The 144,179-nt window shown below is 36.4% G+C and overlaps 2 protein-coding genes across 22 annotated transcripts; both read left to right on the plus strand.

Moving 5' to 3' along the window:
* Positions 1 to 5,761: 5,761 nt before the first annotated feature.
* Positions 5,762 to 112,888, plus strand: LOC138693808 (CD2 antigen cytoplasmic tail-binding protein 2 homolog). Of its 21 annotated transcripts, XR_011330478.1 has the most exons (10): positions 25,594 to 26,018; positions 38,310 to 38,405; positions 42,433 to 42,513; positions 50,029 to 50,151; positions 75,848 to 76,697; positions 85,440 to 85,495; positions 85,625 to 85,771; positions 95,083 to 95,261; positions 102,398 to 102,608; positions 107,726 to 112,888. XR_011330478.1 is itself a non-coding variant. In XM_069817610.1 (8 exons), exons 6-8 carry the CDS (start codon positions 95,220 to 95,222, stop codon positions 107,905 to 107,907), a joined length of 435 nt encoding a protein of 144 aa, XP_069673711.1. In that variant the 5' UTR covers positions 25,608 to 26,018; positions 38,310 to 38,405; positions 42,433 to 42,513; positions 50,029 to 50,151; positions 85,625 to 85,771; positions 95,083 to 95,219; the 3' UTR covers positions 107,908 to 112,888. The 21 variants fall into 21 exon arrangements, 2 of the variants coding, with proteins under 2 accessions (XP_069673710.1, XP_069673711.1); XR_011330475.1 differs by lacking the exons at positions 75,848 to 76,697; positions 85,440 to 85,495 and adding an exon at positions 19,247 to 25,567 and having other exon boundaries at positions 25,756 to 26,018; XR_011330479.1 differs by lacking the exons at positions 75,848 to 76,697; positions 85,440 to 85,495 and adding an exon at positions 19,251 to 25,567 and having other exon boundaries at positions 25,922 to 26,018.
* LOC138693807 (uncharacterized) lies at positions 91,297 to 95,130 on the plus strand. The gene is made up of 2 exons (XM_069817607.1): positions 91,297 to 92,173; positions 92,505 to 95,130. Exon 2 carries the CDS (start codon positions 93,183 to 93,185, stop codon positions 94,242 to 94,244), a length of 1,062 nt encoding a protein of 353 aa, XP_069673708.1. The 5' UTR covers positions 91,297 to 92,173; positions 92,505 to 93,182; the 3' UTR covers positions 94,245 to 95,130.
* Positions 112,889 to 144,179: the final 31,291 nt, after the last annotated feature.

Genomic DNA, 144,179 nt, shown 5'->3' on the forward strand with positions numbered 1-144,179 from the left:
TCGCGATACGGAATGCGCGCTGGTTCGAGTCCTCATGGGGGAAGAAATTCTCATAAAATTTCGGTCAGTATATGGGACCGGTACACACCCAGCATCGTGATGTACTTGGGAAGCTACGATAGGCCTACGTAGCGAAACTCGGTTACGAAAGCCAGCTATAGCTAACATTTTAATTATAGGCTAATGTAGCCTAGATATCAGGCAACATGGTCCAACATGTAACATCGCCTGTCTCCGAATTGTAACGGAGATACCCGAAGGGTCCTTAAGGTACGGTCACACGTCGCTACTTTTGCGGCGCAACTTTTATACTGCAGCTGCAAAAGTTGCGTGTCGTGTTCACACGTAAGCCAAAAGTAGCGCGCTGCACACTACTTTTCGTGCTGCGCAACCCGAGTGCTGCAAAAGTTGCAACTGGAGGTTACGAGTCTGTTCACACACAAGGCGCTACTTTTGCAGCCGCAGTCATGCTGCAGGTTTCCATCTCCGTGTTGACTTCTCAATATACATTTTGTGGTTATGTTAGCATTATTAGGAAACTCATGCGAAAGCTTCCTTATCTATTATTTGCTTTTCTATATTAACTAGTATTCAGAAATTGGCATTATTTTTACTATAGACCTAAAGCTTTTAAAAACGCCTATAGGCTATACTTAAATGATAATCAACAGCATATTCACGTAATCAATGTTGGCAACCCTCCTGTTTGAAACCACGATACGGAAAATTAAAAAAAAAAATAATTGTATCGTCAGCAAATATGCTTAGACTGTGTTGTGTATTTAATAACTGTTACAAATAATTTATTTTCATCACATCTAACATTAAAATAGGCCTATATCCAAACAATTAAAGTATGATTGGCACATTTGGGTGGCAACACTGGTTACTACCGCAGCAAAAGTTTCAACAAAACCGATATCAAAAATGCTGCGGCTGCAACCCTGAGAACCCTGTTCACACGTCGCTACTTCTAAGCTGCGCGCAGCATGGAAAAGTAGCGGGCAGCAGGTTCGGCAGCCGCTACTTTTCGAGATGCACTGTTGTTCACACGTCGCAGTACGAGAGTTGCGCAGTTTTTGTACTGCAGCGCTGCAAATGTAGCGACGTGTGACCGTACTTTAGTTTCTAGAGAGCGGCCACTTTTTCTTTTGCAGCTGTAGACCTACATCCCGCTTGTGTTTGTTTACTTCGTAACCAGAACACCGAGAGCTATATAGCCTGCAGTAGATGCATTCCGACACGTTGTGCAACATTGTGTTTTCAGAGGTTTAATCCTGCTGCCAGAGCGAATGTTTGTAGATTCTGAAACAGTCATACGCCTACATTCTGTGGCCCAAATAATTTCGCAGTCAATTAACGTAAGAAGTTTTGTTTCCATCTCGGACAAAATTTGTGGCAGAAAATGCAGTCTTTAGGATTGTCAAACACTGATAAATTTAATTCATAGAGTTTCAAGTAACTAAAAATATTTTTTGTACTACAGTTTTTACCTCCTGATGTCGAAAACTGTTTCGTCGACGACTTCATGTCGATCCTATCAGCTGGTAATGAAAAAATTGAAGAGTTCACAGATTATGAGTTCGAAACATAGGCTACATTGCTCCCTGATCCTATGTGGTGTGAATTTTCTGCCTCATCAAACAGAACTACCAATGCACGTGAATTCTTTCATTCTCGCCTCAATTCCTATTTTATAACGCTCATCCATCAATTTTTAACTTCATTGACGTAGTCTATTGAATAATTTTAAACCCGAAGTTTGCATTTTATGTAGAAGTTCAAGAAAGCAGGCTAAAAATAGAAAGAAAAAGGAACAGTTTATTGCAGAACAAATGACAATGTTGACAACGGGACAAATGAGTACATTTGAATTTGTGAAGTCAGTGTATTTAAATTTATAACATCAAAAATTTTGGGGGGACGATCCAGCCAAACCCCCCGCGGTGTTCCCTGGGTAATGCTAATAGGCTGGGACCCAATTAACCTACTAGGCTTTTTTTTTTCGACCCGGCACCAATTTACCGTATTTTCTATGATCGGGACCCAGTTTACATATCCCGGTGCATCAGTGGTGGATTTTAGGCGAGGAAAGCTACGATGCACGCCTTATATATAATACGTCACTTAGCACTGATTAACTTCAGGTCTACTCGTATCGGTTCGATATATAACTGTCTCTACCGGGGACAGTTAAGGGGCAGTCTTCAGTATCCGAGTTGAGCTACCTAAGCCCAGGCCTGTCCTAATCTATCTTGTGATGAAATATTTGTTACTTTGGACTACGACTGATTTTTTCACGTTTTATGTCAGATCGAATATAACGAAATGTAGGGCCTACGAGTGGTGATAAAACCATAATACTTTCTCTTCCAATTTTAGCGATAGAAAATTAATTTTCCTGCAATATTCCAATGACATCGCATGTAGCATGCAATGATCACCTCATCTTATAATTTAGCCACCTTGATTTCTTAAAAATAGAACTCCTTAGTTTAATATTACCTACGTCTAATCAGAGCATAACAATATCACTTATTTATCTACTTACTTACGGCTTTTAAGGAACCCGGAGGTTCATTGTCGCTCTCGCATAAGCCCGTCATCGGTACCTATCCTAAGCAACATTAATCCAGTCTCTACAATAATATCCCGCCTCCCTCAAATCCATTTTAATATTATCCTCCCATCCATGTCTCGGCCTCCTCAAAGCTCTTTTTCCCTCCGGTCTCCCAACTAACACTCTATATGCATTTCTAGATTCGCCCATACGTGCTACTGGCCTGCCCTTCTCAAACGTCTAGATTTAATGTTCCTAATTGTGTTGGGTGAAGAATGCAATACGTAAACCTAGTCTAGTTCTGCGTTGTGTAACTTTCGCCATCCTCCTGTAACTTCGTCCCTCTTAGCCCCAAATATTTTCCTAAGCACCTTATTCTCAAACACCATTAACCTCTGTTCCTCTCTCAAAGTGAGAGTCCAAGTTTCACAACCATGCAGAACAACCGGTAATATAGGCTAACTGTTTTATAAATTGTAACTTTCAGCTTGTTTGAGAGCAGACTGGATGACAACAGCTTCTCAGCCGAATAATAACGCGTATTTTCTCATAATTATTCTGCGTTTAATTTCCTCCCGAGTGTTATTAATAATTTTACTCTTGCTCCAAGATATTTGAATTTTTCCACTTCTTCAAAGGATAAATTTCCAATTGTTATATTTCCATTTCGTACAATTTTCTGGTCACGAGACATAATCATATACTTTGTCTTTTCGGGATTTATTTCCAAACCTACCTCTTTACTTGTTTCAAGTAAAATTCCGTGTTTTCCCTAATCATTTGTGGTTTTTCTCCTAACATAGTCACGTTATCCGCATGGACAAGCAACTGATGTCACCCGTTCAATTCCAAACCCTCTCTGTTATCCTGGACTTTCCTAATGGCATGCTCTACAGCAGTGGTCGCCAGCACTCGCTGAAATGGGTAATGGGTAAGCGGAGCCGTCCCGTGTGACCCGTCGTGCAGCAAGAAGAGGTAGAGAGCATACCCGCTAGCAGCTACGAACGCACCATAGTGCAATGTGTTCTCCGCGGGTAAGAGACGCTAGCCCCAGGGTGCTCTGTGCTGATGACCGCTGTTCTAGAGCAAAGTTGAAAAGTAAAGGTGATAGTGCATCTCCTTGCTTTAGCCCACAATGAATTGGAAACGCATCTGACCTATGAGGAGTCTGTTGTAGTTTCACTAAGACACATTTTACTTAATCGAACTAGTTTCTTGGTAATACCAAATTCAATAAGAATATCATATAAAACTTCTGTCTTAACCGAGTCATATGCCTTTTTGAAATTATGAATAACTGATGTACCGGTACTGTAGACTACTCTTATAGGCTACTTCCATTTTTTCTACAATATCTGTCGAATACAAATATCTGATCAATAGTTGATCTATTATTCCTAAAACCACACCGATGATCCCCAGTAAATTTCATCTACACATGGAATTAATCACCACAAAAGAATATTGGACAAAATTGTGTACGACGACAACAAAATTGAAATTCCTCGAAAGTTACTGCAGTTAGTCTTATCCCCTTCTTAAAGATAGGTACAATTATGGACTCTTTCCATTGTTCTGGTACAATTTCCTTTTCCCAAATAGCAAGTACAATATCACCACAGTCTGCTATATACCTACAGTCGCGAAGCTTGAGGTGATTTTTTGCAAATCTTGCGATAAAGCGCTCCAAGCGGTTAGCAACTAGAAACAACAGACTGTCCATGGTCGACTTTGGATTTAGAGTGGACTGAGTCGTATTTCCATCGAGTGCTAGGTCGTTGCGTATTTCGCATTGATGCTCCTGAAAAAAAAATCCTAACATCTATTTCTTATTTTACTTCTAGATGCAAAAAGTGGTTAATAAACAGCAGGAGGGAAGATCTAATGACAAAGAACGAAGCATATCTATATAATAATATAAAGTTTTGCTCTCTTCATTTCGAAAACACACAATTTATGAATGAAAACAAAAATAAATTAATCTGGAATGTTGTTCCAACTTTATTTGATGTTTCAAATAAACCTGTTCTGTTATTACCTGCAGCTGAGAAACAAAAGCTTTGCACTAATTCTACGTCTATATCAGCTGATTCCTTGAATAATTGTACATTTTCAGACAACTTAGGCCTACTTTTTTTTTCAAAGGATATGTTTTTAATTATAGCTGTTAATTTTGTTGTTATTTTTATTTGTTACTTTACTAGAGACGTAGAAATAGTAAGTCTGTTACAATAAAATTTATTGATCACGTTTTATTTCCAATTCTGGTGTGATTATTATTGCTTAACCTCATCCCACTTCGTTAACTACGTAAGCCTACACTACAAGTACCGGTACACGTAAGTTACTCCCATTAATTCATATTTCCATTATTGTTATTATATTACTGTTGTAAAGGGAAATGCAAATTAATATTTATTGGTTTCATAGTTCATTATCGCTATAATCTCGAATGAGTGAAGCGATTATAGTAAATTTCAGTTCGTTTTGCACAAACAAAAATAATATTAACCTATTTCTTGCAGGTATCGAGTTTATGGTGGAATTTAATATACTTCATTAAAATAATAAATTAACTTTATGCATTTAATATTTCAATAATGGAAGGAAGGTGTTAATTTTTACAAAAGAACACGGCAACGAAAGTGTAACATATTTTGTCATCTGCTAGGAGAGATCTGTGATGATGAGGCGATAATAGCGATCCTAGTGGTGCGCAACTACCCATGTTTGCATTTTTACTACATATTGAGCTTCGCGACTGTATATAGTAGACTGTGATATCACTATGGATTTTAATAAATTTTGAAGGAAACCGAAGTAAAATCACAGTAAGTAGCAGGGATGAATCAGCTGATATTCGTCTTTTACTTCAATAAAATTTCCGTAACCTATTCATTTAAATACATTGCATTATTGTGATATACTTCTTTATAATTATATTTGTTGATTGGACTAAATTAACATTAACGAACAAATTGCTTTTGTGTACAATGATGGTGAGAACTTTATTTATGAAAGTAGAAATATAATGCAACTTGATCAAGTTATCGTCTTACGATGAAGACTAAATGCCTGGCAGTTATCGCTATCCCAGTAGTTAGAAGTTGCACCACAGAGAGCGAAATAAGACGAATCCAAGTTGTGACGCTGCAAGGTCAACTTTTCCCATAAAAACTAAAAGGCAGGCAGGGAGTTTCGTATGTCAGGAATTATATCGGCATTCTCCTCACATCTGTAGCGTGTTCGATGTGGTGCGCGGAGTGTTTCATTATTCTTGGAATAAATGTGTTTGTAAACATTTAAATTCTGTTAATTATTATCCAGTAGGAATCTGTGATGCGGGTGTCGCCATAAGAGATATTGATTTGTTATGTGCTAGATAACACAGACTGTTCTATGTGTATTAATATTTGAAAATGGAAGGAACGAAGATTCCGGATCTTAAAAGGTATAATGCAATGTCTTGATCATTATGCTTGAAGATAAAAACTATATTGAGGATGTGAAGTGTTAAAATACAGTGTAAAAATGTTAAGTGTCGTTAGGAAATAGCGATGTGGAGTATTGTTCATGAATATCGTAAATAACAGGCACGTTGCAATTTTAGTACAGCGTTATAGATAGGTACTGCGTCCGAATTTTAGAACCAAGCATTCTAATTCTTTCACATGTAATACATAGCTAGTGGTTTCAGAAAAGCGACGAGTATTTTTTTAATAATATAATTTTTTGTATCATTTATTAACTTTTGTTTAAATTTTTATCTCTGTATTTATACGAAAATAAGATGAGTATTCCAATGTATTGCAATGTTCCAATATTAACGATAGATGTGTACAAGTTTAATGTGTCTTATTATGTGATATATTCTACAAATGTTTTCATAGTTTGTTAGCAATTCGTAACAGTCTTACGTTGTAGGTTGCACTATTCTCTTCACTGTTTACTTGGAAATATGAGATAATATTGGGTAGCGCGGTGTGATGAAATCCAACCGTAATAATGTTCGCGTTCATGCGGTAAACACAGAGTGTGTCATTATTTTAACTGATGATTATTCATGTTATAAGGAAGAAAAGATGTCCTTACAATTTTTTTCTAATTTCAATATTTAACTAATTATTAAAGTTTACAGTAACTTAATAGAAGTTTTACAACGTTGCTGGATGGGAAGGAGGGAGCTTAGAAGCACATAGTACAGTTCTAGCCGATGGAAGGTGGTTTAGAAGTACACAGTACAGCTCAAGCGGGGTGGAGGGGTCCAACAGATGCTCTGTTCTAATGCAGGAGCGACCGTGACAATACTGTTGTTTACATAAAACGAGCAGCAAATACAAACTTTCAATGTCGTTAATAGAACATTGTGGTAAATTTACATTTTATGTAACAATATTGCTCCTTTTTTTATTGTACGTCTAAAAAATAAACAATAATAATTTTCTGGACAAAATCACACAAACATTTTTTCCAATGCAACATTTTAATCTCTCCCGCTTCCGTAAATCAGTATCATTTTTAAACAAATTCCTGGTTGTGTGACTTTGGAAATGGGGTAAGCAACTCCTAGTTTCGGAAAATCGTTGAGAAACTGCTACAACGTTCGCCGATTAGGTAACCTTCTTTGAGGAAAACGTTGACGGTATATCTTATTGCCTTACTTGAATTACGACGACTTTCTCCATAAATTAATAACATATGATATTCCTAAACTTTGAATGTAATGGTAAGTTGTTTATCGAATACCTGGTACCAAACTGTCATCCGCTCGGCAGTAGACCTATGCACAGGGAGCTTGAACTCAGCTGACTCGTACGTACGTCTGTGCAGAGTACTGCCTGCTGAACACGTTGCCACGTCCCTCACGCCAGAATAGTAACAAATTTAAGCATGAAATTTTATTTAATTTCACGAAAACATAATAGAACACACAAATATCTATTTAAACTAATATTAACTCTTTGCTAGATATACCTACTGATGTAGCCTATTTATCTTCGTAATTTTACTAAAGATATGCACAGTATAACGCAAATAAAATAAAACAGAAATATTTTTTTCTGGGAAAAATATAAAGTTTTGACCCTATGTTGTATGGACATTTTTTGATCCTGTAAACCAGCGGTCCACAGCGTAGAGCACCCTGGGGCTAGCGTCTCTTACCCGCGGAAAACACAGTGCACCATGGTGCACTCGTAGCTGCTAGCGGGTATGCTCTCTACCGCTTCCTGCTGCATGACGGTGCACACGGGACGGCACCGCTTACCCTTTGCACATTTCAGCGAGTGCTGACGGCTAGTGATGGGTAGTTCGCGAACGATTAGTTCGAATTGAACTAATCGTTCAAGTGAACTAGATGAACTAGTTCGAAATTGAACTAGATGAACTAGTTCGAAATTTTTATGAAAGTCGTTCACTAACTAGATGAGTCGTATCTGTGGAAGTCGTTCGCGAACTAGATAGAGAAGAAGCAATGCATTGTGGGAAGCCGTTCCCATAACGAGAGGAGTGTTGGGCCGTGTTTCACAACACGCTAATAATATTACTTCTTTAGACCCATAAAGATACTAAATTCGGTGTTTCATGAACATTATGCACAACTTATAAAATGCGGACACTAATACTGTATTATAGTTCATTACCCAGCGGATTCTGTTTGAGGTTAAGAGCACATGAACATGAGTGGTTCAGTCTGGTTACGTTGTGTTTGTATCCTTCGTAGCCAATATTAAGAAATGGTTTGAGGTTAAGTCTGACAAGCATTAAGCGATATGCCCCTTTATAAAATTGTATTACAATATCGAATCTGTTATCTGTTTCACTATTTCACGTTCACTATAATGCTCTCCACATTAGGCTACATCCGCAAATACATTATTTACTTGTATTTAATTTATTGAAGTAAATAGTACGATTCAGGATTTAAGCATTGCAACACACATTCTTAATTTCTGCACTCAGCATCGCTACCAGTTACGTACATTTTCCTTTAAATGTTAAATGAAATTCTCTTTAAAAGTAAAGTAACTGTAATAGTTTAGATCGATACTGTGTACGAATAATTAGCATGTTCGAACTCTACCACTGCACTAGAGTCCCGAATTCGCAACTCGAAACTTCATGTTGAACACAAGCCAATGAATGGATTTTCATGTCCTAAATTTCATTCGATCTATTTTTCGAATGTAATATCTGTCATATAGAGTATCCTCGCTTCATCGGCGCCGTTAGCTAGTCTATATTATTTTGGGAGGGAGGCGGATATTAGAAACTAAAGTATAATTGAAATCTTTAAGACTACATACAGTTTAAGTGCGTTATTTATTTAAATCAGTACTGTTGATTGCGTAATACAATATATGTTATTAAACACATGTAAACAGATTAATAATAAAAATTAATATTAATAGTAATAATTATAATAATGAACAATTAGACCAAATATGGGGGGACACGCTCTCTTTGTGCCCCTATTGATAACGGCGCATGATAGATGTGATGAAGGAGCATATTTTTAAGATGCTTTTAATGAGACACTCCATCTGTTCCTCTGCTGACAATAACATTTTGTTCAATTGTATGTTATTTTTTGTGCGGTCTCCCAAATGTGTATGTCTGAAGAGAGATTTTTATTTTATTTTCTGCTTTTATTATTATTATTATTGTTATTATTATTATTATTATTATTATTATTATTATTATTATTATTATTATTATTATTATTATTATTATTAAGGAATTTGAGAGTTGGGTTTAGATTATACAGTTTACAGTTCTATAATATTTCTTTTCTTTCAAGCTTTCATTTTACCGTAGTTTTAATCATACAATCAACGTTTGCAACGTTGATACTGCATTGCTGTTACTTTCTCTCAAAAAAGAAATGTTGTAATAAATAAACACTGACCTACAGTAAGTAATGTAACATCGTATTTCCCTAAAATCAGTTATTCTTTAAGAGCAAACAGTTACAGCATGAGTATATATATTTCTCAAAGTTAAAATAATACTGATTTTCTGATTGCATCTTTGCATCAGCTTTCCTCTCCATCTTACGCGAACTAAATGAACTAATCGTACTAAATGTTTAACTGCATCAGCTTTTCTCAAGCGAACTAAGCGAACTAAATGATTATATACGTCAGTTTTTCTCAGACGAACTAAATGAACTAAACGAACTAGGCCTAGATGAACTAAGCGAACTAGATTATTGAACTAATCTCACTATCGAACTAGTTCGCCGCGAACGAATTTGTAAATTGAACTGAATTTCCCATCACTACTGACGACCACTGCTGTAAACTATCCACAACGACTGTGAAAAGGACAGGACTTATACCCCTTACACTCTGTATTGATATTTTAGAACCAAGCATTCTAATTCTTCTCTTCACTGTTTAAGTGGAAATAGCCTATGAGATAATATTGGGTAGCGCGATATTATGAAACAACCATATTAATGTTCGCGTGCAGTGTATATATACATGACACATTACACACAGGCTCGATTGACATAGACTAACAAAATCGCAAAGCAAGGAGTAGAACTCTTCTAAAAAAAACCGACTAAACGTGAAGACTTCATATGACGAATGTAATGCAGATATGCGGAAAGTTTTAAAATCATAATTGTTGTTTTTGTATAACATTGCTCGACGTAGCCTACATTTTGACAGCGAAAGGTTAATATCGAACAGCAGCAAAACTTGCTTTCATGATTATCTTTTTAAAATACTTCCTCATAATATTGTCGTGAGATTTCTTATGATTAGGAGTTTATATCCCGTAGTGCTCATCTGCCCTGAACCTTGGGGAAGTTAGAGGTGGTGTTTAGAGGGGTGTGAGGCTAACTTCGGAGCAAGCGGCTAGCTAACGGTACTTTTGGTGTGAATGCACTCTGCTTAATCCCCTTTCTACTTTCTTCAAAAAAATATTTCTCTCTTTCCAGTTGTACTTGGAAGACGGAAGTGAACGTTTGCTTAATAGAATTGCTGCTGTAAATATATATTCAAAGTTAAGACGTAGCAATATAACTTTCGTGTATAGTGTTTGCGTAGCTATATATATATATATATATATATATATATATATATATATATATATATATATATATATATATATATATATAGAGACTAAGTGTATATAGTACAATAAGTGTATATAGTAGAATGATTTCGTGCGTTTGTGTGTATATATAGAGACTAAATATATATAACAACTCTTATAGAATAATTCCCTGCGATAGACAAAGTGTAGCTATACAGTAATTCTTACAGAATAATTTCGTACGTATGTTCGTGTGTATATAGAGACTGAGTGCATTTCTAAGCTGACCTGTACATAGCAACTACATTTATTAACTTAAACTTGAGTGTGCCTCATCATGCCGCCTCCTAAGAAAAAGAAAGTAATTCATTCCCAAGCACGTGAAATAATAGAGAAAGTGATAGCAACGTGTGATAACGAAGCCAAGAACAAGAGTCTGACGCATTTGGTTACTCAGGCACTAAACACGCGGCATATTGCACTGGTGTGTCTGAATTTGCGGCAAAACACATTAGAAAAGAAAATTTGGAAAGAAACCGAGATCGCCCCAATGAAGTTCTCTCGACTCCTGGAAAAAAACGACCAACTCGGCCACAGCATACGCGTGTTGATGTGTGTTATTAAAAATACTATCCACGACTTTTATATTCAAGAAAAGAAAGTGCCAACTGTGAGCAAGCTCTTGCCTGCAATTAGAAATAAAATTAATTTTCCATGGAGTAGGGTCACTAAACAGACTGTTGAACATGGTGAACTACAAATGGAAAAAATTCTAGTTGAAAGGGCTTATATTGTTGCTTGGCGACATAATTATTTGAGGAAAATGGAAGAATTCCGTAATCAAGGGAGAGAAATTGTATATCTCGACGAGACTAGGATGGACAGCAACCTAACTTTTGAGAAATGTTGGCAACATTCTGATGAGTTCGGCCTACAGGCAAACCATAGTGCAGGAAACAGACTGATCGTCCTACATGCGGGTAGCAAAAATGGTTCCTTGAGAAACGCAGAACTCGTTTATAAAGCTGGTTCTGCGAGCGGGGATTACCACGGGCAGATGAACCAGGTAAATTTCGAGAAATGGGTTGATGAGAAATTAATTCCCAATCTTCCGCCAAGGTCAGTCGTGGTCATGGACAATGCCCCCTATCACTCCGTTCAGGTTGGTAAGGCTCCAAATAAGTACGCGCCAAACAGAGACATGATAGAGTGGCTGAGAAGAAAAGGAATTGAAGTCAGTGAAAAAATTCACAAAGTCGACCTTTTCTCCTTAATCGAGAAACACAGGTCTCAAGAAAAGACTTTTAGGGTTGACCGAAGGCTGGTGGAGTTCGGACACAACGTACTGAGACTTCCTCCTTATATGTGTGACTTATCCCCGATCGAATTAGCATGGAAAAAGATGAAAATAACGTGACAGGAGATTTATCTTTGCAAAGATTAAAGGAACTTACAGAAATGGCTTTATCGTCAATAACTAAAGAGGACTGGGAGGGTTATTGTTAACATACGTTAAAAGTGGAGAGCCAATACAGATTTCGACATAATACATTGCCTGCAATCTAATTATTTCTTTGGATAGTGACAGTGATAGTGATAGCGATAGTGATGATAGCAGCAGTAGGAGCAGCAGTAATGATGATGATGATGATGATGAAAGTGATTCAGAATTGGCTACTCCATTGTAACGCGGAGCAGAATTGGTAAGTCATTGTTTTTATAACGCATGCTACATTGTATTTCTAACTTTCTCTCCATCCACTACTAGTGCGAAACTGCTACCCCAACTCCGCATTCCTGCCAGGGCAGATGAGCTGAGTCATCGACTTCTTAAGTGCACAATACCGGAGCAGGCGTGTGGTAATTGCGTAGAAGACGCCACACAGTGGTCCGAATCGCTTAAAACCCGGACAAAAGTAATAACTTCTTTTCTAGTGCCCAAATTAACTTGAAATTTGGTACACTTATTACTAATAACATGTATCTAACATGTGCAAATTTTAATGTAATTTGGAAATGAATAACTATCCCTCTTGAGGGGTGAGATAATTAGGCGTTCATTAATAAGGGCCAAATTAGATATTTTTATCACAAAACTCGATAAATGCAATAATTATAGTCATGTTATGTACACGATTTCATCAGCAACCCCTAATATAAGGGTTGAAAAGTTACATAAGTTATGTAATCCACAAGTTCAAAATTATATATAACCTGTATAAGTTATAATCGAAATTCAATTAAGGATTGTATTTTTGTGAGTGAGTACATTCTTACATTTAGTAACATAAATAATCCATTAATATTTTCGTAGTTTTGTAGGGGTATCCAAAATGTTACGTACCATTTAATACTACTGGTAATATAACTTGTATGAACTTGCACTCTTGTAAATTTCATTATATTATTGTGCTAAATTATACTAGAATATCTACATTTTTATACATTTTGTTATTAAGTTTATGGCTAAGCAGAAATAAAGTATGCATTTTGATACTTACAAAGGTGTTGAGCATTTGCATCTGAGAAGTGTGCCTTGGATGCACTGAGTAGTTTCATTGTTGTAAATGCAGACAAGTTGAAATACAGAACTGTTTGAAGGTCGCAATTCAAACACCAATCAATCAATAAATCAATCTTCTTAATGTATCCAGCTGTTTGCTGACAACAAAGTCCACTATAGTCCACTGTAGTATATTCAGTTGTTGTTTTCATGAGAAATGAGGGGTATTTGATCTTTGTTCATTGTGGATTCCTGTTCCTAGTAGCCAGAGGTGGGGTGTAGTCAATATAGACTGCAGGACTGTGTCTTCTGCAACTGGTACTGATGATTTTAATTTACTTCTTTTGTGGTTTATGGATGGACAGTCTAGAAGAATGTGTTCCAGATCTTCATCATGATTATTACACCAAGAGTGAATCGAATTTGAAAAAGGAAGACAAAATATTCTTACATGATAAAGTAAAGAATTTCAAGAGGAACTTAGATCTCCAGCCTGTCACTCGTCCCCGCAAGCTGACGTTTCAAATTCGTCGTCTTCTTCCCCCTTCTCTTCTTCGGATATTGCCAAAAGACCAAGCACTTCCGAAGATACATTTAATTTTTATTTTCTTTTGGTGGTTTATTTAAACTGGAAATTAATGGGTCAGAAGTCAACATTAATCTGCTAAAGAGGTCTAAATTGTCGTCTCGTTTTGAAATTCTTCGAATAAAACTTTCTCGAAATGTTGTCACATCTTAGTTTCTAGACTCAGCGGCATCTTCTAATAATTCTGCAACCGATAAAGTAACTGAGCTGCCGGCACAATTACAGACCCGTGCAGGGCTGCTTGGGTGGCCTATTGACATTTTGAAGAATGCCTGTACTTGCTATCATTGATAACACTTTTCAGAAGAATAAGAAGAAGTAGAAGAAATGTCTGTAAATGGCAACTAAATTTCTTGTTATAATCAGTCTGAATTTTTTACGAAGATACGTGGTTTCGTTACGGTGACTAATTTTGTTCTAACGCTGATAATATTGAAGAAAAAACCACATTCTTATTACACTTTCTAGTGACTTTGTGCTATGGCTGTCCAAATTTAATTCAAATTTATTCTCATATTCTTTATGTTGCACAAGAATCTTATTACCCTTTCCTTTAATTTTCTCCTAAATTTCTTCGCAACTGACACGTAAATTCATTTTTACACATTACATTATGCACACATTATACAATGACCTGATATCAACAAAAGTCCTCTGAATATGGAAAAAATTAAGGGCCTTTGTTGTTTACTTCCAACAAATCACTCCTCAGTCTTTAAGTAATCAAACATAACTCTCGGTAAGTGCGTGTGGCTCGACACGTGTAGACGGATCAGGCGCACAGGTATGATTCAGAGGTCATAATTCGCAGAGTTGCAGGGTTTTGCAGATGAAACCTTCAGTGACAAACTTATAAATGTCTACCAAGATATATTACGTAAGTTTCACAGTGTACACTGGTGAACATTTTTTTAAAACACTAAAACAATTTTGTCTTTTGCCCAAAACAAGAACAATAGAAACTTGATTTATTATCAGTACTTAGAAACAAAAAATACTGAAAACTGTAATTGTTCCTAATACATAAGACCGTAACACATTTACAAAAAATATACTTAGCATTTTACTTTTCATAATTAAGGCAGACACAATGTTCAGAAATCACTTATAAAAATGCAGAATTAATCAGGAAAGATTTGTGTCACTTTTGCCCGTAAGTATTGACCAGAACCTTTGAAGTATTCTTCGAAAAACACTTGGTCTTATTAGAATGACTATTGAGGATTATTACTGAGGTAATTTTGTCTTTTTAATATGAAGTTCGAAAAATGACTTTTGTCCGGCTTTTTAGCGATCCGGACCACTGTGCGCCAGCTGTTCACATGTGCCACTTTTGGACTACTCTCAAATATCGTAGGCATTATTGTTTTTTTTATTACTGGGTTATTTTACGACGCTGTATCAACATCTCAGTTTATTTAGCATCTGAATGAAATGAAGGTGATAATGCCGGTGAAATGAGTCCGGGTTCCAGCACCGAAAGTTACCCAGCATTTGCTCGTATTGGGTTGAGGGAAAACCTCGGAAAAATCTCAACTAGGTAACTTGCCCCGACCGGGATTCGAACCCGGGCCACCTGGTTTCGCGACCAGAAGCGCTGACCGTTAGTCCACAGGTGTGGACGGCATTATTGTTAACTCTGACAATTTTATCTATGTCTGTTATGCATTATGTTGGTTTTTGACGGTTCAGGAATAATACTGTATAGAAGGGTTATGGCGAAGGTATCTTGGGGGCAGCGGAGGCTTGCCCCAGCTACAAGCCCCCGGCTATATCCTAAATGCAATGAATATCGTCTTTGCAGGTAGAGGAAGCATATATAGGCCTATAGATAATATGTGTTTTAGTGCTAGATAATGTCATTTTAGTGCTCACCTTGTATCTAATTCACGTCTTCATTCGTACTTTTGAATTGTTGATGTGATGTCTTGTAGTAATAAACACTATTAACATTAACCTATACGGATATCGTTCGTAAAATTGAAGTGGGTACACTGCACTGACGGTTCACTGCTCTCTGTTTACTGTTGATTTCACTCAAAGCTGGTTAACTGCGTCGTGTTGAGGGAACGTCTGCTTAAACCCTGTTTCAATGCTCGGAATTAACATCGCTGTTGATGCCATCTAGTGTGGGGTTTCTATTACTGAAGGTGTATTTATGTAGGAGATTTAGAGCAGGGTTGGGCAGAATTATGCACTCTGTGCTTGCACCACAGTCTACTATATACAGTCAAGAAGCTTGAGTTTTGAGGTGCTAGAAACAATAGACTGTGACGGTACTATTTTGCATTGCCTGTAATGAGGCGATATTAGCGATCCTAGTGGTGAGCAACTATTTAATGTTTGCATATTTACTACGTATTGAGCTTCGCGACTGTATATACTAGACTGTGCTTGCACGGTGAAGGCCCTACTACGAGAGGAGTGTGCTTATATAGTGCACGAAAACCGGTTTATTCAAGTTGCGTACGTACTGCATGTTTCAAAAGAAAATGTTATTCTACCAAACTGAATAAGAACACAAAGTAATGAAACACTTCCCTAAACACAAAACAAAACATGTCTGTTGCACATTAATTCATATTACTCAATTTCTCAAGATTTGGAGAAACTGTATTAGCACAAGCTATGCGGAGAACTGCCGTTAAAGCCGTCATTTCTTGTTTGAGATTTGTTTAGTTTCGTAATAGAAAATCACTGTTCACATCTGTAAGTGGAACCAAATAAACACAAAGCATTCTCACACAGCTTATGCAGTCCGCAAGCAATGATACGCATTTATTTATTTAAAATAACAACACAGTATGTAAAGAAATCAACTCATAAAAAGTATGTTTTTTTTATTTTGCATTATGTGATTATGTTTAGTTTTTAGGGCTTCATGTTACCTATTATTTGCAATGTATTAGGTACTGGTAGACTACTTTTTATAATTGATAGCATTCCCTTTATTAATTGAAGAATGACTTATAAATGCAATGTAATTTGGCTACCTTTGCGCATTATATTTTGCGTGGTTACTTATGTCTTGTGGTCTAAAAGTACCGGTAAAATAATTTTCGATTCTCTAAAACTTAACAACAGGTCTATACTGATTATCACATATTTATTTCACTTAAGAATTTGATTATAATAAGAACTTGTGTAATCAAGGTGCATGTATTTACGTCTTGTGATCTAAGAGTAATGTATGTTAATATAATTTTTGATTCTCTGAAACCTAACAATATGCTGATTAATGTAAAATTATGCATTCTGTAATGTGTATTGTGTAGGCCTATTTATGGACGTATGAGCATGTTTTCTATCAATCGCTGCCTACGTATTTTCTTTCCTCTAATGCTCTGACCCACATCAATGAAACTTTGAATATATTTGTTTTGTCCTAATTTTACATTAAACGTCGAAAATGGCCATAATCTATCAATTTTAGATCATCACGGCGTTAAATTGTGTGATTTACGTACTGCTATTATGCGTCTGCTCTTCATCATCATGGCGGCAAGCGCAGCGTTCAATTTGTCCCGGTTTCCTTGTTCCGCGCACCCGAGACTGTAGGGACTTGACTTAAACTAATCTGTTGTCAAGCATTTCATATTACTTCCGTTGTGTGAAGTGAAGCCTTCAGTGGAATGAGGGATGGACTTCAGAATCTATTCCAAACTACAAAACTCAAACTTCACTGTCATTCACTTATTCAGTAGGTAATTACTACTGACCCATTTGCTTAGAAAATGAATTAACAGACCTATCGGCAAAGAAGAAATTAAAATGCATTCCAAACAGTGGCGTGTGGTGATAAATAATCCTGGTGGTGCACAAATATTTATTGTGATTATGATGATGATTATTATTATTATTATTATTATTATTATTATTATTATTATTATTATTATTATTATTATTATTATAGGTACTAACTATTACATAACTATTAACATACGCTACGAGTCAAGAAATTGCAGTTAATCAGTTTCCTATGTAGGTCCAGTAATAGCAAAGTAAAGTGTTCAATTTCTATGCAGCACACCGTAAATAATATTGTTTTCTCTATATTGCGTTTTATAACACAGTTCACACGTTCACAAGCATTCGATACGTGTGTCGTCTCATCAGCCTTAACTGCTAAAAAGTCAGCAGCTTTCTTTATTTCTTTGAAATCTCATCATGGCATACATCAAAATTGCTTGAAGGATTTCGTTCTGTATAAGTTAGTGTTTGATGTGCTCTTAAACACTGTTCCTCTTTCCAAATGTTCCTTAAGAGTGCGTCTAATTCAGAACTGAAATTGATGAGGCCAAGAAAAATACTAGCGTTTAAAGAGAGTTTCCGTCTTCGTGACCTCTTAAAGCCAACTCAAAGCTCCACAAAACCGCACGCACATATCTGTGCTTGGTAGCTTTATCATTGTGAAGTTCAACAATCCAATTGAATCTAATTGCGTCTATATGTTTGTCTGACCCAACACTGCTAATTTAACATTATTGTTGATGTGTGCAGCTGAAGAATCGTGTTTTTTTAATTCCTTCATTCATGCGCTTCAAATCAATCATATCTGCAGAACGATAATCAAAATTATGTAGTTACTACGCAAAGTCCTAAATTCAAACAGAAAAATAAATAAAATTCATAAAACGTACTTATTTTTGTCATTAAATGTTCGCCGTCGAACAACAGACAAGGAAAACAAAATACAGCGTCTTTTATATTGCAGCCGCATATTGCATTTTTCGTAAGTCCGAATGTTGAATTTTCTTGTCACTTCTCTATTACTGTTCTTCGTCACTTATAATTTGAATTCATGTGTAGGTCTACCCATCTTCTTTATTTTGATCTTTTCGTGTAAAAGTCTTATAGAAAATTACACATTTAAAAGATTTTGCTCACTATTCATAGTAACATTTATGATGGAACGAGCTTGAGAACACATCTGAAAGTGCTCCTAACCCCCCCCCCCCCCTACGCACACTGTACTGCCTCCCTACCATGCTCCAAAGCCTGCCAGTGAAACAGTACTACTGCGCATGCTCGAATGGAGCAGTGTGCCGCAAGTGTCGAGCGGTAAACATAAGTCCCAGGCGTCAACAAGAACAGTACACGTGCAGTGTTATTTTTACTTAGTACAGTGAAACCTGTTCAAATCGGAACCTGAATAATCCGGAATCCTGTCTATTTCGGAACAATTTTTTGGTCCCGGCGAAATTTGTATGTATTATGTGTAATTTTTCCTGAATAAAACGGAAACTGTCCAACGCGGAAACGGAAACTGTCTGCTACTGTTCAAAACGGAAACAATATTTTGGACACACTATATTTTGTAGCTATATTTTGAAACAGCGTGTAATTTCAAGGAATATACGAAATATGTAGGTCACTAAGATAAAAACAAGTTTTTTTTGCAACGAGGGTACGAGGGTGTGTTGGTCCGTCGGTCATAAATTTTATTACCCTGTTGACTAGGCACACGAGTCCCTTCAAAGATTTTCAATGATTCATACCCGTATACTGTCGTAGCTAAACAGAACGCAAGTATAGTAATTTCCAGGTAAAAAAAAAAAAGTTGCATAAAATCTGGCATTAACATTAAGTGATGAAGTAAAAGTTATCGAGATAAAGGAAAATTAGAAACAAAGTCTATATGAAATAATATAGAAGTAGAGTTGTGGAAAACTCAGGTGTGACACTTTAAAAAATAAAGATCATAATGAGTGAGTGGTGTGCGGCCAATATTGGTGACACAAAAGGAACCAGAAGGCAACTGTTTATGTGGAAATAAATGAACTGTTGTGAGAGTGGGTTCTTCATGACCTTTCAAAGAACAAGCCAATTTCTGGATCTATTCTGCAAAGCAAGCTATTGAACTGGGAAAGAAATTAAATAAACCAGAATTCAAGGCTTCTAATAGATGGCTCCTAGAACAATTAATTAATAATGTGCAGTGATATGCAGTACAGTATTAGAGTATAGTGTTAGATATTAAATAGAATGAGATTAGTAAACTTTAGTAATGTTTAATGACTAATGAGTGAGTCACGATAATATTTATACAGAATATGAGATTTTAATCAAGATGATTCACAAACGTAATGAGCGACAGAAAGCGTTAAATGGAATATTTTGTACTTCTTGCAGTTTGCGGCATGCCATTTTGTTTTTCATGTATATGAATGACAAAATATTCCATTTTAATGTCACACCTGAATAATACGGAAACCTGTCCACAACGGAAAAAAAATTAGGACCGTGTCACTTCCGTCTTGAACAGGTTTCACTGTATTATAATAAAGAATTATGTCGCTCACACAGTCTACTGCAGCTCATTGATATGACTTATAAAACACGAAGAGGCGGTGCACTGCTCCTGTGCTCCTTAAGAGAAATCGCCACTGATTCCAAATGATCTAAAAGTTCTTCAAAGTATTAAAAATGACCAATAAATGCCGAGAAAAATATAAAATTGACGTATCAGTTCAAAAACATCAAAAAATGCAATAGGCCTATAAGAAATTCTTTTTTACGTTGATATTAACACAGGAAGGATTTCCATATTAATAGTCATCGTCCTAGTGTGAAAAATAAGAGGATGACTTTTCATCAACATCCGCCCCCTACTTATATTCCATGATCACAGATTACTGCAGCACTAAAGTCCTCAACATACGACAGGCAAACACCACCCCTCGCTGGCCCTCTACAGTCTACAGGCAGAAGTTAGCAATACAGACATTATGTAAACATCACCCTCTCGCTGACTCTATACAGGCAAAGGGAATCAACTCGGACGTTAAGTAAACATAGGTAGAAATCAAATCTGGAATCCACTCGGACGTCATTCATGAGGATTTGGGGATCAATCCGGACGCGGTCCTCAGAGAGAGGGGAGGCACCACAGCCCCGGACCCGTGCACGTCCTGTCCCTACGAGCCTGCTCTGTCGGCGGGCAAGGTGAGCCCACAGTTCCGCTCTCGGATCCAAGTTCGCGCGCATTCTAGAATTTGATAAAGAAAGTTTTTTTTTTTTAAATTGCTTATTTAACGACGCTGTATCAACTACGAGGTTATTTACCGTCGATGGAATTGGTAATGGCGAGATAATATTCGGCGAAATGAGGTAGAGGATTCGCCATAGATTAACTGACATTCACTTTACCGTTGGGAAAAGTCACTGTAAAAACACAATCAGGTAATCAGCCCAAGCAGGAATCGAACCCACTCCCGAGCGCACTCCGAATCGGCTGGTAAGCGTCTCAGCCGTCTGAGCTACGTTCAAGGAATAATATAATACTCTTGTTTTATTTGGTTATTTAACGACACCGTATCAACTACTAGGTTATTTAGTGTTGATGGAATTGGTGATAGGGAGATGGTATTTGGCGAAATGAGCTCGAGTATTCCCCACAGATTACCTGACATTCGTCTTACGGTTGGGGAAAATCTCGGACAAAACCAACCAACTAATCAGCCCAAGCTGGAATGGAACAGAGAACAGAAGAGAACAATGGAAAACTAAAAAAATGCCGAAAGTCTTCGTAAATATTTAAAAGTAAATATGAAACAGGTTATACAGGTATATGCAGTACTACAACTTATTTTATCACTAATGAATGAATGTAAGTTCTTGTTTGCTATAATTTTATGATAAGCTGTAGCCTAAGCTTCTTCCGACCATGAAACTGAACAGAGGGTGATCAGTGAGGGGTGGGGAGGGGATGGATAAGGCGTGGTTTCCCTGCTTGCATTCCTGTCCCTCACTTAATCCCAAATTTCGATAATCCGAACAGATCCCTGTCCCAATTGGTTCGAACTAGCGAGGTTCTACTGTATAGCAGTAGCGGCCATTCGAATGAAGAAGGTGAAGAACATTTCACTTGTTATTTTGCGAGCCACTTGATTTATATTTCATGTATTAAATTATCCAATTTAAAAACTACAGCGCTATAAATCAATAAATGTCAATACAGCATCGCCAGGCTGTTTCAATATTCCCGCTGTTTACGTCTCAGTTCCTCGAGCGGCAGAGACGAGGCGATGATTCTCAGATTTAAAATATTATTTTGTTCTTCTATGTTAGGGTGGTTGCTATGACAACGACTGCGACATTTCTCCCCGCACTTCTACATTCTTCAAGAAACGGGTGTTGCTGTGACGAACACGTGTTTGGCCTTCAGCCCAGCCGGTGCGCTTTGTATAATGGGTGACACGGAGATTTACGACTACTTGTCTGGCCAGCAACATGGCCCGTCCTGAAGAAAATTCTTTCCTAAAAATTCTGCTTCGTCAATTCTTCTTCCCATATAGGTCCTATTATGTTTTATGTTTTTAATTTTTGTGCTGATATCTTCATTCCTTTAATTTTTTATTCTTCTGGCCACAATTTTACTGTTCCTCATAGGAAAATTCTATTAAAAATTAATACTATGAAAGCAATGGAAAGAAAGTTTGATATTCCGAACACAGCCTTTTTAGTGGAAGTTGAATGAATTTTTGCCTTTCCTCAGTCTGTTTTCGTCGTGTTTTGTGTCGGTATGCCCATGTCGAGCTATTCAGTTATGATAGGCCTAATTTTTAAAATATAATTTATTTTACTTATCACTTTATTAGGTGAAGATATTAAGTGCATTTCAGTTTTTAATTAATTTCTAATAAGTGTGTTAGGACCTAACATATAGTTTTTGTATATGTGTAAATGAATCCGTTCAATGACACAGTGTGTACATTAATTCAAACCTCGTTTAATCGCTGGTGTGAGCAGTATAAGAGATATCTATTGTTTCTAGACAGAACTCAACCAATTTTAGACATAAACTGTAAAAAGTTAAACAAACAAGCTGGTAAATCATACGAACTTAATTTTACAACTTCATGGTACTGCAAGCATCACTGAGTGGTTGTGTGGGAGCCACTACATTGAAATACTATTTTGTTAGTCATGCCTACTACTTGGAGTTAAAAAACATGTGTGGAATGAAACTGGATTCAGTGATTTTCTAAAATAATGTTAGTCGTGCTCTACAAAAACATGAAAATTCGGCGGAACATTTTTTTAAAGCGCGTGCTGCAGTTCAAAAATTTACAGAAAAATATGAACACTATTGGGAATAACCTGAAAAAAAAGCTAGGCTATTGTTAGTGCAATATATTGAAAATGTTTGTTTAAACAGACATGTTATGCGGTCAGTCATCGACACTGCTTTGTATTTAAGCAAGCAGGAATCATCATTTCGGGGCCATGACGAAAGCACTTCTTCGCTTAAAGTGGAAATTTCAGATGGTCTACTGCACTATGCTAGAATTTTGAACGTAGCAAAAAGTAGAAGTGAATTCTCAGGGAGAAAGTACAGACTGCGGCTACAGTGGAAAAAGTGATGTAGAACATGATCGTAATTACAGGATATTGTTCTTCGTCAGCCTTGCTGATACTTCCAAATTTGACAATTACCTTACTTACTTATTTACTTACTTACTGGCTTTTAAGGAACCCGGAGGTTCATTACCGCCCTCACATAAGCCCGCCACTGGTCCCTATCCTGAGCAAGATTAATCCAGTCTCTATCATCATATTTCACCTCCCTCAAATCCATTTTAATATTATATTCCCATCTACGTCTCGGTCTCCCTAAAGGTCTTTTTCCCTCCGGCCTCCCAACTAACACTCTATATGCATTTCTGGATTCGCCCATATGTGCTACATGCCCTGCCCATCTCAAACGTCTGGATTTAATGTTCCTAATTAGGCCTATGTCAGGTGAAGAATACAATGCGTGCAGTTCTGCGTTGTGTAACTTTCTCCATTCTGTAACTTCTTCCCTCTTAGCCCCAAATATTTTCCTAAGAACCTTATTCTCAAACACCCTTAACCTATGTTCCTCTCTCAAAGTGAGAGTCCAAGTTTCACAACCATAAAGAACAACCGGTAATATAACTGATTTATAAATTCTAACTTTCAGATTTTTTGACAGCAGACTGGATGATAAAAGTTTCTCAACCGAATAATAACAGGCATTTCCCATATTTATTCTGTGTTTAATTTCTTCCCGAGTATCATTTATATTTGTTACTGTTGCTCCCAGATATTTGAACTTCTCCACTTCTTCAAAAGATAAATTTCCAATTTTTATATTTCCATTTCGTACAATATTCTCGTCACGAGACATAATCATATACTTTGTCTTTTCGGGATTTACTTCCAAACCTATCGCTTTACTTGCTTCAGGTAAAATTTCCGTGTTTTCCCTAATCGTTTATGTATTTTCTCCTAACATATTCACGTCATCCGCATAGACAAGCAGCTGATGTAACCCATTCAATTCCAAACCCCCTCTGTTATCTTGGACTTTCCTAATGGCATACTCTAGAGCAAAGTTAAAAAGTAAAGGAGATAGTGCATCTTCTTGCTTCAGCCCACAGTGAATTGGAAACGCATCTGACAGAAACTGACCTATACCAACTCTGCTGTACGTTTCACTGAGACACATTTTAATTAATCGAACTAGTTTCTTGGGAATACCAAATTCCATAAGAATATCATATAAAACTTCTCTCTTAACCGAGTCATATGCCTTTTTGAAATCCATGAATAACTGATGCACTATCCTTATACTCCCATTTTTTCTCCATTATCTGTCGAATACAACATATCTGGTCAATAGTCGATCTCTTACGCCTAAAACCACACTGATGATCCCCGATAATTTCATCTACATATGGAGTTAACCTTCTCAAAAGAATATTGGACAAAATAGACTTCTTCGTGACACAAAGATGTATTTGGAGAAGTGTATAAGTTATATTCCCTCATTTTAATACTACCGTCTTACTAGCGTACCGGTCGAGAGGAGCTTCTCGTGTTTAAAACGAATAAAAACAAAACAAAGAAACTCAATGTCACAGTAGAGACTGTCAGCGTTAGGGAATATTTCGCTCCAAAAAGATATGTTGGACAAGATGATGGAATCACAGCCCCTCCATGAGAACGTTATTGGCAGGTTCGCGGCCCTGAAGCTATGGAGGATCAACTTAGTGCAAAGATAGGTAAGCAATAAGCATATGAAGAGTCCACTGCAAGAATGATGGATGTCACTTTCTTGTCGGAAATGAACCAAGACTGTTAATGTATAGCTTAAGACATATAGACTGTACATAGAGAGTTATATGGCATTAACACTGATAGTCATTGTCCAGTAATGATCGGAAAATCACAGTTAAGCTTACATCGCTAAGCATTTCAAACTTTCAATTGCTTCTCCTGAAAAATATATTCCAAATGACATCCATCATTCTTGTAGTGGACTCTCCATATCTTAACTGACATGTACCGGTAAGTGCATTGATAACTGGCAGAAATAAATACAATTAAATCACTTTCACGATTGAAGGGCATGGGAATTTATGGGAGAGAATTACTTTAGTTACATAGACTTCCGATTATCAATGCAAAGGGAAGTCTCTAGTGAAAATTTGGTCAAAATCTGAAAAAAAGTCGAAATTTGTTTTTTGCCATAAATATTATCTTTGGTTCATGGCCGATTCATTTCTACTACATTTTTTAATGTAGCGCCATTTTTAAAGCTCCGTGCGCATCCTTTAAATGTCCGCTGCAGTGGGCGGTTCTCTGTTGTTCGCATTCTCAACATTCTGTGTGATATATTTCAAATTCGGCGCAGATTTTTTGAGTGTATATGAAGAACTATATACTTCTCCCATCTAGTGGTGTACTGGCAGCACTACTTGCAGCTGGGAGGAAGCAGAATGTCTTTTGTTGATACTTGATATCCGGTTGGCGGTTTTAGTTTGTTTACTATTTGTGGGAGCATGCACGTGAGATAATTTCAACGTGTTTTATAATATTTTACTCAGTGACTGTGGTTTTATTGGTATTTATAGTGTGTATATATATATATATATATATATATATATATATATATATATAGTATTTTGTAGTTATATATAAAATGATTTATAAGATTCACATATATATGTATTAGTAATACATACAAAGTTAGTAGGGTCTAGGCCTAAATTAATGTAGGTCATTCTAGTAATTATAGTGTTGAGATTACAGCATGGGAAGATTATCTAGAAGTCGTGCACACAAGAAACGCCCCTCTAAAAGGACACGAAAAGCGCAGCATGCTGTAAAATGCAAATTTGCAAAACAATGTTCTGCAGAAATTAGGCCTAACCTCTATCAAGAGCAGCCAGGTGTATCTAACCTCCCTAATTGTCAGGCAGGTCCATCTGCTATCCATGAGCCTTAGGAAATGTCATCCACCTCTGTATCAACAAGCGCCAAGAAGCTAAAGATGTTTGAAACCACTTCTGCAGGTGAGATTGGACAAGCATTTTCTTCAGATTATTTGTTAGTTCATAAAAATGTGTGGGGTGAACTGTTAAAAAATCTGAAGTGTCATGAATGTGATAATACCGCTTTATAATTGCAAATGAGGGAGAACAATGGGTTTGCAACCAAACTAGTGGTAAAATATATTGTCTGTGGTACAAACTGTGGTGAGACCTTCAGTAGCCCACAGACAATATCTGATAGTAAGAGACCACCATTTGAAGTAAATAAAAAAATGGTTGAGACCTTTGTTAGCACTGGTTCAGGTTATTCTGCTATGCAGACATTCTGCTCTGTGAGTGGCATGAAAGGTATGGCAATAGGTACATATCAAAGTCATCTTCACAAAATTGCTAAAGAAACAGATTGCTATAACCAAAAAATCCTCTCCCGGTCTCTCAGAGCAGTATGACAAGCTCACGAAGTATGTGACCCTACACTGAAATCCAGCAATGTAATGGACATAGCAGTGTCATATGATGGTAACTGGTATAAACGTGGCCATATTTCACTGTATGGTGTAGGGTTAGTAATAGATGTATTGACTTCCAAAATTTTGCCATGCATGTTCTTTCACTGCTGCTGATCTAGGTCAAAATTCTCCAGAATACAGATTTTGGTTAGATGGTCATGAAAAATCTGGGGAGTGCAACAAAAATTACACAGGTAGCTCCAATACTATGGAGATGGTTGCAGCAGAGAGGCTATGGTTGAGGACTGAAAATGAATGTAGCATGTGATACACTACAATACTCTCTGATGGGGATGCGAAGACATACCAGCATTTGTCAAAACTGGCTGTGTATGGAGCAGATGTTGCAATGAGTAAAGAGGAATGCATCAATCATGTTGCAAAGAGAATGGGCACTGGTTTGAGAAATTTAGTAAAAGAAAATAAATCTCAAGGTGTTAAGCTTGGCGGGCGGGGTGTTGGAAAATTAAATGAAAATGCAATTGTAAATGGGATGCCTGATGTCAGAGCAATAGGGAGGGGGATTGTTGCAACCTTGGCACATTCAGTGTCGACGGATGAAAAGCCTCATCACGACAGAAGTCCAACTGGACTGGACTCTTGGTGTTTTATAACCGGAGTAAGGCAAAGGGAGAGGAGCCTCATAGTCACCAGAACATGAACTCCAGTTATCAGAAGCAACCCTAATAACTGTTACCCCTTTACGAACGTCTGTCCAGTCCTGAAGTCTTCAGCAAATGTACACGTGGCGCTACCCAGAATGCGAATGAGTGTCCATTCTCTTATATGGAGAAAATGTCCTAAAGACACATTTGTCTCAAAAATCAAAATTAATATTGCAGTGGCAAGTGCAGTTGCTGAATTTAATATGGGGTGCCTGCAAAGCCAACTTGTAAAAATAACAATTGGGGAGGGGAAATTGACAGAGGCAGCAAAGAATATTCTGGCTATGCGGGACAGAAAGCGTACTCATACGAGTGAATGGAAAAGGGCAGAGAAACAAAAAAGTGCACAGTGAACTAGAAAATTGAACAAAGGTGCAGCAGAAAAGAAAGAAAAGAAAAAGGAAGGCCAAACATATGGTGCTGGGCTGTTCTAGTTATGTAAGTACATTATATGCATGTCTTATTTTAAAAAATTGCCTCTATCTTAAAACTACATTTTTATACCTTCAAAATGCTCTGTGACACATAATTTTCATCTGGTTGTTTTCAAATTTGGAAGACACACACTTCGAAAGCTGCTTAAAAAACTGTAGTTTTCACTCTTTATGTAGAATTAAAAATATTCCTGTTAATGGTTGTTAAAAGTCAAAATATGCAAAATTTTCAGCGGAATGGGCAGCACACAATTAATATATTTTTTATTTCAACGTAAAGTGATTGAAAGTTGAAATGACAACTTGGAATTATTAATAAGTGTATAATAAAGTAGGAAAAAAAAATTTACGGCCTATACTGAAAATGTGATTGACGTAGAGCATTTTGAATTTGCATATCATATCATAATTAAAATGTTGATAACTCAGAAACTATTTGTTCGATTGAACTGAAATTTTGCACAGAATGTTGATTTATTACATTCCTTCAGCAGTATGAATTTCATTAAAATTCGGTAAAAACCGAGTCATATGCCTTTTTGAAATCTATGAATAACTGATGCACTCTATCCTTATACTCCCATTTTTTCTCCATTATCTGTCGAATACAACATATCTGGTCAATAGTCGATCTGTTACACCTAAAACCACACTGATGATCCCCGATAATTTCATCTACATATGGAGTTAACCTTCTCAAAAGAATATTGGACAAAATAGACTTCTTCGTGACACAAAGATGTATTTGGAGAAGTGTGTAAGTTATATTCCCTCATTTTAATACCACCGTCTTACTAGCGTACCGGTCGAGAGGAGCTTCTCGTGTTTAAAACGAATAAAAACAAAACAAAGAAACTCAATGTCACAGTAGAGACTGTCAGCGTTAGGGAATATTTCGCTCCAAAAAGATATGTTGGACAAGATGATGGAATCACAGCCCCTCCATGAGAACGTTATTGGCAGGTTCACAGCCCTGAAGCTATGGAGGATCAACTTAGTGCAAAGATAGGTAAGCAATAAGCATATGAAGAGTCCACTGCAAGAATGATGGATGTCACTTTCTTGTCGGAAATGAACCAAGACTGTTAATGTATAGCTTAAGACATATAGACTGTACATAGAGAGTTATATGGCATTAACACTGATAGTCATTGTCCAGTAATGATCGGAAAATCACAGTTAAGCTTTGATCGCTAAGCATTTCAAACTTTCAATTGCTTCTCCTGAAAAATATATTCCAAATGACATCCATCATTCTTGCAGTGGACTCTTCATATCTTAATTGACATGTACCGGTAAGTGCATTGATAACTGGCAGAAATAAATACAATTAAATCACTTTCACGATTGAAGGGCATGGGAATTTATGGGAGAGAATTACTTTAGTTACATAGACTTCCGATTATCAATGCAACTAGCCTACATGAGCTTTGAAAACCTTGCAACAATTTTGTGCTTCACCTAGTTTTTCAGGCACGAGCCGCTACTGCTGTATACACCCCATAATAATAATTAGGCTTTGTAATTCAGCTACCTATAAACTGGAATGAGGTTGTCTGATACAAAGTACATCACAGCGCAGGTACAGATATGTTCGTATACAAAATAGTTACGCATCCTCTCCTCTCATCCTCTAGTACAGCGGTGACCAAAGTGGGTGTCGTGATTACATCGTGTAATCATAGACATTCAAACGGGTACGAGGAGCTTACTGTACATTGCTGTATGTTTCATTCACGTACTGAAGGCAAGCAGTGGCGGTATCATGTCGCTCTACAAACTGTGTCTCTACAAGCAATAAGAGGTGGTATCTTAAAGAATGAAGAACGTTTTTCTTGTTCTTTGAGACAAAATATAATAGGCTATTATGTTTACTTTGCTCAATGGTTCAATTAGGAGAATGTATATAGAAACATTAATTGCCACGCTGAATAATGTATTATTATTATTATTATTATTATTATTATTATTATTATTACTGACCACTAAGTATGTGTTTCTATAATTCTTCTGTACGTGCATGAATATTGATATTTTTAGATCTTCTCCCTAGAAGGGTAAAATTATTAGGTTTTATTTCAATTTTAATCTTCTTAATCTTTAGATGAGGGTAACTGTTACAACACTAAAAATTTCCTACTAGGACATAAATGCACATATAACAGTTTTAAAGTTATGCTATTTAGTTTTTTTTTTTTTTTTTTTTCAATTGGAAAGTGTTATATTTTACGTTGTAACAGTTTTCCATTCTCAACTGTTGCTAAAAGCAATGTTCCATTTTGACTTGTAACACTTTCGCACTGAAAATATCCATGCTTCGAGTTTAGATTTTGCACACCTTGCAGTACTTACAATAATGGTAGCATAATGCTGCCTGCATTGTGTTAAACATAATGTTGTTATTAATTTTGTCTTCACCATCGATGTAGTATTGAAATATTAATCATCGTGCATATTCTTACACATTAGTATTTAATTCACTTTAATCCTTCATATTTTATATCCCTAAGAAAGTTCAATGTTGTATATATACTGCATATAAGAATAGTACAGAAACAGAGAAATTAAACCTGCAAGAAAGTTATAATAGAGATATAAAGAAGAGAAACATCAAGGGCTACAAAGACTAAAGATATTGAATCAGCAAAACAGGCTCCAAGCAAAGTTTTGTGCTACTCTGATCTTCAGGTCGTAGGCTACTTCTTTCATCTTGTGGTGAGTGTTCATCTTTATATTATAAAAGAAAACTGTCTGTTACAAACTCACAATATATGAATATGACCACCTCTGTGGTGAGGGTTTTCCTCAACCGTAAGCCAAATGCCAGGAGATTCGGGCCACAATGTCTCTGAATATCACCGGTCTCATTCATCATCGAAATCTTATCCATAACCACTGCCTGCTGGATCACATCCTTTGGCTGCGTAACTGCCTGCTCATTCCTCTTCCTTAGCATTGAGTTTCGTGTGGACATTATTGTCCAGTTTCGACACTAGAGCGCAGCAAGTAACTGCCGTTGAATTGGCTGTACTAAATGTGTAGAATTAATTATACTGTCTTATTTGACATCTTAGAAGTAATTACAGTGTTTGTCAGTTATTGTTTATTAATGATATGATTTTCTTCTTTAAAATAGGCTACATTGGAAGAAAGGAACATTCGGTTTGAAATACATTTAATTTTGTGAGATATAAAACTTGGTTTCCTGAAATAACAATATTAATTATAATATATTTGCAATGGTGTCTTGTTGTGCCCCTTTCTGCAAAGCGCACAGAGGAAAATTGAAATTCAGAAGATTATCATTTCATGAATTTCCATCTAATAGTGAGCTGCGGGAAAAGTGGTTAAAGGTTAAATATTATATCAAGAGAAGGTGACAAAAGAGGAAGTAAGTGGATTCCTTCTGATCGTTCATGTGTGTCTAGTTTACACTTCAAACAAGAAGATTTTAAAGAAGATACAAAATATAGGAAACTGAAAAATTTGTCGATACCAAGTATATTTCCTGGATATCCTTCATACAAGAAACCTTCTAACAAGAGGAAGAGAAAAGTCAGAAACTCAAGTTCATCATTCTCCGAGAAGAACAACGTCTCAAGATTGGCTGCACAATGTCAGGAGGACATTGAAGCCGAATATCGTGAGAAAGATATAGAAGCCGAAATTATAAAAGACAAGGCAGATGTAAACGTATATTCCAGTCATATTGCTGTTCATGTAAATACTGTAAGATTAAGTGAACTGGAATACCATAAAAAATTAAATAAAAATCTTCGAGCGAAAGTGTACAGACTCGAAAACAAAATTGTGGAAATAGAGAAGGAACTTCAAGAGGCGAAGGAAGAAATTAATAGCTATACTGAGACAAAGTCAGTAAAAGGTAAAAGGTAAAGGTATCCCTGTAATATGCCATGAAGGCACTTAGGGGACATGGAGGTATAGCCCCATGGTTTCCATGACCTCGTCACTAGAATGAGGTGGTGTGGTCGGCACCACAGGAAAGACCTGTTAATCAATTTTATAGGAGGATGAGTGAACCTCAGGTCCGTTCTGAAAGTTTGGCAACAAGAAAAAATCCTGTCACCACCTGGGATCGAACCCCGGACCTTCTAGTCCGTAGCCAGTTGCTCTACCAACTGAGCTACCTGAGAGAAAGTCAGTAGATAACAGGAAGGAATCAGCACATGATGGCTACAAAATGGCTGCATATATATACTGGATCAAATTAGAAATTTAAAAAAAAATCGTCCAAAATGGTCCGAGCCAATTATTCGGTACTGCTTATGTTGGCGAATATCGCCTCCTAAAGGCTACGACTTTGGAAGAAATTTGAAATTAATACAAGCACCGTCGCGCAGCATATTAGATAGGCATATGGGCTCAACGGAATATGGCATTGGTGTTTCCCCTTTAATTAAACAGACACTTAAGTTAGAAGCCACAAAATTGAATGAAATTGAGAAAATAGTTTCTCTTATATGCGATGAAATGGCAATAAAAGAAAGCTTGCTTTATAATAAAGAAAAGGATAAAATTTTTGGTTTAGTCGAAGCTGAAGGAGTTTCTAATAAAGAAATAGGAATAAATCCCGTCTTAGCCAACAAACTTCTGTGTTTAGTTATTCATGGATTATTTACCAAGTACACAATACCGGCAGCATATTTCATGGTACGAAATTTGCAAGGAAATGATCTGCTCTTATTAGTTCAGCAAGTGTTGAAAACTGTAAAGACTTGGATTTCATGTGCTTCGGCTTGTAACTGATAACCATAGAACTAATACTGCTATGTTTAAGGGTTTAGGCAGCGGAGATCTACAGCCTTGCGTAGCACACCCATGTAACTTGCAACATAATTTATATTTAAGTTTTGATTACTGTCACATCATCAAAAACATCCGTTCACAGTTTCTAGACCAGGATATAGCAGACAGAGAAGGAATGATCAGTTCAAAATATGTCGAACCCAGTTCCTTTGAGGAAATGAACGTTCTTTATGCTGTACAGACATTTTCACTGGAAGTTACAAGCACTTTGGACTATATGAAGGACAATCATATAGTCCTACGTCTGACATCTCGGGTAAATTTTTCAGAAGCAGGACCAACAATACGTTTCATGAAAAATGTGTACAAATTTTTTACTGTACACAACATAAGCGATAAATTATCTGTTTACAGTATTTTACTCGGCATTTCTTTTCGGGGACGGGGGAGAATTTTTTAATGAGCGCAAAATTTATCACACTTCAAATGGGCCTTTTATATATGGGGAAGTTACTTTGTGGCAATACTGAACTTAATAAAACAGTAGACCAAGTGTCCGTATAATAATTTCATGGATTGGAAGATACTGCAGGAAGATACCACATACTGTCGTTAATTCAAACCGTGATTTCCAATAATCTTGTAGCTCGGTTAAAGGAAGCATATATTTTTTCGTAAATATGTTTAAACATGTTGAAATATTTTATATAAGTTTCAAATATTATTTTTATTACGTTAATTGATTTTAATAATAATTTTAGTAAATGCCTAAAGCAAGTATAGGCCTACTTGTTTGGATGTAGTATCGCTTAGAAAAAAAATTAAGTTTTAATTTCAGTATTAATAGTATTACATATTAAGCATTGCGGAAGGATTCGGACACCCTGGGCCATCGTTTCCATAAGCCCTTGTCTCTTCTAGTACCTAAGACTTCGTAATAATAGTTATTTTAGGGTATTCTGCATATATTGATAATGTTAATAGTGGTGGGCACTACCTGCCACCTAGCGGCAAAATAACTTTTTTCAAGACTCGCACATAAGCGTTGATTGAGCAGGCAGTGTAAACAGCCATAGGATGTGATCCAGCAGGCAGTGTCCATAACAAATCAGTAATACATATACAGTCGCCATCTAGTTCACAACAATAGAACTAGTCTCAACAATAGTACACAGGCCTTCGGATTTCACCCAGAAGATTAACTCACGATGTGACCAAAGATGATAAAGCGAGTATAAATAATTGCAGGGGAAAATATATATATATGAATGACATCACAAACAGCCAGGGCCATTGTTATTTTTGACATGAGGGCTTGGCCAAAAGAAGTTCAAATCAGATTGACACATGTCTCTATAAATTTCTTACTTGTTTGCCAAACACAGTAACAAACCAGGTAATTTTGTTTTTAGACAATTGTGCTGGACAAAACAAGAACAAATTCATTTCCTCATTACTTTTGTACTGCGTAACTAACCTGAGTCATATAATGTCATAACTAGGGAAAGGAAGTTCATGCATTTGCATATTTGTTCTCTATCGTTGTGTGAATATGCTGAAAGATTATCTACATGAATCACAAATTTCTGAATACAATGATATTACTTTTATTGTGCATAAAAGTGCATATTTTGCCTTTTATTTTAACATTTATGCAGGGAAACTCCATATTATGAATGTTTATTTGTCTTTCCCTCATTTTTAAAAGTGTGTAACCTCGTAAACAAGACTAATTTATGTTTATGAATTTTGAACGTAACGATGACGCCTTCATGGGAAGCCTCTCAAGTTAGCAATTTGTATTCCTTTATTGCAGTCTTTAGCAGATTTCGATAGAACAATGTCCAGTTTAACATCAGTTCCAGGAAATGTAGGAGATAAGTGAACGAGAAAACAGCAAATATTCTTTCCAAAAACCATGGCATTATCAGCTTAAAGAAATTCAAGATATAGCCTACTCGAAGGAAAAACACCCCAAAAACCAACAAAATTTCTATAGAACAGCTCCCAGATTTTGTGCAAACCCCTCTTACTTTTTGTGACGTAGAACGAAGTTTTTCGCGCTACAAAGCTATGCTGAGAGACTACAGGCGAAGAATGACAACAGAAAACATACGTCACTGCTTAGTTGTGAACTGTAACAGCATAAATGGAGCATTCAGCAATGAGGCAACCACTTCAAAATCCATAGACTAAACGTAAGTTACCTATACCTTATTATTCTGTTAAAATAATCTCTCAGACTGATAATGCATATTTTGTAGCATATTTATCTATTTTTACGGCATAAATGCATACATATTCTTCACGTTTTCAGGGCATGAACTTCCTTTCCCTGGTCATAGCACAGAAATTTTTAATCACAGGTCATACCCAGAATGAGAATGACTGTGCGTTTTACTATTGAACGGTGGGGGTGGGAAGAGTTCTTAAAGGAGGACCTATTATACTGCCAACGATGCAATAGGTACCAGTACTGAAATTGGTCAAGAGAAAAGGCAATACCCTATGTACAAAGTCAATGAACTAGATACACCAGACATCTTAGATTTGAAATACTTAACACAACAAATGGAAAATAATTTTTCCAGAAATGAAAATGGTGATAATGTAAACTGGTCTAAGATGAAGACCGTGGAGGTTAGAAAACAGGATCCTTTCGCCATCTCTTTTAAGCACTCCTATGAACAAGGTGATTTAAAAAAAAAACAAGTATTCGACAAAAAAGGAAAGGCAAGTCTTCTTTAGCAATACTAAAGCCAGCATTTTCTTCGCCTCCAGGGATAATTGCGGAGGGGGGGGGGATGGGGGAATTTGCTTGATGTTTGTAAAAGTGGTATCATTCCAAGCATCCATGCTCAATTTTTATAAAACTTTGAAAGTTTCCAATGGTGTTGAAGAAAATAGAGTTACATTTGACTAACAAATAAACACATGCTTTTTCTCACTACAAGATGCAATTTATTTATTATTATTATTATTGTAGTCATCCTGGTTGGTGTAATTTATTTCTTTTTATTGTTGTAATAATCCTGATACCAACCAATCTCATTTTGTTTCCAAATCTATATTTGACATATTTTTCCATTGCATTATCTGAACTTATTACATAGTCATATTAGGAAAAACCTGTTGCAAATAATAAAATATTATGTAATACAGTTACAGTATATCTGAGAAGTTTTGTCTGGATATTTTAATGCGAAAGTATTGCAACTAAAAAAAAAGTCACATAAAAATTACATAAAATAAATACCGACAAAATTAATTTTTTAATAAACTTCATCATCATCATCATCATCATCATCCTTCACGAATTAGGCCTCTGTAGACTTGTTTCGGCCCCATCTAGCAGTCTTCTTAAAGGTCTTCATGGTCGACGATGTCCTCTATGCTTATACTGCATCATAAGTTTTGGGATTCTTGAATTTTCCATTCTTCTTACATGATCTAGCCAACTGAATTTGTATCTGCTAATTTTTTCTTCTACTGACTCTACTTCTAATTGTTCTAAAATTTCTTCGTTCCTTTTTCGGTCTAAAAGAGTATATCCTGCTGTCCTGAAAAATTTCATTTCCTTTGCTTTGATTCTGTTCATGTCTCTTTTCTTTAATGTCCAAATCTCACTTCCGTATAAAAGGGAGGGTAATACTAGTGTATTATATATTTTTATTCTTGTAGATTTTTGTACTAATTTAGCTTTTACTGTATTGTTTATTATTCCTAGAATTTGTGTAAATTTGGTAATTTTCTTGTTCACATCTTTTTCATTTTGATAAAATATTTCACAACCCATCCTCACCTTCTCGTGGTCCACCCTGTTTCTACCAACGATGAAATGGCGACCGAGTCACAGCGGTATAACTGTTTCATCAAATGCAGAGGAAATGCTGCATTACAAGCCTGTCCAGAGGCTAAAAGTAGCAGCCCCACTACTGGACTACCTAACGATAAGGCTAGTAACCTATCTTAGGGAAAATTACATTACTTTCAAGCCTCAAAAAAGCAGTATAAGGATTTAATAAACTTCTATAACAATAATTAATGTATATACCAATTTTCATTGATGTGAGATGATTATCTGATTTACCATCTACAATGGAAACTTTAGGAAAATGTATTATACATCTTTCGCGTGTTAAATATTTTAGTACCTGGTTAACTAGTTTCAGAGTTCTGAAGATGGCCCATAACAGGCTGATACTAGTTAACCAGGTACTGTAATATTTAACACACAAAACATCATAATACATATTAGGAAGTGATATAGTATTAAAAGTTGTGTAATCAAAATGGAAAACTTTAAATGGCTCTACTGAAAAATCTCTATTTTTGAGTTGTAACAGTCTCGTTCTGAGTCATCAAGTTATTTTTCAATATGATATCATTAAAAGCGACATACGCAGCAGATTAAATCGGTTAAGGCACTTGCCTGCCGATCCTGAGTTGTGCTCGGGCGCGGGTTCGATTCCCGCTTGGGCTGATTTCTGGTTGGGTTTTTTCCGAGGTTTTCCCCAATCGTAAGGAAAATGTCAGGTAATCTATGTCGAATCCTCAGTCTCATCTCGCCAAATACTGTATCTTCTCACTATCACCAATTCCATCGACATTAAATAACCTCGTAGTTGATACAGCGTCGTTAAATAACCAAGTAAATAAATATGCAGTAGATTAGCTGATTTTCATTTAGTATGCCAATTGAAACTATGTTCAGCTATTCACCCCGATATTGACAAACTGGGGAAAGCTAAAAGGTACTAGCATTCCTCTTCAGAACATGTGCACCACGAATAATAATATTATGCGACTGTCTCTATTATATTATTATACGGAAGGCATTCTGGACTCTCAAGTTTATCATACTGGAGAGAACACTCAGCAAAAAACTCAGAATAGAAATATTGGAGACCCGCGTAACTCCTGTACTGTTATATGGGTGCCAGACATGGTCTCTCACTGCCAAACTTCGTAACAGTCTCCAAATATGCCAAAGGAAGATGCTGAGAAGGATACTAGGCTTATCACTGAGGGACAGAGTTCCAAACGAAGTGCTACAAAATATGTCAGCAATTAAAGATCCAGCACTGCAAGCCACCAATACCAAATGGAAGTGGGGAGACCATGTTGCAAGACTTAGAGATGGAAGATGGACGCAGAAAGTCACACTATGGGACCCCCGCATTGGCAAGAGATCAGCAGAAGACCAAGAAGAAGATGGACCTACCTCTTCAGTGAACGAGTAGGAAGCCATTGGTCAAGCAGAGCAAGAAATAGGGAAGACTGGAAAAACCTAAGAAAACAAGTGAACAGTGACTAAAACCAGTGCGACAGAAACAAGTGAACAATATCAAAACACTGCAGAATGTGAACCAAGTGAACAATTTCAAGCATGTAAACACCTCTTATGGGGAGTAGCTCACAGCGTGAGACAAATAGAGCTCTCCCTCTATAGGAGGAGGCCTTTGCCCTTAACAGGACATTTTTAGATTAATCATTTCATTTCATTTCAGTGTTCTGTATTGCATTGTGTTACTTACAAACCGCCTTCAAATACGCCACTGGCGACGACATAGCCAGCGGTGAGTCAAAGTATATCTCACCCCTACTTATGAGTTTCGCATCCCTGTACTAGACCCTTCAGATTCATCCACTTCATCTGATGAAGAACACATAATTTTAGAAATTTATCGAATAACTGTTTTCAAACATTCTTTTTCTGGCACAGATGGACCTATAAAATTGGCTCACCTCCTTCTTGTTATTTACTTACTGTTATCTTATTTATTTCCTCATAGATATAGTGCTACAGTGCTGGACGATCAATAATATCTATTAAAATATTGTAGACCTAGATGTGAAATACTTTTTGTGGAGTGGCCAATGAGTATTATAATTACTCTTATTAAATTTGTAATATCAAATTCTGTATATTTTCAGAAACCTAATCTTGAACATCATACTTCACGTACCGGGACTTCTCATGAAATACCAGATAATAGTGACCGGATATTGACTTCTGATGAATATAGTCAGGTATGACCAACATTTTACAATGTGACTCAATGAAAGTTCTTAAAATATTGGCTAATGTTGTATTAAGTTGTGAAATAAGAATATTAAAATTACCAACGTAATTCCAAATATGAAATAAAAATGTCATGAAAATGATGTTCTTTGCCATTATACAGCAAGGTATGTTAAATATTTGTCCATTGTAAAATTCTTGCAAATCCAGTTTTCTTCCATTGCAGTATTTTTTCTCTTTGCTGTAATCCTTCCCCGAGATGAATGATAAGAAAGATGATGGTTTGTTTTTAGCCTCCCCAAAAATATATATATAGACTGTTAAAATTTCTCTCATTTCAATTCCTCAGGATTTGTAAGAGGCTTCTCAAGACACATGCACGCACGCGCACACGCACACACGCACACACACACACGTGTTCTGCCCAAAGGCAGGCCTTTCACTGCAAACCCAGCATTCTCAAATCTTTCCTATTCTCTGCATTCCACTTAGTCTCTGCACATGATCCTTATGCAGTGACACCTCATATATTATTAAACTGACCTTTGAAATGACCTTAAAATTCAAAATATATCATTCAAAATATATCAATCAAAGTAAATTCATGATTAATATTTGAGGAGAAAAGTTTGCTCTGGTGCCGGGGATCGAACCCGGGTCCTTGGTTCTACGTACCAAGCACTCTGACCACTGAGCTACGCCGAATTCAATCCACAGCACCGGATCGAATTCTCCTCCTTCAATGTTTCCCTTTGTGGCCTGACTGCAAGTTAGGCATATATGTTGACTAATATGTTCAATGTCAACTGCCATTATACTAGGAGCGTACTCAGCTGAGTGACTTATTTGGCCGAGATTCAGCAGTTAAGTGCACAGTAATCTGTGCAGACATATGCACTGCTAGCTATGAGAATATTATAGATTTATTAATTTGTCATACAGAATATTCTCTGTAATATTGACAATTAATATTTGAGGAGAAAAATTCGCTTCGGCACCGGGGATCAAACCCGGGTCCTTGGTTCTACATACAAAGTGCTCTGACCACTGAGGTACACCGAATTCAATCCACAGCACCGGATCGAATTCTCCTCCTTCAATGTTTCCCTTTATGACCTGACTCCAAGTTAGGCATATACGTTGACGTATATGTCCAATGTCAACTGCCATTATACTAGGAGCACACTTAGCTGAGTGACTCATATCGTCGTTGTTTCTGCAATAACTCCTATGTGCAAAATACACAAATTTTCAGTAGGAGGAAAAAACACATTTATTCATCTTCATACGTATTGTGAATTCATACATTTTCGAAAGGAAGAAATATAATTACATATAGGAGATTTTATTATTTGTTGTATCACTATTTAAGTTAATTTAATAGAAAAATAAATCTGAAAATCGATAAATATGTCACATAGGAGTTATTGCAGAAACAACGACGACATGTAGCTACACACAGGGTTGCCAGGTGATGAGTGATATTATGGTAACATGATACCGGTACTGAAGTTATCCTTTTCTACCAAAGATTATAATAAATTCTTACACTACGAAATATGCAGTTTGTATCAGAACTTTATTTTTCACTAAATAAACTCAACCTTAAACCAACAATTCTCTTTATGCCTCAAAACCTTTGATTAAACCAGTTTCATAATGTTGAAAAATTAGACAAGCTAAATGTACAAAATTGTGTTTGTTTTTGAGCAACATTAAACTGACACTGAGAATTTATTTTAACAATACGATAAAATTAAAATTCAGTCATTCAACATTATTCATCTCATATCTATATATAATCAGCTCATGATCTTTGTTATTCTATCAGAATAAATCACAATCTTAACTAATCATTACAGCATACAGACTGACGATGTGGATTCGTTTCAGCCTAGCAAAATCTTTAAGTGCCACGGCCGATCTTCACAGGAAAAGGAAAACCTCTTTTAGAATTTCAATAATTTCACCAAAATCCCACAATATGCGCAAAAGAAAAACTCAGTGGGCTATAATTCAATTAGTTTTAGAGAAAACCCCGAGTACAGTGGCCAGTTTACCTTCACATCATGGGTTGAGATATAGGCCTATGGTTCCCAGACATGGACACCAAGCCTTTCCGGTCTGAGCTGATGGCTCCAGCTCTAGTCAGCTACTGTATAGACTGACTCAGTCTGCACCATCGAACTGGCGGCCAAAGGGCCATCGACGCATGCGCGTAGAAACGAGAAAACATATCAGAATTTGCCACATCGAAAAACCTTTTCTGAACGCACATGCTCTAAAATTATAAATAAACAGCACTCATACATTAGGGTGGAGTCAAAAAATTAATTTCACAATTTAAATTCGGCAGGACTTTAAAAAGTTGTCATTTAATGTCAAATGATCGTGTACGAAATTTTTTGGATTTATTTTAATATTTAAATGCGCCCCAGAGGCTTCAAAAATGTCCTTATAGCTAAAAATAAGAAAAATTAGCTTTTGTTTTATTCTTATTACTTAATTGATTATATTACCTCATTTTCAGTTTGAGAGAGGATATGGATCACAGTCGTAGCGAGATATTGGAAAGGGGTAAGGGTACCCAAATACAAGGAGCACAACAGAATGCCCAATATCTGACACTCTACCAAAAATATCAGAAAATGTTCTTCCCACCAGTGCTGATGTACTGAGGAACTGTTAACTGTGAGATGGAACATGAAACTTGATAGTCATTCAAAAGAACCAGACATCGGAGATATTGCAGAAATAGTTTCCGTAGATGTTGAAAAGGTGTGGAGGAAAGCATCTATTCCTCACATTACTCATAAGCGTGTAGTTGAAACATCATTCAATTACACAATGAATACAGAAACATATTGAAACCATTCTAAGATAGAGAAATTGGTACGAATTACAAAACTAAAATTGAAAACTACTGCAAAACTACTAATTCACAATTGTTCCATATTGCCTTTTGCAAATGTACAGACTTTTCAAAATGCAAGTGTCCAAAAGACAAGAAGATTCCAAGTAATGAGAGTTCATTGTTGACCAGAGAACTATGAAGAAAATGGTAATTGGTGGTATTGACCTGGTATATTAAGAAGAAAGATGAACAAAAGTGAAGGAACAAAGGAGACTGGAGGTGAGTGTCAACAGAATATCCGATAAGTATTGCATCTGAAAGCATTTCAGGATTAGAAGATGGGGAAGGAAATAAAAGTAGAATTAAACCAATAACCAGAATAAAGAAAAATCAAATGAGATCGCATCTTCCAAACATGGCAAGGCGTGGCCTTTCACATCGAGCAGCTGCCTCTATTGCTAGTGCTCTTTTGCAAGACATTGATGTTGGATATGATGGCGAGACAAGTAATGTCATCGATCGTTGTAAAGTACGCAGAGAAAGGAAGAAGTTTAGACAGAAAGCTATGGAAAGATTTGCTGAAAATTCCCGCCCTCTTAATGGGTTGTACTTCGATGGAAGAAAAGTTCTTAAAACAGTTCAAATTAAGAAGGGTTACAAATTCCATGCATCTACTCAATTGGAAGATCATTACATACTTGTTCAAGAACCAGATTCAAGATACATAGGTCACATTACAGTTCCAAGTGGTGAATAAAAAGTTATCTTACAAGAGATTTTATAATTTTTCCATAAACAGAATATTTGCTTAGAAAATCTCAAAGTAATAGGATGTGATGGAACAAATGTAAATACTGGAGTCAAAGGTGGAGTCATACATCTATTGGAAGTGGAACTAAATCGGCCTTTGCAATGGTTTTTTTGTCTTCTTCATAATAATCACCTGTCCTTAAGACATTTATTTCACAGAATGGATGGTAACACAGTAAACCCAACGTCTCTGCCTGGACCACTTGGGAAAGCAATAAAGAAATGTGAAGACATTCCCCTTATAAAATATAATCGTATAAAGGTAGAGAATTTCCCACACATAATTTAAGAAGTAATATCTGATCTAAGTACACATCAGAAATACCTGAATGATGTATGTCAAGTTATATCAACTGATGTCTGTTCCACAGAATTATCGCCAAGGAAGCCAGGACCAGTCCTTCATTCCAGATGGTTGACTACAGCAAGCAGGATATTGAGACTCTATATCGGTAAGAAAAACCTTCTGAGGAACTCATAATACTTGCAACATACGTTATTAACCAGTCTGGTTTTCTATTAAAATGAAACCAAAATCAACAGAAGGTTCACTTCACCTCTGGAAACTGATAAATCTGTCTCGATATTTACCCAAAGAAATAAAGGCCATTATTGATCCAGTTATTCAGAGAAAGAGCTTCTTTGCTCATTCTTAAAACATTATTTTATCGATGATAACTGATGAGAGAAGAGACATTCAGCAGCTAGCACTCAGAAGAATTATAGCAGCAAGATATTCTTCGAAATCTTTTACAAGGGTAAGAATGTTCCGTGTTCCAGAAGTGAATTTTTAAGCTAAGGATTACACTGAACTCATTCACTGGCAAGAAACACAGACACGAACCATCAAATGTAGATAAGAAGAAGAAATATTAGATGTAATTCATTCACGACAGGAGATGAACATTGACATACTCAAATTTCCACATCACACTCGAGCGACTGAGATTTATGTTCACCTTATAACAGAAACATCCAAAAGTGTTTGTGGGGAAGACAGTCGACATGGTTTTGTTCTTGCAGAATTACAATCAAGGTCTCTAATGAAATCATTCAATACAAAGTCTGAATATACTCCTTGAAATTTGGAAAATAAGTTGCAAAATATTACACAAATTGTATCACTAACTAAATATGGTATAATGTATTCACTTATTCATTTGTAATATACCCGTTTGTCCAAGGGCTGTTATAAGTAAATAATTATTTCATTAAAATTGAATTATTATTTTTTTAAGTGGGCATTTTAGCAGTAATTACCGAAATTAGTATTTGTAAGTGAAGTGTATGTACTAGATGTTTAAAATGACTTGAAATATGCTTTGAAATAGTAATTTGTAGATTACTATAAAAAATGTTTAACCGTTTGATGTTCCGATATTTGTTCTATTCTTCACAGCGCTTGGGGCGCATCAAAGAATTGAGATAGAAACTTGAGATTTTCAATGAATAATAGCTATATCAATACACAACATTTGCACACTCTGCCGATTTGAAATTCAACAAAAAAATTTTTCCCTATACTTTTCACTCCACCCTATCATACATGTCATTACATCCTGTCAGATTACAAAGACAAATCATTCATACATATACCGTTACAATATCAATATTTACAAAGCAGGGGATGCTTGGATTGTTTTTTTTTTTTAACGGCAGGTCTGAAGTTCTTAGCTAATCATGTACAACAGTTGGCGAGGGATAAAGATTTTTGTTTGTCATGTAATTCAACGTTTTCGAAGTTACATGAAATTCTGTCCCAACCTTGTATGCATTGAAAGTAAATATGTCGGTAGCTACATTAACCATTGTACTGTATTGTTTGCTACCCATTGCTTATACTCCCACTCCCCTTTGCGCTGTATATGTCTCGACATTGTGAATTTTCTCTCTTCATTCAATTGCACTTTGGAATTTTTTCAATTTAACATGTCGACTATTGATTGTTTCTCAATTGGGATTGTAGTCTGGTTCGTTACTGGTACGAATCATTTACACAATTGTGAACGTTCTATCGGATGGAAGAGAGCCATAGAGGAGGTTAAGGCCCACCTGAGCTGTAATACCAAATAAGAAGAAGAAGAAGAAGAACGTTCTATCGCTTCGCATTCTCGAGTTACACTGCCAAGGCTACTATGGGACCTGCCAATTCGTGCCTAAACTTCCCCTCTACCGCAGTGAAGATAGATGATGTCACTCACTCCAATTCAATGATACGTTGGATACATTTATCCTTCTGTCGGTCTCCATTTACTTTATTGGAATGTGTCATGTAGTTTAGAAATTATATGCACGACAAAACTGGCCTGAAAATGTATGGACCGAATTTCTGGGATATTACCTAGTGCTGAACAGAACTTATACTTACTTACTTACTGGCTTTTAAGGAACCCGGAGGTTCATTGCCGCCCTCACATAAGCCCGCCATTGGTCCCTATCCTGAGCAAGATTAATCCATTCTCTATCATCAAATCCCTCCTCCCTCAAATCCATTTTAATATTATTTTCCCATCTACGTCTCGGCCTCCCTAAAGGTCTTTTTCCTTCCGCCCTCCCAACTAACACTCTATATGCATTTCTCGATTTGCCCACACGTGTTACATGCCCTGCCCATCTCAAACATCTGAATTTAATGTTCCTAATTATGTCAGGTGAAGAATACAATGCATCCAGTTCTGTGTTGTGTAACTTTCTCCATTGTCCTGTAACTTCATCCTTCTTAGCCCCAAATATTTTCCTGAGAACCTTATTCTCAAACACCCTTAACCTATGTTCCTCTCTCAAAATGAAAGTCCAAGTTTCACAACCATAAAGAAAACCGGTAATATAACAGTTTTATAAATTCTAACTTTCAGATTTTTTGACAGAAGACTGGATGATAAAAGCTTCTTAACCGAATAATAACAGGCATTTCCCATATTTATTCTGTGTTTAATTTCCTCCCGAGTATCATTTATATTTGTTACTGTTGCTCCAAGATATTTGAACTTCTCCACCTCTTCAAAAGATAAATTTCCAATTTTTATATTTTCATTTCGTACAATATTCTCGTCACGAGACATAATCATATACTTTGTCTTTTCGGGATTTACTTTCAAACCTATCTCTTTACTTGCTTCCAGTAAAATTCCCGTGTTTTCCCTAATTGTCTGTGGATTTTCTCCTAACATAATCACGTCATCTGCATAGACAAGCAGCTGATGTAACCCGTTCAATTCCAAACCCTCTCTGTTATCCTGGACTTTCCTAGCGGCATACTCTAGAGCAAAGTTAAAAAGTAAAGGTGATAGTGCATCTCCTTGCTTTAGCCCGCAGTGAATTGGAAACACATCTAACAGAAACTGACCTATACGAACTCTGCTGTACGTTTCACTGAGACACATTTTAATTAATCGAACTAGTTTCTTTGGGATACCAAATTCAATAAGAATATCATATAAAACTTCTCTCAAGTTAAAAAAATAAGAATGGCTTTACTATAAATTTTCTGGCTGAAACACATTGGAGATTTGAAAGTAGGCTCTATTAATATCCTTCCAGCCTGTTACTGACAGAAGAAACTATTACACAGGGAATAGGGGTTGCCAATTTCAGCTCTAGAACAGATATTCAACTCAATATCATTAACCCTAGATGGACCAAGGGAGGGTCAATTTATGTCCACACTTTTTTAGAACTATTGCTATTATAGTATAGAACATGTTCAGACTATGGTGTTCTCATTTTGTGTCAGAAATAGTATAAAGTTAATGATTCAATAAAGAAAATCAAGTTTTTTTGGTTGAAAACCTAATTATATGGACCAAATTTCGAAGTGGTCACAAAATAACCATCCCTTGGTCCAACTCGTAACAATTTTTTTATTCGAAATTATAAATATATGTTACAACAAAAAAAAGTAAATCCATGCCACTACAGCCCATGAAGAGAAAAGACCGACCAGCTGGTTGCTAGCCTCACGTCCACATGCCGAAGCAGAGGTGGACGATCATCCAACCAGAACGGAGGTATCTTGTGGTTAGCACGATGATCCCCTCAGCCGTTATAGCTGGTTTGAGGAACCGGTTTTTCGCTACTTATCGTAGCTCCCCAAGTGCAGCACGATGCTGGGTGGGCACCGGTCCATACACTGGCCGAAATTTGATGAAAAAATTTCTTCCTCCATGAGAACTCAAAGTAGCGCGCATTCTGTAATGCGAGTCATAGGCAGGATGCCTTAGACCACGGCGCCACGGCTCGGGACTATGTTACGACAATGAACTTATTATTCGCAACTCCAAACATATGTTGTAACAATGGACTTATTTGGAAACCAACATTATATTACGAGGCGCGTTCATAAAGTAACTTTCCCACTCGTCCCACAGCTAGCAAACATTATGTTGTGCGAAGCGACTGCGTGTACGTGATAGAGTAATGTCCTGGCATGGCGCATGCGCTAGAGGAACTTCCCGAGTGCTCTCAGTAGCTTCGTTGCATTGGTTGAAGATGGAAGCTCCTATTCCAGCTCCCGCTGCGTGTGAAGTGTGATCAATGATGAGGTTTTGAATGCACAGGGCATAGCGCCGATTGAAATTTATCGTCATCTGTGCCAGTTCATGACCAAGCAGATGGTGCGTCGCTGCTGTAGACAATTTTCAGCAGGACGCCAAAATGTGCAGGACGAGGAGTGCAGTGGGAGGCCAACCATCATCACAGACGACCTTGTGGAGCAACGCACCATCTGCTTGCTCATGATCTTGGGCCCATAGACCTGGCACAGCTGACGATCAATTTCAATCGGCGCTATGCCCTGTGCATTCAAATCTTTATCACTGATCGCACTTCACACGCGGCGGGAGCTGGAATAGGAGCGTCCATCTTCAACCAATGAAACGAAGCTACTGAGAGCACTCGGGAAGTTCCGCTAGAGCATGCGCCGTGCCAGGACAGTATTCCATCACGTACACGCAGTCGCTTCGCAAAACATAATGTTTGCTAGCTGTGGGACGAGTGGGAAAGTTACTTTATGGACGCGCCTCGTACATTGTTGGAATTGCTGTATGGATTGAAAACTCATTTTATAATCAGTGTTATTCTGTCTCTGACCGTGGTCTGATTCAGAAGTTTGAGCAGATAATTATATAATATGGAAAGTGAATCGGAAGCAGTTTTAGAACATTACGAGGAAGAAAGTTATGATATTGTTGATGAGTGTCTTAGTGAAACTGAAGATGAAGTTCAACAAATTGAAGACCTGGACTGTGATTATGATAATGGTGATACTGATGGGTTTACTGATGAAGTTGCGTCTAAAATTGTGCAACACACAAACGAGGAAGCAGAGAGAAGGAGTGTCTCAGAAGCAAGTCCAACTGAAACCCTCGCATTCAGAGTTACTCTCATTTTGATGGGCGCAAATAACTACAACAACCTAGATTACCATGACTTATGGTCCCAAGAGCTTGGAAGGTCAGTATACATAGCCAGCATGAGTCGGAACAGATTTCATGATCTTCTATCATCAAATTTGATGATAAGAACACAAGGCAGGTTGGAGATCTAATGACAAGAAAACAAACAGGCGGCGCTTTTATCTACAGGAACTGGGGTTACAACTAATCAAACCAAATGTGGAACATGGTGCTGGAAACATAATTGGACTGCAGAACAATATCATCATGTCAATGGAAGCCATCCTCAAGAAGAAAATCACAAAAACAACGCAGAATTAGCAGCAGCCATTAGGGAAACGGAGATGACATACATGTAGCAAATGGTTTTGCACCAAGAGTGAAAAACTAAATAAATTAGGAAAAACAACCATTGTTTGTGGAAAATGCAACTTATATGTGTGTGGAAAACACAGTCAAAAGACAAACACACGCTGTGAGTTTGTGAATGAGGTGGATAAATCTGAATGAAGATGTGAATAATGCATAAGAATTTGTTCAAGCATTAACTTTCAATAATTAATTTAATTTGACAATTTTCAAGATATAAAAAATATTTGTTTCTCAATATACTTTATTTCTTACTTAATTCACTCAATACAGAAATAATACTTACGCAAAAATTGTAAATACAACCATAAAGCTAAAATATAATGGTGGACATTAATTAGCCCTCCCTTGGTCCAGCGTGGTACTAAAAAAAGCTTGGTCCATCTAGGGTTAAATGATACAGTGAGTCTACTAGAGTTTAATATTCTCAGAGTGAACCTTAAGTAATATCCATAATTTCAGGGAGTTGTTTGACATATTTCAAACAAAACAGTTTAATACAGTTTTGCTCTTTTTTGCTTCCTTTTGGAGATAAAAATTTTTTTATATGAAACATTTCATAGCAAATTTTGGGAAAGCCACTGATTTAATTCCCAATATACTCAGTCAATTTAAGAGAGCAATAAATTATGATAATGAATGATTGAAAGAATTTTAATTTTGTTCTTTAAATGTGCAGAAATTTAATCCGGATAAATGTAAGATTGTTGTTGTTTTCAAATGCCAGGCGTTTGACAATAAAGTCATTTGACCTCTTGCACTCCAATATTTTTCAAAGATATTATCATGTCCAACCACTGAAGCACAGATTTTGAGGTGTTTCGAATCCATTTCTTGGTTTGAGTTGCACAATGGGCAGTTAGGGGACTGATATATTCCAATTCTATGTAGGTGTTTGGGCAAACAATCATGGCCTGTTGCCAATCCAAATACAGCTACAGACGATTTGCGTGGTAAATCGGGAATTAACTGTGGATTATGATGCACATAGTTCCATTTTTTTCCCTTGGGATTGTGTTATCAAATTTTGTTTGTTGAAGTCTAAGTATGTAGATTTAATAAATCTTTTCACAGAGTAATACGTAGATTTAGTAACAGGTCTGTAAGTAGCAGTGCTGCCCTTCTTTGCTAAAGCATCCAGATTCTCGTTTCCCAGGATTCCACAATGGAATGGTATCCATTGGAATATAATTCTTTTATTGAGTGATATTAATTGAGAGAGTATTTTAGTTATTTCTTCTGTTTGAGATGAAGGTGTGTGTTTAGAGATTATTGATTGAATAGCTGCTTTGGAGTCTGACAATATAACTACAGTCTTAAATTTATTGATGTGGCATAGAAGATTCCTGAGACTTTCACTTATTGCAATGATTTCTCCATCAAAACTTGTTGTTCCATATCCAAGAGATCTATAAAGTGAGAAGAGACAGCACGTAACACCTGCACCGGCACCTTGTTCTCTGGAGATCAAGGATCCGTCGGTGTATAAATGAAGCCAGTTTTGTGGAGGGTACCTAATATTAATTGTCTCTAAAGACAATTGTTTTATTATTTCAGTGTTTACTTCTGATTTCAGTATTTTTTCTGTTAAATTTAGATTATATTTTCAGTTTTAATTCTTGAACCATGTATATGAAACTTTTTTGAGTTTTCAGTCTACAGAGAGGACTGTATGACTGCCAATTGTTTCCTGGTAATCTGATAAGTTTTTCATATTGAATTAGTGCTTTTTCTTCTATTGTTCTTGATGCTGTTAATATTAGTGAGGAATCTCATAGAATCTAGTGGAGTTGTTTTGATTCCACCAGTAATGAGCCTGAGAGATTGGTTTTGAACATATTCTATTTCGTTTATGAAAGGTGAAGTAATTAAAATTTCTTCGCAGTATGTCAACACTAACTGTATAAACATTTTGAATGTAGTTTATAAAGTATTCCTGGAGCATCCCCAATTCTTTCCTGCTAGATTGTAAAATTCTTTTGCTGAACGAGAACGAGAAATTAACGATATTACTTATGGTTCAATCTGTATAAGGAAAAATACAGAAAATTGATTAAAAAGCAATGGAATATATGAGGCACTGCGTATAGCAGGGGTGAACTCAACAAAGAATCACGATTTCAAGGTTGCTCCTAATACAAAGTATCCACAACGCCTCATACTCTTTCCAGCATAATTATTACTGATTTCTTTTTTTCTTCATAGCTGCCGAGTGGTGCATTGCAGTTATCTGATTCAAAGGAGGATCTCCTACAAGATATTCTGGCTAGCAGTCTTGCTAAGGAAAACAAGGAGATTCTAAGACTGAGAAAAGTATCGGTATTGGAAGTAAGTACCGGTTAATACTTTAGTATACATAAGTTACATAAATCAAAATGTATGTTGCAGAGAGACTTTTTATAATTGAATCGGTCATTGCAGAAAGGGGATAAGTCATAAAATCTTACTTTTGAGATAATCAATAAAAACTGTTTTCTTCTTCCAATACTGGAGTAATCATAAATATTTTTTCTTACTTTGTTTATGAAATGTGAAGTATAATATATCATGTTAGACATCTGACATCTCAAACACTTTTGTTTAAAGTTGTTTAATCGAACCATGACTTATCCCCTTTCTGCAAGGAATTGTTAAATATAAAAGAAAAAAATATAATTTACAATTTTGGGCTAATGAAATATTTGAAATCGAACTAAATGGTAATAATTACAATGAAAACGATGTTTTGTGTGTAATTACTACATTACTGTCACCATTTACATAATTATTTTTACATTTTAGTCATTATTCGTATTACAGAAATGTACCAATATGTGACTTTATATCACAGTTTTAAATCAAAGCTCTACTTTTAAACTAATACTTAAAAACTGCATATACGAGAGCACAATAAAAATACACTAAAGTACTATACAAAATCATTTGTTTCACTTGTTATAGAGTGTATTGTTAGACGTTGGAAACCACGTCATTTGTAGATTCCTTGTCACAAGGTGGCCAGTTCAGGATCTCTTCGTAAAAGAAAGTGTGTTCCAATGGAATGTATTGCCTCACTTTCGATACGTCTCCAAATTTTTTTTCGTATTAATGGGAATTTTCCCATTGTATGCTTTTGTGTAGACATTACTATACGTCCAGAATCTGTGTTTCCTCATTTCACTACCAATGAACAAACTGGCAGTCACACATCCTGGATCATCTTTAGAGTAAACAAATTCACTGAATTGTACTGAAGTAAACATATTGTTATCTTTCCCTTTCTTCCTCAGTGTGTCTAATGATCAGGTGGTTTTCTTGTAGGCCTAATACTCTGGCCACCAGTATTTAAAATTCAAAATGTCATCAGTAGTAACTGATTCTACAGAAAATCTGTTGTGTTTGCCTGGTGGATGAAGGTATTGTATTGGTCTGGCACATATACCCTGTCTGTCTTCCTTAGTTTGCGCTTCACTACACCAAAATTGCGGTGACAGGGAAGAATTTTTTTTTGTAGGTTATTTTACGACGCTTTATCAACATCTCAGGTTATTTAGCGTCTGAATGAGATGAAGGTGATAATGTCGGTGAAATGAGTCCGGGGTCAAGCACCGAAAGTTACCCAGCATTTGCTAATATTGGGTTGAGGGAAAACCCTGGACAAAACCTCAATCAGGTAACTTGCCCCGACCGGGAATCAAACCCAGGCCACCTGGTTTCGCAGCCAGATGCGCTGACCGTTACTCCACAGGTGTGGACACACAGGGAAGAAATGAATGGCCTCGTTGTGGAAAATAATGATTTTGTTAAATCTCCCCATTTGGGTCAGTACAAGCAACAATCGAATTAAGGTATGATTTTTATTTTGCCCTCCACAGTTATCAGAGATAAGATACAATTCCTTGACAGAAGAAGGGACATTACTTTCAATGTAGTTCAGAAGGAACACACTTCATTTGAAGATTTGTGGCCTATATTTACCTTCATGATAGGAATAGAAGTGCGCCATATGGTCTTTGAAATTGTGAATGTTGGAAATTGATGACCCAAAGTAGCGTCTAAACAAACAATGAGTAGTTTCTTACCCACATTGTTCTCCAATCGTATGGGCTGCTATAGAGTTCCCAATGGAATTGACGTTCCAATGCCTTCAGTTTATTTTTCTTATTTACATTTCTGCAGTAGTTAATTTCATTGCGTTTACCACCTCATTCTAGTGCCGAGGTCATGGAAAGCATGGTGCTCTACCTCCATGCCCCCCAAGTGCCTTCATGGCATGTTACGGGGATACCTTTACCTTATGTTTACCACTAATAACACAGTTTTCTTCCCCTGGGTCACTTACTACTTCTAGCTTGTCTGTCATTTTCCTTATCAGCTGATGGAAGCGTAATTTATTAGATCCGCGGCACTCAGTTGCGTCACGTCGTCAGTCAGTGCAGGAAGAAGGTAAGTCGCTGACTTGTCCCCTTCCTGCAATGACTGCGCTGCTTATGGTACTCTGCTTCGCGTTGAGAATGAGCAAATTTGCACCATTTCTGTATGGAAATGTGTGTCTAGGCCTGGAGAAAGCAATGGCACTCTTAACTCATTTTCGCGTTTTTCATTACTTAACCCCTTTCTAGAATGACCGATTCAATTGTTATAACACTGGCTCTTCATCTGACAAACATTTATTGAAATCAATTTTTAAACACATACTTCTTTACTTTGTAGACAAGATATATTCATATCAGCTTTGGGACTGTAAGCTTTCCATTAAGAGCTTTATTTTATTCCACTTCCACAAGGAAATAAGTATGTGTTATTATTATCTGCTTTATACCCACCTTCCTTTTAGTACATAATAATGAATTGACACACGTATCAGTAGAGCCCGGATTTTATGTAATATGGAAATGAGAAATATGTACATAAATATGTAGCTAAAAATGGCAAAATATGTAGATAAATATGTAATAAATAAAAAGAATATGTAATTTAATAATTACACTTTATTAGATGTATTTTTTTTGCACACTAATGAAAAATTAGAGGTGCACACGTGATTCAACCTCAATTAATTATTGTTTGGTGGCGCAATTAATAATTAAATATTTTTCCATATTTTTTGCTGTCATTGATCGTCTCGTCAGTGGCAACCCATAAGTAGGAATCATCAAGTTCAGCTCTAATCGTTTCCACTGTGTCAGAATAGCAGGAGTTCAAATAATTTTTATGGAGTGTTGATCCATGCGAAATATTGAAGTTGCAGTATTTGCATAGGAAAGCTTGAAACTTTGGAACTCCAAGTTTATACCATGGTATATTTGCAGCAACCATTGCCATCCACAAATTTTTATTGAATTTACTGGTACAAGACGAAGAATGTTTCAGCACCACTTGTGTAAGAAGAAATTGTTTCTTTTCGACGGAGCACATTTTTTTATTTCTCACGTGAAGTTCAATTTTTAAATGCTGTTCTAATTTTCACTTCATGGAGCACTCAATGCGTTTGTCACACACTTTGCACAGCAAGATTTTACCATCGTAGTAAAGGAATCGTCAATTGAAATCCAATCTTTAAGCTTGGATGTGAATAGCAGTAGACTAGCTATTTATATCACCTGATGTCAAAATAAGCTTCTTAAGAAAACAGAAAAAAAACTATTGTTTTCTTTTAGAGCAACTGATTGCAGATGTTTGTGCGAAACAGTCATACCCACAGGGTAACTTTCACTTTTTCCTTCACTTCTTTAGCAGTACAATGACCCACCCTTCGCAGTGGTATTTGTTCCTACTTTACCGTTACTTCTTAAGGGATATACACACTATTAGCATTGCAAACAAATGTCCATTTTTTCACAGAATACGTTATTATTTTCAATTATTGAATTATATTTACGCACTAGAGACGAAGAAATAAGCTTTATAAACAATTTTAAAACGTATAACTTAAGAATTAAGTAGAGGGAAAATTGGTGAAAAAAATGTGTATTCTTTCAAAATATGTAAAATATGCCAAAATATTTATTATGCACCAAAATGTGTAAAAATATGTAACTTAAAACTTTGGAATAATTATCTCTTTGATATGATTCGCCGACATTTTAGCTTTCCTTATAGCTACATATATAGGAACAAGATATGTAATTACATAAAATCCGGGCTCTACATATCAGTGATGAAGCTAAGGTATAAATACCTAAGCTGAAAAAATTTGCTTACTTTATATATTTTTATAAAGCAGAAGATTCTCGGCTTTTCTATCATTTTTTGTGACAGACCCCTCAAGAAGATGAGGACCACTCATTTTCACCTCCGAACAGAATACATATATCGTTGTTGTTCCTGCAATAACTCCTATGTGCAAAATATAAAAGTTTACAGTAGGAAGAAAAAACACATTTATTCATCCTAAGGCAGCAGTACATAGGAAACTGTGAATTCTTACATTTTCGAAACAAAGAAATATAATTACATATAGGAGATTTTATTATTTGCTATATCACTGTTTAAGTTATTCAATAGAGCAAAAATCTGAAAATCTATAAATATGTCACATAGGAGTTATTGCAGGAACAACGACGATATGTCTCATAACACTCTGTTAGCGAAGGATATTTCTTATACCATGAAAATTGAAAATTTATACTTTGTTTTCCTCCATGTGCTTTTTACTATGTAAATTCGGTGTCGATCTTCTGTCTTTGTAAGCACATTTTGTTTCATACGTCCAACTTGAAAACAGTTTCTCTTCTAATTCTACAAATAATGACTTCAATGTGTCATTTTACACAAAATTAATACACAACACATATTCACTTTTGATTAAACTACTACTCAAAACGCAGCTCATTCAGAGAACACCAATATGGTTGGTTGGTTGGTTAGTAGGTAGCCAAAGTTCTGGTATCATGGCAATGAAGCCATCAGCCGTCTTGCAGTTCAGTATTTTTCCGTGATGTTGAGGTTAACAGACAAGGCTTCTCAATCTTCCAGGTGGTGCTTATCCATGGTATCTCCAGTCGCAAAGGAAACATTATTAATAAAGCACCAACTTATCTTACAATTGAAAATTACAAATTTGAATATGTAAAAAATGTTATATATCTTGGCTCCATGATCAATGACAACGACATCAGTCTTTAAAATAAGAGAAGAATATCTATAACAAATAAATGCAGTGGTGGACGGTGGGTTCAAAGCTTGGGGAGGCCAGCACGTGATGAAGGGTTACAAATAAAAACTATTTAAAAATACATATACCGGTACTCACATTACTTGAACACCAAATTCACTCGACGATCCTTCTTCTTTGTAAAGCGATCGATCAGGTCATCATTTCATGTGGGTCGACTCTGAAGTTTGTGGAGGATCCCCTTTTCAATAGATATACATGCCAATGCTGAGAGCCTTTCTTGTGCCATGGAGTTTCTCAAAAAAATTTTTACGTGATTCAAACACGAAAAACCCCTTTCCACGGAAGCACTTGTGGAAGGAATTGTGGCTATAAGACAGAAAAGTTTAAAGGCATTGGGAAGAATTTCATTTGTTTCACTTTCAATCATCTTCTTTATCAGTTCGCTCAAACTCTTGCCATGGAATGTCTCCTTGTGCAGTGGAGAAAACACAGTTTGAAGCTCAACACGCAATTTCACACTGTCAAAATAAGTTTCATAATTCTGAAATAATGAATCTAGTGCTTCAGTAGGGAAATGCTGACTATAAATTGAAAATCGAGTAGTGTCACCTAATTCAAGAAACTTCAATTTCTCATAATTTTGAAATATTGATTCCAACTGTGTTAAAATGTTGTCCAAAATTTCGAAGTACAATTGCTTATACTTGTAAGGAGCACATTCTTCCATTAATTCATTTCTTCTTAAAGAAGTCAATGACTCTGACCTGGTAGCAGTTCCAGCAGCCTCCATGAATACACTGTATTGCTGATCACTCCTTAAATTTCTTATGTACAAGAGACAATCTGAAATTGCATTGATACACATCCGAATATCATTTGTTTTCTTCTGAAGAATATTAAATAATAATTCAGTTTTATTAAATATTTCTTGGAAAGTCAAGAGAAGAAAAACAAAATTGAAATCACGTAGGTTGTTTATATATCCTTGTGCTTCCCTTGCTGAATTACCGTTTGAATCTGGCAAATCTATTATTTCATTGAAAGCTTTGATTAATTTTACCCTTTTTGTGTGCACTACAGAAATGAGTTTGGTATTAGAATTCCATCTGACATCACTGCTTGTAGGCATATGTTGTTCCACAATTCTGTCGAGAATAGCAGTATGCTTTGAGGACCGATTTAAAAAGGCAGGTATTCCATGAAGTGTCGAGAAAAAAATTTTTACAGACTTAATTTTAGAACAACTCTGTTGTAAAACTAAATTCAATCTGTGTGCAAAACAGTGAGTAAATAAAGCTTGTGGAGCAAGCTCATTAACGTTAGCTTTCAAGCCATTCAACTCACCCGCCATAACACTTGCGCCATCATAGGTATGAGCCACCAACTTACTTTGAACATCGTATTTCTGAAGAACATTACACAAGCCTTCAGCATTTCTGCTTTCATTAACATCATGAAAACCAAGGAAAAACTCTTGAATATCACCTTCTGTGTCAACTAGCCTAACAGCGATAGAACACTGAGATGTTTCAGTGATGTCAGTCGTCTCGTCAACAATACAGGCAAAGAAAGGGGCCTCATTAATTCTTTTTCCAATGAAATCTTGTACAGTATTTCTTCTTCAATGCACTCAATGAGTTCATTCTGAATTGTTTTCAATACCCCTCTAAAGTATCCCATATTCTCCCAATGTTTTTTTAATGCCACATCTCTACTTAGAACTAGAAGAAATATAGTTTTAAAATTTCCAGGGTTTCGAGAGCATTCCTTTTCATCATGGCCTCTGAACGCGATTTCTTGCACAGCCAGAGCACACGTGACATCAATTAAAATTTTGTAAATTTCCCTGTTGAGTTTTACTTCTTCATTGTATTTAATTTTTAACAGTCTATTCTGTTTGCTCAACATTTCCGATATATTAAGGGTTTGTTTACAGAGTCCTTTAAATGCCACGTAACAATTCAAGTGGTCTCTACTTGAGCTATGCCTAACTAAAGCCCTAGACAAGTTTTTCATGTCACTGTAGCCTTCATATGACCAGACGCCTTTGTTATTACTTAAAAGTATACATGGCCAACAAAACAGATTCTCCTTCGTACTGCTATCACACAGCCACTTGTGTTGATCGTACCACGAGGATTTAAATGTTCTGGTCTTACCTTTATCATTTTGAAGAAATGAAAATTTCGGAGTAGGTCTACCTTGCTGTAGTATAATTCTTCTGTCGAAATCATTTCGCCGTGAAAAGGGAATCTCCAACAGTGAAACCACAATATCATCACTCACATCCATTGCTACAAGCTCACTGCATCAGACTGAAGTGAGGAGCCTAAGCCAAAACCAACTCCTTTCATGGCGTTTTTTTGGTATGAAGCGCGTGAACAAGATAGCTTCCCTATTGGCTAAACAGCTGTTGTCATGGTTACCAGGAGCTGAGTTCTGCTTTGCCTACCTACTCCCAACTATTAGAACGCAAGGTCGCTAGATGTCACTATAGTACAGTAACTTCCGTGCTTGTGCTCTGTGTATTCCACCCCATAGTGCTACCTGCAGCGCTTCCTGTTGCTAGCAGCACGAATTACATGTTCCTCTCTAAGACTAGAAATGCTGTCAGTTTGAATATTGCCATCTCAGCTCATGAGTGCTGGGATAACACATTTTGTGTTGTCTCTGACAAAATATTTAGGAAGGCCAGGCCTCCCTTGCCTCCCCTGAAAATCCGCCGCTGAATAAATGTTACTTTGGATTACAGAAATATATTAAATCGAAATTCTTAACCATCTCAACTAAAATAAGAATATATAAGACGCTTACTAGGCAGGTGTTGACGTATGCCTCGGAAACTTGGACTATGAACAAACAGGACATCAGAAGACTTAGTATCTTCGAGAGGAAAATTCTGAGAGCAATTTATGGACCCATCAAAATAAATAATGAATGGAGAATGAGATATAATAAAGAAATATACGATCTGTTTAAGGAGCCAGACATAACATTTATTACAATTGGTCGATTGCAGTGGGCCGGACACCTGGTAAGAATGGACGATACTAGACCCGCTAAAAGAGCCTTTACATCCAATCCTAGAAGAAGCAGATCCAAAGGAAGACCGAAGAGCAGATGGGAGGATAATGTATACGAGGATGCCAACTTTATTGGTGCACGAATGTGGACAGTCAAGGCCAGAAGTAGAGACGGCTGGAATAAAATACTGAGGAAGGCTAGGACTCTCAATGGGTTGTTGAGCCAATGATGATGATGACTTATCCAGGATTACGTTCTTTCCACATAACACACAATTGGGTGAGAGGGAGATGCCGATTCTATATAAATGAGCTGCCAAACAGTCATGCCCAGTCAGAAGGCGGAAGGCTGTCACTGCTGAATTTCTTGGTTCTTCAGGGATGATGTTTATATTTTGGGAGAGGGGTTCTCATGATTTATCTTTACCTGATTCCTTTATTCTGTTCAAAAATGTTTGTTTGTATTGAAATTTTTTATTTAATGTGACAGAATAAATGATTTTTGAGTAATAAGTTTTTGTATTAGGGTGCAGCCTTTCGCAGCCAGTTGACCCACCAATTCATTACCTGTAATGCCGCAGTGCGCTGGAATCTATTGCAGAACTATTTTATTGCCAGTTTTTGGAGCTGCTTGATCAGGGTGCAGCACTGAGAAGTTGCGTCAGCTTTCTGTGAACTATTATTAGCTGTAGTTTGTATAGCTGTTTTGACCCAATGAAGATTACAGCTTTGGAAAATTTATTTTTTATTTGAAGTAGACTGGTTAGAATAGTGAATACAGCTTCAACTTCTCCATCAAAGTTTGTGGAGTCCTTCCTGACTTCTTTATAGAACGAGAAAAATTTACAAGTTCCTCCAGCTCCTGCAGCATCAAAATCGGTTAGTAAAGATCCATCACTGTAAATGTGTAGCCAGGTTTCACAACGATATTTGCTATTAATTGTTTCTAATGTTAATTGTTTTGCTACATTTGGATTTGTATCGTTTTTAACAATTGCTTATTGTTGTTTATTGTTAGTAAAATAACATGTACAAAATTACACTCTTAATTCTTCCCTGAAGGAGTAAAAAACTCGTGCTCAGGGAGTTATCTAAACACATACTTAACACAAACAAAGATAATTATTTGACACAAAGTGGGTCAAGAAAAAAACAATTATAGGAATAAAATACAATTTCAATTTTAACAATTGAAATCATACAAATACATACACATATTAAATCAATATATGAGGCGATCAAGCCCACAAGTCGTAGTTTTGAGATAATAGGACTTAAAGTTAACTTACTCTAGTGGATTATCTAATTTCCCAAGCAATAATTTTATCGCTTCATTCTCAAATTCTAGATTTATAAAATATAAACAATTGTGATGTAAATTGATGCAACGCTTTGGTGACTTGATCCACTATGGCTCAGAACATCGTGAACAAATAATCTGAGCCAATAGTGACTAGTGTCATCTACCAGCAAATGCTTGGAATTAAAACTTGATCCATTACTAGTCGGAAAAGCTCCAACTTCACTTAATCAGAAAATGAATTAAACTCAGTTTATGAAAATTTGTGACTTAATCCACTTCAGCTCTGAACGCCTCATATATTCTTTAAAAATTAAATTCCTAACGCTACTTTTGAAATTTTTGATACTAAAATTTTCCAAATTTGGGTATTTTTCAATTATTTTATTATATAACCTTGGACCAAAGTAGGTGCCATGGCTAAGAGCTGTGCTTGTAAAACACTTTGGTTCCTCTAGTCGTATAAAATCGGATCTTTTAGTTCCATATTTATGATGATGCAATTTGAATTTATTACAGTTTTTATGTACAGGTATGAAGTTTAATAAGGCAATATAATAAATCTGTTTAATTTTCAAAACATTAAAATCAGTGAACAAAAGCTCGGATGAGTAATCAATTGGTTTATTAAGGCATTATCTTAATTATTCTTTTCTGAATAAGTATTATTGGAATGAGATTAGAATTACAAGCATTTCCCCATCCTAAAATTCCGTATTGGAGAATGGATTGAAATAAAGCTAAGTAAATGAGACGTAAAATATTAACTGGTAAATATGACCGAAGTATAACAAAGATATAAATTGTTTTACGTAATCTATTGCATAAATATGTAATGCAATATGTTTATTCTATCGTAAATGTTCGTCGATTGTAATGCCTAAATACTTAACTTCTGAGGATTCGGTTAATATGGGACATTCACAATTTTGAGAAGAACAATCAGAATGATGAATTTTGAGCCTAAAAGAAGATTGAGGAGATTTAAGACCACTAGACCTTAGTGAAAATGAAACAACAGTTGTTTTGGATGTGTTTAAGAAAAGAGCCTTTGGTCTCGGTTTGGTTCCAATAAGTTGTTTCCAGTTTGAATAGTTATGTATTCCAAGGGATTTTGTCGGATTTGTGACATTTCAATGTTAGTTTGAGGAATGAGATACATTTATAATCTTTTAACTTTCTGCATAAATCCTTCTTGTGTTTTTAATTTAGTAGGCAAGATTTTGTATTCTCCTATAGTCTGCATTAGACAATCTGATAATTTCTCATACCGGATTTCTGCTTATTCTTCAAACTTGTGTATCAGTGGTTTTGTTGAGTAAGTCGTCTCATTGAATCTATTGGTGTGGATTTCACTGCACCTATAATTAAACGTAGTGCTTGGCTTTGAAATTTTTCTATTTTATTTCATTGTTGTGGGGTGCATGTGATGAGTATTTCATTCCAATATTTGAGAACAGGTTTCATGTACATCATCATCATCTCTGCACTACAGCCACACATGGGCCTTGGCATCCTCAACAATTCTTTTCCATGTTTGTCTTTCCTGTGCCTTCCTCCTCCAATTTCTCACTCCCAATGCCACCAAGTCATCTGTCACGCCATCAAACCATCTGAGCTTAGGTCTTCCCTTTTTCCTCATCCCTCCAGTTTCATTAAAAGCAGCTTTTTGACTATTTCGTCTTCGTTCATTCTCATGAGATGACCAAGTCATCTTATCCTTTCTGCTTTTATAATCGCCACTATATCCGGTTCTTCATATAACTGATATAATTCCCGGTTAAACCTTCTTCTCCATATTCCTCCCTCATCACTCCGTATATTCTTCTTAAGATCTTTTTTTCGAAAGTTCCCAGAGAATTTTCCTCTCTTTTTGTCAGGGTCCAAGTCTCCGCTCCATAAATCAACACCGGTCTTATCATTGTTTTATAAATTTTAGTTTTAATCATACAAGGAACATTCTTTGCTTTTAATATATTTGCTAATCCAAAATAGCTCTTATTGGCTGCTATTAATCTAGCTCCTATTTCACTATCCATGGTATTGTTTTCTGTTATTACTGATCCCAAATATTTAAAAGACTTGGCCCTCTCAAACGTAAATTCCTGTATCTTAAGTTCATTTGGTATTGATATTCTAGTATTTCTCACTATACATATATTTCGTTTCCTCTTGATTGATAGCTAATCCCATGTGACCAGCCTTTTCATTCAGTCTCTCAAACTCATTACTCAGACTTTTGATGTTTCTACTAATGATAACTACGTCATCAGCAAATGCCAAGGTCTGGGATGTTCTATAGAAAATAGTATTAGTTGTTTGTACTCCAGCTGCCCTTATTACCTTCTCTAGGGCAACGTTAAACAACAGGCAAGCTAAAGGATCTCCTTGCCTTAATCCCTTACTTATTTGAAATGCTTCCGACAATTCTGCATTTACTTTGACTCTACATTTGTTTTTCATGTACATATATGTGGAAATTAGTGTACGTCTTTGGGTTCCCCATTTGCAGCCAGCTAATCTTTTTAACAGATTTAATCTCTTTTGGGCTTTTTCTACTACAGTAAAGGTATTAATATGATCTTTCCAAGATAATTTGTTACCAGATGAGATTGGAGAAACAGAACAGTTTGACGTTATTTATGTGAACTTATTAGTGTCATTTAAGGTGTTTCGACTTATTTTATGCGAGATATACATAGTAATTATTCTTTTCCAAACAAAGTGGTATTCGCATAATGATTTATTGAATTACTTTTGGAAAATAGTGACTTTTTCGTCTTGTTTCCTGAACTGTTATGTGTTGCTATAGACATTTTATCAACAACGTCCAGTTTTTATTGGTTTTCCATATTGTGATATGAAAGTTTTATAGTTCTGTGCTGTGTCTGATATAAGTTTTGGAATATACTGTAGGTGAGACTATTGCGATACCGCTATATGAAACTTTACAAATACTACATATTATTATTAATTTATAGACCCTTACCTGGTCAAGTATAAGCAAATCTTTGATATTTCCTACTACATGGAGGCTGCAACAGGAGAAGATTCAACAGACATAAATAATATTTCTTTAGATACTTGTAATACAACGCAGAGTCCTAATCAAATTCAGTGTGATTATTGTGAAAAATGCTTCTTAAATTCAAGAGGAATAGCCATACATATTAGTAAATCTCACGCAGATATTCATCAAGAACGTCTCATTTGTAAACAACTCCAATATTCAACCATCGTGTGGAAGAACAATTCCAATAATTTCACTAATAATTCTGAAAACTGCTCTACTGCTAATACAAGTCCTTTATCATTCTACAAACAAAATCTTTCTACTTGGAAGGATAAATTTAGCGCAGAGTTATCCGACAATGTGTTTGATGATGTGACACAGCAATTCCTGATTTTCTTATCTGAAGCAATTGATTATCTGCCCGGACCCAAACATCCAACAAGGAAATATTACGAAGCCAGAAAACTAAAGAAAAATTTAAATAACCAGAGGACTTACAGCAGATACACTAACCCAGAAAGAGCCACAAAATGAGACCGACAAAAAAAAAAAAAAAAAAACATATTTCTCTATGAGAAAACACAATTCGACTACTTCAATCAACGGCGGAAAGCAATAAGAACAGTACTGAGTCAAAATAAAGCAACGTACAAATTAGATGTCAGCGAGGTGCAACAACATGACAGTTAAAATTTTTCTCAACAAAATAACAATTTTCGATCAGAATATCCATCCCATTACACCGAAGCAGAAATACTCGAATTAGATGAAACATTCCAGAAATCTATCACCAAGTCAGAAGTTGCGCTTTCAATATCTCGAATCATGATGGACACTGTTCCTGGCCCAGACCACGTCCTGATGAGAGTTCTGAAGGATGATACTGCTGCAGAAATCATCTCCTCCATAGCTACAACAATGCTCCAGACTGGTCACGTACCTCCATGCTTCCAGACCGCAATAAGTGTTCTCATTTATAAATCTGGTGACGAAAATGACTTTAAAAACTGGAGACCAATTAGGCCTACTATTTGTTCCATGTTACGTAGGGTAATTGAACGTGTCCTCGATAAATGCCTTCGAGAATACATAAAATTCAATCCTCATCAGAGGGGATTTACACATTCTCCAGGAACAATAGTTAATACATCCCTCCTCAGGTCCATTTTAATATCCGCAAAATCTAAAAAATGTGATGCTACTCTCGTTTTCCATGACATTAGTAAGGCATTCGATAATATCGGGCACTTGCACCTATCACACACATTAGATAGCTTGCTTATTCCAAGCTTGTTGAAAACGTTAATTTTGAATCTTCAACTAAATAATTCCACTAGAGTGGAAATCAATCATAAAAAACTAATCCCATAGATTTACGAAAAGGAGTTACGCAAGGATCGCCCCTTTCACCAGCATTATACAATCTATGTACTGATCACATCCTTAATGAATTGTCAGAAAACTCGATCACTGCCGAATAAGGTTTCAATCTTGTTTCAGGTTTAAAACCTATTACTGTACTTGGTTTTGCAGATGATACTGTTATCATAGCTAAAAACAAAAACTCTGCTTTAGAACTCAAAAGGATGGTTATTGATCGTTTCAAAGCTATTGGTTTAGATATAAATGTAAATAAATCTGTAGCTATTAATATTTCTCGCGGTAAACTGCATCCAAATCAATTAAACATTTCTGATGACACGACTATTACATGCTTAACTGCAAATGAGCATATACGCTACTTAGGTGTTTATTTTTCTGATGTTTGTATATTCGATTCTCAAACCGTTTTAAACGACCTGAAAACTAGATTAGATTTGCTAATTTCGTCGCCTTTATTACATCCTGATCAAAAGTTTTGTATATTAAATTCCTCAATTTGCCCATCATTAATCTACACATTTCAGACAAGGCCTTTGATAACAATACCCAATACTTTTTTAGATAACGCTGATAAAATAATTAAAAGCACTCTTAAAGAAATTTTGCAACTACCAGCTGACACACCCGATTCTATGACATATACACATCGTAAATATAAAGGACTTGGTCTTTTTAGGGTACACTCGGAATCCACGCTACAACACATTAACGGCTTAAGGGTATTACACAGAACTAATGATCCTTACATTACTTCCACCAGGGACTTTATTGAGGAGAGTAAAACATGTTTAAAGAGCCTTAAATTAACTCCTGCTAATTCTTTTTTAAATAATCGTGAAAATTTTGTGGACTCTCGAAAAGTTAGAGATGCTTTAAGAGACAAAGAATTTGAAAATTGGTGTACATTGCAACAAAAGGGTAAAGGGGTGATTCTTAACAAAGATTTCCCCCCAGCAAACAGCTGGATAAGAAATCACAAAGGTCTAATCCTCTCGGAATGGATAGACAGCCTTAAAATGGTAGGCTATGTCGCTCCGGTCCGAGCTTTACCGGGTAGAAGTCGGGATGGTACCTACTGTAGGCGCTGTCTCAGCAAGATTGAAACTCTTCCCCATATCTTGGCTTCTGCCCCTATAGTGAGGCCCTTCGCAACATCTGTCACCATGCTGTCCGTTCTATACTGGCCGAGGCACTGAAGGAAGTAGGGTTCACAGTCCATCAAGAGGTGCAGGGACTAGCCACACAAGGAAGTGTTCGGCGAATTGATATCATTGCCATTAAGAACTCGGCATACATTCTCGATCCCACCATCAGATTTGAGACACATGCAGATCAACCGCATGAGGTGGACAGTGAAAAGAAACATCTATGAACCAACAATCCCATTCTATAAAGATAAATATAGCCTGTCCCACATTGATGTGTTGGTCTGATGGTGGGAGCACGAGGTACCACACCCTCCTTCTTTGCCAACGAATGTAAAAACCTGGGGCTACCGGTCGAGGTGGGTTCCTCCAAGTGGTGACCGGGGGGTGCAATGGTGGCTCTCGTGCTCTTCTTTTCGGCCATTTTTCGTCCTATCACCAACCACTCCTCTTCGTTCTCTCTTCTTTTTCATCACTATTTCTCTCTGCCGGCCGCCATTGCATGCGGAACGCCCACCACATCATCACAGCCATTTTCACCTCTCCATCACGTCCGCCACCATGACGGGATTTGTTAACAATGCCTGATGAGGCTTTATTCTTCTTCCCCTTCTAGTTCTTATATCTATTATTAGGTTAAGTTTCTTAGGTTTATAACTCCCGTCTCACCAGCGGGGATCTTTCCTATCTCCGTGGTCCTGTCCCACAGTTTCGAGCGCGACTTCCAACTTGTGTGGCCCGACAGGGCGCCCAGCAACGAAGCAATAGTGGACCCTTCATACTGCCCCTATATGCAAGTCTAGGTGTGGAGCCTGGACCAGTAGTCATGTACACTCACGTAGAACCCCAATGGGGGCCCGGAGCGACTTAAACGTCCCGGTGACCGACTCTGCTCGCCGGGGCGGATATATCGCTCTGACGTGTTACCGCTGACATATGGGTGTCGCAGTGTAATCAACCACAAGTCCCCTGAAGCTGCGTGCGGTCTCGGATTGCTCCGGCTTTGGGAGGGTCGGTCGGAGTTAGCCGCAGTAGTCTGGCACTTGTAATCAGTGTAGAGTGGGGAGCCACGGGCGGTTATTCCCGTGGTAGGGGCATAAAACTGCGACACGCCTCTGGTGTAAGACTTGCCATTAGGTATGTAATGACCAGTTTGAAGGGTAACTTGCGTGAAGTGGGTTGCTTGGGATCGGGCTGTGGGGGGGTCCCCACTGCCGGCACAGACCGCGAAGAATTCTTAGGTGTCTTTTTCTTTCGCCCCCCCCCCCCGGTGGCAGGCTGACGCCGACAGTTCCGTAGGGGGGGGGGCAGTTCAAAATGGCCTCTTCGCGCTCCTCTTCCCCTCCAGAAAAACAGCAACAAAAGAAAATGAAAATAGTAAAGGACAGCACAACTGAAGTTATTAAGACGAACACTGCAATGGAATTTGACCCTGAGAAGGTAATAATTAAAGTGCCGCCTCCAAAGTTTATTAGTATCACGTTGGATGGACGGAAAAAACAATGAAAAACATTAGTCCATTTTACGTGAGACGCGCGATCGACGGACTCGTAGGCAAGGTCAGAAATGCAACTCGACTCCGGAATGGCAGTCTCCTTGTTGAGACTGCATCTGCAAAACAGAGTGAAACACTGTTGAGAGCGAAGTTGCTGGGATCATACCCAATCAGAGTAGAGCGACACTCCTCGCTGAACACCACGCGAGGAGTTGTGCATACGGATTCTCTAGATGGTATGTCCGACAAAGAGATCCAATTAGAGCTGGCGGAACAGTCCGTGTCCATGGCTTACCATTTACTGCGTAAGCGTGACGGACGGACTGAACCCCTGAGCACAGTCTTTCTGACCTTTGAAACGTCTCTCTTGCCAGAATATATCTTTGTTGGGTACGAGCGTGTCCCTGTGCGTGCGTATGTGCCGAATCCAATGCGGTGCTTTAGGTGCCAACTGTTCGGACATACGCAAAAACGTTGCACAAACAACATCATATGTGCAAAGTGCGGCGGTGCTGACCATGGGGAATTCCCATGTGCCGGCACCGAGCACTGTGTGAATTGTTCTGGGGACCACGCTTCTAATTCCAAAAATTGCCCGACGCATTTGGTAGAGAAGAATATCCAAGAGCTCCGAGTCCGAGAAAATATTACTTTTTTCGAGGCGCGTAAGCGTATTCTAGACCAACAAAGAAAGGCGACAGAAAAATCTTATTCCTCAGCATTGCTGAAGGCAACAGAGAGAATTGATGCATCCATGCAGACGCCACCTCTCGCAAGTATGCCTGGGAAGCGAATTGAGACCGCGACCCAGACATACGTTGACTCTGCGATACAGACTGCTGAGTCAGACGACTCGTGTGGGTTGGATATCAGGCCTTACGTACCTAGAAAGATCGCTGCCGTGACAGCAGAGAAAGATTCTAGGCCTGGTAGAACACCGGAACGTCGCGCTCCTAGTTAGGGTGGCGGATCGAGATCACGCTCTCGATCACGTCCTCGATCAAGATCACGATCAGTAGTGCGACGATCTGCAAGTGAGTCGCCACAGTCCAAGATTAAGCAGTCGCAGACAAAGGCATCAATCCATAGAAAAGAAAAAAAGAGAAGATCGCCTGTGAAGCCACCATCATGATTTAGCTCCTCGCAATGACAGATATTGTACAGTGGAATGTGAACGGTGTACGCAGCAGATATACAGAACTACAACAATTGATCTATCATGAGAACCCTGCTATTTTATGTCTTCAGGAGACACACCTCCGACCCGAACATTCCCTGAATATTTCAGGATACATTATTTACCGGTACGATCATCTTGCCGGTATTTGGGCCAATGGAGGTTGTGCCATCCTACTCCGTCAAAGTATCTTTTCCTCCATCATCAATATTAACACTCCTCATCAATGTATAGCAGCTAGAATATCTTTATCTAGCATCCAGTTCTCTATAGTTTGTGTCTATATGCCCCCTGATATACCTTACACAGTTAATGACGTGGAACACATTCTATCGCAGATACCTGCTCCATATTTGTTAGTCGGAGATTTTAATGCATCTCACCACTCTTGGGGCTCTAATTCTGATGATGACAGAGGAAATAAAATAGCAGAGGTATGTACCCGCCTTAATCTGATTACCCTAAATTCCGGGGAAGCAACACATCTATCCTTGGCTTACGGTACTTTCTCCATGATAGACATCTCCATTTGTAGCCCAGTTTTGTCCACGCATTTCGAATGGTCAGTTATTCATGACCTTCATGGTAGTGACCACTACCCATCCGAATGCGTATGTCCGCTTTACGTCCTGCGGAAACTCGCTCTTAAAACTGGGTTATTAAAAAGGCGGACTGGGTCGGATTTTCGGAGTCCATATCATTCGATGATATTGGATATGAAAGTGTGGACTCCGTCGTAGAAAACTTTTCAAATGTGGTAATTACGTCTGCGGAATTATCTATCCCCCAGTCGTCCTCCAGGCCAAAACGCTTCCCTGTCCCTTGGTGGACGGACGCCTGTAGAGATGCAATCCGAGACCGCAAACGTGCTTTACGCCAATTTGAGCGCCATCCGACCCAAGAAAACTTTGTCCAGTTTAAACGTCTTCGAGCCATAGCTCGTCGCACTGTGTGCGATGCTAAGAAGACGTCCTGGACAAATTACGTCAATTCATTGAAAAAGAACGTCCCAGCTAACATCGTGTGGGACAAAGTCCGTCGGATAATGGGGAAACGTAGTTCTGTAATTCCGGGTCTTCTGAACAACGGCGTACTGACCACCAGTCACATAGAAATTGCAGAGATATTCTGCTCACTCATTTGCACAGATAAGCAGCTCAAACAATTATGACCCGGAATTTAAAAAAATTAAGGATACTGTGGAGAAACTAACTCTGAACTTTACATCTAATAACATTGAACAATACAATGCACCGTTCACATCCGAGAAGCTGGAGGCGGCACTGGACGCATCCCCTGACACCTCCCCTGGTCCTGATAACATCCATAACCGTATGCTTCGCCATCTTCTGCCAGCTGGAAAATCCTTTCTTCTGGCAATGTACAACAAGATCTGGACTGAGGATGTATTTCCATCTGCTTGGCATTCCGCCATTGTAATCCCAGTTCAGAAACCAGGAAAGGATCCTTCTTTACCTGGCAGTTATAGGCCAATTTGTCTTACCAGCTGCGTATGCAAGGTTATGGAAAAGATGATAAGCAAACGCCTGATGTGGGTACTCGAATCGGAAAACCGATTGTCTAATATCCAATGTGGTTTTCGTAAGCACAGATCAGCCGCAGACCATCTTGTTCGGCTAGAGACCGCCATTAGAGATGCTTTCCTCAAGAAGGATCATCTTGTGGCGGTCTTCTTTGATCTAGAAAAGGCTTACGATACCACATGGCGGTATGGCATTCTACAAACTCTGCATGATTGGGGACTTCGTGGCAGTCTACCAACATTTATTGCGAAGTTCATGGCAGAGCGGTATTTCCGAGTTCGAGTAGGCACCACACTTTCTAACGAACATCTCCAAGAAAATGGCGTTCCGCAGGGGTCTGTATTAAGTGTTCTTCTTTTCTGCATTGCGATCAATGGAATTGCCCACTGTGTGGGTGGCCGAGTATCTTCCCTCTTGTACGTTGATGACTTCAGTCTATTTTACAGCTCTCGATATCTTCCATCCATCGGTCGACAGTTGCAACTGGTCATCAACGTACTATCAGAGTGGGCTGTTCGCAATGGTTTTAAATTCTCCACTCAGAAGACGCAGTGTGTCCACTTTTACAACCAACGTGGACTACATCCACATCCTGAACTGCGTCTTAATGGAGTGGAGTTGCAGTATACAGACACTGCGAAATTTTTGGGCCTTATCTTTGATTATAAATTAACGTGGGAGGCGCATATACGTGATTTAAGAAGGCGTTGCCAGAAATCCTTAAACATTTTACGCCTTTTGTCAGGGGTTCGCTGGGGTGCAGACCGTACAGTGCTTTTACGTCTTTACCGAGCTCTTATACGATCAAAGCTGGATTATGGCTGTTTTATTTATGGCTCAGCAAATAAATCTAAATTACGTCTTTTAGATACTATCCATCACCATGGGATACGACTCACTACAGGGGCCTTCCGAACTAGTCGGATAGCGAGTCTTTATTGTGAAGCAGGAGAACCATCACTGTATCGGCGACGTAATGTGTTGTTGTGCTCATATGCTGTTAAGCTCCGCTCACAGCCTGAGCACAATTCTTACGACTCTTTCCATCATTCGTCTCTTTACGGCCGATACAGTGAAAATCCACGGAGACTTCGTCCAGCAGGTGTGCGCTTTCGTGAACTGCTCTCTGAGCTGGATATACAGTTTCCCTGGAAAAGGATGAGACGATTGAATATTCCTAAGTCTCAGATGTAAGACACTGCGCATGATCAGAGACCAGAGCACCGATACACAAGATAACGAATATTGAGTTACTTAAATTCAGGCTATTTGGTTTGTTACTAGCATCGTTCCGAAATTCAATTAAAAAACTGCAAAGAATATGATAATATTACGTAAATAAAAGATAAATATATACATAAATCGTGTAGTTAAATCGACAATGGACCTTCATGACTAGATCGACACTCCGCACAGAAAGGAAAGCTTTCATGTCGTTTCCATAGCTCAGACGGTAAGACTTCTGCGTGTTGTGTAGAAGAGTGCGAGTTCGATTCTTAGTCTACACAACAATTTTTTTTTGTCTAAATAACGTTGAAATAGCTAAGTCACGTTGAAATATAGTTTTACAAAGTCCTGAGATTAAGTGTTAATGATCGCAAACAATACAAAATTACAAGTTATAATATTATAAACGTTAATCTAATGAATGCATTTATACACACACATATATACAATGTAAATGCATATATATTAAAAACTAACAATTAAAATGAAATTAAAAAAATATATAATAATAGACAAACTTTTACAAAGGCTTAGAGTCCTTAGGCTATGTCATTTGTTGAGTAATTATTACAATAATTTATTAATAGCTTTCCCATATGTGTAAGAAATGCACTCGCAAAAAACAATTTTTGTTAAAAGTATGGCTTTGGATTATTTCATTCTCACCCCTGCAGTTAATTTTAACTATTTTATCTACGTGTTTGCATTCAATTTTATTCATGTTATGATTGAATGTATAAGCACTGTTGCAGTTATTGACTAATTACATATATTAATAATAATTATTAAATACATCTGTTAAGTAACCAATTGCAGTATCTTTTGCAAAATCTTGAATGTTTAAGTTGTCAATAATATTTCTGTACTATATACTATAATACGTTAAAAGAATTTGCAATAGATTTGGGATCCTCTACTTTATAATCATTGGTTTTAATGAAAAAATATTTTCTTTCTTAGGATATCTACAAGTTTAAATTTAATAATATTACGAATAGGTTTAATTGCATTATCTGAATTTTGTACTTTTCTACTCAAATATATTCTATTTCCCTCTTTCATAATTTTTGATAAATTACACTGTACTTCTTGCAGTATTTAAGAACATGAAGATCATTACATTGCAACTCATTACATATAGATTCTTCTTTTTAATACATGAGATTTTGAAGTCCCTGCGTTATCTACATGTTTTAACTTTTGAATTTTTTCACAACATTGAGTGGAGAACATCCACTGAAGTGATTATGAAATTAAGTGAAAAATTCAATATATTTACTCTTAATATCAGTAGTACCAGTATCATATATGTTTTTCCAAGATTCATTTTGTAGACATAAATGTAAATAATCACTAGATACAGCAATTACGATCCTTTCTTAGTTTTTAAATTAATATTTTGAAATTGTTCAGTGACATTGGAAACACATAGGATTTATTTATCATGGTCAGACAAGCCATTGATTATAGGTTCTGTCGAATAGGAAGTCAGTCTAATTCTGTGTACAAAACGTTTATCAATGGCTGTGTTACTTCAGCTTGTATGCTATGGGAAAATGACCCTACGAATAAGGTTTCCAGTTTCAAGGAGTGAATTTAATTTACTTTTACGGAAAAGTTCCGAGAGATAATCTATGTTTATGTCACTACAGATCACAAATTCCATATGAGATTTCTAAAGTCTTTTCTTTACAAATTCAATGTTGGCTATAAATATTAATAAATAATGTAAGAAATATGAATGATTGTAGTTATAAGTCTGATTTACATTATAAAAAGCAAGAAGTTACATTCCTCGGCAAGATTCGAACTTTCGATGTTTGGTTTTGTCGTCCAACGCACAACCACGGACCTATTCAATGCTTATGTTAATAACATACAATTTAGCTGTAGCAATGTGGTGTCATAACTTGGGGTTTGTTTATTTAATGTAATTAGATTTAATTTTATTAGTTTCGCAACAATTGGACTTCCTGTTATATCCTGTTATTTAGATATTTAATTTAGGGTTGATTTATTAACTCTTACTATGCAAGATGCCTCTTATTTCAATAATTCTATATCATGTTAAATAGTCATTGTCTACACTAAAGTATTATCGTCATCTCTCATTTCTCATCGTAATGGCGAACCGACGTGACATGAGACAGCGAGTTATAGCTCTAGTTGAGGCTGGATATGGGGCTAGATCTGCTGGCCGTTTGGTCGGTGTTCCTGGAAGTACAGCCGCGAGATGGGTTCATCGTTACCAAAATTTTGGGGAGGTCGAAAATCGCCCTATTCCTGGGCGTCCGCGGATTTCTTCATTGGAAGAGGATGCTCTTTTATTCGAGACAGTTCGACAGGACCCCTTTCTGACTGCTAACGAAATAAGAGCAGCATCTAACTTTCCCGGATCTTCACGGACTGTGATCACCAGGTTGAGGAACTGCGGTATTAGGAGCCGGAGGGCTGCGCAAATGGAAATATTGGGGGAAGCACAAGCTGTCGACCGTCTTGCCTTCGCTACCAATCGAGTGGATTTCGATTGGAGAAATGTAATTTTCTCCGACGAAACAACCATCTCGAGTGATTACGAAGGTCCTGTCCGTGTCTATCATGAGGATGGTCTCCGACATGATCAGCGTGAAAGATCGGGGCGCTTTAGCATATCGTGTTGGGGGTGGATGTCTTACGATGGACCTGGCGTTATAGAACGCATCGATGGCCGGTTTAATGCGGAAACTTACGAGCACATTCTGGAAAATATATTCCTTCCCTCCGCCCGAGAACGTTTTCCCGAAGGAACATTGCTGTTCCAGCAGGATAACCATCCCGTGCACTATGCTGCAAGCATTCAAAGATGGTTTCAAAGCAGACCCGAGATCGAAATCATTAATTGGTCTCCGAAGTCACCTGATTTGAATGTCATCGAAAATTTATGGGCGGAATTGAAAAAGAGAAGGATAGCCACCTATGCCCACTGACGCCCTCGAAATCGAGACGAATTGTGGGATCAAGTTGTTGACACCTGGGAAGATCTCGCCGGGGATCAGAACTTATTCCACAATCTTGTGACATCCATGCCGGATCGACTTAGAGCTGTAATAGAAGCTGATGGCATGTGGACAAGATTTTAAGTTAACAGGTCTCTTTTTGTTTCTTATGATTTTTGTTTGAGGAAGAATACTTTTAACTTCCAAGTAAGATTTATTTTTTTTGACGAGGTTCAGCCCACTTGTAAGACCCAGAAATTGGGCATAAATTATTCCATATTTTTCGACAAATTAGACAGTCGAGGAACTCTGAACAAATTAATTACACCTCAATAAAAAAAAAGTTTTACCTGGGATCGAACACGAGACATTTCGGTTATACAATGGAACCGGCACGCTACTATATGAGCTACTGAGACAAGACAGTGATAGCAGCAGTCCAGAATGTAGATCCCTTAGCAGGCATTTGCCATTCGGTACAGTGAAGCAATGATATTTTGTGACTCGAGCTATGTTGTGAAATCCTGGCCTTAAATGGCAGTCTTCTTCGTGATCCTTATTCTGGTCCTTGTCCTTGTTGTGGTCCTTGTAACAATTCTTGTACTATCTGTCATGTTATATATCCCTACGTCGATATCGAGTGAACCGCGCTGTAGAACTTTAACTTCCGACGACCAAGAATCGTCTCATTCTTTTTCAGGGTAACTGTACATCTACTATCAGTTCGCACAATGGAGTATACCACCACTCCACCGTGAATTATGCGACGTCCCATGTTTGATGTAAGTCTGAGCCGCTGTTTTAAGAATTTTACACCAGCTTTTGTTTATAGACTACGTTTTAGTGAACTTTTATCCCGATATCCAAATTATTCATTAGTTTTTACTGACGGATCCCGGATAAATGATTGTGTTGGTTGTTTCTTCGTTACAAATGGAGAGATATTTAAATACAGACTAAGCCAATATACTAGTGTTTTTACTGCTGAACTCTATGCTTTTTACAGAGTTTTATTGTTTTTAATTAGGCAACCTCGGGGCAGATTCCTTATCTGTTCCGACTCTTTAAGTGCCATCCAGTCCTTGCAGTCTTTTAATTGTGATGATCCGCTTGTCTTAAGAACTCAGCAGCTGTTCCATACTCTCCTTTGCTCTGATTATGAGATTGGAGTAATGTGGATTCCTGGTCATGTAGGGATTCCAGGAAATGAGGCCGCGGATGCTGCAGCCAGGGCTGGCGCACTGAATGGCTCTCTGGTATATTGGCGCGAGAGGTGGCAGGACATTCGAAACTACTTGAAATATAAAATTTGGTGGCAATGGGAAGGAGAATGGTCTGCACAAGAGGGAAAGAAATTACGAAATATAAAGAATACTGTTAGAGTTTGGGATTCGTCTACAAGAGCGTCGCGACACGAGGAGGTTTTACTCACCCGGTTGAGGATTGGCCATTGTCATCTGACACACGGCCATCTCCTACGTGGCGAACCTCAGCCGGAGTGCGATATGTGCCATGTTCCACCTACGGTGGAACACTTTTTATTGCGTTGCAGGAAATATGACCATGCACGTAGGCAATATGGAATTCGGCCGACATTACGTGACGCTCTTGGAAATGATTTTAATTGTACAAATGCAGTTCTGAGATTTTTATCAAATACAGGTTTGGATAAGGTGATTTAGTTTTTTATTGATCCGTTTTACTTATCCTCCGCACCCTTTACATCCGGAGGTTACATTTGTTGTTTTATATTTGATTTTACATTGTTGACATTTCGGACTTTATACATCCGAATATTTTATAAAATTTTATGGTTTTAAAATTTAATTCACAAGTTATCTCTGGTGGCCTTAGTTTTATTGTTTTATTTGTTCGTTTTGAATACCACCTAGTGTGGTAAAATTGCTCACTTTTATGATTCTGTAGAAATCACCTTATGTATACTGCATTTGTGTGCCTTGTTTTATCGTGACAACGCTTTTTAGTTCTTTTAGCACTCTGATTATTATATTATTTATGTATTTGTAATATTAAGAATTTTAGATAAGGGCACAAATAGCCATAGTAGCTGACGCGCCCTTCTTAAACCCTACTACTACTACTACTACTACTACTACTACTACCTGGGGCTAACACACAGCATTGTGAAGGAAATAGCCATTAGTGCCCTCAGAGGATCAGTTCAGATATTGAGAAATCATTTGTATGGGAGTGATAATGGAAATTTCAAGTTATCTTAACCGATGGCTGTTGATTGGTTTAGATATCAATGCCAATCAATCAGTACTATTATTTTTCTCGCGGTATATGGCATTCAAATCATTCTAACCTATCTGATGATATTTTTTCCCCCCTTTCTTAACTGTAAATGAACACAAACGCTACTCAGGTGTAAATTTTTCTGACATTTTGCATATTCGATTCCCTAACCGTTTCAAATGTATATATGTATTATATGTAATACACTTTGTCAAATCTGGCAACCTTTTCATAAGAGGTAAAAGGTAAAGGTAAAGGTATCCCCGTAACATGCCATGAAGGCACTTGGGGGGCATGAAGGTAGAGCCCCATGCTTTCCATGACCTCGGCACTAGAATGAGGTGGTGTGGTTGGCACCACGCTCTGACCGCCTTTTACCCCCAGGAAAGACCCGGTACTCAATTTTATAGGAGGCTGAGTGAACCTCGGGGCCGTTCTGAAAGTTGGCAACGAGAAAAAATCCTGTCACCACCTGGGATCGACCCCCGAACCTTCCAGTCCGTAGCCAGCTGCTCTACCAACTGAGCTACCCGGCCGCCTCCTTTTCATAAGAGAAGCTAAATTTATTATTATTATGTAACTCCTAGATATTGTGAACTGATTGCTCTTTGTAAGGGAAGTCAGTTAAGCTTGATGTTTATATTAACTGGTTTAGTGACATTTGTGAATATTTGATACTTAGTTTTGTCTGCATTTACTTGCATTAGGTTAGTAGAGCACCAATATTCCAATTTAGTCATAGCTGTGTTAATTTGGGTTTCCAATGACTTGAGTTTATTCTTTGGTTTTGAAACCCAGATGACGAGGTCATCAGCAAATAATGCAAACTTTACTTCTTTGCCAAAGGTTTGGGAAGATCATTGATAAATTATTAAATAATGTTGTACTCAATACTGTTCCTTAAAGTACACCCATAGTTTGTTTGTATTTTGAAAACTATGACTGATATTTAACTGTGCTGAATCGCTGTGTGATAAAGTCTTGTAACTAACAGAGCATATTACCTCAGATTCCTATTTTGTGCAATTTTTCTACAAGCTTAGGCTACTCCTCCATATGCTGTCATAAGCAGATTTAAGATCAACGAAAACAAATGTGGTATGTTCTTTTTTTTTATTCATGGCTTCTTTAATACTCTGACTGAAATAAACAACTTGTTCGTTAGGTGAGTGCAGTGGTGATATTCGGCCGGCTCGCACCAGTATTGACGAACCGGTTGTTAAAATATTTCAAGGTAATAATTGCAATTATCATGGACATATAGTGTATAATGTTTAATATACATGAGAGAACTAACTGTTAAACTTTTTTAATATCACCACTGGGTGAGTTGTATTATATAAAGCCAGATTGCTGCTTTGAAAACAAGTTGTTGGAATCAAGGAATCAATTTGAGAAAAATTCGTTCCGGCACCTGGAATCGAACCCGGAACCCCTCAGCTGTGCGCGCTGAGCTCTCTTTCCATCTGAGCCACACCATCACACGATCCATGGTGCTGGCTGAACTCTTCTCATTGCATTATCAATAGCCTACTACCTGCAATTAAAACATTCATGCCATGTATGCAGGAGCGCATATTTAAATGACTTCATGGTCATTTTCAACAACAGTTCATGAGTTACTATTAACATTGATTTATTTTAGTAGGTTATTTTACGACGCTTTATCAACAGCTTAGGTCATTTAGCATCTGAATGAGATGAAGGTAATAATGCCGCTGAAATGAGTCCGGGATCCAGCACCGAAAGTTACCCAGCATTTGCTCATCTTGGGTTGAGGGAAAACTCCGGAAAAAACCTCAACCAGGTAAGTTGCCCCGACCGGAAATCGAACCCAGGCCACCTGGTTTCGCGGCCAGATGCGCTGACCGTTACTCCACAGGTGTCGACGTTAACATTGATATATACATATATATATATATATATATATATATATATATATATATATATATATTCTTATATGAGGTCTCGCCATCCTCATTGAATAATCAATGACTATAAGCAGCCATACTGTAAATATCTATTAATTTGAGAAAAATTCGTTCCAGCACCTGGAATCGATTCATTGATTATTCAATGAGGATGGCGAGACCTCATATAAGAATATATATGTACCGGTATATGAGCCTCAAAAGCCTCTTAAGAACTCAGTCACCAACAGATATTCCCCTCAGAATTTGTCATTTGAGCTCAGCACGTGGAACAGCCAGGCGCTACATGCCCAGCAGAGTAGGCGAACTGTCTGGTCTTGCCTAGGCTCTCTGCCCTGATCATGGAACCTGTATGTAGTTTCGAAACGTTAGAAATGTTAGCTCCAGGACATAGTGCAATATCCAAATGTCATTCACCATGAAAACCTAAAAAACACATATAATTTAGGGTTATATAGAAGGTCTAACTCCAAACTTGTTAGCAGAATTTTTGTAATGTGACATTGTTTATGCATTGCCAAGAAGAGACAAATGATAGTTTGGGGAAATTGCATTAATGCAATCTAAAGCATAAGTGAATTCAGAACTGTGTTTTGTACATGTCGAAATGGAAATTAAATAAAACTTGATTTAATGTAACATAGTAGCAGCAGCAGTATCTATTGCCCAGACACTTGGAAGTTCTCCATTCACCTTCTAGCTTTGCAGTATAATTTAGAGTCCGAATCCAAAACATCTGATGCCAAAGCTGGACATTTTCGTAAATGACAAAGAGTCTTCTAGGTTACACAGGATGCATTTTGGTAAACAAAAAATTTCAATTTTAAACAGGGTGTTGCTAAATAGTCATGACCAGTTAGCATCCAAAATTTTGCTACTGAATCATGTCGAGAAGAACCAGATACCTTATATATTCTTTTTCAGTAAGTAATACTGACCAAGATTTATTATTACTGTTTTCTTAAAATTTCTTCAGAATTTTCATTTGAAATTTAATTTTAATGTAACATAACATGACTTAAAATACAGATTAGCCCAAAAAAAGTATACACTGTTTGTTTATAAATAACTTTAGAACAAATTCAGACAAAATTCTCATTTTCGGGGAAATTGTAGCTTAATGGATAGGTCGAAGAGGTGCTGTCGAGTACCCAGCACAGTCCCCAGACCTAACACCAATTTCTACATATGGGGGACCCTAAGGATGTTGTTTATCGGGAAACGCCAGCTACACTGGATGTGCTACGAGAACAAATAAAAATTTAACGTCATGTGCAGCTATGACACTGGACACATTACGGAACTTAGTTCGTGGAGCAGTTCAGCGGCATCAATAGTGTTTGGATGCTGATAGTGTCCACTTTGAACAATTTCATGAAAAACGAGAATTTTTTCTCTTTTTTTTTCACTGTTTTAGGACCCCATCTTCTTTCATTAGAGCAGAACTAAGTAGAGATCTAATTAACAACTTATCCAACTAAATATAACAACTATAAATAAACTGAACACTACAACTACACTTATTTCACTATTTTTAGGTCTATGTAAATGTTTCTGTGTAAATGAAACACTCAGCAAACGAATATAAACCCACAACACAAAACTAAACACTCAACTAACGATTATAAATGCACAAAACAAACCAAACAAAGCTGCAGGCCGAGTTTGATAACCAGTCTAGTATTGTAATATGAAGTTACGACATGTGTATCGTACAAAGTTTCATCCGCTTTGATAAAAAAAATAATGTAAAATCGAATATTGTCTAAATGTAAAATTTTTATTGCCAGCTATATACATTTGCTTTGTAGGTGATCGATTCATATAGAGGGCCTTGTACGAGAGACATTTGAAGCTATATACATTTGCTTTGTAGGTTATTGATTCATATAGAGGGCCATGTACAAGAAACATTTGAAGAATGTTATTATTGTCGGTATTGTCACCATGACTATTTATAAATATAAGTGTCAATGGTATTGCATTAACAGCTGTACTGATTTATTAATTCCAACAAAATCGCGACAGAGGTATGAAGAGGAATATAAGAAGTTTGAAGAGTGGTGTAAAACAAAAAGTAGAGAATATTTCTGAAAAGTTTATGCTGGAATATTTTTCAATGAAAAGTGAAAAGAAGAAATCAAGTTCTCTGTGGATTCATTATTCTATGCTGCGGTGTATGGTATCACTGAAGAAAAACGTGGACATCAATCAGTAAGTAGACACAATAATTGTTAGCTTTTTAAAGCAAAAAAGTGAATTGTGAAAATGTTACCATTAATGTGTATAACAAATAAAAAGCTTACAAGGACAAGGATCCTGCTGATCCAAAGTTGCACTCGGGCATGGGTTCGATTCCAGCTTGTGTTCATTGCTGGTAATTTTTTCCGAGGTTTTCTCCAACCATAAGACATATGCGAATGTCAGGTAATCTATAGCGAACCCTCAGCCTCATCTTGCCAAATACCATCATGCTATTGCCAATACAATCGATGCCAAATATCCTAGTAGTTAATACAGGGTCGTTAAATAACCAACTAAAAGAATTGCAGAGAGCAATCAGTGTAGTATAATGAAGCATTAATGGTTGAAGTGTTGTCAAAACTTTTTAGTGGTGGTGGTAGCAGTATGTGTAAGAAAAGTAAATAGTTGGTGTACTATGGTTGATGTTTAAGGAAGTACGAAGTTAATACAGTGCTAATAGTACCTCCCTCATGCCATTAACTCTGCTACAGAAAAGAATAATACAATTATGCCTTAATAAACTCTTGATTACCCTTCAGAACTGTTGTATTCAAGATTTAAAATATTTGACTTTCATCCAATTTATAACAATGTATTATTAAATTTCGTACATAAAAACCGAAATATATTTAATTTATATTCACATAAATCAGTGATGTCAATTGGTGCCCACAGGAGCAAGCGCGTGCTTTAGAGCTCAGGAAAGCCTGAGCAGTTTACAGCGGAAAGGAAAGAGACAGACGAAAGAAGTAGTATATGCTGCTTGGTCGAGCTATGTTTGGGGATGGCCAGCACTGATTCAATAGATAAAGGGAAGAGAACTTATTAAAACTGTATCCATGTTAATTTTTAGATTTGTCTGGAAGTATAAGTGCATTATAAGAATGTAAGTTTTAATTTTAATGTTCATTTTTCACAAGTATAATTTTTTTGTTCAAAAGAAATACTGTATTTTCTCAACTTTCTTTATAGAAAAGTGAAATTTTCAGATATAAGCCTATTTACTTAGTAGCCTTACAGAATGTATTCGTTAATTTAATATTCCGTAAATGCATATTACTGAAGATAGTGTATTGAAAGTTTTGAAAATATTCGCATGGAAATGAATTAACAAAGCAACTACTGTTACATCATAAGCAAAAGATACGTCCCCATGTGTTGTAAAAATGTCAGCTCTATAGCTTGAGCACATTTCGAGAAAATAATTGAAGGGCTTAGTGGAAGAAGGGGCTATCCCTCAAAAGTATGTTTTTGAGATATTTAGCATTTTGTTAGATTCTCTGTAACTTAAGGAAAATAATAAGAATCACAAAGTCTTTTGGGTAATGTGTTAGATAGGTATTGCACTAACTTTCTGCAAATGTAGAGCATAATATCTTGATTATTATTATTATTGTAGGAAAATTTCACTTAACTTATGATGTACTATTTTTTACAACAAAGAAAGAAACAAACTTTGAAGGACATTAATCAAAAGATACTTAAATAAGATTCATTTGTTTGTTTGTTGAGTCAACTGTCTGAAGACAGGTCTGAACCTCATTAGTGATACCAACAAGGTACCACTTATGAGGCAACTAGATCAGGGGTAATGGGTTATGATCATTGTTCTCTACTTCACATCCATTATCTGATTTCAAATGTAAATAAAAGTTGTGATGAATTGGAGGTATGAACTTTAATATGGAAGATATGTCAGGACGCTAAGCAGCTTTGATGGGCGTTCCATTGGGGTTCTTTGGTTCCATAACTGTGTCTGCTATACAGGATGTTAAAAATATCCAATATTTTAGGAGGTGCTAGTATGCATCAAAAGAAGTAAATAATGTCTAATAAATATAGGTCCTACAACACATAGCCTACTTTCAGAGATCTGAACACTTCTTCATAGGAGGTGCTTAATCTGACATCCATTCATGGCAATGCATTCCTCTGCCCTATGGCGTAAGGAATCACGCACTCTTGAAATTGACCTGGTTCCTTCATGTGTCCCCATAACCAAAAGTCCAGGGGATTTAGGTTTGGGGAACGAGCAGGCCAAAGTGTGGGGCTTCCCCGACCATTGCAGTGGTCCTGAAATGTCAATGTCAGGTGTTCACACACATTGCGGAGAAAATGTGCTGGTGCACCATCGTGTATGAACCACGTCTGTGTACCCATAACCAAAAGTCTAGGGGATTTAGGTTTGGGGAACGAGCAGGCCAAGGTATGGGGCTTCCCCAATCATTGCAGTGGTCCTGAAATGTCAACGTCAGGTGTTCACGCACATTGCGGAGAAAATGTGCTGGTGCGCCATCATATATGAACCACATCTGTGTACCCATAACCAAAAGTCTAGGGGATTTAGGTTTGGGAAACGAGTAGGCCAAGATGTGGGGCTTCCCCGACCATTGCAGTGGCCCTGAAATGTCAACGTCAGGTGTTCACGCACACTGCGGAGGAAATGTGCTGGTGCGCCATCATGTGTGAACCACATCTGTGTCCCCATAACCAAAAGTCTAGGCGATATAGGTTTGGGGAACGAGCAGGCCAAGGTGTGGGGCTTCCCCGACCATTGCAGTGGTCCTGAAATGTCAACGTCAGGTGTTCACGCACATTGCAGAGAAAATGTGTTGGTGCGCCATCGTGTATGAACCACATCTGTAGTCCTGCTGACATGACACATTCTCCAGCAAGGCTGGCAATAAGTTAATAAGAAAGTCCTAAAAGTCTCTGTGGTAGCACGTATGGCCCTATTAATCTTTCACCAAGAGCGCCTGCCCATACGTTGATTGTAAATCGGTGCTGATGCCTCATTTCTTCAACTGCATGGGGATTTTCATCAGCCCACACATGCTGATTACAAAAATGCACAACAGCATCTCTGCTGAACCCTGCTCATATTCGCAACCAGACTTTTGTTTTCAGTATTCCTTGTGACATATCATTATTCCGTGCCAAAGGTGTCAACTATGGTATGATTTTCTGGTAGTCTGCTGTATTGTAGGGCAGAGAAATGCATTGCCATGAATGGACGTCACATTGAGCACCTATTATGAACAAGTGTTCAGATCTCAGAAAGTATGTGTTGTAGGACCCATGTTTAGACATTATTTTCTTATTATGATGCATATTATCACCTTCTAAAATATTAGACACTTTTTAACACCCTGTATTTGGTGGCTTTTCTTTCCCTGTTGTATGTTAGTGAACACTTTAGCAGACATTACTTTGTCTGTGCGTGTAATATATTCTTGTCCATTGTTTCGCGCCTTCTTTTTGCTGTTGTCTTTCCATTTTATGGATTTCTTTTCCTCTTTTTGCTATTATTTGTCTTATTTTCACTATTTCGTCACTTACAAAAACATAAGTACGGTCAACATCCGCCATGCTGCTTGGAAACTTATTGTATCAAAGCAGTTCTCCCATTGGTCAGTTAGGTAAACAGCTTGCCACTCAGAACCAAGGTTTCAAAGAACTGTGGGATACCTCCTTATTCCATTCAGAATTCTGATACAACTTACAAAGCCCTTTCATATGTTCATATTTATTTTAAAAAGGGGGTTTCCCTTACTTAAATAGCACATTAAACTAACAGTAGATGGACTCAGCTTTCATTATATGTGTTTAGTTCATTTTTTACCAAAATGTGGGATAGCCCCTTATTCCACTAACCCCTTCAATTTAATATTCTGATGATAGGAAGTTGCTCACCAATTTCACCTTAAAAGCATAATGTGATAAGAGTTTTGTTATGGAATATTAGTTATACACTTAAAACATATACAGCACCTAGGTAACTTTGCTTTGTACTGTATTTTTTTTTTTTTTTATTAGTTGATTGATTATATTTATAGGGCTAAAGGTATCATCAATATCAATTACAACTTGTCATGTCATACTCAATCTCTCTTTTTGGGATATCACTTTCTTTATGAATGATGTGTTTCATTCATTTAGTACAGTATAGTTCTATTACTATGGAATTTATGTGAATATTCCTTCTTATCTCTTTATTATGTTATTAACATTTAAAACACAACTGCAATATTAAGAAATTGGTATTAGTACTTTTGTTTTACAGACAATATAGATAATATCAAACAGAAAGAAGCCATATAAAAATAACGACATAAAATTTCATGTTCCGTTTGAAGTTTATGCACCACTGTTTTCTTAATCCTACAGGCTGCTTATTCATATACACAACCCTTCCTCTTTCCAACTTAGCGCTTGCTGCCCGCGCACGAGGTCAAGGTCGGAAAAATGCGCTTGCTTTGACGTCACTGACATAAATATAAAACCAAAAGATCAGAAAACATATATTATGCTTAACAGAACCTAAATGTATCATAGCTGTAGCATATAATCACAGTAGCAACTTCGGTCCAACGCTTTATAACATGATAACTTAATAGCTAAATTCCCAAATATACAATTTACTAATGCTCTTTATTTAAAAAAATCAATTAAAAATTCCTGTTTAGAGAGAAAATTTAAAGTTAAATTATTGTGATATTTTTTTTCTTCTTTTTTCTTTTTCTTTTTTTACTTTTTACTCTGTTATTTAATGAAATATCTTAACATTATGTGGAATGCCCTCTGAGCATGAGTATGAAACTTACTCTTTCTGGGGATGCTAGAATGTTTTTATATAAAAAGCAATATGTATCTTTGTTCTACGAGGGCTATTCATAAAGTAACTTCCGTTTATTTTTTACAAACCTGTGAATGACGTTACAGAATTGGGTTACAATACGTTTGAAATTGTACACTCTAATTTATTTTTCCACAGTTTCCAGTCATTGAGACACTTGTCATAGTGTTTGACGAGTTTTGAATCTCCGCAATCGTAGAATTCGGCCAACCTACGACACTGGTTTTCAACTCTTTGTCATCGTCAAAGCACTTTGAACCAAGCCACGTCTTCATGTGCATGAAGAGATGGTAATCTCTAGGCGCCAAATCTGGGCTATAGGGAGGATGATCCAATACTTCCCAGTTGAACTCTTGCAGTTTGGTTGCAGTACGACACGCTGTATGCGGTCGGGCGTTGTCATGCAGGAAAATCACCCCAGAGCTCAACATGCCACGACGTTTGTTTTGAATGGCCCTTTTCAAGTTTGTTAGTGTGTTACAGTTACGCTCAGCATTAATTGTGGCATTCCTCTCCAAGAACTTCACTAGCAAAATTCTTTTCCTGTCCCAGAAGCATAAGTTTCCTCGTGGAAAATGTTTGACGACACTTTGTGGATTTTTTCGGGGAGTGAATATGGCCCCACTGTATTGATTGAAGCTTTGTTTCAGCCTTCACATACCGCACCCAAGTCTCATCTCCTGTCACAATCTGATCGAAAAAGCATCACCTTCTCTTTCGTAACGCTTAAGAAAGGACAGTGCTGCCCCCATTCACTGAGCCTTTTGTTCCTCAGAAAGGAGTTTAGGCACCCATCTGGCAGAAAGTTTCCAGTAGCCCAAATCTTCGGTAATCACTTTGTACACAAGAGTACGACTAATCTGTGGAAAATCCTCACTAAGCTCTGACATGGTAAACCTGCGGTTTGCTCTAACCTTTTCGTCAACCAAACAAATCAGATCTGCATTCACGAGACTCGGTCGACCACTTGTCTATTCATCATGGACATTGGTTCGCCCATTTTTGAACATATGGCACCATCCTAATTTTTAAGTCTCCCGGCTTCCACATTTCTCTTCTCTTAGAGCCTTTTTCTACCTTATTTTTGCATAATGTAAAAATTAATTGAAACATTTAATTTTTACATGGTTGAAGGTGATTTATATGATGGATTCTCTTGTTCCAGAGATGCACTGAAATGTGCAGCTAAGCTTATACAAAGAGTGTTTTCTTTTATGAACAGTAAGTGAACATATATGTACATAATTCATATATGAGGTCTCGCCATCCTCATTGAATGATCGAGACTACTATTTTTTGTTAGTAGTCAACATGTAGATACCTATTAATTTTGAGAAAAATTCGTTCCAGCACTGGGAATCGAATCCAGGACCTCTCAACTCTGCATGCTGAGTGCTCTTTCCAACTTAACTATGCCGGGACATGATCCACTGTGCCAGCCGAACTCTCCTCATTATATCATCAATGGCCTACTACCTGCATTTTAGACATATACCGGTAAGTCATATATGCAGGAGCACATATTTAAATGACTTTATGGCTAATTTTAACAAGCTTTTTTTAATACTGTTAAAATTGATATATACCTATACTCACATATGAAGTCTCGCAATCCTCAGATGTTCGTAAAAGGAGAGCGACACTTTAATCAAATCAGAACTGCAAATCACAGTCAACTTCAATTACTCATGTAGGAAATTTTTACAATTTGTTTGAAACTATTACGCTAGGTAAAATATCTCAAAATACTTTAATTTAAGCCTAACTGCCAAAATGTAGAATAAAATTGTTTTTAGTGCCGCTAACTGAATTTAATAATTTTTCAATTTTTTATGTCAAATATTGTGGACCACTTAGTCTCCCGTATTTTCTTAAAAAATAGTTGGCAACCCTAGCACCAACACTATTTCTACCCAAGTCTTCAACAGAAATCAGAGTGAAAAGTCCATGTGCTTGTGTAATACTCACACATATTTTCCATCTATTAGGAATATTCACAGTTTGTCGTATCTTCAAATGATTCTTTGGACATTCTATAATATTCTGCGAATTTGTCTGGATGCTGTGCTAATTCTACCAATAAAACACTACAAGCACCATGATTTTCAACGTTTTGAACCAATGAATCCGAAACCTACTTCTTTATCTTCACATTCTTATTATTGACAATAGCAGAAGATCTCCATCTGATGACTCCACACTGAATGACTCGTTAGATCAAATAACATGGCATTATGTGTCACACTCCATGTGCCATGCATCATGTTTCTTGCACCATCCGGTGTGTTAACATGCAGGGTCGAATCTAGCTACTTGGTGCCTCTAGGCAGAGAAAAATATTTCTGCCCCTTATTTCGCCCTATATGCGTCATCTGGAAAAACAGAAATAAAAAGAATTAATCTAGAAACATGCCCGATTTCCAACAAGTAAATATGCAATTTGGCACATTCTATTATTGGTGTACGACGTACAGTACATGATCATTTCAGTGTGCAGACTGGGTGTCGGCAAAACTATTAAGAAAGTCATAAAAAGATTCGGTACTTTGTTCCTTTGTTATGAATTCGGGTGGTCCCTGGCTGGGTTACAGACGCGGGATGTGCAGGGAAAAGATGGCGAGAAACACCACGTTCATAGTGCTTTACATCCCTCTTTTGTTGCTGAGAGTAGAGTGGGAATTCGGTAGACGAGTAGGGTAATAAATTTCATAAAATGTCAGTACTGGGAGAAAAAGTGAAAGGCGATTGCCATGGTTGATTTCCAAACTCTGAGATTTTCAGCTATAGTGTGATACGCAATTTGTTTGAATTTTATTTTTTCTTCTGTCTTTTTTGAAGAACCAAAAGGGCAGACCTCGAGGACCACAGGTGGTCCTCGGACCATAGTTTGAGAAATAAATAATTAAATATATGAAAAAATAATTAAATAATAAATAAATAGTTTGAGAAATAAATAATTAAATATATGAAAAAGACCCAACCCACTTTATTAATAACTATAAAATATTTGATTTTTAATAATAATATTATTATCTTACGCAAGTTTTGTAGTTTGTATATTAACAGCATGGCATTAACTATATTAATAATTAATTTCTAATGGTAATGATGTCATCAAACCACCTCAAGTTTTGTAGATTTTAATATCCAATACACAGCTGTACTCAGAAAATTACACACCGGAGAATCAGACCTGTAAATTATTTTTAGTAAGTCTTGAAGCTTTTAATAACCAATTGAATTTCAACTCTAAATATGTCAGCAATCCTGCAGATCATGGCCTTCGTGTAATAGCTTGTAGTTTATTGTAGTGTGTGCTTTGTTTTATTTTGAAATGCAATTAGTTCTCAAAACTGACGAAAGATGGATTTTGGAAAATAGGAAAATTATGTAGGAAAACTGACATTTCACTGAAAACTACTATTTTTCTGAAAAACTTTGGGTTCCAAGCTTCAAAATGAGGGGTCATTTATTAAAATCCATTCAGCCATTTTCCCGTAATTTCCATTACCAGTTCAAATTATATATATAAATAGCATAGTTTAGTATACATAATATAAATAATTTAAATTGTAAATATTAGTGTAATTGTTAAAGTGGTCCATGTTTTGTTCTGCCGAACAGTCACGTGAGCAACCAGTCAAGTACTTCGCTTGCTAGATGCACCCGCATCGTCTACTTAAAACTCCATTAATAGTACTTAATCTTATAGCCTCATTGGACAAAGTATGGTCCCTTGTGATAATTGTACTACATCATAACATTTTGTACTTCATGTAAGTATACATATAATCAGAAAATGGAAGTACAGTTGAAAGAAGACCAGTTTGGCTTCAGGAAGGGAAAAGGTACGAGAGATGCAATTGGACTCCTATGAACAATCAACGAAAAATGCCTAGAGAAGAATAAAGAAATTCTTATAGTATTTTTGAACCTAGAAAAAGCGTTTGACAGAGTGGATAGGACGAAATTGATAGGGATCCTAAAGAAAATTGGCGTGAATTGGAAAGAGAGGAGGCTATTCAGTAACCTTTATATGAAATGAGTCAAGTCAGGATAGGAGGAGAAATGTCAGAAGGAAGCAAAATAGGAAGAGGAGTACATCAACGATGCCCTTTATAACTTACCCTTTTCAACATCTACTTGGAGGATTTAGTGAAGAACTGTTTTCAGAACATGGGCGGAGTGATAGTAAGAGGAAGAAGAATAAAGTGTATAAGATTTGCTGATATGGCAATGTTAGTAGATGAGGAGATGATAGTAAGGGATATGCTACTAAAGCTAAATGACAGCTGTGAGCAATATGAAATGAATATAAATGCCAACAAGACGGAGACCATGGTCATAGGAAGAAAAATAAAGAAGGTAAACTTGCGAATTCTAAATAAGGCAATAGAGCAAGTTTACAACTTCAAATACTTGGGATGTACTATAAGCAGTAACAAGAAGAATAGCAATGGCAAAGGAAGTTTTTATTAGGAAAAGGAGCATCTTATGCGGACCTCTGGAGAAAGAACTAAGGAACAGACTAGTGAAGTGCTTTGTGTGGAAAGTATCATTGTATGGGACAGAAACATGGACATTACGATGAAGTGAAGAGAAGCAACTAGGAGCATTTGAAACGTTTACAGTTCTTGCATGATGTATTTGTACCATTATCTTATAATATAGTGAGTCCAGCTTAGGTTTAACATCATAGCTATTTATAACTTTAGTTGTATTAGATTTTAGATTCAGACTCGAAATTATTGTATATATGACGATATCTATGGCAATTCATGAAACATACCACATCGTCACACTGGCATAGTGTGTGTGATTAGCAGGCTTCGAGACTTTGGACTTTGCATGCATTATGGGTTGTTGACTCGCTGCAGGTAGGTAGAGATGTGTTGAGGTAACAACGTTGCTTTTTAGAGTAGAGTACTGTAGTATGGGGAAACACACACATATGTACATTCTGAAAGTAAATGTACATTACACAATAACAATTTCAAAAGAATGTGAAAAGCATTTATTCTCCTATGTTTTATAAGCATTTGTGTTTAATTATACACATTGTTAATGGTGGAAATAAACATGTAGCAATTTTAATTTCTTATTTATCCTATTGGTCGTCTTTAGGAAGTGCAGTTACAGTACCGAATTGCAATGTACCTACTACAAGATACATTTTCAGTGTCTCAAACGTAAATCTTTTTCGGTTATCTGCCAAAGTTTGTACTGTGGAAAGCTGCGCTCTACGTTGCATAACGTGATAGGAGCAAAACGAAAAAACCTAACATCATTGCAGTCTCTAAGGCACAGTCCATTATTCTCAGGTGACTCTATGCCCACTAATTTACTGTTTATTTTACACAATGTTCCATATCCGTTATTTTTACATAACATTGATTTCCACTTCTGTTTTACATGTTCAGTAACCGATGCATTTGGTGTCTCATTAATTCTCTGCGTCATTTTCTAAATTAATTTGAGAGCTTCCAGCATCTTTTGCTCTGACTTTTCTAACCGTGTAATAGTTTCAGACACAGTTTGAAAATGGGTTTGTATGAAAACCAACTTATTCGTCAGAACCTTCAAATCCAGAGTGTTTTTCTTTGCATATTTGTTGGCATTCATTCTACAGTACTCCCACCCACTATACGCTTTACCACTATACTCAGCACGCCGTTATGCGGATTTTCCACTGAACTGCTCTATTGGATCTGAAGTCTCGAAGCCTGTTGATTAGGATGGACAAAAATGTCGATTTAGACTCAACAGAATTTAAAAAGTTACCATAATTTATTGGCAAACCTCGTGTATTCTGGTACAGAGACTCAAGCATTTTGTGTCACACTCAAAGAACTTCGATATGAAGAGGTGGATTCCAAACTGGCATAAGTCCAAATGACAAGTTATGAGAGAAATAACGAAAAATGGTAAAATAAATTTAACACCCTTAGATCCGTTTCAAAAAAGCATATGCTGACACTAAGTCAAGACTTAGAAGAGTGTTAAATAAACTTACACAGTTATAGCCTATATAAACTGGAAAAGGATAAATTAAAATGTGAATAAAGCAAGTTAAAGTCTTAAAAAAAAAGAACTTAGGACACTTTGGAATCCTCCTCTTCATATGTGCAAACCCCCCCCCCCCCCCCCGCCCAGTGGCATGGCAGATGTCCAACCTGTACTCCACCAGATATTCAGAAACATTTGTGCTGTCGATAGCTTCACGAATTTTGTGTCACAATTCGTTGAAGTTATCCTGAGGTACTTGATACACTTGGTCCTTCACAAAATTTCACAGGAAAAAGTTCAGATGAGTAAGATCCAGTGAGCATGGGGACAAGTGAATGCTTCGGCTCGAATCGACTTCCTCAGGGGCTTCTTGCGAAGATAAATTCTTTCCACTTTTTTCTCAAACACCGTCCTTTCACTATCACAATAAAGCCCATTTCTCGTAATTGCTTGTCCCATTTAATTATGCTCACATCTAGGTAGGAACATCTTTGTGATGCCTACAATTAAATTCATTCCGAAATGCACGTTGTCTACACTTCACAGATTTCATTTCCATCAGTGAAAGAATGCAGAACAATTTCTGTTGAGGTGTTGATATCGTCATCTTTGCTCATTCTGATCATGCACACAACACCAGCACCAGAATATGGTATTTTTCATAAATTGTCACAGATATCATCATACTTACAACAATTTCGTATCGGAATCTTACTTAATACAGTGATAATGTGTTATGATCTTAAGTTTTTCCATAATTTCGTAAGAGTAACATCACGCAATATTATATTAATTGTATTGTTTATGAATATAATTCTATGTGCTGTATTCTCTTTCATATAATAATCATTAATATCTGTTGTAGATCACAATTCAGTCACATTTTTCTTTTCATTTTTATTGGTTCTGAAATCTTGGTATTATCATGCTATTCTTAAATTCTTTACGGACTTCTGTTTTCCTGTTTTTAACTTGTTTATATTGTCGTTTCTCAGAATTATTGGGAATATTATTTTGTAAAAATTGTTAAAGTATTAATAACTTATTACTCATGTCACCTTAAGCTTTCTCACAACCAACATAATATGATATATGGTGATAAAAGTCGTTCTTTTACACTATTGCGTATACAACTTGTGCTCTGCTTAAAGCGACACTTTTCTCTCTCTAAGATATTCTCAAATCATGTTTGAATTCATTTTGCATGATGCAGATAATTCATTACTATATTTTTCTTTTACCTTGTTTTATTAATGCAGTCCTTATTTTCAATTTCTGTATATCTGTTTATTTTATTCGTTCCTAGTTGTCTGCCCAAGGGCAGATCTATCAGTCCAAATCCAATCTTCTCTTTTTTCCTCCTACTTCTTAGTCTCTGCAAACAATCTATATATCATCTTAATGTTGATCTGCTTATTGTTGTTGTTTAGTCAACTGTCCGAAGACAGGTCTGAACCTCGTAAGTGACACCATAAAGCATCACTCATGAGGCAACTAGGCCATTGAATACATCGCTGACTAGAAACTAATCAGACTTCAGATGTATACAAACAATTATTGATCTTCCTCTGATACATATCATCAAGTGATGTACTGCCTGATAATAGATGTAGGGGAGAGGAGGGAGGCTTGAGACGCGGGAGGTTTGAGACAGTTGGAGAAAAAATATTTAATTTGAAACTAGCGCCATGATTGAGCCACAATAATAACTACTGCAGATGTTGGTATCACTGAACCTAAAATGGTGGATATCTGTTGGCGCCAGTTCTAGTGAACACAATTTGAAACTATTTGAGTGTTTTCTGTGCATTTTAAGTGTACCGAATTTGTTATTTTCGGTGTGCATTTTAGAATATTTACGGAAGGTGATAATCATTTTGGATTAGTCGAAAGGTAAGTTGATTTTTTAGATAGGTCGGAAATTATCATACACTCTACAGCTATGATGCTATGAATAAATATATCACGTGTGCTTATTGGGAGGCTTGAGACGATCGTTTGAGGGAGGATTGAGACGTCTCAAACCTCCCTGATCAACATTATTCTCGATCTTAGTTAGATAGGTATTGATAATATGTTTCGTTACAATTGCTATGAAATTATTCCAACCCCAACACAAGAGCAAAAGTAATTGTAGATTATGATTTGGCTATTTCTACGTACATGATATCCTAATCATGATGGGCTTAATACTGGAATATAGTAGGATTTATTTGTTTCACAGGTGAGACATGCCTAAAATCTGGAAACGGAAAACTGACCGGCGGTCTCTTCCAGATGATCTTGTAAGGGCTGCCATATCAGAAGTTTCTAATGGTGCTTCTTTGCGGTCAACTGCCAAAAAGTTCGGTTTAGATAAGGAAACCCTACGTCGATATATAGCTCGACATGCAGAAGCTGCATGTCAAGGACAAGAAATTTCTACTTTTGCACCAAATTTTTGTTCTGCAAAAGTGTTTACTGCAGAGGAGGAAGATATGTTGGCGAGTTATGTGCAGGAGGCTGCAAAAATGCATTATGGCCTCACTATCATACAGACTCGAAAACTGGCTTTTGAATTTGCATCAGCGAGGGAAAAGAAATTTCCAGAATCTTGGAAACATGGGCAGATTGCAGGATGACTGGTATCGTGGTTTTATGGATCGACATTCTCAATTGTCATTAAGAACACCTGAAGCCACGAGCTTGTCACGTTCCACTGCATTCAACAAAACCACCAACACAGAATTTTTTTAACAATCTCGGTAATGTTCTGGCAAAGCATAATTTAGAAGCACATCAGATATGGAACATCGACGAGACTGGCCTAACAACTGTCCACAAACCCCCAAAAATTATAGCTTCAAAAGGAACAAAGGAGATTGGTAGTGTCACTTCTGCTGAAAGAGGATCCTTAATCACAATGTGTTGTGCCATTAATGCAACAGGAAATACCATTTCACCCTTTTATATTTTTCCCCGTGTTAATTTCAAGAATTTTATGTTGACTGGGGCTCCTAATGGAAGTGATGGCTCTTCTCACATCAGTGGATGGATGACAGGTGACAATTTTCTCAAGTTTCTGGACCATTTTATAAAGCATACAAAATGTTCCTCTTCTCAAAAGGTTCTTCTGATCATGGATAACCATGATAGCCACATTTCTGTTGGAAGTTTGGAAAAGGCTACTCAAAATGGAATTGTGATGTTGACATTGCCGCCTCACTGCAGTCATCGGATGCAACCTTTGGATGTATCTGTGTTTTATCCTTTCAAGAATGCCTACAACACCGCCTGTAATTCCTGGATGCTATCTCACCCTGGCAAGACTATCTCTATTTATGATATTGCTTCCATATCTTCTGATGCTTTTCAGATTTCATTCACACCCAGAAACATAACAAATGGGTTTCTAAAGACAGGCATATATCCTTTTAACCCAAACATTTTTTCTGAGAGTGATTTTCTTTGCTCTGCTGTTACTGACCGTCCATTGGATATGCCTAATAATGTTGAAAAACCTGGTGGTGGTACTGGTGGTAGTTGTGCTTCTGCTGCTGTTGATGGTGATGGTATTACTTCAGCTGATGCTGGTGGTGCTACTCCTGATGGTGCTAGTGGTGTTGCTCCTGCTGGTGATGTTGCTGATGTTGGTGCTACTCCTGATGGTGCTAGTGGTGTTGCTCTTTCTGGTGGTAGTGCTGATCCTGGTGGTGCTACTCCTGCTGGTGGTGATGGAACTGACACTCTTGATGACAAGAAGAATGAACATGATGGAGATTATACAAGGCCTGGTCCGTCAGCTGTGACTCCGCAAGATATCAGACCATACCCAAAGGCCCCTCCACGAAAGACAACCCGTGGTGGGCGAAAGCGAGCTACAAGCAGGATATTAACAGACTCTCCTGTTAAGAACCAGCTAATAAAGGAACTGAAAGAGCGTACAGAAAGGAAATCTGATCCTGCTCGAAAATTGACATTTTGAGGTCAACAATCAAAGAAGAGGCTGAAGAAACGAAGCCAAACACCTGACGACACCGAAGACTCTGACTCAAGCCTAAACATATGTGAGAGCAATTCTGATGATTCCTACCATATTGAAAGTGACAGTGAAGATGAAACATTCGACTCTACACCTACACATGTCAGCAATGGAGATTTTGTTCTGGTTGCTTTCAGAACAAAATCGACAACAATCCACTATGTTGCAAAAATTTCTGAGATCACTGGCAATGAATATGAAGTGAGCTACCTGCGCCGTATAAGACAGACATCCCTGTTCATTTTTCCAACCATACGAGACATTTCCTGTGTAATGAAGAATGACATAGTTGGAAAGCTTCCACAAACCACAAAAAATAAAAGGGACAGAAAGGGTTAAAGCATACTTATCATTTCCTGTACACATAATAAATTGCTTTGACAATGTGCGCTAACACTATCAATAATAAATAGAATTTACATAATGGCTCATTCCTCCCACATACTGTCTCAAACCACTCTTATATGGGGAGGAATGAGACGAAATAAGTTTGTGGCCAATTTTGATTATTAGTCATAAAATATGTATGCTATGGGAAAATAAAAAAAATGTGAACATGGCAAAACATGTAGTTTTATCATGCTGTGATTGCATATGTCAGTATTTTCCTCGTTTTAGTATAAAAAAATAAAGTACACAAATTGTCTCAAACCTCCCTACTCTCCGCCTACATATCAGCCAGAACTTCAATCAGAGGTAGATCTGTTTATTATTCTTCACTAATTTATGGTCTTTCAAATTTTTTAATGCAAAATAAAAATTAGAACCGTTACTTCCTCAGGAGGCAACAAAACTATGTCAGCATCAGAGCGATTGCGGTGAAAGAAAGCTGGACAAGATGATGGTCAGCAGGGAAACCAGCAGCAAGTAACGGATTTGACAGAACTGGCTAATCGTCTCCTTACTGAAACTGGTAACATGGATATTTACCAGGAAAGCTATGAACATATATCGAAGTTGGTAAGTTCATTTAGATAAATATCTGGAGTGGCTTTCTTACATACATTTCAGAGATATACAGTCTTACTAATAAACCATATATAGTTTTTATACGAGACTTATGTAGAGTTGGGATAGAAAACATTACTAATAAACCATGCATAAGCTATGGATGTATAAACAGCCTGTAATTATACATGGGAATTGCTTTGCAGTAGTTATATACACGAAATCCCTTGTTTGAGTGTTGTACAGAGATAAAAAAAATGGGCACCCCTCTAATAGCTGTTTGTATAGATTGTCATTTTATGAGATGGTTGCCTTGTAACCACAGAAGAACAAACCAAAGAGCACAGAAGAATTAGAATAATATTGCTGTAGCTGTACTCTTTGACCAAAATATAGTGTGGTAATCGACCAGGTCCAGTTGTACTGTCGATACTTAGCGTGGCACACTAGCGCTCACTATCGGATGCAATAGAGAACCACAATTTTATTATTCTATCACATTTTGTAATGAAGTAATGATGAAACTATGACATAGCTATGTAACAGTTGTACTGTTATACATGACGTATGTAGTGATTATTGGAATTTACATACGACTTATAAATGAGTTATTCATTGTGTAAGTATAAGACAGTTAAATGTCTGTATAAGAGTTTTTATTAGTAAGACATTAATAATAAAGTCTGCCAGAGACAATTCGAAATGTTATAAAGTCATGGCAATTCCAACTTTGTAATATAGCTCAGAAACATGAACCTTAACATTCTGACAACTTCAAAGAATAGAAGTGCAGAAATGAAAACTCCTAAGACCTTTGGTCGGCTATACTTTATATGATCACTAGGCCTGTGACATTGGAGCATGTGTACAGTGAAAGAAAGCCAACTCACTCCAGGATATAGGTACACAGAGTACGCAGCACCATTCCGTCTTGTACAGTACAGTCTGCAGAAGAGAATAATACATACATCTCTCTGAATGGCGTCTAACCTCCTCTGCTGTTCGGGCGAGACAAGTGCTGTGTACCATCTCTCTGTATGTTTACTGCCTTTAACATATTATAGGATGCTGCATCGGTAACAATCAGAAGTACCTTGTCATGCTCTACACCTGATGGCCATAATAATTGCTTTGCATGTTGAAAAACCCCCACATATTGTAGAATTGTCCACAGCATTTATCACATCACACGACAGTAGGTATGATCCAGCAGGGCCTTCCGGATCCAGGCCCCCAACAACCACATAAACTACATGCCGCCCAACAGCATCCATCGTCTCATCAATTGACACCAGATGTGTTGGTTTGTTAGTTTACACCTGATCTCAGTAATGCGTGTGTTGTAAATTTTCTCGACATATTACTTCAGTAACGTAGTCTAATGTGGAATTTCTCTTCTAGTGTATTTCTGTAAAAACTCGCGGAACACCGTATTTGCGAGTTTGTTAAATTAATTGTCGGCAGGTATAAATGCCTTACACATATCTTCATAAAATGTTGAATTTAATATTCGGTCCTTCTGCACATTTCTTGTTCCAGCCGTTTGTGTTTCATTGTACTTACGTGCCTCTGAATGTTATATTCCTTGTTTTTAGCAGACGTAATGCTGACATTGCAAAGTTTACAATACAGATTGCTATTTAGAATGCAAAATACATCTGCACCATACTGTGAAACTAAATATTCTAGTTTCCAAGACGTGTTTCTTTCCTTCTGAGCCATACTGCGGAGCACACTACACTTCACGACAGTTTGTATTATACTTGAATGAACTGTACCGCGGCGGTTGTGTCGTCTCCATACACATACACTTGCATACTCCGTGTATATCCTGTAGTGAATTGGCTTCCTTTCACTGTAAACATGCTCCAATGTCACAGGCCTAATGATCACAAATGGAATGTCGACATCAGGAATGAATTAAACATAACTGCATCACTGGTACCGTATCAATATACAGAAACAACGGGTATGAACATGTATCACGGATGCCCAGTAACAGGCTGCCTCAGAGGCTATTTCACTACAATCCTTGTGGGAAGCGAGACCTTGGACGACCAAAAGTGCAATGAAGAGGCCAGCTTTCGGCCAGCATCCAACATGGACCCTATTCTACAAAAGTATTGTCTAATACATTACAAGTGTATTGAGCTGTAACAGTTATTAGTCACAAAGATTTCTTGTACATTTGTACTTTATTACTCCATACTTACAACAGTAGAGTTGTAACTTTATATTCCACAATACTATACAAGAACTTTTACTAATAATTAATAATGTATTAAACCATACACCACATGCACACTTCTCACTTCTCCCTAGCCACTTCCTAACCTACACTTTTCTTTTCTGTTTCTTATTTTTATTTTTTCACTTTTATTAAAGGGAGTCATCAAGCCCTATCTCACTAATGTTAAAACTGCTATATTAATGACCCGTTATCACAGAACATACTAGGTATAGAAATGTGATATTTTTACAGGATGTTTATGCATTCCTTCTGAGTGCACTGATTCGTTTCGATGATAAAATATCTAATAGAAAAACAATATTTTTTTTATAAACTTCTAAAATTAAAAACAAGAATTTGATATTTTATTTATTTTTATTATTATTATTTTTTTTAATAAACTATTACAGCAAACTCAATCAAAGGAATTCCATATCATCACACCGTTACCTGAAATGTTTCGTAAAAATTTCATGCGGATAGACCTAGTAGTTTCTGAGAAAACAGGCCATTTATGTTGAAAAATGTAGTTTTAAGTAAATCATGTTTCAAGTAAAAATTTCTATAAAAATTCACCTATTACAGAAAAAAATGTTTTAAAACCCTTCTGGTTGGTGGTCCTTGTCTTCTTCCTATCCTGCTCACCTAATACTGCCCTCCTTCTCTTGGATCTTGCCTCCTAGGTTGTGTTTGTTACATCTACCTCATCCGCCATGTTTTTTGAGGTATTGTATCCTATTTCAATACCGATCCTTGAACGCCTGTATTCTTGTAGTGTATCCATCATTAAATGTGAGTATAGCATCTAGTACACCAAGTTCCAACGATGATATCATCACCTGAATGTAAGAACTAGGTAACTCGAAATTTGCGTTTTTTAGTTATCTCTGTTATAGCATAGCAAAAATCGCACACAATGTAATCCAAGAACTAGGTAACTGATCGAACGATACCAGCAACATCTATTTTCCACTGTAACAAATAAGTAAAAGAAAACGAGACATATTCCTTAGTGCAATGTGTAAGTAAATAGGCAATGTCTCAAAATAGGAAGAATCAAGTTACCTAGTTCTTGCATTCAGGTGACAATTATATCAACAAACCCATTTTTGGGACTCGGTACCCAACAACATTATTGAATGATTCATTACTATTCTGAGTTCTTCCTCTCAAACGTTTTTTTAGCAAATCAGAATGGGCAAGATCTTAAAACACAGACTTTATGAAGCATTAATTTTACTATAAAACAAGCTGGACCACAGCCTTCTAAGACAATTTTAGTTCCTGAGATAATATTTTTTTGTGAAAAGTGGTAATTTTTTTTCTCTAAAAGACAAATACACTAATATTTTTAAAAATATACAGTATTTAAAATACTAAATATTCGAATATTTTAATAAACCAAAAAACCAAATTAAGCAGAATAAACCATACTTTCATAAAGTATAAAAAAATATAAATGTCTTTTTTTTTTTTTTTTTTTTGATTCCCTTAATTTAACAATTCTGGCCATGGCTTCAACCATTTCCACTTCTAACATTTTCTTATGATAGTATGGTCTTATTCCGAGTCTCATGTAAACACTTCTCATCATGAGAGTGAACTATAGCAACTGACATGAGAGAACTGTCGCTGTGTAAAGGAGGTTCACTTTGTGTTTCTCAATGTACCATAACTGACAACTCAATTAGTGCTAGCTGCCAGGGATTTCTTCAGTTACTTGTGCCATAGACCATTTACCACAAAAATCCCATGGCAGTGGTCTCCTGGAAAATGACAGGTACAATGTAATAGATTTCCATTGATTTCTGGATGACTGTGTGAATTATGAAGCAGTGGTGGAATGACAGCACAGGAAAAGGGAATATTCTGGAAAACCTTGATACATCATCATCATTGCTCATTACAAACTTTTCTTAGATGCCTGGATTGGAAAGTCTGTGCTCTAGTTGTTTGGGAAGAAACATCAGATTCATCTCACATCTCCTGAAAAGAAGATTCTGAAATGTTGTACCTTTCAGCCATAATAATTCCAAGCTACATGCATAACTCAGTGCTTAGTATTTATGAATAGGGATTGGATTTCTGTGACGTCATATTTTTATCCCAGTCTCTTTTTATAAGCTTAAGTTAAATAAACATATTTCTAGCTTTTCTAAACATGTGACAGTGTTTATTGATTATGTTGTTGTTGTTGTTGTTGTTGTTGACCAATACTAAGGATCTTAGATTTCTTCCATTCTCCTGCGGGTGTCCCAATAGTATTTGGTGAGCTGCGATGGTAAATCACATCTAATTTCTTTATTGCTGGGCATTGTAGCAAATGTTCTTTATCCATGATGGAGTTCTGATTTCTACAGAGGGTGCACTGTGGATGCTGGTAGATATTAATTCGATGTAGATGAGAGGCGAGACAATCATGTTCAGTTGTTAAGCGAAATATAGCAACAGCCTTTTTTGATGGTAAATCTGGGATGTTATTACTGTCTAGTACAATGTTCCAAGGTTTGCCTTCGCTTTTCTTCAGGAATTCCTGTTTACAAAAGGACTGAACTATGTGTTTGATCCTGACTTTTGAGGCATGAAAAGAGATTGTATTATTTTGAGTTTGTCTGATGTTTGTTCCTTTTTTGGCCAGGAAGTCAGCTTTCTCATTACCTACTATTCCACAGTGTGAGGGTATCCATTGAAAAACTACCTCTTTACGAGCCCTTGTAGCATTTTAAGAGCAGAAAGAATCTCTCTTGCGAGTCTGTTTTCTGGAGGACTTGATGTTAGTCCTTGGAGTCCAGATTTACAATCACTAAGTATAACCACTTTGTTAAATTTATGTATGCGATGAAAAATCTGTTTCAGGGCTTCTAATTCACCATCATAATGAGTGGACAGTGTTCCAAGAGATATGTAAGAACTAAAAATGTCACTGTAGATTCCTGCTCCAGCATTACTATGTTTATCAAGCAGAGATCCATTTGTATAAATATGAAACCATTCAGATTTTGGATATCTTGTACATATGGTTACAATAGCTAATGATTTTAATACTGATTGGACAATGTCACGTTTTGCAATGATGTATTGTATCAGATCATTTTCACATTTAATTTCAGGCTGAGAGACTGGGTGAACTGGGAGTAGAATCATTTCTATGTTATCATTTGTTTGTACATTCTATTTACTTTGTAATTTATAAATATCCTGGAAGAAGCGAGATTATGTTTTGAGTTTCCATTAAGAATTTTTATACTTCCTCCAAAAATCATTGTTTATTGTTTATAAAAATGCATATTTTAGCATTAAGTCATATTTGATCAAAAATGGTAGAAAAGCACATTTTTAGTTACATTACAACAGTCTTAACAGTTCTCCAAACATGTTTTGTGTCAATAATGACAGAAGATTTTGTTTGGATTTGGTTATTTATTGGATTTATTTTCCTTAGAAATATTTTGTGGTTAAATGAAGTTTGAAGGTAACTGGATTCGCCAGCAGTAAGTTGTCAAAACACAGAGGACAAAAGTATGTTAGGATTATGGTCAAATTGTTGCTGATCGGTCTCACCTTCATTCTCTTCACCCCTTCCAAACATGTGACACTTAAGAGGTTCTAATTCTACTGTTGCCGTAACAGTCAGTGACCCTGTTAACATAGCTGTAACAAAATTAGTCATGCAGAGGACAGATGTTGGATATTTTTCACCAGTCTTTTCCCCTGCTATATTTATAGGCTGAACAGTCTGCTATGGCCAGTACAAGGAGTTAATATTCACGAAAACTGTTTTGTAAAATAGCCAATAATTTGTTTTGCGTCTTATTTCCAGTTTTTTTGCTATATTTTAGTACTTTTATGGCTTAAGTGCATACATATTTCCAGAGTTTTTAGTAATAGAAATCCGAGCCCTTTTGGTGGTCTAGTCACTACCACAGGTCACAGGAGAGCCAAATCCTAGCAATTCCTCGTCACAGAGTGTGGAGTTCAATGTTAGAGAAGGCTCTATGGCCTTAACTCTGCCAGGTTAAATAAAACCATTAACTTATTATTTTCATTATTACTATTCATCCTCTTCTATTGTCTCAGTCCCTCGTCAATGGAATTCTCTACTCAGAATATTAGGAGCTACCAGACAATAACTACTTTCAAGAATAGGCTAAGCAATTTCTTACGAACATAGTCAAATTGAAGTTATAATTGTAATCATGATTGAGTTTAATCATTTCATTATATTGTAGGTTTAATAATGATTATTATTATTATTATTATTATTATTACATAATTATTGTATTGGTACTTTGGGATGACAAAAGAAACTGTATTTATTGTATTACATTAATGATGTATTATGTAGCTATTATATTATATTATATTATATATGTTAAATGTTATGTTTTATGTAACGATGCTCGCAACTGCCGAGGTTATATCAGCGTCACTGGTGTGCTGGTATTTTGTCCCGCAGCTGTTCTTTTACATGCCAGTAAATCTACTGACATGAGCCTGTCGCATTTAAACACACTTTGAGCAATATACTAATTTTATATCATACTGATTGAGTGGAAGAGAAGGATGAATGTCCTTAACTCTGTCAATTAAAATAAAACATTATATTACATAAAAGGAATAAGTATTTGGAAAAATTTTAGTTCAAAATACATTTTTTTATTATTTTAAGAGTCGGCCTGGTGGCACAATCAGTAGAGTGCTGGTTTTCTGTGCCCGAGGTTGCTTAAATGCGACAGGCTCATGTCAGTAGATTTACTGGCATGTAAGAGAACTCTTGTGGAACAAAATTCTGGCACACCAGTGATCCTGATATAACCTCAGCAGTTGGGAGTGTCGTTAAATAAAACATAACTTTTAAATTATTTTTAGAATTTTAGTAACTTGTAATTATTATTTATTGCATTTATGTCCATTTCAGATTGAGGATTCAGAACGTAAAAATGTTAAGAAAGAGAGTAGATCAGCAATAAATTATGATGATGCATTGGATATGTATGCTGAAGGCTTTGACGAAAAGGAAAAAGCAAGACTTGAAAAGAAAAAGGAAGGAGTATCTAGTGCTGGTACAGGAGAAGAAAATGGAAATAGAGTTGATGATACATCCAGAAGTGCACACAAAGAGAGCGAAGGTATTTATAATGCCATAGTCAGGCATTCAAATTTATAATAATAGTAGAGTGATAGTGATGGTGTGTGTTCTTGTGTACATACATGCACATGTGAGTGTGCATGTGTTTTCTTTTGTTCAACTGCTGTAACTGCTGTATGCCATCAGAATTTTTATATCTGTCGGTACTTAAGATCTGTCTGAAACGTTTAGAGGCACTAATTTAAAAAAAAATAGCATATATCATAGTGAGGATCATTTAAGAGCAGTTCTTAAATGGCTAATTTGGCCGTCTCTTCAGTATTGACAACTAATACCAGATATCACCAAAGAGGGTAAAATCACAATGCCTTGTACCATAATAATAATAATAATAATAATAATAATAATAATAATAATAATAATAATAATAATAATAATAATAATCAAGCTGCGGATTTTTAGGCACTAAAACAGTTGAAATGACAGGCAAAATAGGCATTCAAAATTCTAAAATAGGCATTTAAAAAGGCACTAACAAATTTCTAATTCCCAATGGCTAACATGACCATAGCGTAGCATTATACACTATTTTCTATAGGAATGTCATTATGGCAGTGAATAACTAAATATTCCTCCAAATGTTGGTAATGAGAACTGATGTCTATTGTCTGTAAGAATGTTTCTTAAATTGGGAGAAACTCCCTTCCACTTCACATGAAGTGATGGGGCAATACTTCAGAGATCCAGTCTCAGCTGGGGACGATACCAGTGGGAACGCAGTAATGTCAATATATTTTCCAATCAGTGCTTCTGATGACGTTTGCTTTGACATATCTCCACGGTATACTTCACGTATTACAGCAGAAAACCCAACTCCATACTCAATTCACAAACTCACAAAACGGATACACAGTTTGAAACAATTACCCTAGTCAACTACCACAGTTATTCATGCGGCTTTCGAAATACATTTTTTCTTATTGCTTGACTTTAAATTATTCGATTTCTCCGCACTCTGGTTGATAGTGCTATATCACTTCCCTCTGCTAGATAAGAAAGAAACAAATTACAGATTCAAAAAATATCGATAGAATGGTCAGTAAATTCAAGTATAATATATAATACGGATATTTAGGAAACTTTTAGGCATTTATAAGCAAATAGGCATTTACTAGTGAAATAGGCAATTAAAGGCACTATAGAATTCGCATATAATTCTCGCAATGTCTTAAAGTGAATATGTAACCTAAAATCTGACGCCTTCAGGTGAAGGATTAAAAGGGCATATAGGCATAAATCCGCAGCTTAACAGTAATAATAATATTAATAATATAGTATTAACAATAACGATGTCTTGCTTATGTACAGTAGTGGCAAAAAAAAAAAAAAACAGGACCGACCCTTGTAGCTGATTTCAGAGCCTTGTTCACTCCAGAGAACGATAGACTGGTAACTAAGACTTTCGTGGTTCGAATCCTGGCTGGGAAGGAAACTTTTCGTTTGTTCCTTATTCAAATTTATTCCCAATACTTTTCGATTGCTGGTAAAATTCATGTTCTGGGAATAATAAGTTAATTAAGTAGTAAAATATCGGCTGCAATCAAAAAGTATTGGGAATAAATTTGAATAAGGAACAAAAAAAAGTTTACTTCCCAGGCAGGATTCGAACCACGAAAGTCTTAGTTACCAGTCTATCGTGCTCTGGAGTGAACAAGACTCTGAAATCAGCTACAAGGGTCGGTCCGGTTTTTTTGCCATTACTGTACTTATTTACCACATCTCATCTTTATGTTGCGAGGTGTTTTGTAAATGGTTCAATAATTTGTGTGTATCTAATGCCTATCCACTTCACTTGCGTGATTCGGTAGGTTTAATAATTTGTGAAAGAGTATATTTTTCTCCTGGACCTCTAGCACATTATTTTGATAATTAGTAGATTAATATGAACCAATGTTTTATTTTCAAAAGGAAAATATTTTACAAGTTTTTGGGCTGGTGGAGATTCTATGAGATTCCTCACTAATATTAACAGCATCAAAATGACAATAGAAGAAAAAGCACTGATTCAATATGAAAAACTTATCAGATTACCAGGAAACAATTGGCATTCATACAGTCCTCTCTGTAGATTGAAAACTCAAAAAAGTTTCATATCCATTGTTCAAGAATTAAAACAGAAAATCAATATCCCGAATTTAAAAGAAAACTTACAAATTAAACCAAACACTTTAACTCTATTAAATATAGAATATAATCTAAATTTAACAGAAGAAATACTGAAATCAGAAGTAAACACTGAAATAATGAAACATTTTCTTTAGAGACAATTAATATTAGGTACCCTCCACAAAACTGGGTTCATTTAAACACCGACAGATCCTTGATCTCCAGAGAACAAGGTGCCGGTGCAGGTGTTACGTACTATCTCTTCTCACTTTATAGATCTCTTGGGTATGGAACAACAAGTTTTGATGGAGAAATCATTGCAATAAGTGAAAGTCTCAGGAATCTTCTATGCCACATCAATAAATTTAATAATGCAGTTATATTGTCAGACTCCAAAGCAGCTATTCTATCAATAGTCTCTAAACACACACCTTCATCTCAAACAGCAGAAATAACTAAAATGCTCTCTCAATTAATATCACTAAATAAAAGAATTTTATTCCAATGGATACCATCCCATTGTGGGATTCTGGGAAACGAGAATGCAGATGCTTTAGTAAAGAAGGGCGGCACTGCTACTTACAGACCTGTTACTAAATCTACGTATTACTCTGTGAAAAGATTTATTAAATCTACATACTTAGACTTCAACAAACAAAATTTGATAACACAAACCCAAGGGAAAAAATGAAACTCTGTGTATCATAATCCACAGTTAATTCCCGATTTACCACGAAAATCGTCTGTAGCTGCATTTAGATTGGCAACAGGCCATGATTGTTTGGCCAAACACCTCAATAGATTTGGAATATATATCAGTCCCCTAACTGCCCATTGTGCAACTCAAACCAAGAAATGGATTCGAAACACCTCAAAATCTGTGCTTCAGTGGCTGACCATGATAATATCTTTGAAAAATATTGGAGTGGAAGAGGTCAAACGCCTGGCATTAGAAAACAACAACACATTCTTTCTGCCATTTATTTTGAGTAGTTTAGGTTAATAACAATTAATTTTACAGTGCAAGTGAATATTTTGACGTCGAAATGTTACAGTTGTTTTGAAACTGGGAAAAATGAAAGACATTAACTCATCTGTAACATCCATGACGTGAAAGAAATAACTATAAAATATTTAGTGATTATGTTTTTGTGAATTAATTGAATGCCATGAGATTTGCATAGCTGTCACATGGGCACTATGAGAATGAATATCTTTTTGCTTGAGACAGAGACTTGAGTTTTACACTTTTTGTTAATAAGGTGTGAAGTGAGTTCACAAATCTTGTAACATCTGTGATGGAACCTTTTCTTTATTTTCTGCAATAATAATAATAAATATTATTCAACAACTTTTTTTCTGTAAAATGATACTGATCTTCTAAATTGACAAAAGTTACTTCATTTTCAAGATATAGAATTTAAAATGTAACATCCTTGACAACTGGAATGGCTGTTATCAGAATTTCCCAGTGTTGTAAATTCGCAGTTACTTGAACTTAACATTGTATTTAATGCATTATCTTAATTCAGCGTTTTTCACACTTTTTTGAAGTGGGGACCACTTTTTTAAGTCGGAACAGTTCCGCGGATCACCTTACTCTTGTTCCCTTCGAAAGTAAATTTATGATTTTTGTAGCGTATTTTAATACCAGTATACTTATATTTTAAAACAGAATTAATTAATTAAAATTAATTTATTTCAATTAATTTTATATTAGTATTAACTAAATAAGTTAATGTTAATAGAAGAATATTCATTTTTTTTTAATAATTGAAGTCTATTAGAGTTTGGATAATCTTTAACTTATAAATGAAAAAAAAAAAAAAAATGTTGGTACTCACATTAATACTGCAATTCGAATGGCTTACTTTTTACACGAGTGTTTTATCTCTAAGTGCCGTTTCAATTTCACGAGTTTCATACACTCATTTGAAAGTGCTTCGTAACAAACAACGCACCGAGATTTTGGTTCACTCTCACTGCCACACCAAGTAAATCCAACTTCAAAATAACTCTTGTCTTATTTACGAAAATATTTTTTCTTTGAACAGCTACCACTAGGACTAGGTATGTCTTTAATGACACTAGAATCACTGAATATCTTCACACACAGCTTCTGAACTATTAGGACTGCCTAAATGAAGTGTTCCTTTCTTTACAAAGTGGACACTATTTAACAGAGACATAGACAACTACTTGCATGTAGCACATAAGAAGGATTTCAAACAAGTAACTACTAACAGGTAAGCGATGAATCAACATTGCACAGAATGTGTTATAAGTTACTTGTGATTGACTGCAGAGAATATAATTAGAAAAGCATTGTAATTTGAATTTCTGGATCTGATTCGCCCGAATTTTAAAACAGACGGAGTCTAAAATTTCTTATATCATCATCTGAAAAAACAGAAATAAAAGAAATTAATGCAGAAACATGCCCGATTTTCAACAAGTAAAGATGCAATTTGGCATGTTTTATTATTGGTGTACGACGTACAGTACGTGACCATTTCAATGTGCAGACTGGATGTCGGCAAAACTATTAAGAAAGTCATAAATACATGAAAAGGTTCGGTACTTTGGTCCTCTGTTGTGAATTCGGGTGGTCCCTGGCTGGGTTACAGATGCGGCACCAGACCCTCTTTTGTTGCTGAGAGTAGAGTGGGAATTCGGTAGACGATTTGGGTAATAAAATTCATAAAACATCAGTACTGGGAGAAAAAGTGAAAGGCGATTGCCATGTGTCATTTCCAAACTCTGAGATTTTCAGCTATAGTGTGGTATGCAATTCGTTTGAATTTTATTTTTTCTTCTATCTTTTTTGAAGGACCACAATGGCAGACCTCGAGGACTACAGATGGTCCGCGGACCATAGATGAGAAACACTGTCTTAATTTATTATCTGCATGTCTCTGGTATGCTTTTTCTGCGCACAACCTCGAAATTTGAGGAAGCAATAAAATAAAATATATGCATTTCTCTTAACAGAAGTAATGTGGGAATTTAAATGGGACGAGAAGAGTGCAGACATCCATGGACCTCATACAACAACTCAGATGCAGGAGTGGGTAGAGCAAGGCTACTTCAAAAACCCTGTATATGTTCGTAAATATGGTACAGATGGCAGTTTCTACAACTCTTCAAGAATGGATTTTGAATTGTATTTGTGAATATCCTATGACATTGTTCACCATCTTTGTAAGTAGCTATACCTCTTATGTAGCTCAGGAGACTTGACACTGTTTTACTTTCATCACGTCTGTCTTTCAGACATTTCTGCAAGACATAGAAATATTTTAATTTTATGATGGGTTAAAATGTACTTGATTCTGATAATATTGCTTTAATAATCTCCCTATTGGAAAAGAGAGAGAATAGACAGAGTGAATGAGTTACAGAGAAGGGACAAGAAAGGAGAGATCATGTATGTTATTTTTCTTTTGTCATGTATTTGATTTGTTCTGAGTCCTTTTAAACAAATTGTTTCTTCTCTGATAAAGTTAAGCATAGTAATAATGTTATTGTTAATTCTTAAATTTCTTAGTTAAAGAAATTTTTTAAGCATTTCCATCCAGTCATGTTTTAAGGGGAGAGTATGGTATTTTTTAAAACATTTTTCCTTTTTTGTGTAAAATATTAATTTTTTGTATGTGGAGAGCTCTCATAGCTGTGGCAACTCAACCAAATAAAAATATTTAAAAAAAAAAAAATTATTTGGGGGCCCAAATTTGAAAAAAATATACCCAACGCAGGATTGTAGTAAAACCGATATATCTAAACCGTTTTTAAAGATAAATTCAAACAGTTTTTTGCAATGTATTTGCAAAAGCATGTTCTACAAACTGTCTGTAACAGAATTTTGATATTAGTCCCTACATTTGTAAAATAAACAATTTTCTGATTTCCTTTCTTGCAAAGAAACGGACATATTTATAAAATGAAATCAATTATCAAAATTCTGTTACAGAGAAAAGTTTCCTAATAGTCTAAAGAATGTGTGTTCTAAATTTCATGCATGTATCTTTAATAGTTCAGAAATTATATCCATTTTTGTCTGGCAATGTAGCAAAAAAATAAGTTACTGGAAACCGATAAAAGTGGACGTGTGATTTAAAAATCCATAGTGCTGGAAGTTTAAAAATGACGTCTTAACATCCGATAAGGACACAAATACCCATAAAATGTTATGCAATGCATTCCACACATATCAAAGGATATTTTAAAGAAAAAGAAAAATTTTTTTGAAAATTTAATTTACCAGAAACAACAATAAAAGTGGGCGAGTGATTTAAAAATCCATAACGCAGGAAGTTTAAAAATGGCGACTCAACATCCGATAAGGGCACAAATACTCACAAAATGTTGTTGTTGTTGTTTTCTAATGCCAGGCGTTTGACAATAAAGTCATTTGACCTCTTGCACTCCAATATTTTTCAAAGATATTATCATGGCCAGCCACTGAAGCACAGATTTTGAGGTGTTCCAAATCCATTTCTTGGTTTGAGTTGCACAATGGACAGTTAGGGGACTGATATATTCTAATTCTATGCAGGTGTTTAGCCAAACAATCATGGCCTGTTGCCAATCTAAATGCAGCTACAGACGATTTTCGTAGTAAATTGGGAATTAACTGTGAATTTTGATGCTGGGAGTTCCATTTTTTCCCTTGAGATTGTGTTATCAAATTGTGTTTGTTGAAGTCTAAGTATGCAGATTTAGTAACAGGTCTGTAAGTAGCAGTGCCGCCCTTCTTTGCTAAAGCATCCGCATTCTCGTTTCCCAGGATTCCACAATGAGATGGTATCCATTGGAATACAATTCTTTTATTGAGTGATATTGAGAGAGCATTTTAGTTATTTCTGCTGTTTGAGATGAAGGTGTGTGTTTAGAGACGATTGATAGAATAGCTGCTTTGGAGTCTGACAATATAACTGCATTCCTAAATTTATTGATGTGGCATAGAAGATTCCTGAGACTTTCACTTATTGCAATGATTTCTCCATCAAAACTTGTTGTTCCATACCCAAGAGATCTATAAAGTGAGAAGAGACAGCACATAACACCTGCACCGGCACCTTGTTCTCTGGAGATCAAGGATCCGTCAGTGTATAAATGAAGCCAGTTTTGTGAAGGGTACCTAATATTAATTGTCTCTAAAGAAATTGTTTCATTATTTCAGCATTTACTTCTGATTTTAGTATTTCTTCTGTTAAATTTAGATTATATTCTATATTTAATAGAGTTAAAGTGTTTGGTTTAATTTGTAGGTTTTCTTTTAAATTCGGGATGTTGATTTTCTGTTTTAATCCTTGAACAATGGATATGAAACTTTTTTGAGTTTTCAATCTACAGAGAGGACTGTATGAATGCCAATTGTTTCCTGGTAATCTGATAAGTTTTTCATATTGAATCAGTGCTTTTTCTTCTATTGTCATTTTGATACTGTTAATATTAGTGAGGAATCTCATAGAATCTATTGGAGTTGTTTTGATTCCACCAGTAATGAATCTGAGAGCTTGGTTTTGAACATATTCTATTTCGTTTATGAAAGGTGAAGTAATTAAAATTTCTCCGCATTATGTCAGCACTGGCTGTATAAACATTTTGTATGTAGTGTTCAAAGTATTTCTAGAGCATCCCCACATTTCTTTCCTGCTAGTCTTTTTAGAAGGGAGAATCTTTTACGAGCTTTTTCAGAAATGTATTTCAAATGGTTGCTCCATGTTAACTTACTATCGAAAATAACTCCAAGATATTTGGATTCATAAGTCCTAGGAAGGTGTTGGCCATTGTATTGGTTATTGAATTCTCTTTCTTTTTTACCAAGTGAAAATATTTGGTAGTTACTTTTGCTTAAATTGAGTGTCATCAAATTTGATGTATTCCATTCATGTAGTTGATTTAGAGCTTTAAGAGCAGAATTTTGAATTTTGTCTCTATGTCTGTAAGATCCGAAGTCCACAAAACTATATCATCTGCAAATAGTGCTGTTTTCATGTTTGATTCCTCTAATAGGGAGGGTAAGTCATTTATATAAATATTGAATAAAGTTGTGCTGAGGACAGCGCCCTGAGGTAGACCTCGATATGTTTGTCTGTAACTAGAAAGTGAGTTATTGAATTTAGTGGCAACGAATCTTTGACTAAGGAATTCTGATATCCATCTGAACATATTGCTGGAAATACCTAATTTCTGGAGTTTTAGTAATAATTTATTTCTCCAAACATACCCACAAAATGTTGTTGTTGTCTAGTGCCTTGCATTTGGCAATGAAGCCATTAGCAGTCGTGCTTTCCAATACTTTTGAACTTTAGTTTCTTCTGATCTTAATGCTTCACAGGTCTTCAAGTGATCTTCATTCATTTCTGCTGGATCGTTACACAGGACACATATTGGTGAAGCTGAGATACCTATTCTGTAGCGATGACTTGCTAGACAGTCATGATTTGTCAATAGTCTGAAGGCTGCAACTGCTGTTTTCCTTGGTCTCTGGGGGATTATATCTGGTTTGAAAAGTAGTGTAATCCATTTTTTGTCTTTAGCATTTGATTCTGTTTCTTGTAGGTATGAATGAGAAAATTTTGTAGTGATCAAGCATTTTATTGAGGAATATGAGAAATTAAATTTAGATTTTTGTTTTATTGTTGTGCCTTTCTTGGCAAGTGTGTCTGTTGTTTCATTCCCCATGACTCCACAGTGTGCTGGAATCCATTGGAGACGAACAATCATATTAACTTTTTGGAGTTGTGTCAACATTTTGTAGCACTCCCTTATTTTTGTTGACTGCTTTGTAGCATTTGAACATATTCCCTGAATTGCAGCTTTAGAATCTGAAAGAATTACTGTCTTGTTATATTTATTTAAGGGAAGATTTAATAATTGTCGGAGAGCAATGTGTATAGCCTCTATTTCACCATCATAATTTGTTGTGTCTCTGCCAACAGAATGATAAAAGGAAAAATGTGTACATGTAACTCCAGCTCCAGTAAGGCTTTCTGTGGATGATCCATCAGTATATATGTGTAGCCATTCTTCTATCCACAAAATGTTATCCTATGCATTCCACACATATCACAGAGTATTTTAAAGAATTTTTTTTTTTTTAACTTACTCATTTTTCACCAAAAAATACCATCCTCTCCCCTTAATGTGTTTATACTTTATTTTACAAAAACAATCCAAAGAAGCAGTGGTAGTTTTTCTTCGTTTCTTAAGAATCTGGGAAATTTTCATGAAAATATAAAAGTAGACCTGTTACTTTGGGTGAGGAATAAATTACGACGAATATCATTAATTTCAAGGGGTTATTCTTTGAGATATTTCAAACAAAAAAGTTAATACAATTTTTCTCGTTTTTGCTTCCTTTTCAAGATAAAAACTGATTTATATGAAACATTTCATAGCATGTTTTTGGAGAGTCATTTAATTCTCAATATGCTCAGTCAATTTAAGAGAGCAGTATATTATATCAGAGGTAAGAAGTTCATACCGAATCTGTCAAGTTGTATGAGCTTGGACTGTAGCCTATATCTACCGAATGAACAGTAGTGTTGCAGCTCTCAATGTCAACACACCAGCAAAACAAACATGTACAGTCGAGGGGTAACCAAACTTATCTTTGTGCCAGTGATTCATGGCCTCAGAATAAACAGAATGAACAATTAGCCTATGTAAAAAACAATAATTGGCACTTACATTCTTCCTAATTTTCAATATAAAATAATTTACCCATATAACAAACAAAATACATAATAATAATATGTGTCTAGTCTTGTTACAATTAATAATAATGTACATTTTCAGTGCGTTATTTGGCAGTAAAAGTTTTAATAGCCTCCCTATCGATATAGAAAATGAAATTCAAAACATAAGATTATTTAGGGCCAAATTAAATAAGTACCTAATTTCTCACACCTTCTATTCTGTAGGTGAATTCATGACATTCAATAACGCTTCATGAAATTGATACTGAAACTGTGTGTTATACTAGTAGACTATATTGTAAACCTCGTCTGTATATATTTGATCTAGACTCTGACTATAAATTAAGACTATATTAAGCTTTTTGACTTGTTCCATATTCTAGCTGTGAAGCAATGTATGAATACCATAGAATGTTAATAAATACAATACAATACAGTATCAAAAATATATCAAATATGTTCAGAAAAATAGTATTTTTGTACCCTGAAAATGTTCGTTCTCCATCGCAAGACATAACTAGAGCAAATCTGAAATATGACACAGTATTTCTTGCTATATCACCAAGTGAACAACAGCTTTGTGAATCTAATAGTATATTTCGTATATGGCATATCACATTAAACCCATAGTTCGTTTCAAGAACACTTTTCATTTTTGCTTTAATGACTATTGGGACTTCTGCGGATTGATATATTTGAACAATAATTATGATGATCAGTTGCCTCAGGTACGCCGAGAAGAGTCTTGCGACCTCGGATACCACTCCACTGAAGATGTCTGCCGCAGTTGCAGATGAAACGTCTGGTATAAAACCAACCAATAGACCACGGCCTCTCAGCCCGGAAAATGAATCTAGATCTATAGACTCCGGCCGTGAAAGCCTACACTACAAAACAGAATTAGTTTATTTATAATTAATAGATACAGTAATTGAATGGGTGAGTGAAAAAAGAATAACATTCCAAAAAATTGAGAAATTAAACTGAAATAGCCATTTTGTAGATTTTTGCTTAAGCTATTCAATGAGCATAAAAAGGGGAATATTCCACTCTCATATCATTATTAAAACCAACATTTAAGCTTTAGTTGAGTGAAATAAGGATAACATTGTGCCATGTGACAGAACATCTTCAGTTATTAAACGACAAGTTCGAAGTTTAGATCGGATTTACTCTCCAAATCAGTATGATTACATTATTCGAAATGCCAGGGAACTCAATCCCCCCATATCAAATAAAGGGACTTCAAAACAACCAGGTACTCAACTTCAAACACTGTGGCACAGTATTTCAAGAAAACATGTAAAGATATTGAGAATAAAAACCTGACTTCAACATCAGTAAGTACAGGAAACTTATATTCACTCAGAAGATGAAAGGCTATGTCGAGGCTCCAGAGTACATTGATGGTTTGCACCATGGAATGTTGAGGTTGAAGGAACAAGATCATGTGGAGCTCCCACTACTGCAGCATATATTGGGAAACTTGGAATCATTATCAAAAAGTTAGAGCACATCTCAAAAGTCACGCACTACATACCTGATGAGTACAAGTCACTCTATGAAGACATACTTAAATATTCAACTTCAAATGCAGCAGACAGTGATAAGGATGAATAAAGACTGATATTATGGTCATCACTGTATAGAGTAAAACCATTTTAAAGTGTCTTTTGTACTATTAAACATTTCATGTCACAAAAAAATATTATAGTTAATAATTTTATCTGTTGTGGAAACATTGAGTGGAAAAAGGATAATATTCCAACACATTTAATTATTAATAATTGAAGCGTCGGCTGGAACAACGTTATAAGTTACATTTTGCTAAATTTACAGAGCTGCAAAAATGTGTACACGTACAACATTGTTCTTATAAAGTAGCAAACTTTTGAGTGGACAGATTTCACGTACTGCATTGAAGGACAGTTGCAAGCCAAAGAGTATAGCAAGGTAACATGACATACAACATTATTACACGGAAACATGCCGAATGAAAATTTTGTGACTTACAACGTTGTTCCAGCTGATGCTTCAATTATTTAAAAAATAAGTATTTTACTTTGAGATTGTTTGAGTGAATACACAATGACTAGTTCTACAGTTGTCTAATAGTAACTTTCCCAATAGAACCCTTAGTTTTTTCTGTAAACTTCCCACAAACTAAGGAAGTTGGAATGTTATCCTTTTTTCACTCACCCATTCAATTACTTATGTGCTAAATTTCAAATGCTTTCTACATTACCTTCAAAATTAACATGGAAACACGTTTATAATCCTTGCTTTGTTATGAAAATCTTTCTTTACAATAATACCTTAATAGCTTGTGTCCTATTGTCCTATTTTCCTTGGATTATCCTTCTAAAGTCTTTATTCCTGAATGCTTTCTGCAGACATGTCTTTGCAGTACCTAGTTATTTACAAGCAATTTACACAGATATTCCTCAAATGGTCGACACATGTCTGTTTTGAACATTTCACACACCATTTCTAGTCTTTTGTCTCTATCTATCTTTGTAGTGTATCCAGCTATTTGCTGACAACACGTGTTCCACTATGTTCCACTATGAATTTCCTTTTCTTACAAATGATGGGCAAAAAGCACAATGCTGGTTGTATATTTCAGCAGCCACATTCCAAAGATGGGGTGTATTCAGTATATATTGGAGAGATTGCAGATTTTAGATTAGTTCTATGGATGTTTGTGACAGGGCAGTTTAAGAGGATATGTTCCAAATCTTCTTCGTTATTGTTGCACCAGCAACAACTACTAGAGTCAACAAGATTAAAGCAGTGAAGATACTTCTGAGTGATAATATGGCCTGTCCTGGCTCTTGCTAAGAAAGTTTGTATGTGTCTGGAAATATTGTGGAACATTTGTAAATCATTAGGTATCAAAATGTTTTGAAGAACTTTGCATTTATCAGAAGAAAGCCATAATTCGACCCATAAATTTGTTAAATGAGAATTAACTGCAGAATATGCGCTGGTTAAAGAAGTTATTTTCATAGGTTTGGGCCCCAAAGATGTTGCCTGTTTAGCAATATTATCTACAATCTCATTTCCAGTAATGCTGCAGTGACTAGATATCCATTGGAATACTATTTCTTTTTGAAGATTTAGTTTATTTAATATTTTCTGTATAGAGATTGTAATTTCTGCATAAGAAGTTGGAGTATATTTCATGATATTTAGAATAGCTCCCATCGAGTCACTAAAAGTGCATATAAGTATATCAGATAAGGAAGAGAGATGTAAAAGAACTGTCTCTATGGCCAGTAGTTCTGTTTCGAGACTAGAGGGAGATGAACATGATATATAATATTTCTCGTTATACAGACATCTCCATCACTGAAAATTAAGCGGCTGAATAAGTCATTGTCGTCTGCTGCCTGTTGTTGTAGCTGGCAAGAAAACTCGTAGCACTTGAGTTTGTAATCCTCATTTAGCATATGCAGAAGCTGCAGTGTGTATGCTTTCATAGCCAGCCTCCTACGCAAAATCCTCCACACAGTCATTGAAGGAAGTCGAAGCTCACGGGACGCCCTATGGACTGATTTCCCTGGGCTCCTTACGAATGCTTCTCTGACTCGCTGAACGTTCACTTCACTCACCCTGGAATGGCAACTCCTCTTTTGCGGACACAAGACAAGATCTCGATGACGATTTCATCTTTCAGAAAGTTGGGGCTCCGCCACATTTCCACAATGCAGTTCGTGCTTACCTGAATACGGAGATGTCTGATCGTTGGATAGGACGTGCTGGAGTAAGGGACAGATGTTTCATGACATGGCCACCAAGGTCACCCGATATGACTGTACGTGACTTTTTTCTATGGGGGTATCAAAGACCGTGTGTTTGTACCGCCTTTGCCACGTGATTTAGAGGAACTAAAAACCAGAATTCGAGAAGCTGCCGCCACGGTCACAGAGAATATGTTGAAAAGGGTATGGGAAGAGTTTGATTATCGTTTGGATATCTGCCGAGTCACTCATGGTTCACATATTGAATCTCTGTAAGGTGTAAACAGAACTTTGAGAGTTTTACTTTAAACTGACGTGTGTTTGAAGTGCTGTCGTTAGTAGTTGAAAGTGTTACCGGACTTTTGATATGCCCTGTATTTTGGGATATAATACTCTGTGCCTCAAAGTCCATCAGTATAGATATGAAGAAAATTTTCATATTTATTACAGATTAGTTCCATGGCACTAGATTTTAAAACATGTGGTGCATCATTCTTAGTATAATCGCCAAGTAACAACGGCCCCTGGATCCATTCCTTTGTTCTGGGACTGGCATATCGGTTTCTTGAATTCCCAGTAATACATGAGAATGTCTTCTAATCTCTGAAGAAATCTGATAAACGTAGATCCACAATCCTTCGAAGTTCAGTAGAACAAATTATCCCTAAAGATACAGTATATAACTCACAAAAGTGATAATGAATATTTACCAAAACTTTACAGAAACCATAATGTAAAAAGTCGCGTGGTTGACAATTGCCATCCAGAAGAATAAAACCTTAGCTACGCAAGTTATACGAGGAACTTCAAGACTGAAACTAAAGAACGTGAACTTGGTTTTGAAGGTACCTAAAGTCTGACCATTGTAAACCCTTTCTAGGAAATGCAACAATGAAAAGAAACACGCTGGTTGACAGGTGTTCCCCACACGAGTACTGAAGCCTTAAAGACAATCTGACACACATATATGTTTAACGGTATAATAAATATGAGCACAGTTTGGAAATATGTTGACTACACCTTGTATCTTGCAGCTTAACATAAAATTCACATGTAATTTCCTATGTAACAGTTAGAATATCTGTAATATATGTTTTATATTAGTTCAAACATTAACATTGAAAAAAAATTAAGAATTGAAGTGAATATTTGTAATCACTTGTGGTGCTCCACTACTGTTTTCGAAATATAATGATGCTCATTACCTGTATTGTTATCAAATATATAGTTATAAAAAATATATTTTATGGTATTGGTAGCATTTAGAATACTTTTCAATGAGCTCCATGGTCACAGATTTTACGTGAATTTCTTTATAGAAGGGTAAAAGATATGAGAGAAGAATAGACATCTTAGCTTCCATGTAAAAATAACGTTTCGGAAGAGTTTAACATATTACTTGACTTTTTATGCTTCTAAAGCACACATATGTCTTTGTAACTGTGGCATAGTGTCCTTCTCCCTGCCGAGGACATGACAGGATACAGAACATGATGACATAATAAGTAAGCTCTGAACTGTCTCGGGATTTAACAATAGCAAATAAACCGCGAACGAACTCGTACTAATAATGGCTGCTTTAATAACATAAAAGTCAATTTTAACAATATAGAAAGCAGTCCTTAATTTGTGTAACAATTAGGCAAGGTACATCTATCCTCCACCAACCAAGGGGATAACAACAACTTACTAGTAAAGCTAAACATAGAACAATTCCTCCTGGGCAATGAGGTAAAACCAATAAAAGAACAAGAGTGACAGCGAAGCTAACTGCTCGGAATGAAGCATGGGACAATCTATTATCTCAGGCGTAGAGATACAATGCAGTCTAATTTTCACGACATCAATGCAATGTATCGTTGTGACAATATTAAGTTCAGCTATTGCTCAAGTATAGTAAATATGCACCCTCTCAGTACCGATCATTATAGTTGGCGAGATAGCACTATTTACTAGAATTGTATTGGCGGCACTGCAATTCGTGACTCATACGAAAATATCAATTCCTCCTCTGAAACAATAACAAATGGAGGCAGAAGCTATGATGCAATTTCTCGTTATCAGCATTCATCGACATTCACCTTAATCAGCCCTTTTATGCCCACTGGGTCATTTTCGACCCACCCATAAATGTTAGTTTCATTTCTATTATTAAAGGTCTTTGTTTCTTTTATTTTTGATGAAATTGTTATTTACACTACTGCAGATCATTTCTTTCTTCCTGCGCAATTTTCTCCTTAGATGAGCATTGTTGTGGCTGACATAATTTATTTATTTATTTGTGATATTTATTTATTTATTTATTTATTTATTTATTTATTTATTTCATCAATCTTTGTTCACGTCATGGCAGATTAGATGTATTCCAGTTCTTAATCCGCCATCACTCTCTATACAAACATTACAAGAACTACTACATGTTGAACCTATAAGTATCCTCGTACGCAATAATAATAATAATAATAATAATAATAATCAGCTAATAAGTATACCTCTTTTATTTAAAACTTCTACTTTAGCTTATTCATTTTTATGCTCAATCTCTTAAGAATTATTCTGTTAACTTCATTGACTACTCTTCGTAGTTTCTTATCGTGTGACTACTCAACATTTATAATTCCATCTCCGTTAGAGCTTTGACTTTCTCTTCCCATCTAATTTTAACTCTAAAAAGAAATTTTCCTAATTTATGCAGATTGCTGGCATTTAGGTGACCATTCATTTTTTATAAGCTACTATAGCGTTTATTTGTAGAAATTTTTTATCCATCCAACTGTTTCTCAAATCACATTCGTTGCCTGACACTTTAACGCAATACGCATTGCGTCTTCAGCTAGTCCACACAAAGGACATTTTATCCTTCTCTACGTTCCCTCTCTTATTCTTGAGTCTCCAGATACCTAATCTCCACCATGCCATTCCCATTCTCTCTTCCCTTGAATTTAGTCTAACATATTCTTCCTGTTCCCAAAACTGCTTCACCTCCCTATAGTATTTTAGTGATCCTAGGTCTTTAATATTATTAAAAATATCTTGTCTCGAAATTTCGTTTGTCCTCTCTTTTACTATTCTTCCAATGGTTTTCGTGTTTATAGACACTAGTTCTCTCCATAGCCAATTTAGACCTAATCTGTTTATTTCTCGTTCCAGTTCTTTCAGCCAATTCGATTTCCAATTAGCAGCTTTCATACAAAAGATACAGGCTGACATAATTACACATTGCAATTAGTGCTACAGATGAACCCAAATAATCCAAAGTTGGTAACAAACCATGACACATTTTGTTCAAATTAGTACAGACTTTTGAGCTAAGTCATGTAAGACTATATGTACCTAGGTTAGAAATAATCACATGGTGTTTTCTGCAATGCAGGGAGACTGATAACAGAAGTGAGTCGTTTTTGACCCAGTGGCCACATTCATTGCAGTGTTTCACTTTCTTCACATATATCTAAAATCTAATTTATTGTCCTTACTGTTTGGCCTGCCAGTGTAAATATGTACAAAATTTTGTATAATCTAGAAGAGAAGGGGTTTACAGTAACTTGAGAAAATATTTTCATTATACCTACTTTCTCCAGCTGATAATGTTGATGATACTGGCCATGACTCATTGAAGATGGTAATAACAACTCGATCATTTATATATATATTTTTTTTTATGTACCGAAGTACATATGATATTTCCATGCAGATATTCTGCGTCATCATATGATGAAAGAGTGATGGAACGGAGACTTCGGACTTCGGTCCTGCGTTCATAGACATCTATGACGTAGTGTAGAGGGCGGCCACTAGAGGGAACCCAAGAGATGGAGCTTAATCTGAGACGATTCTAACCGGCGTCGGGGTTGTATCCGGCATGGCTTAGTGGATAAAGCATCAGCACGTAGAGCTGAAAACCCGGGTTCAAATCCCGGCGCCGGAGAGAATTTTTCTCCGTTCCATCACTCTTTCATCGATCATTTATGCCTTAACCAACTAAATACAAGTGCTGAGATTGGCATTCAGGGTAATGAAGTTGGGAAACCTATTCGGTTTGGCTATAAAATTTGGGTTATGGCTACAGCTAAGGTATTGTATATCTTTTGATATTCATCAAGGCCATACTGATAATACTAAAAGTAATAAGCTTGAGCTCGGAGAATCTACCATTTATTACTTAGTGAGACAACAAACAGAAATTTCCCAATCAACTCTTCTCTTTGTACCAGTACTTCGACAATTTTTTACGTCTGATAGACTCATCTGTGACAACTTCAGTGCTATCGGTACTGTAACAGAAAATAAGACTGTAATTTCTAATCGGCAATGTATGCAATGGAGGTGGAAAGGAACTAGCTGCTCTATCCCATTATCTTATGGCCTAGTTGGCTCATAAGTGGTGCCTTGTTGGTATCACTTGTGAGGTTCAGATCTATCTTCAGACAGTTGACTAAACAAGAACAATTTCCCATTGACGAGATCCAACAGATGAAGAATATGGTTTGCAGAGTTTATGAATGCCTCGTATGCAAAGAGAATAACATTGCTGCAGTCAAATGGAAAGACAATGCTATGGTCACAGTGTTATCCAAAGTGCAGTTGTATCTGTTCGGAAGGCAAATATTTCCTTGAAAGAGAAAAAAGGATAGAAATACCTTCAGCCTAATATTATTTCCAACTACAACCAAAATATTGGTAGAATAGACATAATGGACAACAACATTTCAAATGAATTTCAGAATTGGAATCCAGGGCAACACGCAAATATTTTGGAGAAGCTGTGTTCCAACATCACAACAGAAGTATGACACAGTTCCCTTCAAATAGGACCAACAGTACACAGACCAAATGAAATAACATTTTTCTCCATCTGTGAGAGATGATGGTAGAGGATATATGAATGGCATGGCGACTTTGTCACCAATGTGCAGGATGTCGCAATAAAACAACCAAGCCATGCCCATGATGTGAAATACCCCTACATGAAAGTGTTTTTGTCAACTCCACATGGTTAAGAAATAAGTTACACGCTCTTTTTCTTTCATAACATACATGAAATATTGCATGAACTATAATGACTGCTATGAGGTTCAGAAAATAAATAGTTTGAGTATTATATGGCATTACTGCACCTGATTTGCTCACTGGGTCATTTTCGATCCAACCTGTATCTAGATGTCAATACATTGAAAAAGTCTAAAACAGCATTTGGCATTAATTTCGGTATAAGAGCTTGGACTACAAATAATCGGTTTTCGTCAAATTTTTACAAAAAAAAAAAAAAAAAAAAAAAAAATTGGGGATAAATGGGTCCACTCGACAGTACGCATTTTGAATATTGTAAACACATGATTTATTTCACTTTGAATGCAGGAGTATATAGCAATAGATAATATGAACGCAGGACTATAACAATAAATAAGAGCTAATTACAGTTAGCTATTGGAACACATTACATGAATGATTTCACAGTAAGAATATATAATTTTGTAAAATGAAATAAACTGAAATACAATAAGTAATAATTGACATTAAAAGAGGCGCTGGTATCAATATAATAATTATTGTACTGGTATTATTATATTGGTACCAAGTGCAGGATAGCATGTGGTTATTTCTGCTCATACAACATTCATGCTAATAATGCTTTGATGTGGAATATACATGCCCTCCCTCTTGCTCTGGACAGTGCCTACATACAGTTGTCAACAAGCGACAGCGCACTTACTGGACAGCGGTAAAGACAACTAGTACGAATTAAGTCAACATACAATCAAACACAGTCATACTTATAACTTGCACTGTCAAGCATTACTTGCGGATCACTCCAGCCACTGAATTGATAGTCCGCGAGTCCAAGGAAGAATCAGCAAATCAGCTCCAGCAGACTGAAAACCGTGTATCATAAACAGTCGAAAACATAGTGTGGTTACTAATCACTTGCTGCTGTACTGCTACATATCTCGTCGATTGACCCCTCACTCGGTGGACAAACAACCACCACTGTTGTCAGACATCAAATTCTGATGTGTACTCGGCTGCACATCGCAGATCATGATGCACCACCACTCCAGTCGAATGCTGCCCGACAGTCACTTCCAATGGATGATGTCCGGAAAACAGGAGTAGGGATTTTAACTGACAAATTTGAAAAAGCACCCATAGTAGAAAAATCACACAACAAGACAATGGCCAATCAACATGCATAATTTGCGGGTACTCGTGTAAAGGGGGTTAAGTCAAATTATAAGATATGTAAACTTCTCTTCTTTGGTACTGAACAAAACCCCTTTGTCACAAAATACAGAGCACTGTAACTGCATCATGGATGGAAGCATGATTTAACAGAAGTAATTGTGGAGGGTTCAAATCTTTACTTATCCCACTTTAAGTTCATACTTAACCCCTTTACACGAGCACCCGCAAATCGTTACCCTCATTCGAAGTGCCAAGTGATATAATCAAAAGCAAAGATGATAAGCCACTAGGATTGCCATCTATGTAAAAGAAAGAAAACAAACAGAAATATATGAAAAAGAAACACGAGGGAAATGGAAACAAAATGGCATTAGGACACAACACCACATAACTTATACCATAAATTTAAACTCTGATGATTCTGGTTCCACTTATTGAATTTAATTTGAAGAGCATTGGTATTTGTTAGGAAGTGGTTTGTTATTTCGCTCAGAAAACTCAATGGTGATTTCCAAGATCTCAAACCATAAACGTCAAGAGGCTGAACAATCGGAGTTGTGTGTTTTGGAATTGTTAACACTTCCACCGTTTTGCCTTCTGGAGTTATTCTTTCCATGCCTGTCTACCTCAGCAACTGGTCCACGAATCTACCAAAAGAATGCTATGATCACTGACAGATGGAAAGCATAGTTCTTCAAATAACTTGAAGAGGTCAGTTTTCATAAGCTTCCCCGATTTTGAGGGCAGTGCATAAACATTTGGGGCCTTAAACTTTTTCTTCTTCACGATGGCAATGGAGATAGACTTATATGAGTGTCAGGCGATTATTTTGAAATATCATATCTCAAAGACTAGGTCTTCTCTGGATGTAGAAATTTATAGGGAGATTTATTTCAAACGGAACATATGGGTGAAAAATCGTTGTGAAAATCCATTATCATTTAGTGAGCTTTCCTTGTCAGTTCACTCTCTTCTTTCCCTTACACTCAGATAGGTTTCACGAGACAACAAATGACCTATAACTATATTGAAAGAAGAGACTACACGTCCTACACGTGGTCTACACTTTTAATGTTCATCCAATAATGATTAACATTCAGATTCAATAAAGCTAAAGCAAGACTCCCATGTGCAAATTGTATCCGAACAGCAACTGCAACTGCCAGTTAGAAAAGCAATCAGAATGACCAATACCAAAAATAGTAAGAATGTAGACTCATGCTCATATTTTTTTTATAAACAGCTTTCCCAATGACGGGACTGCCTCATTGGACAAAGCATAATAAACATATTGAGTGAAAACAAAAAAAAAGACCACAAAAGAGAAAGGAGGGGAATGAACAAAAGGGAAAAGTAAGTACAGTAAAGATAATAACATGCATAACAGGCCTAAACATAGTAAACAAACAGATTAGATATTCGAGCAAAATTCTCCCTTTTTAAGAAACAAAGTACAGAAGGTATTTTAAAATGGCAAGTGATCCTCTGATAGTGGCAAGGGAAACATCACGAATGAAGTCGTTGTTCAGCTGGAACTTCTTGCAGAAACTGACAAAGAGGCGAGGTATTGTGCCCCTAGCGCCAACCATTGGCCCAACTACTTCAATGGCGGTGAGGTGATATTTCTCCAAATAGAATGGAACTGTGGGCTCATAAATTCTGCATTTTTCTGCGTGGACGTCAGCGGGCTGTTGTTCCTGTGCCTCGAACCTGACTCGGGTCGATAATGTAGGCGGATGTAGAGCCTCGTGGAATGGCAAGCATGTCAATTCGCCGACAGGATTCCTCTTGAGAGATGCCGTGGACTTCTTCGTGTACACTGAGACCTTTCTTCCTCAAGGCTTCGGCAATCATGGACCTGATTCTGTGATGTCTAGAGTTCCGCAGTGTCTCGCTGAAAGGACAGGCACCCAAAACGTGACCAAGAGTTTCAATCTCACTGACGCAACGACGACAGTGGTTTCCGTCTCGGGACCTTCCTGGTATAGCACGCAGCGGACAAACATTAGCTGTCATTTTAAGAGCTTGTCTCCATTCACTGCTAGTGAGGCGATCAGGTTGTCGGATCCATTTATTAGCGGGAGTGAACTCCTTATAGAGGATGACGCCTTTCCCTTTCTGATTTAAAGAGCACCATTGAGTGTCAGAGGGAATAGAATTGCTACCAGTGGAATATTTGCTAATGAAATCGGGAAATTTTAAATAGGTACCTATATTTACTTTACTTTACCTATCACGTAAATAATATTATCTTATGTAGGCTGACCAGACGTCCCCGATTTCCAGGGACAGTCCCCGGTTTTGCGTTGCTCTCCCCTGAGTGCAAATGTCCCAGTTTTTGTCCCTGGAAATTAATTTTGTCCCTAGAAGTTTTGATTTTGTTTCAGTAACATTTTGCACGTGAATATTTAAGTATCGTGTTGAAACTCCTACGTTTCATGCACATTTCTGAACGGTTCTCAGTATGAGACAGAAGAACCAGCAAGCACAATATGAGATAGTCTGCACTCTTTAAGAAGAACAGCATCTTCGCCTTCATTCACTTTGTGCAGAAGCATTAGAACTGCTGCAGCATCCATTTCTAAGTAAGTAAAACAACGAGGAGTTTTGTGACAAACCAACAGGTGAAAGTGGTATGATGTTTTTCAACATTAAAAAAAATCATTTACATTTGAAAATCTTCTCAAAATAGTGTCCTTAATCATGTGTCTTTCAGTCAATAATTCATCAGTTGAAAGACTTTTCTCCACATTGAACTCAATCTGGACTGATGAAAAATCAAGAAAGAAAATTGAAACATCTTTGTTACAAGTGAAAACAAACTTTCATTTCTCATGTGAAGAACCTAGTGTGAAGCTGTATGGGAATAAACAGATCCTTAAAGAAATACATTCTTCAGACAAATACTTCTAAACTGTGTGTATTAGAGTTCAGTGTTTACAATATTTTGTGAAAGACTTCCATGCATGCGTCAGTACTGAAATTGAATTCTTAGTGGCCATAATTATTTATAGGAGTTACTTGTGTTTATGCATTTAGTTCAAAAAGTTAAGATACTCTACAAATTTAGTGTGCAAAATTCTGTCATTATATCTACTGTTACATGTATCTTCTGCAACATTTCAATGGATAGTGACTAGGTAAGTGCTTGTGTTTTCTTTAAAAATTGTCGATGTCCCCTGCTGGACCATAAAAAATCAGGTTAGCCTAATCTTATGCTTTAGAGAAAACTGGGACATTTGACATCCTGGACACACTCTTTCGTGAGAGGGGTACAGATATTAGAAATTCGAGTTTATCCTGGCTAAACTGGGACATCTGGGGACCCTACTAAGGTAGCAAGAAAGGATACCACATAGAATAGAAAAGTTATTTATGTGCAAGAAAATCTGACAATGACGGTGCATTTTATTGTGATTTGGTGATTCATACACTATCTGCAATATCTCGTCACAATTTCCTAACAGTTTATAAGTGTTACTGTTCCTGAAGCGTATCAAGTTCTTAACCCTCCTGCTATCAAAATTTTTCACAACTTACTATTACAAAGGAGGGGTGATAAAATTACCGTCATCAAAATCATATACCGATCTTTGTTAAGCATTTGGAATATAAACAGTTGATGTATTATTGACTATAGACTTACAAAAAATATAAAAATATAAAATAATCATCCTATTTTTAAAAATACAGAGTGATTCAAAAGTTCTGCTCCATTTTGTTGAAAGCATAGCATACCAAAACTAATGAACTTTAGATATGTTACCGGTGACACTATGAGGCAACATATACAGTAAATTTAAATTTACCTCCCTTCCATTTCAAGACAAACTGCTCAATGCTATATAGTTCTGACATGGTAGAAAACACATTTACAAACAATGAAAGTCACATTACTATAATATAAATTGAAAATCACTTCAGTTAATTCTTTAAATTTAAATACAGTGGGGTTAATTGGGGATGCTCGGGTTTTGCAGGAGCCATTCCCCGCCAAGAGAAGGCATGATCACCGAGAATAGTGCATCCACATTCTCGGCACGCAAGCAATGAGTGACACTGCAGTTTCGCTTTAGCTGTGTTGTGTTGTGTTGTGGGAAGTAAGTTGGCTGTGAAAGTTATAATCTTAAAAGTTTAAGTTAAGTTTAAAGTGCTCCATGTAGGCTACTGTTGTATAACGTATTCATTAGGCGAATGTACTTATCTGCAGTCTATACAATACATGCATATGGAAACGAAAATCTTGTGTGGCAACAAGATGCAAATTTCGGGAAAAGTTTCCAGATAGACCTGTTCTAGCTGTCAGTAAAATAAGAAGACTTTATAAGAAATTCATTTGGACTGGTTCGGTAAACGATGAAAAACCGAAAAGAATGTCCTGTTCTGTCGAAAGAGAAATTAGACGAGATTGATGAAGGATTGGAACACAAATCTCAAAAATCCCTCAGAGTTTAGTGCAGGAAACTGAAATAAGTAGAAGTTCTGCTTGTGTAAAGACAAAATTACTGAAATTAAGGCCCTACAGAATGCAAGAATGTCACACGAACTTAAACGAACTTAAACAGAATGTAAGAGATGCAATAAATTCGGTCAGTGCTGAAGAACTTGCGAGAGTGACTGCAAATTTCTTAAAAAGATGTGAAATGTATGTTACAGTAAATGGAGGACTTTTGAACAACGAATGTGAGCTTGGTAAGTATTGTAACTTCTAAGCATTGTAACAGTAGGATTGCAGGCCTAAAATGTGTTTCCCGCGGTAACCAACACATTGATAGCTGGGCTGGCTTTGGACGAAAACCTAAGCGTCCCCAACTAACCTCACTGTATTAGAACAATATATATATACGCAACCATGAGCAGTGCTGTAGTTGGGCCGGTACGCCATACCGTGTAAAATAAAAATTTGCTATTATCGTACCTGAAAAAAAATATCGACTCGAAAAATGTATTAATTATGTTTAAATAATCTTTAATAGACTTTTAAATGCAGGATGTAAGGTGCACTGAAGCCTCAATTTTAGGCAGGGAAAATGTCTTGTTTATCCTTTCCTTATAAGGCAGTAAGTTGGGGGGGGGGGGGGGGAGTGAGTGAACGAAGATGAGGTATTGGTGTACAGTTGTCTCTTGGTAGTAGTCGGGTGTTTCATATTGAGCTCAACCACGTTTAAAAGAAAAAATAAATTCGTACTCGAAAACTAAGTTTGCTATGACAGACTAAAGAAAGGTGAAAGTGTAGCAAGTTTAGCTGTAGAACTGTCTATACCAGAGAGTACATTAGCGAAATGGAAGAGCAGTATTACTGGCAACAGTGATTTTGATACTACTTCCAGTTCAATTCTTGAAAAAAACCAGTAAAGAAACCAACTATAAACAATGGACAGTCTATGCTCTTTCTTTGCTCTCTCAAAAGGCTGAGTATGTACTGTGATATATTAAGGAAGTAATTAATTGATGAACTAGTGGACTTACTCGTGTTGTAAGTCCACTAGTTCATCAATTAATTATATTCAAGTGTTAAAAGTGGTGTATGCAAGATTCAAAATGGATTAAGGAAGTATATTTTATGTGGTGGCACAAGCAATAATTAACTTTATTTTATTTATGTGTATCTTTTAATTCTCTAGAGTGCAGAGTTCTTCCATGAAAAAGATGTCACAAAAGTTTAAAATTTTTTCTTGTTTTAATAATCGTCCATTTATTTATCAGGTGTTTAAATTCAACCGCAATAAATTTATTTCTTTTAAAGTATACCTATTTGTTACACTATTGCGATCTAATTTACGAAATTTCCTCGATTCTCTGTTGGTAAAATTACGATAAGTTATACAATGAGAACCTGTAATGTGGCTGAACTCTGAGTCAGTGTCCTCCATCCTAGAACCGAACTGCCTAAAATAACACTGCCTATAATTCAGACTCCACTGTATTTGAAAAACATTTTGATATCTGGCATAAAAGTAGCAGCTGGCATCTTATATCCTTTGCTTAAACGCTTGTCCAGTCGTTGTTTTATTGAGCAACATGGTCTGATACTCCAGGGGTAGTTGTGATTTGCTAATTTCAAGTTTGCATACCACCAATGTATTTATATCCTAATTAACACTAACTTCATGGCATGGCGCCTCAAGAAATCTGCTACACTGATTCGCTAATTTCAAAACTTGTGTAGATGCCTTCGCATAACACTAATTTTATGATGTGGTGCCTCAATAATTCTGCTGCACTGATTCACTAATTTTAAAACTCGCTCATAATGCTAGCAGTTTGCTAGAGGAGGGAAATATTGTTACTTTTGTGTGTTCATGAATCTTGACTCCAGTTGCATATTATAGATTCTATTCCAATTAAAACTTAAGAATGTGAATGAGCATTACTGTAATGAACGATATCTGCACTAAGAAAAGTAATACTCTTCCAGTAAAAGAGTTTCTAGGTTTTTGTTCCTAAAAGTGTTGGGTCACCAGTGTCAGCGTTTATGGGGAGAGGATGGTATTTTTTGGGGAAAAATGAATAAATAAATAAAACAAATTCTTTAAAATACTCTGTGATATGTGTGGAATGCATAGCATAATATTTTGTGAGTATTTGTGCCCTTATCGGGTGTTGAGTCGCCATTTTTAAACTTTCTGCATTATGGATTTTTAAATCACTCGCCCACTTTTATTGTTGTTTCCGGTAAATTTAATTTTCAAAAAAATTTTTTTTTCTTTAAAATACCCTTTGATATGTGTGGAATGCATTGCATAACATTTTGTGTGTATTTGTGCCCTTATCGGATGTTGAGACGTCATTTTTAAACTTCCTGCGCTATGGATTTTTAAATCACACGCCCGCTTTTAACAGTTTCCAGTGACTTCATTTTTTTGCTACATTGCCAGACAAAAATGGATATAATTTCTGAACTATTAAAGATACATGAATGAAATTTAGAACACACATTCTTTAGACTATTAGGAAACTTCTCTGTAACAGAATTTTGTTAATTGATTTCATTTTAAAAATACGTCCATTTGTTTGCAAGAAAGGAAATCAGAAAATTGTTATTAAATTTTAATTGTTTATTTTACAAACGTAGGGACTGATATCAAAATTCTGTTACAGACAGTTTGTAGAACATGCTTTTGCAAATACATTGCAAAAAACTGTTTGAATCTATCTTTAAAAACGGTTTAGATATATCGGTTTTAGTACAATCCTGCATTGGGTATATTTTTTTCAAATTTGGGCCCCCAAATAATTTTCTTTTTTTCAAAATATATTTATTTTGTTGAGTTGCCACAGCTATGAGCTCTCTACATACAAAAAATTAATATTTTACACCAAATAGGAAAAAAGTTAAAAAAAAATACCATACTCTCCCCTTAATTTCTTGCCTTATATGCAATTGTGGCTGTGATCTGGAAGAAGGTCTGCAGAGACGACTGCATGACGAAGAAGCAACCTTGGAAAAGAAGTGCAGTACGAGTCCATACAAAATCTAGTCTGACCAAGGAGATTTCAACAGTAGCCTCTAAAATTGCTTCCAACTGAAGCACTGACAATGAGGATCTCAAAAACATTTGTTTATAATAAAATAAAATCTAAAAAGAAAATGTTTTGAAGTTATAGAAATAAATAAATAAAAATATAAAACTAATAAATCAAATTGTAGTTCTTTGTTAAAATTCAAATATTCTAACACCACCTATACTACAGTGTGCATCTCGAAAAAAGCTCCACTAATAATTATTTCAAACAAAATCACATTTAGATAAACCATAACACACAGAAATAATAAGTAAAAAATTGAGAACAAAAGCTAATGGTAATATAAATAACAATATAAAAATTGGTGTATAAATAAAATAATTTAGAAGCAGACTAACTTAGAAATGAAGAGAATTAAGCTATAGATTGAATTTCACATCCGGGAATTCTCATGACATATACTACGAAGAGGGGTAACCAGATCACCCCACATGAATAATGTGAATTATATCTTAAAGTAGATTAACCCTTTCAGTCACGAATTATGATTTTCGTTTATAAAAGTCTAATTTTGTTCTTGACTCTTTTTAAGTTTTTGTGAATTGCCCAGTTCCATTTTTACAGCATGATGCCTAGATTTCCAGATATGAACTTCCCACTTGAGAGGACAAGGTAGTTAAAAGGACCTGTCAACAGCTGTCCATGAAGCGGAATTGGAGTTGCTGTCCTCCTAGAGGACGCAGTGAATGAAGGAGTTAATTATTTAGGTTATTCTTAATTCAAATTGTTAGTAAGCATATAACGGACAAATACATGGAATTTAAAAAAAAGAAACATGAAGAAAAATTAAAATAATATTGACAAATCAACAATGGGGTAATTCTATTACCCCTCTGGGTAGCAGGAGGGTTAATGAAGAACTTAAAATACACAAGTATAATAATTTTAATAGAATATTCAAACTTACATTTACACTTCTGATACTTTTTCTGTGCGTTTTCTGACCATAAGTTAATGGGGAAAATGATGTTAAAAGATAGAGAGAAAGACTCTGTGCATGCATAGAACACCACCTAACTTACACTGCTACATTTCCAGAAAACTTTTTCTCTCTGAGTAAAGAACACGTCTGCTTGTCATGTGGTTCTAAAAAGGGTATATTTCCTGCTTCTGTTGTGTTTATTTCATTTGTGGGGATAACGCCATAGTGTGTTTGTGTATTACGCTGTGCTAAGTAGGCATCCTCGTGTTTTTGGTTTCTTTTTTAGAAACAATGGAAATCAGGAAAGTTGAGGGGTCCACTCTGTATTATTCTATCTGTGGCATTTGAAGAGTCAACTTAGAAAAAAACTTTTATTCATGTGGAACAACTGGATAATGCATACCATACAGCAGTGCCAACTATGCTCGCCATTGGGGCTCACGACAGGAAGAACTTGGCTGTGAGATCAAACTGTGCATGCACGGATTCTCTTGTAGTGTCAGCGTGATCCTTATCTGGATTTATTTTCGCGTGTACATTCCAAATCAAATGAAGTTATCTTTGTACTACAGTTATATATCTTGCATATACGAAGGTTAGGTTTAGTTAATTTAGGTTTTTATTAACCAAGTCCGCGCATGCGTAGTTTGATGTCACAGTAAGTTCTTTCTGTCGTAAGCTGCATGTGTCATTAGTGACCAGGCCATACTAAGCCATGTGAAACAAAATAGAATCGAAATGTTGCTAGTAAAATTGGTGATGATATTCTTTAATACTAATTCCCTGCACTTTTAAATGCAAGATCTATGGAGTATAATGACGACTTTTTTCATAGCACTAAAAGAAGATATCATAACACTTTAACACGGCGAAATTAATGAGAAATATGATGTGGTCCAGGGAATATCGTTCAAATCAACAGTGTGTGTAATTGACATTAATACATTATCTCCTCGTCAAACCCCAACCAACCTTATCACTGGCAAAGTGTGTAATTAAACTAATGTACTTATCTCCTTATCTAACCTTGTTGGTAAAGTCTATTTTATATCATGGAGTGCAGTTTGGTGGCTCCTTTGAACACCCACTTACAGATTTATGACTAGAGCACTGCAAAGGGCAACAGGGCAAGGGTTGTTAATTCACCTTGTGTACCTGCAGAGGTCTGACTCTGCGGTACACAGGATAGCTGCAAGCAGTAGGTACAGCGTAGTAAAGCTAACGTCAGTACTGAAGAAACATAAGAACAGTTCGGTTCTAGTGTTACGATGCCTAAGGCGGAGCAAATTCGTTCAGCGAAGTTTAAGAGACTTATTTCTGAATATGGTGATATTTTTTGTCGCAACGAAGATAAACTATTCTGCAAATTGTGTAAAATATCAGTTTCAGTAAATAGAGTATATAATGTTCGAAGACATGTAAATAGGGATGTACACAAACGTGCTCTCATGAAGTTCAAAGAAGAAGGTGGAAAATGTGAGGAGGGTCATAGTTCTTCATCCGTGTTCCATGAAGAAATGTGTGATGCGTTTTTAGCAGCAGATATTCCTCTTCACAAACTTAACAAAACCTTGTGCAACTTTTTGGAGAAATATACCGGTAGATCAATTCCACATCCATCAACATTGCGCAGGACATATATACGGAAAAGTTACGACAAGTGTATATACGACATAAGAAATACATTGAAAGATAGTAAGATTTGGGTGTCAGTTGATGAGACAACAGATACAGTTGGTCGTCATGTGGTTAGTGTTGTTGTCGGTGCAATGGATGCAAGAGGACCTAATGGACCATATCTTCTTACGTGTGAAATAGTATATATAGTGAATTATAGTTCAGTATGTACTGTATTTGAAAATGCTATGAAGTTGCTGTGGCCTTCAGGTGTTAAGAGTGAGAACGTTTTCTTATTTGTGACAGATGCAGCGCCGTACAGGATAAAAGCTAGTATATATTTGAAGCTCAATTTCCCCCATATGATTCACGTAACGTGTCTCGCCCATGCCTATCATCGTACTGCAGAAATAATTAAACGTCAGTTTCCTCGTGTTGATGAACTTATTAGGGTTGTGAAAAAGATATTTGTTAAAGCACCTGCCCGCGTAAAAGCACTCAAGAAGATATGTCCTGGTGTATCTCTTCCTCCTTCTCCTATACTTACTCGTTGGGGTTCCTGGTTGAAGGTCTGCAGTTATTACTGTAAATATTTCGACCAGGTCCAGAATGTTATTCAATCATTTGATGTGAAAGATGCATCTGCAATACCAATAGCCCAACGTCTGTTGATTGATTCAAGCATAAAACAACAATTGGAATACATTGAATCGAATTATGGGTTTATTTCTGATTGTATAACAGCTTTAGAAAAATCTGGTACAAAACTGGTTGATCAGATTTCCCTATTGCGAAATATCTGGAAGAAAGTGACTCAAGTAGACGATAAAATTGGTAAAGTAATATCTGTGAAAATAACAAATATGTTGAAAAAAATTGGTGGATATTATAAACTCTGCAAGATTAGTGACAGCATTTCTGGAGATAAGGATTCCCTTGAAGAACTAACAGAAGTTGAAAAAAATGTTGTACAGGATTTTACGTATGCCCCAGTTGTTTCAACAGATGTAGAAAGAAGCTTCTCCACATATAAGGCCATGCTATCAGATAGACGACATTCGTTTCTCTTCATAACTTACAAATGTCATTTGTTGTGCATTGTAACAATATTTGGAAGAAATCTGATAACGTATCACATGTGCATTAATAAATCACACTCATTGCAAAGAAAAGGAATGACAAAAAACAATTGTTCAAGTGCTTTTGCGAATAGAATATCATGAACCCGTTACAAATAAACAGTGATTTTGTTTGTGTTCTATATGAAATCATACATGTAAAGTATATATTATTTGTTTGGGATGAAATGGTTAATTAGTTTTGTAATTTTGAAATCTTATTAAACTATCTGCATAAAATTATTTGCAGAAACGTCAACACATCGTGTACATGACTGTCGCTTGTACACAGGGAACACGCCGAGTAACGTCGGAATCCTTGCTATGATGCCATTCTGTCTGTCATGTGCTCCGTCTGCACCGCTCTATTTATGACTTTCTACACAAACACCTCTGACCAGTCCATCGTCCCAACATTGCACAGTTGCCACAATCTTGGCGATCCTCGAAATGAGAGGATTCGTCCCCGTCATCCCCATTTGGACGCCACTTGTTTTGAAAAAGACAATGTAATATCACGAGCCGGCCACTTAATGAATACTACAGAATACACTCTCAATTATACTTTCATGCTAACTGACGGAATTCTTTGAATTCAGAAAATCTTTGGCAACTCTGCCTCCACGTGGATTTGACAGGATCCTGTCAATTCTTCTGAACGAGAGTTGTGATTGGTTACTAACAGGTGAAGACAAGATTTCTGTCACAGTAAGGAAGACATTTATGACAACCAATTAGTAGGGGGCAGAAGAAGGTCTGTCGGCAAAGTCCTTTCTATGAAACTGCATTCCATGAAATAAAATGGACTATAATAGTGAAGCTACCTCTCAATAATGTTGAGAACGGAGGAGCGAACAAGAAAAAAATAAATTTCTCCTGGTAACGACATCACAGTAAAAGTCATGCCCTTATGTTGGCAACATTATGTACTTGATTATCATTGCAATGGCACGTTGAAAGCTGTGGTACCTAATTCTCCAGTTCAGTGATTTATTTTTTTCTGTGATGTTTCAAATTATTCAATCAGTTATTTGAGAAACTACACATGTTTCCTTCTGCCAGTTTTGAGAAAAGTGTAAAAAGCTGATTTGCAATATTCTTGACTATTCTTAAGAAACTTACTGTGTAATATGAAGGCGCATTGGTGCCCGAAATGTCCAGTGCATGTGTGATTTCTCAAATAAAATATTAGTAGCAAAAAAAAATCAGTGTATTTTGTTTTAAGTATAATATAGTTTTGTTAAATTACGTTCCTATGTCATAATTTAATAATTATATATTTCAAATCTTCCTTTATACTGCAAAAATGGAAGGCAAAATTCTATATTTTTTGTAGCTACAAACATTCATATATCAAAGCTCTTCGGGTGCTGTAAAAGATTTTGATTTTATCCTCATTGAGAAAATACTTTGTAACTTTTTCACATTATATTTTACATTAGCAGATGAATAATTTTGCAACCAGCCTATATGTTCTTACTTTTGTCATTATCCCAGTGAATGTACGCATGTTACTTTAATTTACATTATGTTATCTCAAAACCCGAAATCCATCAAAACCAGTTTCAAATAGGCCTAGTAAAGACTAGTTTAAGCAAACAAGGGCATAAACAAAAAGCGTATATGCAAAGTGAGTTTTTGTAAGGTCCAGCCCAGCTCTGGGCACAACAGGGAATTGAAACGGAACTCTGAAACCCCCACCCATGCCTTTTTCGCTTACACTGCCTTATAAACAAACACACACTAGGCACTATGCATTGTGATGGATTGCAGGTAACCAGCGAGAGCTGAAAGTTTGTAAAAACTATGATGCCTGCCTTCTACAATCTATCACTCAGCAATGCTTATCTTCCTGTCTACTCGTCTCAACCCGGGAAGGTGGAGTGGGGAGTTAAGGTGAAATCTGCAGTGACTCGATTGAGTTACTAGTGCCCAGGCCTGGTCTAGCCTAAACAAACCAAACCGAGCCTGTCACTGATTCTAGACTTACGAAAACTCGCTTTTTATCTATGTTCATTTGTTTAAGCAGGTCTGCCAAGTTAGCTCTGTGTCAGCACGTCTGCCTCCAGACTAGCCAGCGGGTTTGATTCCCGATGGGATCAGAGATTTTCATGTAAAATTTGTGGCAGTGCAGAACTTCTAATCACTAAATTGTGCACCAATATGCCTGGGTTAAATCCCAAATCTCTCTACAGTGCATATGAAGAGACGGCATATGTCACTGTTGATAGTGATTAGACCATTTGATGAGGACGTTAAGCCTGATGGCCCCCTTGTTGCTATTCGACAGGAGTAGGCTATGTGCTGGCACCAGGTTTCCCCTTCTCCCTTCCTCACCTTCACTATCATCCTTACTCATTCCCTACACTACACTTACACGAACACTTACACATACGCTCACACTAGTACACAACATAACTCTTCACATGATACACATCATGTACAGCATGGCCTGCCGAAGTGGTGTACAATTGAAAATGGATCATAGTCCTGCCATCTATCCGAAATATGCGGAATCCGAATCACGCAAGTGAAGTGGGTAGGCATTAGATACACGCACACATTTAAGCTAGTTTTTACCATACGATGAAAGAGTAATGGAACAGAAAAATTCTCTCCGTTCCATTACTCTTTCATCGTATGATGACGCAGAATATCTGCATGGAAATATCATATGTACTTCGGTACATTAAAATAATATATAGTTTTTACCAGTTGAAACTGATTTTAATGGATTTCGGGTTTTAACCCTTTGCTGCATAGTGGTTGCTCAGAAGAACCACCGTTTTCTTTCCTTCTAAATTTTATGGCACAGATATTCCGTCAAGGAACCAGCTCTTAAGTATACATAGAGGTGCCAATTATGTTTTGAAATTGTGTACAGAGTTAAAATGTTTAAAAAAATTGATCGAAGCTTTGTTATGATCCATTAAATGAAAAACATAAAAAATTAATTTGTGCTGCAAAGGGTTAACAGTACTGGTAACATATACATTTTCAAGTTAACATACACATATAGCCTACACAGCTTAGATTTGCCTCTAATAAATATAGTTTCTTTGCAGGTAGATGAATGAACGTTATTTAGAATCATATATTCATTTCCTGCTGCCTTTAACTTTTTGCTTTCATTCTGTTCATTGCCAGACTCTTTCAATTTCCCTTCTTAATGACTGGTTCAGGAATTTGAAACATAATATACGCAACTACCTAGTTACACTCGCTAAGCTATAACACCAAATACAGCAGACCAGCTGTTACAATATGTTGAAGGAGGGCAATGCACACGAAAATCATTGCTACTTGACACTTTTGTAAGCAAACTGGCGTGGCTGACTGGGTTGTGGCGTCATTGAAGCCATTTGATGCTCATAGGAACTACTTACTAAGTTACGAATTTAACTTAGCACTCTTGTAGGGAAATGCAGAATATGAAATAACTTCATTCTGCAATAAAATATGAATTGCACTTATTTATTTTTAATTTGGCTCTTTAGCCCTTTTGTAAGGTTAAGTAGATACTCAATTAAAAGTGAGTTAACACAGTTTTTCTTTCCATAATGAAGGATGGATTGCTTAGCAAAATAATTTCGCGTGAATATCTTTATGAATTTGTCATAGGAAATGAAAATTCTGTGCTCACACTAAAATATGTTTAAAATGTGACAGCATCATGCATTATACAAGTAGGTATTTAAATAAAATTGAACTTACAGTGTTTAATCCTCCTCGAGGCTTGTCCTTCCATAGAAACGGCAAAGTCTTGAATACAAATGGTGTATTCTGATATATTATATCGTCAGTTCCAATAAATGAAACTTTTGAAATAAATAATATGTAAAAAAATGTATATAGGCCTAAGTTTACCAGTATTTAGATATGGTGGTAGTTTCCTAGTACCCGGTACTCGTTATATATGTCTTTCGTTGTTTACACAGTGGCTTCTTTCTGGAAAGAATTTTAATAGTTTGTTACTAGATGCGATTCTAGTCAGTTTGTAATATACTTTTGGTCCAGGGCAAATATACATCTCTTATGATTATACAATAATGGCTGACTTAACAGCTTATGCAGCGAATACCTGGTACTAGGAAATTTCCAATAGGTATATAGTAGGCTATATAGCAATGAAATGATTCAGTAGAAATTAATATAATGCAATTGAAAGTTATCACATTTTTACATGTCATGTCATTCAGTCAGATCACTGCTTGTTTAATTTGTCCACAATGTAGAACTGGTTGTTAAATGTTTTAAATTAAAAAAAAAAACATTTACAGGATGGAAGAGCACTGACAATACGATATTATCAAGCATTTTAATATTGCACAAAATATAATTTAATAGTTATTTAGATACTAATGTCGTAACGTTTTATTTTACAATACGAGATTTTGTCAAACAAGGCTGCAGGCCGAGTTTGATAACCAGTCTACTATTGTAATATGAAGTTACGACATGTGTATCATACAAAGTTTTATCCACTTTGATAAAAAAAATAATGTAAAATTGAATATTGTCTAGATATAAAATCTTTAAGGCCAGCTATATCCATTTGCTTTCGATTCATATAGAGGGCCTTGTACGAGAAACATTTGAAGCTATATACATTTGCTTTGTAGGTGATCGATTCATATAGAGGGCCATGTACAAGAAACATTTGAAGAATGTTATTATTGTCGGTATTGTCACCATGACTATTTATAAATATAAGTGTCAATGGTATTGCATTAACAGCTGTACTGATTTATTAATTCCAACAAAATCGCGACAGAGGTATGAAGAGGAATATAAGAAGTTTGAAGAGTGGTGTAAAACAAAAAGTAGAGAATAATTCTGAAAAGTTTATGCTAGAATATTTTTCAATGAAAAGTGAAAAGAAGAATCAAGTTCTCTGTGGATTCATTATTCTATGCTGCGGTGTACGATATCACTGAAGAAAAACGTGGACATCAGTAAGTAGACACAATTGTTAGCTTTTTAAAGCAAAAAAGTGAATTGTGAAAATGTTACCATTAATGTGTATAACAAATAAAAAGCTTACAAGGACAAGGATCCTGCTGATCCAAAGTTGCACTCGGGCATGGGTTCGATACCAGCTTGTGCTCATTACTGGTAGTTTTTTCCGAGGTTTTCTCCAACCATAAGGTGAATGCGAATGTCATGTAATCTGTGGCGAACACTCGGCCTCATCTTGCCAAATACCATCACGCTATTACCAATACAATCGATTCCAAATATCCTAGTAGTTAATACAGGGTCGTTAAATAACCAACTAAAAAAATTGCAGAGAGCAATCAGAGTGGTATAATGAAGCATTAATGGTTGAAGTGTTGATCAAAACTTTTTAGTGGTGGTGGTAGCAGTATGTGTAAGAAAAGTAAATAGTTGGTGTACTATGGTTGATGTTTAAGGAAGTGCGAAGTTAATACAGTGCTAATAGTACCTCCCTCATGCCGTTAACTCTGCTACAGAAAAGAATAATACAATTATGCCTTAATAAACCCTTGATTATCCTTCAGAACTGTTATATTCAGGATTGAAAGTATTTGACTTCCATCAAATTTATAATAATGTATTATTGAATTTCGTACATAAAAACCGAAATACATTTAATTTATATTCACATAAATATAAAACCAAAAGATCAGAAAACATATATTATGCTTAACAGAACCTAAATGTATCATAGCTGTAGCATATAATCACAGTAGCAACTTCGGTCCAAGGCTTTATAACATGATAACTTAATAGCTAATTCCCAAATATACAATTTATTAATGCTCCTTATTTAAAAAAATCAATTAAAAATTCCTGTTTAGAGAGAAAATTTAAAGTTCAATTATTGTGATATGTGTTTTTTCTTCTTCTTTCTTCTTTTTCTTTTTTTACTTTTTACTCTGTTATTTAATAAAATGTCTTAACATTATGTGGAATACCCTCTGAGCACGAGTATGTAACTTACTCTTTCTGGGGATGCTAGAATATTTTTATGTAAAAAAGCAATATGTATCTTTGTTCTACAAGGGCTATTCATACAGTTACTTCTGTTTATTTTTTTCAAACCTGTGAATGACGTTACAGAATTGGGTTACAATATGTTTGAAAATCTACACTTTATTTTATTTTTCCACATAGTTTCCAGTCTCATTGAAACACTTTTAGCATTTGACGAGCTTTGAAATTCCGCAGTCGTAGAATTTGGCCACCTGTGACTGAAGCCAACCTACGATGCTGGTTTTCAACTCTTCGTCATCGTCAAAGCACTTCGAGCCAAGCCACATCTTCATGTGCATGAAGAGATGGTAATCGCTAGGCACCAAATCTGGGCTATAGGGAGGATGATCCAATACTTCCCAGTTGAACTCTTGCAGTTTGGTCGCAGTACAACGCGCTGTATGCGGCCGGGCGTTGTCATGCAGGAAAATCACCCCAGAGCTCAACATGCCACGACGTTTGTTTTGAATGGCCCTTTTCAAGTTTGTTAGTGTGTTACAGTAACGCTCAGTGTTAATTGTGGCATTCCTCTCCAAGAACTCCACTAGCAAAATTCCTTTTCTGTCCCAGAAGACAGTTGCCATGAGTATCCTCGTGGAAAGTGTTTGACGACACTTTGCGGATTTTTTCGGGGAGTGAGTATGGCCCCACTGCATTGATTGAAGCTTTGTTTCTGCATTCACATACCGCACCCAAGTCTCATCTCCTGTCACAATCTGATCTAGAAAAGCATCACCTTCTCTTTCGTAACGCTCAAGAAAGGACAGTGCTGCCCTCATCCGCTGACCCTTTTGTTCCTCAGAAAGGAGTTTAGGCACCCATCTGCCAGAAATTGTCAAGTAGCCCAAATCTTCGGTAATCACTTTGTACAGAAGAGTACGACTAATCTGTGGAAAATCCTCACTAAACTCTGACATGGTGAACCTGCTCTAACCTTTTCGTCAACCAAACGAATCAGATCTGCATTCACGATACTCGGTCGACCACTTCTTTCTTCATCATGGACATTGATTCGCCCATTTTTGAACATACGACACCATTGTCTTACACCACCTTCACTCATTACGTCTGGCCTATAAACTTCACAAAATTGACGATGAATTTCACTGGCTTTACAGTTTTTGGCCACAAGAAATCTTATTACAAAAAGTACCTCACACCTGGCGGGACTTGTGATGCAGCACACATTTTGACAGCACGTGGCTCAGGGAGGAACAAAGACAAGACCTTGACTCTACCGCTGCTCGACGCGTACTGCTTCAAAGTACACTCCACCGCAAGAGTGGCACCATTGTCTGTGTTGTTACGCACGCTATATGAAAATGGAAGTTACTTTATGAATAGCCCTCGTAGCAGTAAAGTATTATTATTATTATTATTATTATTATTATTATTATTATTATTATTATTATTTTTATTATTATTATATTGTTGTTTCAGTACATCACTGCCACTTCTTATGAATGCCATTGTGTATTTTTGGTCTAGAGTAGGGTGACCAGATTTCCAAAATAAAAAAACGAGATATTTATTAAAGTTGACATGAATCAACATTTGATCTAAACATTCATTACTAGCTTACTTGTGTTTATATAATGTCAGTGAGCAATAAGGTCCAGTTTTATTTATTTTAAAGTAACAAATACTACAGTGTTTACAATAACTAGGTTATAATAATTATGCAAGTATATAATATAGTAGTATGGATACTTGTCTTAAGTCATTGTTGACAATTTTTTATGTTGCAGCTAGTCTGAATTAAATAGGTTAACTTATCTGTTTAAAAATACTTCAGGTTAATTGGACCTTACAATCATATTCATGTCACTGTATTCTGAACTTGTTTCGTAACAAAATTTTTTGCCTCATATTACCTTTTAACCATTGGTGATATTCAAGAAATTTAACACCAATTCACTCATGTGTACCTACTGTCAGTGACTCAGGAGAAGACGAGAGCAGACTGAGGAGAAAGGGATGTGAACAGATAATGTACGACAACACGTCAATATTTGTACTGCAGTAAGCGGAAACATTAGGTCTCCTTCTGTTCAACTCAGCTTTAATTTCCATATGCATTGTAACTCATGTTTCCTGCACGAGTAATAACCTGGCTACTGGGATGCTTATCTGAGCGATCTTTATAATAACCAACAGCGATAGTCAAGAAGGTCACATTCTTTCCGCTCGTCTTCTCCTGAGTAATGGACAGTATGTTTAACATATACGGTATATGTCCATGGTAATTGCAAATATTACTGAGAGATAATAAGTATTTTAACATTCTCCATGAAGATCAACTGTACAATCTGCATCATATTTCTTTGATGAGTGAATTTGCTGTAGAAGTGTTGGCCTTTCCTTCAAGAAACTATAAAAGTCCATGCAAGACACATTTTTGAAATTACATTTTGTGATTATGGTTTTAACTGCAAACTGATTCCTTTCGTCAGACCAAATTGAATTCAACAACGAAAACACTCTTTCTGATGATGCATTGGTACCAGGTATTCCTAACACAAAACTTACAATCTGAATTATGTTTGTAAAACTAAGTTAATGTATTTATCTTTCATAATAAAATAGAAGAAAAATAAATACGTTATCTTGATGATAATTTAGGGAAATGCGATGCCATATAAAAAAACGAGACATTTGGCGCACTGAGCATACTTTTCTCGGGACAGGGGACAAGAATCTGAAAAAAGGGACAATCCCATTGAAAATGGGGCATCTGATCACCCTAGTCTAGAGAAAATATTAATACTTTCTTACAAAAACGTTCTTATTTTTTACGAGTATTATTGTAAAAGAAGTGTATTTTCCCTGGACCAAAAATACAATATGGCATGCTAGAAAGTGGCGGTGATGTGCTAAACATTTAATGTTAAACTAACCTGATGTAACAGTAGATGATATAAAGTACTCTGCATATATATTCTGTACCGCTACTAGCGTGATACATTGCGATTTTCCTTTATTTATAGCTGCTTATTATTACCTTATTTACTATTTTTATAATCAAATTTTGAAATTTGTAGTTACTAGGAGAGAGAACCAAATGTTAGGAAATTAGAATATCACCACTGCATTTATACATACAGTCCGCATTTCACGAGAAGATCCGAGCAAAAAATGCGAGTTTATCCCCCACTTTTATAACCTATCCCTGTTGCGGAACCGGCCGTCCATTGACTGAGCCTTGCTTCTACCAGCTGGCCAATGACACCACTCCTATCCACCTGCTCCTTCAAGAACGCTGAATTACTGGTTACTCTCTCCTCTTACTCTGGAAGGACCATACTCCCCTCGCAGGGATCCTCTCGTGAAATTTGGACAGTATCTGCTTTCGTTATTCCTGTAGTTTTCTTTAGTTTTGCTTTCTTCCCTCAGAGAGATGGAAGAATGACGGTCATTTTCTTGTGGTATTCCTCAAAGTTTTATTGGAATGCCTTAGATATTTTGCATTCTACAGAATTTCTTTTATTATTCATTAAAGTGTGTTGTATTTTGTTCAATGCACTCTATGTTCACTGTTGATGAAGACTGAAATAAATGTTATATGCACAACCACAATTAATGCAGTTCGAGCATGCTAAACCCCTTTTGATGTCACGGCAAAAAACCGACTAACTATGGAACACAGCAGTTCAAGTAAGACAGGATACACACCAGTCGATACAGACACATGAAGCAGTATGCATGGAACATTAAGCATGCATCAAATGAGAATAAACGAACGCCTTTAGGTGCTACTAGTCAGGCCAGATAATGCAAGACACAAACAACATAATGCATGTGCCCTGCATCATAACCAAGATAAAACATGCTGATTCTTTGTGTCGTACTTCATGCAACCTGGCCACTACAGCCCAGAGTTCAGTTGTCAGTGTACACTTTCTGATCATCATGGACTACCAGAAATTTAATGTGATGGAGAGACATCCAGTTATTTACGACTATACAGGAGCAGGTTATTCAAAGAAGAATCTCATAGATAAAATTTGGGCAGAGATAGCTGCAGAAGTAAAACATAAACTGAAACAGGCTTGTCCGGGAAAGTAGCTATTTAGTTCTCGTATTTATTTGTTTTAAAATATAAATCTCCACTTAAATATAAATATCCCACTTCATAACAAGTTTTATTAAGTCACTGGGAATTAATTGCCAAGGAAGAACTACGCTAGACTTAAAAAAATAAGAAACTGACCTATCCCTCGTATAGACACTTTTATCTGTAGGTCAGTCATCATACAGTGTGCGGAAATCATTTCGAACTACTGTGGCATCAAAGTCTGGAATATTTTCCACTGTAGGTTGGCATATTTTTCTTTCTCTTGTTTTCTCAAAGTTGTGCAGAATAAGTGCACACTTGATAATGATACCAATTGACAGTTAAATGCTGTGTCCAGGACTTTAAATTTAGAACATAACATCCCAAATGCACATTCTACATTCTTTCTAGCCCAGGATAGCATATAGTTAACAATTATTCATCGCTCCTTTGTCAATATGATCTTGGGCAACGACCGGATCATATGCTTCAACAAGGGAAATGTCTCATCAGCGAAATAAAAAGAAAGTTTAGTTTATCTTGTGTTCGTAATGGGCAGCACAGCACCAACTAGTGTT

This window comes from Periplaneta americana, unplaced genomic scaffold (assembly GCF_040183065.1).
Source record: "Periplaneta americana isolate PAMFEO1 unplaced genomic scaffold, P.americana_PAMFEO1_priV1 scaffold_21, whole genome shotgun sequence".
Classification (NCBI taxonomy): domain Eukaryota; kingdom Metazoa; phylum Arthropoda; class Insecta; order Blattodea; family Blattidae; genus Periplaneta; species Periplaneta americana.

Bases quoted from the DNA above. Each gene is read 5' to 3' on its own strand.
- LOC138693808 (XM_069817609.1), top strand. From the start codon at position 29,152: ATGAGGTTGTCTGATACAAAGTACATCACAGCGCAG. The intron at 38,406-50,028 runs GTATGACCAACA...TTTTCTTCATAG, and splicing joins CTTCTGATGAATATAGTCAG to CTGCCGAGTGGTGCATTGCA. The intron at 50,152-57,941 runs GTAAGTACCGGT...GGTCGATTGCAG, and splicing joins GAAAAGTATCGGTATTGGAA to TGGGCCGGACACCTGGTAAG.
- LOC138693807 (XM_069817607.1), top strand. From the start codon at position 93,183: ATGTGTTGTGCCATTAATGCAACAGGAAATACCATTTCACCCTTTTAT.